Consider the following 144,179-nt stretch of genomic DNA (forward strand, 5'->3'; position numbering starts at 1 on the left):
ACACAATAGACACATCTGTACCGGCTGTGGGGTCTTCCTCTGACACCTGCACGATCTCTGCTAATGTGGGGCACAGGCTCCTGATTCCAGTCCTGATGCACAGAGGCGGATCTGGGCAGATAATGGATGGATCATTAGCATGGAAGCTCCAGGGAGGAACTGCCTACTCTATATATCAGGGCTAGTAGCAGGGGCAGGTGCCAGGCTGTGCCAAGAACGAATCGCCTTGATGTAATGAGCAGAGGAAACCTGGAAGTTAGAATTAAAAATTCAATTTGAGCAGCACCCAGGCACTACTAATGCAAAGTCACCAAATGGGAGGGACATGGAGGGGGAAGGAATCACTGCACTGGCTGACATGCCGGGAGGTGCAGGGACAGAGCCACTGACTGTGACCGCTCTGTGCCTGCATATATTATCACATGGTGACAACGGTTGGAGAACTACAAGTCCCAGCAGGGACTGCAATATAGAATCAGCAAGGGTTAATCTTTCGGCGAGTCACCCTGATTGTATGCACGGCTGATGGGGTCTCTATAGGGAATGAGCCATGTATGTGGCCAGATTCCCAGAGCTGGTGACATGTGGAAGGAAGAAGTGAGTTCTTCCCTAAGATCAGCACTGCCTGAGATGGCTGCTTCCAGGGAACCATAGCTGCCCCTGAGATGAAGCCCCCCCAGGTCTGTGTTTGGGGGTGTGCCTCCTCTGCTCCCTGCCGCCTACATGGTAAATAGGAGCCTCATTAGAAGGGGGAGTGATGTGCCAGGAGCCGGGCTCTCCTCTCCAGTGCGCAGGCGCGGCTCGCCAGCTGCAGGGGCAGCAGCTCAGTGACTACACATTGATCAGTGAGGGACATGGCAGGAGATGGCGAGGGGACCGAGCAGCCTGCAATCACTGCTCTCCTAAGGGGGAGCGGGCCTTGATAACAAGCAGCCCAGGAACCCAGTGTATCTAATGGTAGTAAGCGGAGCGGAGGCCGAGTTCCGTGTGACGCCGCCGCACATTATCCCCGGGACGTGTCACCCACACGCCACATACATGTGCTGTCCACACGCCTGCACGCCTCATCATGAACGCTCAGCTGACCATGGACAATATCGGCGATCTGCACGGGGTGAGCCATGATCCGGTCGCTGCTGATCTGATGACCGGCAGCCCCCACCACCGAGGAGCGGTGGCACACCGCAGCAACCACCTGGCCGCTCACCCCAGATCCATGGGCATGGCTTCCATCCTGGACGGAGGAGAATACCACCATCACCACCACAGACCCCCAGAGCATGCCTTAACGGGAGCCCTGCACCCCACCATGACCATGGCGTGTGACACCCCACCGGGCATGAGCATGAGCAGCACCTACACCACCCTCACCCCTCTGCAGCCCCTGCCACCCATCTCCACCGTATCGGACAAGTTCCCCCACCACCACCACCACCACCACCACCACCCCCACCAGCGGATACCGGGCAATGTCAGCGGCAGCTTCACCCTCATGCGGGATGACCGAGGGCTGACTTCTATGAACAATCTGTACACCCCCTACCACCACAAGGAGGTCACCGGCATGGGGCAAAGCTTGTCTCCCCTCTCCGGATCTGGGCTCGGGAGCATCCACAATGCCCAGCAAGGCTTGCCTCACTATGCCCACCCCAGTGCCACCATGCCTACTGAGAAAATGCTCACCCCCAATGGCTTTGAAGCCCATCACCCTGCCATGTTGTCAAGGCATGGAGAACAACATCTCACCCCGCCGTCTGCTGGCATGGTGCCTATCAATGGGATCCCTCACCATCACCCTCATGCCCATTTAAACGCCCAGACTCACGGGCAAATCCTGGGCTCCACCAGGGAGCAGAACCCTTCATCTGTGACTGGATCACAAGTCAACAATGGAAGTAATTCAGGGCAAATGGAAGAAATCAATACCAAAGAAGTCGCTCAGAGAATCACCACCGAGCTGAAGCGGTACAGCATCCCCCAGGCGATCTTTGCGCAGAGGGTGCTGTGCCGCTCACAAGGGACCCTCTCAGATCTGCTGAGGAACCCCAAACCTTGGAGCAAACTCAAATCCGGCCGGGAGACCTTTCGTAGGATGTGGAAGTGGCTCCAGGAGCCAGAATTCCAGAGGATGTCAGCTCTCAGGCTAGCAGGTGAGCCCCTTCCTCAGATGTAGCCCTCCTATTGTACTCCATCTCTGAAGCCTCTGGCTCCTGGTTCTCCCTACTTCTCTGATGCTTTTGTGCTTTTTTTGTACAATACATTAGTGTCCTAGACCCTGCCACTTCTCCTGGTAGATGGGTCCATATAGTCTCATTCACCCCCCTGTGTCCTTTGTGAGGAGCATTAGACACCATCTGTACCCTTGTATTCTGGAGAGGGTCATCTCCTGCCATTGCTGTCTCTCCAGACCTCAGCATTCTTCACCACCTCTAGTCTGTCATTGTCACCCTGATCATCTCACCACAATACAATGGGGTCGGCCACTGTCAATAGCAGGCTATTCTCTCCACTATTGACTGGATCTGAAAATAATCCAGGTGCACTATTATTTTATAGGATTCAGGGTCATGTGGAAACAGCAGAGAGAAAAACGAGGAAGATCCCACTCCTATCTCCCACCCATTGTCTTTGTCAAACAATTACTATCGATTGATTGATTGATACATATCTGCTAGTCGATAAATCAATGCTCGGCATAGACGTTTACACTTACTGAGATCAGTGGAAGAGCCAGCTTAGAGATAGACTACATGGGGCTGGAATTAAGGGCTGGATGAGGGCAGCAGATGGGACTATGGGCTATTTAGGAATATCTGTCATTATGTATATGGGGATAGCTGTGAGCTCAGTATACACAGTGCAGCAGGGTGATGGCAGGGTGGGTATATACAGTGCAGCAGGGTGGGTATATACAGTGCAGCAGGGTGATGGCAGGGTGGGTATATACAGTGCAGCAGGGTGATGGCAGGGTGGGTATATACAGTGCAGCAGGGTGGGTATATACAGTGCAGCAGGGTGATGGCAGGGTGGGTATATACAGTGCAGCAGGGTGATGGCAGGGTGGCTATATACAGTGCAGCAGGGTGATGGCAGGGTGGGTATATACAGTGCAGCAGGGTGATGGCAGGGTGGCTATATACAGTGCAGCAGGGTGATGGCAGGGTGGCTATATACAGTGCAGCAGGGTGATGGCAGGGTGGGTATATACAGTGCAGCAGGGTGATGGCAGGGTGGGTATATACAGTGCAGCAGGGTGATGGCAGGGTGGGTATATACAGTGCAGCAGGGTGATGGCAGGGTGGCTATATACAGTGCAGCAGGGTGATGGCAGGGTGGCTATATACAGTGCAGCAGGGTGATGGCAGGGTGGGTATATACAGTGCAGCAGGGTGATGGCAGGGTGGGTATACACAGTGCAGCAGGGTGATGGCAGGGTGGGTATATACAGTGCAGCAGGGTGATGGCAGGGTGGGTATATACAGTGCAGCAGGGTGATGGCAGGATGGGTATATACAGTGCAGCAGGGTGATGGCAGGGTGGCTATATACAGTGCAGCAGGGTGATGGCAGGGTGGGTATATACAGTGCAGCAGGGTGATGGCAGGGTGGGTATATACAGTGCAGCAGGGTGATGCCAGGGTGGGTATATTGGGGGCTGTCAGGGAGCTTGTCTTTGTTTCACTTATGTTGAATGGAAATGTGACAGAGGCCACTTTTTAATCCCAGGTCCAGGGTAGGAAATAATAGGGAAGCCCCAGGGTTAGTGCTGGATCCTCCATATGATTGTGTTGGTATTATTATTATTACTCTGCAATATGGTGCTGGAAACCTGACCCTTGTGGCATTCTGAAGTACTTACTATTATTAGTAGTAGTAACATTACTAATGATAAAACTGAGAATAATATTCTTGCGCTAATGTCTGTGCAGAATGCCTGGAGCCTGATCTCTGCACAGGGCAGATTTGTGCAATAAGTGATTCCTGGAGTTTAATAGAAAGCAGAGTCTTATTTGAGGGATTAATTAACTGGCAGCTCTTCATTAATCCGTCCCGGGAGAATGGCAGGCAGTCAGTGTGAGGTGCTGTCACCAGCAGACAGCAGTGGGAAGGAGCAGCCCCTGGATTCCACACTAGGAGGGGATGTGAGCTGCCCCCCCGGAACTGGGAGCTGCCCCCCTGGATTGGGAGCTGCCACCCTGGATTGGGAGCTGCCCCCCTGGATTGGGAGCTGCCCCCCCTGGATTGGGAGCTGCCCCCCTGGATTGGGAGCTGTACTAGGCTCCATTTATTCCAGTATTCTACAGCCTCACAGTACAGCGCTATATGCCCATTACTTGTGCCCCTGGCCTCACTGCACTGCTCCCCACAGTCATACACACATGTAGGTGTATGCACATCACTTTACTCTCTCACTGTCATAACCGGATAAAATGGGATTAAAGTCCTGACCACAGGTGGATCTGGAAGGCAAACAGTGCTTGGAAAGCTCCTCGGTGATCCCCGTGAAAGCAGCGATTGATAAGGAGAAGTCTACTTCGATTTCCAGCGTATTATTACAACAATTTGGTGGAACAGAATCTCCATTTATTTACATGGATCAATAGTGGAAACAAGCGCCTGAATTAGAATGTAGGATCCCCCTCTTGGCGTTATCTGGGCATCAATCTGCCAATGTGGAGTGTCTGCTGGAGAGTGCAGCACCTACTGCATACAAATGCACTGCACTCACCAGACACACACACATACATATATATATACTGTGTGCCAGGCACCTAATAAGGGGCAGAGATAGCTGCTGGTTTGGGTTTATTTGAGCAGAATATTCTAATTCCGATAAGAATGTGTGTGTATTATAAATATATATATATGTATATATATATATATACACATATTTATATACATCATATACATATAGATATATAGCTATATATATATACATTTAAATAGATGGATATACTAAACATGCATATACACAGTTATTAGTGTTATTAGTTACAATAGCTGTGTGTATGTAATTGTACTGTGCACATATTGATATATATTTGGAGATAGAGGCAGAAGAATTGTTGCTGCTGAACTTGATTATTTTTGTTTCCTTATTTTTGTTTACCTTTATCCATTAAGAAAAAGAGAATTTATTTTCATGAAAGAAAAAATCTATAATTCAAAACAGTGATTGTCAAAGGCTTATATATAGTAGAAGAGACTGTACCTGTACACCAGAATATAATTATTGCATCTATAGAAACATAAAAGTATATGAACGATATAAACAGATATTGAGAACTTTAATAACAATTATTATCTAAAATATTTATTGCTTTTTCTGTAATATTTTACATTTAATTTAAATATTTACACCTCACTTCTGTAAAACATTAGGGGATTTATTTTTTTTTGCTACTGCTGATAATTTTAGTTTTGAGGTGAAAGAATATTTAGTTGTGTTTTTCTATTTTGGTATTTTTTTAAATATGTTTAGTAGAGTTTAGCCCTACCTGAAGTGTGAATAAAGAAATATTTTACAAAAATAATATATTCAGTATATTAGTGAATAGCATTTTACCTTTCTGGATATTTAGGTTCCTTTCTATAATTTTTTATTTTGTACACACTGCATACCTGTATCCTAAGAGATGACATTTGCCGTATGAGTCTTTTTGTGCTTCTGTGACTTGGAAATCTCGACAGTTAAATGTATCACTATGGATAGGCGAAGTGCAGGTTCTGAAGAATATGAGTGCATATGTTTTACTTTGGTGGTGTCAGCCTATTCCTGAGAGTTGGATGTCATTTTCCATTTGTTTCTGGGCCTCAGTTTAGATTGAAATGATTTTCTGCCATCATAGGCCTCTGTTGGTGTCTGGAGGTTGCTTGTGCTCTCTGATTCAATCCATGTTATTCCGCACACTTGGGGTTTACTCTTATTTTTCACAATGGGCATCAAACATATTCAGTTTAGACTTTTCCTTTACACTCGATTGGATTTACTTTTGTGCTTTACTGTAGGCCTGTTTCTTTCTAGGACTGGACACACTCGCTGATCAATATAAGTTCATGGTTCCAGGATCGCTGATTATTCAGTCGCATCTCACAAATTATTGTTCAGTGAAATCGTTTTTTTTTTTTAAATTCTCTCTAGCATTCATTTAGAGTTCACCTATTTAATAAGTGGCTCATGTTTAAAGGATTTATTTGTGAAGAATAAAATAATTTATTGTTACATTTTAAAACGATTCACATTAAATTTCTAAATTTTACCTTAATACTAGAGGCTGTAAATAGAAAATATTAGTGACTAGATTAGAGAATGGAATGTTTTATAACATATTATTTTTACAATTATTATTTCTATATTTTATTCTTTATCATACTTAGAATTATACTATCTATAATAGAAAAAAGTTTTCCTGAGCTCTGGGACTAAAGCTTCTTCAAAGCGGAAGTGAAACCAGTAATGCAAGCGAGTCGTCTAATGAATTTTTTTTTTTTAAGAAGTCACCGCCACTTGTACTTACAATCCATTTTTTTTTTCAGATTAATTGGTTAACAAGTGAGGATTTTGGTAGCCTGCGATAATCTGTGAATATTTTTTTTTTAAGCTTTTTGGGATCTTTAATAAGTAAACTGGACTATAAAGTCATCACTTTCTAACAATTAGGTTCTATATAGCAGGGAGCCGTCATAAAATCTTCATCTCTCGTTAATTAATATATCGTTCTACAGTAGTAGCCTAATGAAGAGCAATGGTGTAATTAATTTATTTCTGCCTATACGCGGCCTCTGCCTTAAGGGACTTGAGTTTGTTGTACACAATCAGATAAGTGCTGTTTTAGTATCAAAGGGCAGAAGTGCAGCAGCAATTGGATCAGCCAATCAGACATCAGCCGAATGAATGACGTTTGCTCCAAAGTTTACCTGCATTTTTTGATAATACATCATGTAGGGAAATGTGCTCACATCATCTTTATTCACAAGTAGATGCAAACATATTCATTAGTTTTATTCTAGCCTTAATTTACAAATTACTTCCATTGTCTCTTAAGAGTTTGGAATAAATGATGATGCATGTCTTTAAGGTAGCCATTCAAATAGATTCCTATTTATTTTGCTGCAAAAGAATCTGTAGTGTTCACACTTTAAAGGTACAAATCACTGATGGCCACTGTATCTTGATCCCTTAGACCGGAAATACGTAGAATAAGAAATTGAAAGTTTGACTTATTTGGTCAACTTAGTTTTCAATTAGTTTGTCCTTAGTTTGCCTATATGTCCTGAAGGTTCACCCGAGGCTAGATCACCCTATTATGATAACTGATTACTCTCAGTTTTCAATTGACATGGCAATATATCTTCTAAGTAAGTAGTAAGCTCTCATGTTCTTCACCTTCCTTTAATGAATTGAATTATATCCCTACAATACAATTACTACTGATCTGATTGGGACAGATGGGGCTCAGCCATGACATATGTGTTCTGATCATTCCAATCTAGCATTGGATTCTGTTTGATCTCCCTGTATATTTATTGCCATCGCACAGAGAAGCATCATATAAATATGATATTAGGTAGTTTTCAACGTTTAAGGACTGCCACATAGCAATTAACGAATCTGCCGTCTCCAACTCTCACTGATAACGCTTGGTTGGTAAAACCAGAAAGACAGATAGGCAACAATGAGGCCAAATATAGGAGACCAAGCCTCGAAAACTTCTAGACATTGATCATTACTTGTTTGTGTTTCTGGATTGGTTTTAACTTCTTTAAAGCTCTAAAATAGCACAAAGAGAAGGAAAGCGATATATGGTCATCTATAATACATGGCACCATAATAAGTGAAGGTAATGTTATAGTGCAAGTGTTCAGAAATGTTGAAAGCCACAATAAGGAATGTAGTATTTTAAGACAAAGTGCGAATAATTGCATATTTTCATTGCAGAAAAAAAACGCAGAGTATTACAGTTCCAGCAAAGTGGATGGGATTTATAGAAATCTCATGCTAATGCGTTTTTGCTTTTAGCTGTGTAAACTGACAGTTTTTTTTTTAAATCCGCAACATACTATTTCTCTTGCAGTAGATATGCGCCTTATTGGCAGATTTTCCCCATAGACTTGAAAGAGACGAGTAAAATCCTCAGCTAAAAAAAGACTCACATGCAGATAAGCACTAAAAACTCATGTAATCCATAAATAGCTTGATCAATACAGTTTTATCAAGGCTAAGTAACAAGAAGTATCCAAAACAAAGCAGTGTCATATAAAATATAACATAAAAAAAGAGACAAAAACACCCTGTAAAAATCATCAATAAAAAAACATGTAAAATATGCAGCAAAATGAAATAAACAAGCTAGTTTAGCTAATTGGTGCAGTAATGCTAAAGAAAATCAGCAGGATCTAAACTGCGTACTCATCGTGTGAACTTAGCTGTAGTTGTGGGGCAAGAGTTTTTAGCTGTAGTTACAACAGAAGTCTGACCTCAGTGCCATATTGTAACTCATTTCCCATAACATGTAAATATAATATATAGGACTGTGGTAAAAAAGAATGACTTATAGCTCGAGTACTTTATGAAATAAATGGATTTGATGTCCACGTGACATTGCCACTTCAAATAAGTCCTGTGTCCTAGCAGTTGGGGCCACTTTGTGTTTTTTTTATTTTATTTTTTAATTTTGGCTTTCATCTTGTGCACCAGGTGCGCTATCCTATCTACAGGATGGTCTCCTTCATACATGGTAACATGGCCTGGAATTGCTACATGACATACTCTTCTGTGGGTTTTAATTAGGCTCTATCTTCTTAACCATGAAGACTTGAAACAGACCCATCAGGCACATAGCCAGTGCACCTACATATTTGCTATGCATATTTTGGGGATTGATTGCTTGGATTTGAACTGATGTCTAAACCAATGACTCAAAAGAAAAAGACAGGTCTGACTAGAAGTGCCCCTGCTGTGTGGCTCATCATAGGAGGCCTTTTTATGACTATATGCACAGGAAATTTCCATTATTGACACCTTTGCATTCACAACACAGTGGTGTTGAATTCAGTGGTAACTTTAATTATGTTTCTTAGCTTTTCAAATTTGCAAATTCCAGTATTACTATTCTTATTATAATAAGCTTTAAGTGCAAGATAACATTGAAGCTGGACACATACGGCTACTGAGACATTTCACAGTTTCTGACACGTTACTGTGTCAAATCAAAGGCCAGTGGCAAAAAAATAATCACATAATCTTGTTGGACAAGTTGGAAAACCCCAGTGTGCAATATTGAGTTGTCTATACATACACAGTTCAGTTCCTAGTTTTCACCTGGTAGATGGCTGTATGCAGTGTCGGACTGGGGTGCCAAGGCCCCACCAGTAACATTGACTTTGGGGAGGCCCACTTTTCACCTACATACAAATATTACACCACCCTCATTCACAAATTTACCTATATCTCTATATAATAATAATAAACTGGGTAGTTTGGTTAATGAATGATGAGATGCTGCTTTTTTTCTGTACAGAGTGAATCAAGTGAATTATGTCAAGTACTGCCTATACAGTGGGGTTGGGAGGTCAGATCTACACAGGGGCCCACCGGGGGATTACCCTGTTATCCTATGGGCCAGTCTGAGCCTGGCTGTATGCCAGTAGGAAATTATGTAAAATATTCTTAATTATTAGAGGTTGCAATACTATCTTGGCCAAAACTAATATTGATCCACCAAACTAAACTTACGATAATTGCTTAAAATCACCACTTCAGCGTATTTTTGTTGTCACAGCACTGAAGTGGTGCTACTAATCTAAATTCAATGTATCTAGCATTATATTCACCAGCCTCCATTTACTTCTGTCATCAGCGCTGCTCTGGTCGATTTCCAGTAGTTTATGCCCTGCTGGATCACTCTAGTGATTGCTGGGCGATCCGGAAGTCACAACTCAGTGTAAGTCTATGAGAGCCAGAACGAGGCCTTCATAGACTTACACTGAGAGCTTGTGACCATTACCTCTAACTTTCGGTCAGTTACAAGTTGTGGTCAGAAGAAGATAGCGCGGGACTGGAGCTGTGCCGGGAACAGCTGAAGATGGCGGATGGTGCGTATAATACTAAGGTCAAGGAACTTAGATTAGTAGCACCACTCCAGCGCTGAAATAAAAAAATGCCTGGTTACTATATTCAGTTTAGAACAGTGGTTCCCAAACTCCAGTCCTCGCGGACCCCAACAGGTCATGTTTTCAGGATTTCCCCCTCTTCTCCCCCCCTGCTTGTTGGTGGATTTGTCCCATGGCACTGCTTATACTACAGGTCGGACAGTGGAGGCTACACGGTTAGCCAGGTCCTATCTTAGTGTCATGGGTCTTTTCATTGGAAGATTTTACTATTTAACCCTTATGGTTATGGGGGTTTGTTACTTGGGGAAAGTTACTTTGGCTGTCATTTTTTGATTGCCCGGCGCCACACATCCTGTTTTTTTGGTGTTTACGACAATGCATTGTCTATATGTGCTATACTGTTTTATCTTTTGTATGTAGCAATAAAGATTAATTATTTTTTATTGAAAACTCCTGCGGTTCTCTGGTTTTCTACATGTGAGAGAATTCCTGATGCCTTGATTATACTTCCATCACCTGTGAAATACTAAGGAAATTCTGAAAACATGACATGTTGGGGGCTGTGAGGACTGGAGTTTGGGAAACACTGGTTTAGAAGGTATGACAGCTACAATTTTTACTTTTAACACAAGAAAGTGAGTGTGAAAATATCAGTTATACCAGCTTCAAGTTGTGGTTTCTATTTCAGCAGAAAACTAAAGTAAAATAACTCCCATTTCCAGTAAAAAACGCTGTTAGTGTTTAAGTGAGAAAAAAATGTACCGTAAGTAAAATTCTCACTGCTAATGTCCTGAGAGTGGGAATGGCCCTCAATGAAATTGGAGCAGTGAGGCAACACAGGTCTCATTGCACTTGGCACTTCATTCCTGCTACTTGCCTATTCTCATCTGTGCACAAGCTGGCGTTCCTTATGTTTTACCTCGTCAGTGACTAGTAAATCTGTGCAAGTTAATACAAATAATGTGTAGAACTTGTATCTTACAAAGGAAAAATGATGCATAATTGTATGCAGTTCATGCAGTTCAACAGCTAAACCAGATAAAAAGCAACAACTGCCTTCTATAAAGAGGATCTGTCACTAAATTTCCCATTTTAATATCAGAATTGTGCAGCCCACTTGTCATGGATTTTTAAAGTAAAGGTCCCGTTACATTTAGCGATGCACCAGCGATCCCGACAACGATACGACCCGGTCAGGATCGCTGGGGCATCTCTAAATGGTCGCTAGTGAGCTGGCAAATAGGCAGATCTCACCAATGACGCAGCAGCGGTCGGCAGTTGTCACTTACCTGTCACACGCAGCGAGGGTGACGTCCATGGAGTCGCTCGTCGGCGCCTGCAGGAAGCTGACGACGAGAAATGGACCATCCCATTCTCGCGCAGCGATATCCAGCGGGGAGCCGGGTCGGAGGTAAGTGTCACATGTAGCGAGATAGCTAGCGATATCGCTGTTGCGTCACAAAATCGGTGACGCTTTAGCGATATCGCTAGCAAACTCGCTATGTGTGAAGGGGGCTGTAGTACACCAGTCTCATATTAGGTCTAAGATATCTAATTTGTGTTGTTTGTAATGTGAAATTTGGTGACAGAACCACCTAGCATTGTTGATTCATGCTGTAGAACATGTGCTGTACAGTCTACAGGTGCATCTCACAAAATTAGAATATCATCAAAAAGTTAATTTATTTCAGTTCTTCAATACAAAAAAGTGAAACTCATATATTATATAGAGTAATTACAAACAGAGTGATCTATTTAAAGTGTTTATTTCTGTTAATGTTGATGATTATGGCTTAAAACCAATGAAAACACAAACATCATTATCTCAGTAAATTAGAATACTTTATAACTCCAGCTTGAAAAAATGATTTTAAAATCCGAAATGTTGACCTACTGAAATGCATGTTCAGCAAATGCACTCAATACTTGGTCAAGGCTCCTTTTGCATCAATTACTTCTTCAATGCGGCGTGGCATGGAGGTGATCAGCCTGTGGCACTGCTGAGGGGTTATGGAAGCCCAGGTGGCTTTGATAGCAGCCTTCAGCTCGTCTGCATTGTTGGGTCTGGTGTCTCATCTTCCTCTTGACAATACCCCACAGATTCTCTATGGGGCTAAGGTCAGGTGAGTTTGCTGGCCAATCAAGCACAGTGATACTGTTGTTTTTAAACCAGGAATTTGTACTTTTGGCAGTGTAGATAGGTGCCAAGTCCTGCTGGAGAATTAAATTTCCATCTCCAAAAAGCTTGTCGGCAGAGGGAAACATGAAATGCTCTAAAATTTCCTGGTAGACGGCTGCGCTGACTTTAGTCTTGATAAAACACAGTGGACCTACACCAGCAGATGACATGGCTCCAAAAACCATCACTGATTGTGGCTACTTCACACTAAACCTTGGAAATCAAGGTCCCAGAGTCAGGAGGAATAGTAAAGAGGCACACAATCCAAGCTGCTTGAGGTCTAGTGTGAGCCATAATCATCAACATTAACAGAAATAAACACTTGAAATATATCACTCTGTGTGTAATGACTCTATATAATATATGAGTTTCACTTTTCGTATTGAAGAACTGAAATAAATTAGCTTTTTGATGATATTCTAATTTTGTGAGATGCACCTCTATGTCGGGGGTCTTTTAACAACTTACTACGACTACAGTTAAATGAGCCCAGGCAAAAGACAATCACATAACCCAAATTTTTTATGTGAATGTGTGAAATCGTCCCTGCTTGAATAATACTCCTGCAAAAGGAAGGCTTAGTCCACAAATATCCGTTGTGTCCGACTAGTTTCTTTATATTTGAACTGGACACATCTGATGAAAAAGTTGTGCTCTTTTGTCACCGGTCCAGTGTTCATGGCCGGATATAGAAATGTGGCACGCAACCTTTTTTGAACCAGTTCTAGGACCATATAACACAATCCATTCGGAAACTGCTAAACCAGAGGAAGAAAAAAACATCAGAAGATCTTTTGCAACAAGACCTAATTGAGAAATAGTATGCAATAGTAGATAGTGACTCACGTGACGTCATGTGACTGTTGAAAATGACATCATGTGGCTGCACCAAAGTTGCTGTATGTCTGTAAAATACTACTCCAGTGGGTTATGTATTATTTCCTTATCCGATAGCTATCAGTAATGTATGTTCAGGGTGTGCATTAAAATATTTACCATGTTGTTGTCTTCTGCCGTTTCCAGCAGTGATCCGGTTCCGCTTCTGCATCATGTGACTACAGCTCTTTCTTGGAGAGTTCGCATAGCCATCCATTATTTAGTTTCATCATGTAAGTCTATGAGATCTTCATTCTGCATCTTATAGGCTTCCATTGAGAAAGTGACTTCCGTTCCACACAGAAACACTCTGTGAGCCGACTGGTCACAACTGGTCACCACTACGGTAGTGCAGGAGAGGACCGGAGCAGCACTGAAAACAGCAGAAGACAGCAATAAGCAAGTGTTTTAATGCACACACTGAGCATACATCACTGATAACTAATGGGTTGGTTAATAAAAAAAAAGCTGGAGTTGTGGAGTTGTACTCTAAGTTTCCGACACATAAAGTGCAGGCCTATGCATTCCTTTCATATGCACAATTTGAGCCATTCTTACATGGAATATCATTGGAGAATTAAATATTGGGGGTCTTGGGCAGGCTGGGAAGAAAGTTATTCCAAAAAGCAATGGCCAGCTTTGATGTCATCACTTAGTACTTACTTCCTATGTAGGAGGCAAAGACCGTTTGGAGACGAGGCAACTAATGTTTTTTCCATCTAAATTTTTATTTTAAGAGGAAACTCTCTTTAATATTAGGGACTTTGTAAGAAATCTTTATCCACTCGGAATATGAAAGGTCACTTATCACTGTAAGCTTCATCTTCTGTCATCAGAACCTGACTTCTAATATAATGAGTCATGCATATGAGATGACATTGAAGAGCACCTCAATGAGATCATTAGCTGATATCCGAGCATCAGATTATCTCATCGCCATTTATACTATTCTATCCATTTACCAGGCATCCTGTGTTGTCTCCATGTATATACTTGCATATGATCATTTCTGATTACTCACAATATAGTTCACAAGTCCAAATGGACAATGCAAGGAATATCATAGGTATTATCAGCATGAAGGTCATGGTTTTAAAGGATAATTAAAATATTATGGTATTGTCTTTCCAATTTAAATGTCAATAATTGTTGAGATAACTTTCACAAATCTCTCAGAAACACCATTACTACTGGAATAATTCTCATGATAAAACAACAAAGCAAAACAATAGAAAACCTCATCTTCAGGTTATTACTTTACATTATATCACAAATATATTTGTCGAAGAGGTTATACACTTTAACAATGTTGGCCCCCAAATGCTTTCATGCATCTAAGATAACAAACACAGCTGGTACTTACCATCCATGGATCCATCGCTGGCACTGATCATTGTGTTTTGGCTGCATCGTTGACGTCACAACTATAGCACACATCACCACAGCAGCCGATCACTGAGCTAAGTGGCTCATCCAATGTAGATAGCACGAGCTGCTGAGCTCAGTGATTGACTGCAATGGTGATATACGCTGTAGTTGTGACATCACAACTGCAGTCTAAGAACAAAATGCAGATAGTCGGCACTAAACCGAGCGTGAGTACCTGTCCTGTTTGTTACTTTACATGTATCAAAGGCGCGAGGGGACCACCATTGATAAGGTGTAAATCCTATGGCAATCTGGTAAGCCACCATAAACTGGCAAATTATTTTCGCAACCTATGTAAATAACTGTAGTTTATACTACATGACCCTAAGTATGTGAATATCATTTGTAATGACTGGGCTTGTACTATTTCTCACCCTGGTAAGTAGGTAACATCAAGCCATCGCAATAGATGTAAATATAATGAATGAGCTAATAGTAACTAATGCTGCAACTTTGGACCATCATCAACTGAGACTTTTTCTCTTCACTACCTGTAACGTTCTGTTCTTGCACTGAGCCCTGTTATTCCAGCCAGTGCTTAGAAAGGATGTCACCACTCATGTGCCTCTGGTTTTGATGCCTCTTGCACATTCACCAACAGTGAGATATCAGAAAACGACAGTACTCCTATAGATAGATGGTAAGATGATAGCATTATTGATAGGTCAGTCTATAACATTTATTTTTTTCCACATATCCAGAAGGGGGCCAACGCTTTAATCCATCCAAACCTTGTCATAGCCTGCTGTGATGTGAAGTAGTGTGCAGGATGAAGGTTGATATCACTACTACTCCTCATCACCATGTCCAAGGTGTGGATGGATCGTAATAGTTACTTTAGCCACCTTCTTGATACAAAGAATTACTTAAAGGGTTATACAATGATGGGCAAGTTATTCTTAATCACTCACTGCCCATCATAAAATTAAAATGTTTTGTACTTTTCTACCGGATCGGATGCATTCCAGCATTTTGCCACTACAATTCCTGGCAGTATCATAACATTTTTATGTCATGTGACCACTGCAGCCATCATTAGTCACTATTTGATTGCAGCCCAGTATATTGTGAAAGAATAGTGGAGCCTGCTGCCGATCAGCAATTGCTTATTAGCTGCAGTGGTCATGTGACATAACGTTGTCAAGTGACCGCCAGGGGTTGTAGCTCCTAAATGGTTGGGATGGTACCACTCTAGAAAAAAGTGTCAAGCCTTTTAATTATATGATGGGAACTAGAGTGATTAAAATAGGTTGTCAAATAGTGGACCACCCCTTTTGATGTCGTAGACTGACCTATCAATAAAGGTATCATCTTCACTGCAATTTAAGTGCTGTAATACTCTGTATTCTTTGATCTCCATCTACATCCAACCTATCAAACATCAATAGTCCTGATAATGTTCCTACTGAGAGGGAGAGATCAGTGACATCTTCCAATAGGTGTGGCGGAACCTGAAAGATCTTCTAACTGGTTGGATGCCGAGAAGCCAGCACAAAAAATCATGGGGATTGTAACAAGGAGGCGCAGTAACTGATGTGGACAGCAGTGCCTAGGGAAACAAAAATGCATAGTGGTGGGTTCAGATGAATCAAGGGGAGCAAATAATTAATGGATAAGGCATTTGGGGGTCTTAACCAGCTAGGCAGACCTTCTTAAGTTTTCGTAAAGGGACATCTAAATCTGCAGAGAGAATGTAGAACATTTAATATAGCAATGGTGTTTCCACATCCCCTGCACATTTCTAGTACCATAAGAATAGTTTTTAGGTTTGGTATGGCCTACACAGAGCACTGATAACGAATATTCCAAACAATTTGTAATTCCAATTGCAAACTGGTCCTCATCATTGATGCCTCCAAGGGCACTAATAACCTTGAGACTGAATAGATATTTTTTTAAATAAAATGGTTATCTTACAATGAAGAAAGTTTAACAAACAAAATGTCTGTGTGTCCACATACTTTGGGCCATTAAGTGCATAGTCAAATGTTATTTTAGAAATAAAACAGCTATAGGGCTGAATACAGGTTACAGTTGTGTTGGTGACCATACAAAACACACTGCAGTCACCATATCCAAATATCTAATATGACATTAGCACATTTGCTGACATACGTATTTATCAGCTACATACATCTACAGATCAGAATTATGTCTCAGAATAATACTATGCAACATTTTACTTTTCATTAATTTAGCATCATTTATTCCTGTACATTGCTTTACTACCCAATGTTTAAGGTTTTTACTGACAGTAGTCTTTATTCCGCAAAGCGCAATAGCCTATCATATGCGTAATCTAATGCAGGATTTCGCATCGAAATAAGAAAGTCTAGTGGAATCACATTTGTCAGTAGCAACATGGCATCAAGATGACATCACACGTGGTGTGAACTCTGCCCTTATGATTAATAAGTGTGTGCAGATATCGCAGTGAGTGACCCCTCGAAGGGTTACTGAACTATATCTGGTCATTAGCTCACTTTCAGTACTATGACTATACAACTCTATGTGACATTAGAGTTTCTATGTTAATGAATAAACTAAGTGAATAGTAAGCTATTGTCTTTACAACATGAGAACTAACTTAATCAACTCAGCACAGATAAGAGATGGCAGAGTTTTCCTTCTGTAAATAATGAGTAAAATATCAGTAGGATTGAAATAACATCATATCCACTGTCCTCCGGTGTCCGGTGCTCTGCTACAATATAAACTGAAATGGAAAAAAATAATCAAATGTAAATGTCTGAAAAATATCCTTAAAATTTGCCTTTAGCTCATACACAGGAGCGCTAGGCCGAGGCTACAGTTTGACTTGCCGATCGGTGATCGTGGGCATGTTAATTTGTAGTTGTTTAATAACCGGCATAGACAAGCCAACCACATAACCATGTGCACAGATGGATCAGTAATATAATCTCTCTGTGCCCGTAGAATATCATTGCTGCTGGCAGCACATGTGCGGCAGAAATCAATTATATTTCCTCAGGCTTAAAAACCATTTCACCTGTCAAGCGTTTTGCTCATTCATTGGGTGATTGGTAGCCCGTCTCCACTGGCCAATTACTGGGTACTCTTAATGCCCAATAATGGGCCAGAGATGTATATATACACAGCCTGACACTGACCAATCTGTGCTGCCAGTGTAGGTCCGAACCAAGAAAATGGTAACACCAGTGGTCAATTTATTCATACACTTCTAGAAGGAATAACAGAGGTAAATGACAACACAGTTTTAAGAAAAGTTTCAGATTCGTTATTTTATTTGTTTTGCTCACTTATATAGCACTGTCATATTCCACAGCACTGTACTGTACGGGCATCGTCATCACTGGGGCTTACAGTCTAAATTCCCTATCAGTATGTCTTCGGAGTCAAGGAAGAAACTTTAGGAGAATGTACAAATTCCTTGAAAACTCCATGATAGTATTGGGATTGCTAGTATTTACCAAATTTAGTTCTTCACACATAGTTTTTTGCTGACTTGTAAAATTGCCATGATCTTCTACAGTTGTTTTGCTTTTTTTACAGAAGCATATGCATTTATCAATTGAAAAACACATAAAAAATAACACATAGAAAAAAAAGCCAGGGAATGAAAAAAAACCTCACAAAAAAATATAGTGTGTAGTTTATTGACTATTCTCCCATTAACGCGTTGTCAACATCTGGGCACTGTGAGGTTTACTGCAGGAACTCTACAGAAATGTTTGCAAAGAACAACTGGGATACTTTTACAAAACTTGTGTAACAGCATCTTAAAATGTACAGTAGCTTATCTCAAGAGAGAAAAAAAAGGATCGTCTATTGAAATTCTGTAGGCCATGTCCTTTTATCCCCAATATCATCTGTCGGTGGGGAGTGAGGAGCCCCCCATACTCATAAACTGTTTATGCTGGGGAAGGGTGGAATCAACAATGTGAAGAGTGGTTAGCACTGTTGCTTTGCAGTGATGGGTCTTGGGTTCAAATCCCAACAAGGACAATATTGGCAATTAGTTTGTATCTTCTCCCTGTGTTTGCGTGGGTTTCCTCTTTGTTTTCTGGTTTCTTCTCACACTCCAAAGACATACTGACAGGGAATTTAGATTGCGATCCCCAATGGGGACAGTGATGATTACGTCTGTAAAGCGCTGTGGAATTAAAGGCACTATAAAAGTGAGCTGAATACTTATACCTTTTTTTCTGCATGCATAGACGAAAAGTCAACCATATTGAAACCACGAAGGTTTGTCTGCTTACAAGCTTTGCCCTAATCCTAATGTATAGTGGAATTTCAGAAATATTTTAAAAAGTAGTAGTTACTTTTTTGCTCAATAGAAAAACATGAACATTGCTTGGAAATTCCTTGCTGGTCGATTATTAGAGTTTGAAAAAAGTCTCATTGCAAAGGTTGGTGTAGCTGTATCCTAAAGGTTATCTGGTTTAGAAAACCCATTTTATTTACTGACTTAAGAAATTGTGAGCTAATAGAGAGGAAGAAGTTCTTGTTGACAAACTTCATTTATTAGCCAGAAAAGAGGACCTAAGGTATTCATACATTAAAGGGACACCCACTATTGTTAATGAATATTACGGAATGCTTAATTTTTACTATGGTGGCATTGGCGGGAAATTGCTCACATAAAAAGTTTGAGATCACAGCCGGAGGCGTCCAGAATGACATCTGGTGATCATCTTATGATAATCACATGGGCAGATTTTTGTCCATAGGAGAGCCACTTGAGAATGTTAGTAGGTGATTGATGCTCATTTAAGAGACATTTTACATGGGCCTGATGCAAACTGTATGATGTCTCCATACAGTATGCATATTGTCGGCATACCATCTTTGCTGCAAACAACAATGACTTTTAGAAAATTACAAAGAACGCCATGTGAGTCTGAAACGCATTGCCGATATGTCTTTCTACTAGCATTTTTCATGTTTTTACACTTTCTCCAATAAATCTTGCAAAATCACTGGAAGCTGGATCAAATCTGTTTTTGTCTACAATGACTTTTAGGCCCATCAGAAATGATCCATCCAGCACAAAAGTGAGCTTTTTGTTTGTTCACATGTTGCTTTTAGCCTGTTTACACAGACTAAAAATCAAAAAGGGGCATTTTAAAGAAATGATTTTTATTGTTAGGCCAAATATAAGATCATGTAAGGGGGACTTTACTGTCCAGCAGGCTTGGACTGACCTATAAGGGAACAGGGGAATCCCCCGGTGTGCCCCTGTACAGATCTGGGCCACCAACCCCATTGCATGGGCAGTACTTGGCATCATTCACATGATTCGCTCTGTACAGAATAAAAAGCAGCATCTCATCATTCATTAACCAAACTACCCAGTTTATTATTATATAGATATAGGTAGATTTGTGAATGAGCGTAGTGTAATATTTGTATGCAGGTGAAAAGTGGGCCCCCAAAGTCAATGTTACTGGTGGGCCCTTGGCACCCCAGTCTGACATGGCGGTCAAGGTAGCCTTCTAATAAAAAACACTTGTTCACATTGGACAACCCATTTCAATGCTACACTTACATCTTGAATTTGTGCTTCAGATGCGTTCCTAGTCGATGTTCTGTGATATTTGTGGAATTATTCTTTAGAAACTTTAAACAGTGATGCTTTCAACAGGGACACAAATGTGACAGCTTCTAATGAGTTTCTATATGCTGTAACTGTCCTACAATATATAACTATTTGATGGATATATGCATGCTACAGAAATAAAAATACAGGAAGAATTAAAGGATATAGGATCTGCCTCCATCTGATTCACACATAAAGAAAAGGTGATGACCCAGCTCACAGACCACATTAATCCATGAGTGCAACATGCTTTATAAATACATGCATTTATTGGTTCCAGCTTCTATGAAATGTAAAAGTGTTTAATATTAAACATTTGTGCTGATTTTTGTTAACTTCAATAAAATACCTAATGATTTCCATTCATGCAGTCCATAAGTGTTTTTGAGACAGTTCGTTAAGGCCAAGTTCCCACCATGAATATTTGGTGCATTCTAGATGCTTTTTGTTTTTGCTGTGCTAAAACCCAGCATCTTACAGATCCAGTGGATAGGATTTATAGAAATCTCATTCCCATGCTTTTTTTTACGCAGCATAAACTGACCCGTGGTGCGTTTCTTAAATTCAAACATAAACTTGAATGAGATGAGGAAAATCCACAGATAAATAATGCATATTAATTTGTATGTCCTTTCCACAGCAGAAATGTACTAAAAACACATGCATTCCCCACATGAGTTTATCAATAAAATGTTATCAAAGCCAAATACCAGGAGGTACAAAATCAAAGCGGCTATAATGAAAACATTACATACCAAAGGAAGATTAAACCCTTAACGACCGCCGAAGTGCCATTTAACGGCGGCAGTTAAGGGTACTTATGCCACAACGCCGTTTTTTAACGGAATAAGGGTATAGTGCCCCCCAGAGTCGAAATTTCTTGGGGTTCTCGACTACCGGGAGGTAGCTGAGACCCAGAGAACATGATTTGGATTGGTTTTTACCGATCCCAGTGTTGCGATCACCGTTATTAACTGTATAACGGCGACCACAAAAAAAGTCAGATTTTCCATTTAATTTCTCTCTCTCCTCTGATGTGAATGTACATCAGAGGAGAGAGAAATAGGGTCCCCCATTCCCTCTTAGTACTTCCGTTGTCCCCCCGGGCCATCGGCATCTTCTTTCTGGAGAAAATGGCGGGCGCATGAGCAGTGTGCCGGCCGCGATCTGCCAGCCGGCACCCAGCAACAATATTAAATTTTTCCTATTGATTCATTTTGATCACTGTGATAGACCCTATCACAGTGATCAAAATAAAAAAAATAGCAAATCAAACGTCTCTTTATCATCCCCTTAGTTAGCTAAAACAATAAAATTTTGAAAAAATGTATTTATTTTCATTTTTCCAATAGAATTAGAGTTGGGCTAAAGTGAGTTGGGCTAAAGTGAGTTTGGCTAAAGTGGGGCTAAAGTTAGGGTTAGGGTTGGGCTACAGTTAGGGTTAGGGTTGGGCTAAAGTTAGGGTTGGGGCTGGGTTAGGGTTGAGCTAAAGTTAGCATTGGGGATAAAGTTAGTGTTGGGCTAAAGTTAGGGTTGGGCTAGGGTTAGGGTTGTGGTTATGGTTGGGATTACGGTTAGGGTTGGGATTAGGGTTAGGGGTGTGTTAGGGTTAGGTTTGTGGTTAGGGTTATGGTTAGGGTTGGGATTAGGGTGAGGGGTGTGTTGGGGTTAGGGTTGTGGTTAGGGTTATGGTTAGGGTTTGGATTAGGGTTAGAGATGTTTAGGGGTTAAGGTTCAAGTTAGAATTGGGGGGTTTCCACTGTTTATGTACACCAGGGGGTCTCCAAATGCGAAATGGCACCACCATTGATTCCAGCCAATTTTACGTTCAAAAAGTCAAACGGTGCTCCCTCCCTTCTGAGTCTTGCCATGCACCCAAACAGTGGCTTTTCAACACATGCGGTATCAGCGTGCTCAGGAGAAATTGCACAACAAATTTTATGGTCCATTTTCTCCTGATACCCTTGTGAAAATAAAAAAAATTGATTCCAAAGTAAATTTTTTGTGAAAAAAGTCAAATGTTAATTTTTTCCTTCCACATTGCTTTAGTTCTCGTGAAGCACCTGAAGGGTTAATAAATGTCTTGAATGTGGTTTTACGCACACTGAGGGGTCCAGTTTTTAGAATGGTGTCACTTTTGGGTATTTTCTGTTATATTGACCCTCCAAACTCACTTCAAATGTGAGGTGATCCCTAAAAAAATGGTTTTGTAAATTTTGTTGTAGAAATAAGAAATAGCTTATCAAGTTTTAACCCTTATAACTTCCTAACAAAAGAAATATGTTTCCTAAATTGTGCTGATGTAAAGTATACATGTGGGAAATGTTATTTATTAACTATTTTATGTGGCACCACTCTCTGATTTAAGGGTACAAAATTTCCATTTTTCATAAATAAACGTAAGTTATAGCGAAGAAATTTTACCACTAACATGAAGTACCATATGTCACGAAAAAAGATTCTCAGAATCAGTGGGATACATTAAAGCGTTCCAGAGCTATAACCTCATAAATTGACAGTGGTCAGAATTGTAAAAATTGGCTTGCTCATTAAGTACCAAATTGGCTCTGTCACTAACGGGTTAAAATCACATCTGAAAAAATGTGATAAAAATTAGTGATGAGCAAACGTGCTCGGATAACATGTTATCCGAGAATGCTTGGGTGCTAACTGAGTGACTTTGGCGTGCTCGAAAAATATGTTTGATTCCTTGTGCCTGCATATCTCGTGGCTGTTTGACAGCTGCAACACACACAGGGATTACCTGTTTGTTAAGCAGTCCCTGTATGTGTTACCGCTGTCGAACAGCCGCGAGAAATGCAGGCGCGGCGACTCGGACATATTATTCGACTCGGACATATTATTACACCGAAGTCACTCGGTTAGCACACAAGCATGCTCAGATAATACATTATCTGAGCACGTTTGCTCATCACTAATAAAAACGCATGCAAAAAAAGGAATGAAAAAAGCAGCGAATAAATGCAAGTATATAAAACAAAACGATATGGAACAGAGTAAAACGTGCCCCAATGGAGTCACCACCTGTATAATATTGACACAGGGGGGATAGATGATGGACACTCCCACATATCATATTCAAACAAAAGAAAATGGAGTAAAAGTCCGTTGTACTAGAAAAATAATAAATTTATTATACATAAAAATAGTACTAACAAAACATAAACAAACATGTGCAACAAAGGAACACACCTTGAGAAAGAGGCGAAACGCGCGTTGGAGGCGGCGCTGCACATGTCCTGGAGCATATGATGGGTAAGCACTATAGCATGGGATAAGGGGGGGATTTCCTCAGGATGCGCACCGGAGTTTGATCTCCTGTTACTCTTGTGTCCCTTTTCTACGGCCCATCTCCACAATAACCACTTAGCACTCTATTACTATTGATACCATTGGACAGGACAAAAAGCAGCTGCTATTACCCGATTGCTTTGTTGCACATGTTTGTTTATGTTTTGTTAGTACTATTTTTATGTATAATAAATTTATTACTTTTCTAGTACAAGGTACTTTTACTCCATTTTCTTTTGTTTGAATAAATGCAAGTAGTCTAAGTAGCTAATTGGTGCAGAAAATCTGCAGCATCAAAAACTCATCATGGGAACTTAAGCCCCCGTCACACACAGCGAGATCACTAGCGAGATCGCTGCTGAGTCACAAGTTTTGTGACGCAACAGCGATCTCACCAGCGATATCGCTGTGTGTGACACGTATCAGCGACCGCCCCCCCGCCGGGTATCGCTGATCATGCTCGAAAGCCCTGGACATTTTTTTGATTATTGGTCTCCCGCTAGTCAGCACGCATCGCTGCGTGTGGCAGGCGGGAGACCAGCGATCAGCGAGCTGGAGCTGGTATCCAAGGTAAACCACGGGTAACTAAGGGCACGCGTCACTTAGTTACCTGCTGTGTACCTTAGATACCAGCGTGCTGGTGCTGGGAGCTGGTATCTAAGGTAAACAGCGGGTTTCTAAGTGCCGTGCGGCGCTTTCTAAGTGCCGCGCGGCTCTTAGAAACCCGCTGTTTACCTTGGATACTAGCTCCCTGCACCAGCATGCTGGTATTTAAGGTACACAGCGGGTAACTAAACGACGTGCGTGCTTGATACCCACGTCATCGCTGTCCTGATCGCTGCTGAGATCTGCCTGTTTGGCAGCTCACCAGTGATCATGTAGCGACACACCAGCGATCCTGACAAGGTCATATTGTTGTCGGGATCCCTGGTGCGTCGCTAGTGTGACGGGACCCTTAGTCTAAAGACGTTTTCTCATGTTACTTCAGAAGCGAATTTCTCCCTAGCCTCTCGGCTTCATGGTTGCAGGGGGTGGTGCACTTCTGAAGACTGACAATTCAGACCGGCAGTGTGACCATGTGACCACTCCCAAGACGCCTCTGCAGCATGGAAGAAGTCTGGAGGTGCTACAGTATAGCGCCTGCAAGCAGAACGTAGTATTCCTTAGCTAGATAATCTGATACCCTGAGACTGTAGCGGGACTTAGGCATCGAACTTTATACAATAAAATTTAAATTGCCCCTTTATTGAGAATGGAAAGGATATTTATAAAAGGTAACTTGCTTTACAAGCACGTTGCAATTTCACCCAGTTAAGAACTTGAGAGAACCCATTTTCGCTTCCTGATTTGAGAAGAATCATTTTTCTGCTTATTCTCTGTGGCATTCAGATAAAGACAGAATGACCTGTCATTAAATACTTCTGAAATCAAGGTCAAAACTTTAAGTGAAGCTGCACATTCTTGTCAATGGCACAAGTGAATACAATTAGACAACTGCATTATTACATCATTCTCATCGGGGATTTCCTCTTACTTAAATCACTTCTATTAGTAAATGGAGAAATGTTGGTAATATAAGTATATGATGGGATTGCGATCGAGTGTGAAACTCTGCAAAGGATAGTGGGATAATATATAAGTACTATATCCTGCAGTGCTAGAGAGAACTGCTGGTCTTGGCTACCTACCAACAAATTGCCACCATATAAAATGCAAGGAAATGGGTGTACATTGCAATTGATTATTTTTTAAAGATAGTGGACAGAACACAACTTTTGTTGGATATTGGATGGGACAAAACTGGATTTTTTTTGAGAAATCAAAAGAAAAATAATAATGTGACAGCGACATCAAAACCTCTGTGATGATCTCCATTTAGCTGCTGTATGGTGATAGCTTCTGCACACGACCAGTTATATCAGGCGATTGCTATCCATGGTTTTCCCGGATAACACTCGTATCCATGATATTCTATAGGGCTGTGCACATTTTTTCCTCGGACCGAGTGGTCTGAGGTAAAAAAAAATCGGTGACAAGTCCGATTTCGATCCAAGGGTCGGATCATAATCGTCAATGCACGTCTGTGGGTCCATTAAAAACATCAGAACTCACTTGGATGACATTTGAGTGCAGTCCGATTTTTTTTTTGCAGAATGGAGAGGGTGGAGAAAACTTTTTTGTCTCTCCACCTTCGAGAAAAAGTGATTCCACTCCGATCAATCTGTGATCTGATCACAATAATCGGACCGTTTTTCTTGGATGGAGAGAAAACAGTTGTGTGCGTCTACCCTTACCATGAATTGCAGACTGTCAAAAAACTATACTAAAGGCATAAAACTGCCTGCAGCCTGTCTACATGCTGAATTGAAAACCGAAGAACAAATTAATATTACTGAACGTGAATTTTTTTATATTATTAATTGCTATGTAAAGCACCACTGGAATGAGAAAGTACTCCCTTTTTATCAAGAAGATGATCCTAAAGGGTTAAACCATTGGCCATAAGCGGGGACAGTAAAACTAATTTCTTAATTCGGTTATTAGTTTGGCTCCGAGATAAGGTTTCTCTTTAAATGAAGCACAAATTGTTATAAGAACATTGATAAATGTGTTGCGGGCGTCTAAGGTCCTTCACCTCCAGCTCCTCCACCCTCCAGGGCCCATAATAAAAACGAGAAAGAAGGGGCGAAATACATTCCAGCACAGCAAATGCATTACAGAACAGGGTGTGAGGGATAATGTACAGCGGGTACAATGGCGCCCAAGAACCAGCATCGACCCCCAATATAATGGAGCAGATCTCGGTAAGCCTGATATACACGATAAATAAAATAATGTCCAGTCACCCGCTACTATTACAAAATATTTGCTCTCTTTTTATTTCAAAAAACAAGGTGGTTTGTGAAGTCTGCGGTGTCAAATGTAGGCCGTCAGCGCTGCATGAAGACATAACCAGGGCCCTGAGGTGAGGAGAAGGTGGGCCGCCATAAATCCCTCACACAGCACAGGGCTGTTCCTGGCAATCATTCTAAAAATCTTGCTTCTGTTTGCAAAATTTCCTTGCGCTGAAGAGAACATTGGCGTTTCCACACTCTTAACCCATTTATCGCGGACAGATATGAAAATTCATGTTGTGAAATTACTATAAACAACAGTATCTATCAGGAGAGCCTGGAGATGGTTTCCTTGACAACGTGGCCTCCCTCTGTACGGCAGACATCTAGCCCAGTAAGGACACAACTCAGTGGATTAACACTGTCCCTGCCGCTAGGGTCTGCAAGGCAACGCAAAGCGGAAAACTGCAGGCCAAAGGTGACTGCAAACTAAATGGCTGCCGCAACCATCGTGGCTTGTACATGAATGAAGACCGGGAAGGATCCACAGATCCTCAGGATCCTCTACATGCACATGTTATAGCTAATTCTGCTTTATCACTGATTGCAGCTGACATTAGGAGGCCATTTATTATTCCGCCAATAACTGAAAAGGATTCCTGTTACAAGGAGCCATTATAATGGCAGCAACTAACATCAAATCTAAAAGATGGCTGCCTAACACCAAATACTATTGTTAGATGCTCCTGGAATACGTTGTGTTGCAAAATAAAAAACCTGATGCTTATAAACCAGTCAATCCGACGAGCCGACATCCCGATAGTAAGATGATATCACAGTGTAAAACGTTCACGTCACGTAAACTCATCAGGACAAAAGTGATCGTTTCTCAGTGGTACAGATGGTCTCTGATGACCTGGTCATGGGTTAGTGGCAACCACAGGATGTTTGGGATGTAGAATACTTATGATAGGCTAGGGTCATATTGCGTTCAGGTCGTCCGTTAGACGGACTGCGTTACACCGCGGTATAACGCGGTGTAACGCAGTCCGTTAACGCTGCCATTTACCCCCATTGTCGGGCACATCGCCAACGCATGTCATATTTGGCATGCGCTCGCGATGTGCCGTCATTCAGTGACAGAGCCTCGGACGCGGGCTGCAGTGTCTGAGGCTCCGTCACCGCTAGCGGTATAGCATTAACGCAGCCCGTCAACGCTATGAGTTGAATGGGCTGCTTTAACGCAATGTGACCCTAGCCTTATAGCTATGAGAAACCTGCCAGAATCACTGCCATGCCAAATGTTCTTTAAAATCATCATGTACCTCCTCCTTTTGTCACCCACTGTTTCCTACAGAGAATCGTGCACCTTTAAGAAAGGTTAGATATCATTATTAGAGACTCTATTTTTTATTTTTCTTTCTAGTTTTTTATTCAGGTTATTTCCCATAAAGGCAACCACTATATATATATACGGTATATGTTATCTCCATGGTATCTCCCATAAAAAGAACGTGCACATATACATTCTGTTTATTGAAGATACTATGGACATATATATACGGTATATATATATATTTTATATATATTTATTTATATTTAGTGCTTCATGGTGTTCTGAAAGCTTATAGGTACCCCTTACTAAAATGTATATTAAAGTATTTCTGGTATAAATGTACAAAGCCATTGAGGAACATTTAGGCTATGTGCACACGCTGCGGTTTTTGCTGCGGATTTGGCCTCTGCGGATCTGCAGCAGTTCTGCAGACAGTGTACAGTACAATGTAAGTCTATGGGATTTACATTCCGCTGTGCACCTGCTGCGGATTTTCAACTGCGGAAAAGCTGCGGTTTTGAATCCGCAGAAAGAATTGACATGTCAATTCTTTCTGCGGATTCTGCTGCTGTTTGTCACCTATTCTATTGTCCAGGTGTCAAACCGCAGGGGAAAACCGCTGGCCAATCCGCAGCGTGTGCACATAGCCTAAGTGTCAGGATAAACAGACCTGAAATCATTCACTTTCCAACTTTAGGAATACTTGAAAACAATTGAGTGCATTCAGTGAAGCATACTTAAATCTATATATAAGCAGGAAGAGGAGATTCATGCAAGAGGGTTTTTTTTGTGGTATTGTTTTGTATGTGTTCTTTTTTAAATGCACATATTTGTAGTTTAAAATCATTTTTGCAAAAGGATTTTTATTAAAAATCTGGCTTATATAGGCTCTGTATCTGTAGTCCCCATCTCTGTTCTTTTCAACAATTTTCTAAAGTGATTTTGACCTAATGAAAGTACAGATTTGAACTGATTATAAATCAGCTCAGAAGAAAGTGAAGAGAGATAAGGGTGAGAGACCCTGTTATCAGAGAAGATCACTGCTAACTGTGGCTATGTACTGTGATACCTAGAGGCTGTAGAAGCCAAACGTTCCAACATTTTTAATGAAACTCAACAGCAAAAATGATTTTAACCACAAATACATTAATTTAAGAAATATCCGCCTCACTTTTTGTGTCGTACTTTAAGACAAATAGCGTATATATATATATATATATATATATATATATATATATATTATTACTTGTACTGTAGAATAAGAGATAATGTGCACAATAACTGGTTTTAGTCCGTAATATTTTATAATTACTGTATCCAAAAAGAAAAGGCAGCCCTCCGGGAAATCGAGAAAATTGTAATTTTAATCACTCTGTGTTACAAGGCTACAGAGAGCACTTTGTCCATCTCTAGTAGAATAAATATAGGCTGTGTTTGCACTGACATCATAGCTTTACATTACAACCGCAGCTACAGATCTGTTATCTTCATGTATGTTTAATATTTTTTTACCCCAAATTACTTAAATGGAATAAGTCATGAGAAAATTACATATTGTTGAAATCAGGTTTTCATGTTGTTTTTTATTTTAAACTTTTTTATTATTCTTCATATCACTAACTGTAATAAAAAATAAATCTTGAAGTTTTCTCTCTAACCAGGAAACTTAGTATTAGACTTCCTTCCTGTTTTTCGCGTAGCACAAATATAGAATTATAAACTGGGCATCCTCTAATCCGGGCAAAGGTCATTGTGAAGGGGGGAGGAGAGGGCTGTAACATTACCTATTGTGAATGATGGATCCTTTGTTACCAAAACTACTACCTATTATTGTAATCTGTTTTATCATGTCTGTGATGACAATGAAATTGCTGAAAAGCAAGTTTGAAACTAATATTAGGCTTAGGGTCCCATTACATTTAGTGATGCACCAGCGATCCCAACAACGATACGACCCGGTCAGGATCGCTGGTGCATTGCTAAATGGTCGCTAGTGAGCTGCCAAACAGGCAGATCTCACCAGCGACGCAGCAGTGATAAGCGATCCGTTGGCGGTCGCTCTTACCTGTCACACCACAGCGATGATGATGACTTCCGCCTGCATCCATGCGTTGCTAGTCGGCGCCAGCAGGACGCCAACAAGGAAAAAATGGGCCCAGGACATTCGACCGCGATCAGCGATATCCAGCGGGGGGGGGGTGGTCGCAGGTAGGTGTCACACAAAGCGAGATCGCTGTTGCGACACAAAATCAGTGACGCTTTAGCAATATCGCTAGCGATCTCGCTATGTGTAAAAGGCCCTTTAGTGGCTTAGGCTTAGCGGTCCTTGTGAAAAATTGCAAGATTTTTTTAATTATTTTTTTATACTTATAATGATATGAAAATTTGAAAAAAATGTACAAAATTATGAAAAGTAAAAAAAAATAGAAATCTGAGTCAAATAATATGTAGACACATTTTCTTTACATTGGGTCCATCATGTCTTGATTTGGTATGCAGGTGTTTTTGAAGATAAAATAATGCAGCATGCCTGAGCTTCCAAAAAGCAACAGAGACCTTATGAAAGAGAGTTAACAGAAGTGTAAAGACAGCATTAAAAATAGATACATAAAAAAAAAAGTATTGGAAAATAAAAATAGATACATAACAATGTAAGTAGATACCGGTCAATAGGTGACCGGCTTACAAATAACACTTCAGCATTGTGTTCTTAACATTACCACATTCCTCTACAGAAATGAAGTGTCGTTGTTTGTAACGATCAATAAAAGTCTTCTTGCTATCACACAACATAAAGAATTTAGCATCTTGCAATATTTTTATTTTGTTTCTATAATTTATTACGAGTTTTTTTCTTAACACTTCTCTATACAAATTACACTTAAACCGGCCAGACAAGGTCAATTTTCCTCCAATCCAACCACATATTCAATTATTAGTTCATGATTGGTTTACAAGTGATTGTTTAACGGGCAAACAACGCCTGCTTAGAAAATCATTTTGACTCCCGTACATTTTGATTGTGTACATTTCTGTATATATATTTTCTTAAAAAATTAGTTATTTATGTTACCATTGTAATGCCGTATTAGGCTAGGTTCATACGTTATAGCAGCCCATTCAACGCATAGCATTGACGGGCTGCGTTATGCTATAGCACTAGTGCAGATGATTCATCTGTGCTAGCGGGGACGGAGCCACAGACGCTGCAGCCCACGTCCGAGACTCCATCACTGAATGACGGCACATTGCTAGCGCATGCCGATTATGGCAAGCGTTGGCGATGCGCCCGATAATGGGGGTTAATGGCAGCGTTAACGGATTGCGTTACACTGCGTTATGCTGTGGTGTAATGCAATCCGTTAAACGGACTGCCGTAACGCAGTGTGACCCCAGCCTTAGTAAGAAATTTTTCCAATTAGCAATCATTGGACTTCATTTTTATCAGTCATTTGACTTCTATAAATATAATCATAATCATTAACTATCAATTATTCCTGCTGTATTGTTCATGAATGTCATTATATTTATAATACAAAATTCTGGAAATACAGAAAAACTACATAATCAGTGATTTTTTACATTTAAGGAAGCTCTTTAAATGTTCATTTCAGCTTAGTGGTTCCAATGGCCTTTCGAGGTTATTAGCTCATAATGAAGCACCAGCCACAGGGTAGGAGAATTGCTACTTACAGAGAACCTATATTGAGGTCTCGTCACCTTCTCGGCTGCCTCTCAAATTATAACCAGCAGCTAATTACATCTATGACCTCTCCCGCAGCTGCTGTGATCACCTTCCGTATTTACATAGAGCCGCTCAGACATTTGCAGAACATGCACCGGGCTTCACTGCAACTCAGGCAATTGCACATTTCATCCTCTGATATGAAAACATCAGCTCAAATAAATTACAGGTAGATCTTATCATTTGCACAACTAATTCTAATTCATAAACTCAATTTATGCTTCAGGGCAGTTCAATAAAGCATTTACATGATTGTTAGAATACTATATCAAGAGGCCTTACAGTAAAACCGCATTTAGACATTACCCTTGCCATTCATATTACCTTTCTTTTCAGCACACATTAGTACTCGGAGAATGATTAGAGTGTACTTGTACATTGTGGTTTCCAGTATAAAACATCTTGTCTCATCTCCTCTTCACAGTGTATGGCACTTGTAAGAGCGATGAGTAAGTGAGATTGGTTATTCAAAAAACATTGCGTTGGGTTAGGAGGTAAGAATAAAATAACCACTAAAGCCTAAATATGTGACATATATCCGTCCCTTATAACTGGCGTAAATCTGTCTGCAATTCCATATATATTTAGGGCCTATAAAATGTGAGAACTATGTCAATTTTCTTCTGACATGTAATATGCATTGGATCAATCCACAATGATGAACACTCAAAGATAGAGAGAGATCACAGAAACTACAGAGCCCACAGAGATCCATCAGGATTTTAATAAGTCCAATTTATGCTTTCTCTTAATAATTAGTACAATCTGAAGTCTCGCTTTCCTCTGTTCCAAAAATCCTGCGTGTCCAGTAAAACCAGATGACATGACTCAGTAATGGTTGGTCTAAGGGGGAACACTTCTCCTTGTGTAAAGAACCCCCCATCCCTTTCTCCTTCGTATCTCACCTAGCTAAATCAGACATCCGGCTTTGCACTGATGAGAGGCAAACAACCCAAAACATGTGTCTACAAATTGTCAGTGTCTGGTTTGCTTAAGCAGTGTGGCAAGGCTTGATGAGGGGTTTATATTGAATTTTAGGATTGCTACCCCAATAGGTGGCATTAGAATTCAAATATTCCTTTCTGAAGAAGGTATTCGCATCAGGGATGCTTCAAATGCATGTATGCTTTGGGAAGCATGGCTTCAGTCAAGAGATGTTGTATGTGGACATCTTAAAGGATCTGTCCACCTTTGAAAAACACCTTATAGTTGATATATCATTAATCTACAAGGTTACGCAAACTTATAATAAATGTTTAGCAAAAGTCATAAATTAATTATTTGATTCTCTAAAGACACTGCATTGTTAGTTTTAATAACTTGATCAGTGACCGCTATGAGGCAGATAAATGCTTTTCTGTGTAAGAATCCTATCATCTCAGCTTTCTGGACTTTTGAATATGATTTGAGAAAAATGAAAGGTTTAAGTTTAGTAGATTCTATCCTTTTTTCTTTGTTTGTTTGAATGGACACAGATAAGAAATGCAAGAAATGATTTGGAAATAATTTTAGCCATTCAAACACAGTAAACCAGTAACTAGTAGCGAGTAAACAATCAGCAATAGTTCACTTGGTCATCGCTGATCGTGTCCATTAAACTGATTTAAAAATCCGTCTGTGGTCAGCAGTAAATTCACCAACGTAAAAAGGGGTTTTGCTACTGACAACAATGTAATAGGATTTTCTGTGAATGAAGACTGACAGGTATTGTCACACATATATTGAGTCAAATGAACCTGAGTAAGGGAGCAGCCTTAATTTATGACCCCCACCAGTAAACTCAGGCTGGAATTGCTCATTCAGTTTAGGCAATTTATGTTCTGATTGTTGATTTAGTCTCTGAGTGAAAGCAAGAATTTGATTCAAAAGCAATGGGAGATATAAAGGGAGGACTTTGGTGGGCCTATGTGACATATGTCATCCAACAGCAATTCTCTGACAAGTCGCACAACCAAAAACATCTGTCCAACTTGTCAGTGACTTACTGTCATGCAGCTATTTATAGTTGTGATTTTGCTTTAAAAAAATGGTCAAATTTCAAATAAGTTGTACTCTAGTCGCTGTTGCATGTGACTTGTATTGAAATCTGTAGCGATGAGCAACAGAGAGTCCAACACACTCTGTGTCGCAGTCACAAGTTGCAATGTAACACCATACAGAATCATTAGATGCGATATGTCAAGACAACTCTGCGATTTGTTTCTAGCACAACATGTCATCGTGTAGGCCCAACCGTAATGGTGCTTTCACACTGTATTTTGGCACCCGTTTGGTGGCTTACGTCTGAGCCCCCAGCAAAATGGGATTCGGACGTATTCGCCGATGGGGCCATATACTATATACTATCATTTTTGAGCATGTACGCCTGTTGAAAATGGACAACCAGACATTATAGATGGGCAGATATGGGTACCCTATTCAACCTTCTAATGACAGTGTCTTTGTCGTGTTTCTACTCAGGCGCCGGTGAGTCACTACGCAGTAGCAGTGACTCGCCGGCATCTGCGCAGAAGATCAATGATGACATTGCCATTAGAAGGCCAAATAAGATACCCGTAACCGAGTGCATGGCGCATGTGCGGGATTATGCAACTGCACGTCACAGGTCAGGGTGACATGCATGGGAGAGGGGTGCTATTGTAATGAAGACATGGAGGCAGGGATTTCTTTCAGGGGCCGCACTCCCTGGAGGATGAAAGAAATCATTAACATAAAAGATTAAAAGTTCATTTCTCAACATCTAGACTGCATCTATGAGGCATACAGGTAAAGCCCCTGTCACACTAAGCGAGATCGCTAGCGAGATCGCTGCTGAGTCACAAGTTTTGTGACGCAACAGCGACCTCAGCAGCGATCTCACTGTGTGTGACACCTATCTGCGACCGGTCCCCCCGCCGGGTATCGCTGATCGTGCAGGAGTGTCCTGGGCCATTTTTTGATCGTTGGTCTCCCGCTGGCCAGCACGCATCGCGTGGCAGCGGGAGACCATCGATCAGCGAGCTCCCAGCGCTGTAAGCAGATGCTGGGAGCTGGTATCCAAGGTAAACAGCGGGTAACTAAGCGCGCACTTAGTTACCCGCTATTTACCTTGGATACCAGCTCCCAGCACGAGCAAGCTGGTATCCAGGGTACACAGTGGGTAACTAAGCGACGCACACACTTAATTACCCGCGTCCTCGCTGGTCCTGATCTCTGGTGAGTCTGCCTGTTTGACAGCTCACCAGCGATCATGTAGCGACACACCAGCGATCCTGACCAAGTCATATCGTTGTCGGGATCGCTGGTGTGTCGCTATGTGTAATGGGACCCTTTGACTGGTTTAACCATTATATTGCCAGTGTGCCAATAGTAATAGCTTAAAAGCATCCCAGGGGGTAACAGATTCCCTTTACGGTCCTTTTTACATTATTCGTCTTTGCAGAATTGAACCACAGCCGATTGGTAAACATTTACGTATAATAGCCTGTTTTCACAGGTAGACCGCGATTCAGATGCGCACTGAGCGATCTGTATGAAATTATTCAGTACATATAGGCTCCCATCGTTCTCAGCAGCACAGGTCTTGTTTATATAGGACGATGTGCTGCCGAGAAGGATGAACTTTTTTGCAAACCAGAATATCATTTCACCTGACGAACAAGCATACGAACAAACAACTTGTTTAGACTGCAGGATTGTCGGACAATAAGTGGTTCTAGGAACGCTCATTCGTGATAATTATGCAGTGTAAATGCATCTTAAGTGATTCTTATTACAAGTCCTTTAATGTGTACACAGGCAGAATGCATTCTTATTCTTAGTTTACGGAAGAGCAGGCTCAGCGATAAGGAGACAGAGAATCCCTGGCTGAGAAAGTCGTCCACCTGCGACTGGTATATTGTCAGTGTCCTTGTAGACTGATTGATTTATAACCAACTAATGCATTGCCACATTTGCTCAGAGTTAATGTTTATCTAAATGAGATACAGCAGTAGGAGATATTTTCTAATACCATTTCATACTAACCACGTTCCTTTAGAGACTTTCAGAATGTATGAAACAGAACAGCTAACATTGTCTTCCAAATTCCATAAAAGAAGAAGAAAGGATAGCAGCCGTAAGTTCTTATAGGTTATACAGGATAAGTTATTTACTAATCCATAATCTAAAAAAATACCTTCCACAATGGCTCTTTCTACAAATCTGATACAAAGGCGGTTGCTTTTGTGTAAGACATGTTTCATTTTGAAAATTAAATGAAAAAAATCTGGTAAAAAAAACCATTATGTAGATATAGACACACAAAGCTAAAGAAAATGTATTTCTACAATGGTAACTGCACAGTATGTTTTGCAATAAACAGTGAGCTTTCTAATGATTGTAGACAAGGTATATTCAAAGACTGTAACACTCAAGGATCACACTGATTATCCAATCTCACACTCCAAATTTTAATGAATTTTGGATTTCTGTTGAAAACAGGCAATAGCGGGAGAATGTTCACACACTAGGACCATGATGTGATACATTTAAAATAAATAAAATAAGAAAAATTATAAATGACTAATGAGAGACCCCTTTTACTTTTGTCCAACTCTCTCCTCATAATTCCCACCTATGCAGTAAAAAAAAACAGCAAAAAGGAAACAGATGATAAAACTGATCCAATAGTTTCCCAAGGGAACAGTTTTGTATCTGGTGTCATCAGTTGCTGATACTGGACGTCTCCCTGTGCCAGACAGATAAACACTGCATGCAGGATTTTGCATTTCGGCTACAGGTTCTGGACCAGACAGTCTAGACACAACTGATATTAGATCCCAGTCTTACATATCAATAACTCTATCAATGAACACATTGGAAAGACAAATGTAGAAAACCCTTGTGTGTTTATTGCAATTGATGGGATAGACTGCCTTTAGATTACTTTTTGCCCAGCGATAATACTCATTGTTCACAAAGTGTAAATAACCACAGCAAGCATCAGTTGTTGGCTCCTGATGGGCAAATGTGTAAAGCCCCCGTCACACACAGCGTGATCGCTAGCGAGATCGCTGCCGAGTCACAAGTTTTGTGACACAACAGCGATCTCACCAGCGATATCGCTGTGTTTGACATGTATCAGCAACCGCCCCCCCCGCTGGTTATTGCTGATCGTGCTCAAAAGCCCCGGACATTTTTTTGATCGTTGGTCTCCCGCTGGCCAGCACGCATTGCTGCCTGTGGCAGGTGGGAGACCAGCGATCAGCGAGCTGGAGCTGGTATCCAAGGTAAACCACAGGTAACTAAGGGCGCGCGTCACTTAGTTACCCGCTGTGTACCTTAGATACCAGCGTGCTGGTGCTGGGAGCTCGTATATAAGGTAAACAGCGGGTTTCTAAGCGCCGCGCGGCATTTAGAAACCTGCTGTTTACCTTAGATACCAGCTCCCTGAACCAGCACGCTGGTATCTAAGGTACACAGCGGGTAACTATGCGATGTGTGAGCTTGTTACCTGCGTCATTGCTGTCCTGATCGCTGCTGAGATCTGCCTGTTTGGCAGTTCACCAGCGATCATGTAGTGACACAACAGCGATCCTGACAAGGTCATATCATTGTCAGGATCACTGGTGCGTCGCTATGTGTGATGGGGCCCTAAGAGTGGAATTAAATTCTACTTGAATTTTCAAAAAAATACGAATTCTACAGATGAATACAGGGCTGGAGATGCAATGCAATGGAGGTGCAGAGGACCAGACAGTGGGAATAGTACAGCAAGGATGTCTGGAGAGATAAGTTGATGCAGAAGGTTAAAAAAAATATATCTCACTGCTCACCTTTCCGGCGGTCACCACTGCTTCCGCCTGATGTCCAGTCCTCTGCACCTTTGCATCTCCATCATATCCTATCTCTTTGTTCACTCTAGGCTGAAACTTCTGGCCACGAGTAGGCCGAGGAGTTAACTGTGCATGCAAAGTGACCTGCAGTCGGAAGTCATAGCCAGTGTTCACTCTAGGTCGGGACTTACGGCAATGAGAAGGCCCTGGAGGATATGCAGTTATCTCTGGGGACAGGTTGGAGTCAGAAGCCCCATCTAAAGTGAACACCAGGCTGGAGATGCAATGTTACAGAGACATAAAGGACCGACCAGCAGGAAAAAGAAGTGGAAGTGGACGGAAATGTAAGCAGAGGGGTGATTCTAAGTGTTTTTTTTAATGCCTTACTTTAATCATGCTCTGGGGTCTGAAGAGACGCAAAAGTTTAATAAGGGCCATAAAAGTAGATAATGGGTTAATCTACAGGTTAATAGGATTCTAAGGCCTTGCCACCTTGCACTAAAAATCCAACTTCCAGGAGGAGCCTTCCAGCAGCTTCTGGCTTTCAGTCATTGAGGCGCAGTCGGTGTGGCTTCAGTCACCGCTCAGTACATAGCGAGTGGCAGCTGTAACTACTCCCCAACATTACCTGCCAGATTGCTCCACAGTGCATCAGTACAGAGCCAGCTGTCAGTCAGTGCTGCGCGGTGCATCAGTACAGAGCTAAGTGTCAGTCAGTGCTGCGCGGTGCATCAGTACAGAGCCAAGTGTCAGTCAGTGCTGTGCGGTGCATCAGTACAGAGCCAGCTGTCAGTCAGTGCTGCGCGGTGCATCAGTACAGAGCCAGCTGTCAGTCAGTGCTGCACGGTGCATCAGTACAGAGTCAGCTGTCAGTCAGTGCTGCGCGGTGCATCAGTACAGAGCCAGCTGTCTGTTAAGCTGGAGTCACACATAGCGACTTACCAGCGATCCTGACAACGATATCAACGTGTCAGGATCGCTGGTAATTCGCTATGTAATCACTGGTGAGCTGTCAAACAGACAGCTTCACCAGCGATCAGCACAGCGATGCCGAGCGCCCGGCATCGCTGTGTTCGTTAGGGCTGATGCCATATCCCTGTAAAAAAATAGAATTAAAATAAAAAATATTGTTATTCTCACCTTCCGACGTCCCACGCAGCCATCCTGCCTCTCTCCATGCTCCAGTCCCAGTAATCCTTTGCGAGAATGACCGCGAGAAAGTCACGGTCTTGCGGCAGCGCGACGTCTCGCGGTCATTCGTGCAAAGGATCACTGGGATCGGGAGCATGGAGAGAGGCGGGAAGACTGCGCGGGACGTCGGAAGGTGAGAATAACAATATTTTTTAATTTTTTTTATTATTTTTTACAGCTGATCGCTGGTCTCCCGCCTGTCACACGCAGCGATGCGTGCTGGCCAGCGGGAGACCAGCGACAAAAAATATGTCCAGAGGTTTCTTGCAGCGATCAGTGATACCGGCAGGGGGGCCGGTCGCTGATCGCTGTCACACACAGTGATCTCGCTGTTGTGTCACAAAAGTTGTGACTCAGCAGCGATCTCGGTATTGTGATTGCTATGTGTGACTCCCGCTTTAGTGCTGGGGCTGCTGCTCACTATGCATTGGGCGGTGACTGAAACCCTGCTGGCTGCACCTGTATGACTAAAAGTCCAAGACCGCTTGGAGGAATAAAGGTAATTTCTTCCCAGCAGCCAGGCCTTCTGTGGGGCAGACACACAGGATCAGAACACTATTAACCTGCAGATTAACTTCATATTTGCAGGTTGATAGCATTTTATCACATGACAGGTTCCGTTTAAAGTCACAGAAAATTACTCCTCGGGAAATCAAATTTCCTGGAAAAATCCAGGTGAACAGGCATATTTGAATTTTGCCTGATCCACTCATCATTACCTATAGTGGATTTAATCCAGGGGAAAAACAAGGAAATTGAACTTGATGTACAGCATATGTTTATGTTATAGTAACTGGAATGGCAGCACTGCTGTTGTAGCCCTAGCAGCTCTGGGTCAGAGGCTGAGGCGGCCCGCTCAGGTACACAGACATTCTTGTTCTTTATTGGGAAGAAACATGGCGACTTTCAGTTGCCTAGTTCTGCTTCGTAGGTTCTTCTTTGTGAAAAAGATGTGATATAAAACACCAGCATCCATCCTTTGGTGGCTGTTCAAGTTACAATTAATTTTACTGCTTCTTGTATTACTGTTGTTATTTCACTGTGAAGTCAGAAGGGGGCCATTTATGATTATAGTATGGGGCCCTACAGATTCTAGTTGTTTAGGCCCTTAACTTGCTGTTATAGTGAGGGAGCATGAAAGATCTTACTGTATTACAAATATCTGAATAGCCCATAATAGGTAGGACTCGCATGTGTAATTAGGGGATATGATATAGTCTTTTTGCCTGCGATATTCCTATTTATTACGCTTAATCCCCACCTAATCAAGGATAAGCTGGCACTGTCCGAAGATAAAATCTACCACTGGCGTCTTTGAGCTATGGGCACTTGAGTGATTATTTCACACTAGGGAATGATTTATTCTGAGTCAACAACTTGCACTTTTTGCAATGTGCGTGTGCTTATCGATGTTCAGATTTGAAATCATTTGCCATAACTAAATCCAAATTACCATTTATATAACAAGGGCAATTTATTGCCCATTATAATTCCAAGCTGTATTTTCCATTAGTATGCAAGGCACTTTGTACATTAACTTAGCATTTATGCCAAACATAATGTTTTACTCATTCCATCTTACAACCCCTTTGGATATGACATCGGTAATTATTTTATTTCCCTTCTGTGCTAATCTTTCAGCCTTTCTTTATTGACCACCAATATCCTGCCAGCTTCTCTAGCTACTCATTACGTTTGGTGTTAAGTTTACGCCATACCTCGGCGTTCTCCTACAAGATTGCATTATATAGAGGGCTTACCTATTAAAACTAGTGCAGGTATATAAGCGGACCCGGCTGCCCATCCGATTCTGTCATTTTGTAGAAAAGGATTGAAAATTTGACATCTTGGTAATGCAAACGACATTAGTGTTCTTTCTGTGCACTAGTTTTATACATGATCCCCTATTATTTGTTTCCATCCATATTCCCTTCTCATTATTTCTTACTTGACAAAATTGCATGCCTATCCTTACATTAATGTCATTTAAATTTACTTGTATGGTGAATATTGCATTTACTTTATATAACACAGTGAATGAGTTGATTTGTTGTAATAAGTGTAGTCTTATCATTTCAATTATCTAATGTCTTTACTAAACTAGCTTTGGTACCAGCCGATCCGGTATTTCAGCACTCTGGACAGTTGCCTGCAGACTCCCTGGTTAAAATCGGTTATCCATCACAAAGCACCCAGTCTAATCACTTGTGTGAGTATACATGCTGCATTTCTTCGGGAGATATTCCAAACAGATTGTTTTTCTTTTTTTTCTCCTTTTCCTCTTTTCACCTCAAAAGAAAATGCACCCATTAATAATATGTGATTACTGTGAAAACCTACAATCTAAGACCATGGTAGGTCCCGCGATAGGTATAAAAATAAAATACATGTTTATTTAATTAGCAAATCAGGGATGGAGACTTCACTGCAAAGCATGAATGTGTTTGGCTTCCCCACAGTCACTTTATGGACTTTACATTAAGATCCCCTTCTAAACTAGCCATGTAAATTCTACCCAGTTTACAATCTGTACATTAAAGAACATGCAAACAGTTGCAGATGAGATATAATTAGTGATGAGCCAACGTACTCGGCTAAGGTGTTATCCTTGCATGCACGGGTGCTCACCGAGTGTCATTGGGGTGATCCAATAATAGGTGAGTCATCGCACCTGCATGTCTCAAGGCTGTTTGACAGCTGCAACACCTGCAGGGACTACCTAACAAACAGGCAATCCCTTCATGTCTCATGGCTGTTCGACAGCTGCAACACCTGCAGGGACTACCTAACAAACAGGCAATCCCTTCATGTCTCATGGCTGTTCGACAGCTGCAACACCTGCAGGGACTGCCTAACAAACAGGCAATCCCTTCATGTCTCATGGCTGTTCGACAGCTGCAACACCTGCAGGGACTGCCTAACAAACAGGCAATCCCTTCATGTCTCATGGCTGTTCGACAGCTGCAACACCTCCAGGGACTACCTAACAAACAGGCAATCCCTGCATGTCTCATGGCTGTTTGACAGCTGCAACACCTGCAGGGACTACCTAACAAACAGGCAATCCCTTCATGTCTCATGGCTGTTCGACAGCTGCAACACCTGCAGGGGCTACCTAACAAACAGGCAATCCCTGCATGTGTTGTGGCTGTCAAACAGCCGCAGGGACTCGAACATATTTTTCAAGCACACCGAAGACACCAAAGCATACTCTGATAACACCTTATTCGAGCACATTCGATCATCACTTGGTATAACAGATCTGGGATGGCAAAAATATAATACACTGTAACGTAAAAGTAAATCATATACACAGCATTAACAAGAATGTTAATATCATTTATGTATGCATGGTCTACCTTTACTCCATTACCCACTAATGATGTTTTAACTTATTTCAGGAATATCATAACTACTATGACACATGTAATGATAGTGAAAACCACCATACGCGCGAAGAATCCCCTCTCTCCTGCCATCACTAAGCACTGGTTTAATACATAACATAAAGATATTTGTAACAAGGAATTTTTATTTATGCAATGATGATGATAATGATAATAATAATCTATCAACAGACAATAAGGAATAAAATGTACATTTCTATATGTACGGTAACTGCATTGCATTTTGAATACAGTGATAAAAGTACAACATCTTCTTATAATATACCACTTATATCATAATTTATTATGTTTGCAATAGAGTACATGTAATGGATTTTCTGTCAGTAGCCATTGAGCCTTAACACATAATGATAGTTGTGGCATGCTTCTTACATGACATTTATTTCTAAAATCCAGATAGATGATAGATACGAGATATATTGATAGATAGATAGATAGATGATAGATTAGATAGATAGATAGATAGATATATAGATAGATATGTAGATAGATAGATAGATAGATAGATATGAGATATATAGATAGATGAAAGATAGATAGATAGATAGATAGACAGACAGATAGACAGATATGAGATAGATAGATAGATAGATATTAGATAGATATGAGATGTATAGATAGATAGATGATATGACATATATAGATAGACAGATAGATATGAGATAGATATATAGATGACAGATAGATTATAGATAGATATGAGATAGATAGATATGAGATATATAGATAGATACGAGATAAATAGGTAGATAGATATGAAATAGATAGATAGATATGAGATAGATATGTAGATGACAGATAGATGATAGCTAGATAATAGATAGATATGAGATAGATAGATGATAGATAATATATAGATAGATAGATATAAGATAGATAGATAGATAGATAGATAGATCGATTGATCGATAGATAAGTTGGAAAAAGGAGAAACAGCACAAAAAACCTGCAAAAAAGTGGACTTTATTGCCCAGTAAAGTGGTAACGTTGCGGATATAAAGTCCTTTGTCAAGCTTTATATCCGAAACGTTGCCATAACACTGGGCAATAATGTCCACTTTTTTGCATGTTTTTTGTGCTGTTTCTCCTTTTTTTTCAACTTGTTATTGGAGCCATATTGTCTGCTGTCTGGGGAAGCGTGCACACTGTTGAGGTATTTGATGGTGTTGTTCCAATTTTTTCAAATTTAGATAGATAGATAGATAGATAGATAGATAGGAGATAGATAGATAGATAGATAGATAGATAAATCAAGAAAAAAGGGCAGCACTACCAAAATAATACAGCAGGTGCAAAACCTATTCAGCAGTATCCAAACAGCCAAAATGACAAAAGGAAAAAAAAATAGGCAGCACTCAAATTAAATGTGAAAAAAGTGGATACTTTACTGATCCTCAGGTGGCTATCTGAGGATCAGTAAAGCATCCACTTTTTTCACATTTAATTTGAGTGCTGCCTATTTTTTTTCCTTTTAGATAGGTAGATAGATAGATAGACAGACAGGTAATTAATAGATAGATAGATAATAATAAAAATGAAAAAAGGCAGCACTCCATCTTCAAGTAAAAAAGTGGACTCGTATTCACTCACCCATAGTTTTATAACAAACTTCTTCACGGCTCAGTATTGTGTTGGGAACCAAAATCTTGCTATAAGACTATGTGTTAAAAAAAAACAACTTTTTACTTGAAGATTGAGTGATGCCGTTTTTCCTTGGATTATATTTCTCTGGACAATTGGTAATTATCTGGAGACGTGTATATACATTGATTTACACCAGTTCGGCATTAATGGGGTTTTCCCATAAACAAAGTACATTTTAATTAATAGATCTTGGAATAAAAATAAATCCCACAATTTGTGCTACAAAAACGTCTGGGCAGGGGAGCAAAAGAGTATACAGGCAAGACAGCAATGGTTAACCGCTGATTCTTTCTGTGAGGTAAAACATTGTGTTTAAACAGGTAGGGAAATGTTTTACCTCACAGAAAGCAGCATCTATGATCTCATGCTGTCCTGTCTGTATTCTCTTTTGCTTCCTCCCGTACCCAGGAGCTGTGGTATGATTAGACCATGGTCCTGCACGATCAGACACAGTCATTACACAGTACACAGCAGGGGCACATTTATAAGATTATCTCAGCACAGGAACATTTTTTTAATACATCCAATTGTATAACCTAATTTTATTCCAAGATCTATTGATTACAGTGCACTTTGTTCATGGGAAACCCCTTTATTTATTTAATAGGTAGATAGACATAAGGTAAAAACATAGGCATGAATTGAAAGTGGACTTCTAACTATTCTTATTTCTCAGGGACAGTCCAGTATTTCCACATTAAAAAAAAAGAAAAAAAAACAGGTAAAACATCTCATGCAAATATTGATAGTCACATTTTTTTCATTAAAGTAATTTAGTGGTAACAATTAGAGTTCCTCTAAAACCACAAAAGGTAAATAATCAAGATGTGGCCCTAAAGATAATTTACTAGTTACTAATTTAAAAAGAAAAAAAAACGAAACAAAATTTTACATTCCTAACAAAAAATATACAAATATTTTAAACAGTAACTACAGTATCTATCTAGAAGGAAAACAAATAAAAGGTAGCTTTTCAACTCAGCAAATATTGAGTTAGAGCACTGCTTTTTTTTGCTTCTTTTCTATTATCCTGACACATGGCCAGTGTCTTAAAGGGTTTGTTAGGGACTGAGATATTGAAGACCTGTCTTAGAAATAGGTTATCAATATCACCCAACACACGTGGACGGCCCATCGATCAGCAAATATCTATTGCCACAGTTGTGTGCGGAGTCGGAACATCGCAGCTCCTTACTCTGTGCATTGACTTTTCTCAGGTACTGCGGCTCAAGTAACATTCACTTCAATTAGAGGTGAGCTGGATTACTCAGGAAGGGTCACTACACAATGTACTGAGCTGTGCTGTTTTGGCTCCTTACACTATGCATGTCCAACTGCTGCAGCACCAGGTATCAGCTGATTGGTCTAATATTGAGCTCCCCATTAATCTGATACTAATGACCTATCCTCAAGATAGCTCCTTTAGTCCTTTAGGGCTTACACCCATTCAGTTATTATCTCAAAGATCTATTTCCTTTTATTTATACATTTATCTCTCTCTCTTCAAAGTCTATCTATAAGTCTTATCTATAAGCCTTACTCTATCTTCTATTCATATATCATCTATCTACCTATCTATTTATCTACTATCTATTTTATATCTATTATCTATCTATCTATTATCTATCTTTCTATCCCATATCTATCTATCTATCTATCTATCTATCTATCTATCTATCTATCTATCTATCATGTACATTCTATCTGTACTTATACTATTGTACTGTATATTACCTTCATGGTAGAAATGTTTATATGACTTTTATCTTAATGACAATGGAAAAGAAGCCATGGCACCGATTTCACCTCTTTTAGATGTATAATTCATGTCTACTGCCCTCCATCCCATCTTCGCTTTGTAGACATCAAGGCAGAGTCAGCTTTGCATTGTATATCCACTGATATTACTACCTTGGATATCTGTTGCCATTCATTCCACTGACTCATTATGGTTTTTAGGTGAGCAGGTTGGTTTTAGAGTTGTGTAATGTGCAAGTGGAAAGTAAGTTGCATGCAAAAAATCAATAGGAGAGTAAGCAGACGGCGCCATATATACGTACCAAGCTGCTGGCCCGGCAGAAGAGGAAGCAATCAGGAAAGTTCAGATCTTGGCACATGAAGCAGATTGTGTATTGTATATGACAAAGGGGGAGCTCAGTTCAGCACAAAGAAAAGTGGATAGCACAAAGAAACTATATAACCATCAGCGGATCTCATAATGATGCAAAAAGTTTTATATGGATCCTTCAAATAATAATAGATATAATAAATATATGGCTGATATGGTCATTGCTTTTGGGTAGATAAAACTTACCCACAGGTTAATGGATTCCGTCATTATATATAGTGTCTAAGGAGAGCGTCTAACAGCAATTGACCCCATCCTCACCACCACCTCACCTCCGCACCTTGAGATTTCAAGTCCTTTTTAGTAGTACTGAATGTGCGTTTAAAAAACTTTGTTCAAAGTTTAAAAAAAGGGTGAGCTTTTGGACTGATTCAGACATGTGCTGCCTGTATGCAGAAATGGTTAGCATGTAGACAGCACACAAACCAATGCAAGTTAATTTGGTAGTCCACATGAACGCTTTTACATATGGGCCGATGATCCACGTGAAAGGAATTGCATGTGCTCCTTTGATCTATAGTTTGGATCAGACTCTTCCAATTTCCAGTATAAGATAATGGGTGTGTAAAAAAAAAAAAGAATCGCACACAGGTTGCCAGCTGTATGACATCCGGTTTTTGTGGATTTATTGCAATTACTAACATAGGAAACTATATTTGGCCTTTTATTATTTATTAAAGCCAAACCGCAGCATTTTTTTTTCAGCTCTGAAGTGGTGCTATTAACCTCTTCATGACCAAGCCTATTTTGACCTTCATGACCAGGCCATTTTTTGCAATTCTGACCAGTGTTCTTTTATGAGGTAATAACTCAGGAACGCTTCAACGGATCCTAGCGATTCTGAGACTGTTTTTTCCTGACATATTGGGCTTCATGTTAGTGGTAAATTTAGGTCGATAATTTTTGCGTTTATTTGTGAAAAAATCAGTAATTTGGCAAAAATTTAGAAAATTTCACAATTTTCAAATTTTGAATTTTTTTTCTGTTAAACCAGAGAGTTATGTGACACAAAATAGTTACTAAATAACATTTCCCACATGTCTACTTTACATCAGCACAATTTTGGAAACAAAATATTTTTTTGTTAGGAAGTTATAAGGGTTAAAAGTTGACCAGCGATTTCTCATTTTTACAATAAGATTTACAAAGCCATTTTTTTTAGGGACCACCTCACATTTGAAGTCACTTTGAGGGGTCTATATGGCAGAAAATACCCAAAAGTGACACCATTCTAAAAACTGCACCCCTCAAGCTACTCAAAATTACATTCAAGAAGATTATTAACCCTTCAGGTGTTTCACAGGAACTAAAGCAACGTGGAAAGAAAAAATGGACATTTTAATTTTTCCAACAAAAATTTTCATTTAGTATCAATTTTTTCTTTTTCACATGGGCAACAGGATAAAATGGATCTTAAAAATTGTTGGGCAATTTCTCCTGAGTACACCGATACCTCATATGTGGTCTTCAACCACTGTTTGGGCGCGCGGCAGGGCTCAGAAGGGAAGGAGCACCATTTGACTTTTTGAATGGAAAATATGCTGGAATATTTAGGGTTGCCATGTCACGTTTGGAGAGTCCCTGTGTGCATAAACATTGGAGCTCCCCCACAATTGACCCCATTTTGGAAACTAGACCCCCCAAGGAACTTATCTAGATGCATAGTAATCACTTTGAACCCCCAGGTACTTCACAAATTGATCTGTAAAAAAAAAAAAGTACTTTTTTTTCACAAAAATTTTCTTTTAGCCTCAGTTTTTTCATTTTCACATGGGCAACAGGATAAAATGGATCCTAAAATTTGTTAAAAAATTTCTCCTGAGTACACCGATACCTCATATGTGGTCATAAACCACTGTTTGAGCGCACGGCAGGGTCCGGAAGGGATGAAGCACCATTTGACTTTTTGAATGGAAAATTAGCTCCAATCGTTATCGGACACCATGTCGCGTTTGGAGAGCCCCTGTGTATCTAAACATTGGAGCTCCCCCACAAGTGACCCCATTTTGGAAACTAGACCCCCTAAGGAACTTATCTAGATGTGTAGTGAGCACTTTGAACCCCCAAGTGCTTCACAAAAGTTTATAACATAGAGCAGTGAAAATAAAAAATATTTTTGTTTCCTCAAAAATGATTTTTAGCACACTATTTTTAATTTTCACAAGTCTAACAGGAGAAATTGGACCACAAAAGTTGTCCAGTTTGTCCTGAGTACGCTGGTACCCCATATGTGGAGGGGAACCACTGTTTGGGCACACAGCAGAGCTCAGAAGGGAAGGAGCACCATTTGACTTTTTGAAATGCAAATTACTTCTAATTGTTAGCGGACACCATATCGTGTTTGGAGAGCCCCTGTGTGCCTAAACATTGGAGCTCCCCCACAAATGACCCCATTTTGGAAACTAGACCCCCTAAGGAACTTATCTAGATGCATAGTGAGCACTTTGAACCCCCAAGTGCTTCTCAAAAGTTTATAACACAGAGCCATGAAAATAAAAAATATTTTTTTTCCTCAAAAAATTATTTTTTAGTGCGCATTTTTTTATTTTCACAAGGGTACGAGGATAAATTAGACCCCAAAAGTTGTTGTTCCAGTTTGTCCTGAGTGCGCTGGTACCCCATATGTGGGGGGGAACCACTGTTTGGGCACATGTCGGGGCTCGGAAGGGAAGTAGTGACATTTTGAGATGCTGACTTTGGTGGAATGGTCTGTGGGCATCATGTAACAATTGCAGAGCCCCTGATGTGCCTAAAATGTGGAACCTCCCCACAAGTGACCCCATTTTGGAAACTAAGACCCCCCAAGGAACTTATCTAGATGTGTGGTGAGCACCTTGAACCCCCAAGCGCGTCACAGAAGTTTATAACGCAGAGCCGTGAAAATAAAAAAAATTTTTTTTTCCTCAAAAAAAATGATTTTTAGCCAGCAATTTTTTTTCACAACGGTAGCAGGATAAATTGGACCCCAAAAGTTGTTGTCCAGTTTATCCTGAGTACACTGGTACCCCATATGTGGGTGGGGACCACTGTTTGGGCACACGTCGGGGCTCGGAAGTGAAGTAGTGACATTATGAAATGCTGACTTTGATGGAATGGTCTGCGGGCACCATGTAACATTTGCAGAGCCCCTGATGTACCTAAACTGTGGAACCCCCCCACAAGTGACCCCATTTTGGAAACTAGACCCCCCAAGGAACTTATCTAGATGTGTGGTGAGCACCTTGAACCCCCAAGTGCATCACAGAAGTTTATAACGCAGAGCCGTGAAAATAAAAAATAATTTTTTTTCCTCAAAAAAAGATTTTCAGCCAGCAATTTTTTATTTTCACAGGGGTAGCAAGATATATTGGACCTCAAAAGTTGTTGTACAGTTTGTCCTGAGTACGCTGGTGCCCCATATATGGGGGAACCATTCTTTGGGCACACATAAGGGCTCGGAATGGAAGTAGTGACGTTTTGAAATGCAGACTTTGATGGAATGGTCTGAGGTTGTCGTTACGTTTGCAGAGCCCCTGATGTGCCTAAACAATAGAAACCCCCCACAAGTGACCCCATTTTGGAAACTAGACCTCTCAAGGAACTTATCTAGATGTCTGGTGAGCACTTTGAACCCCCTAGTGCTTCACAGAAGTTTATAACGCAGAGACGTGAAAATAAAAAAAAAAAAATTTCCACAAAAATATTTTTTTAGCGCCTAATTTTTTATTTTCCCAAGGGTACCAGGAGAAATTAGACCCCCAAAGTTGTTGTGCAATTTTTCCTGAGTACACTGATACCCCATATGTTGGGGTAAACCACTGTTTGGGCACACGTCGGGGCTTGGAATGGAGGGAGCACCGTTTAACTTTTTGAACGCAAAATTGGCTGGAATCAATGGTTGCACCATGTCGCGTTTGGAGACCCCCTGATGTGCCTAAACAGTGGAAACCCCTCAATTCTAACTTCAACCCTAACCCCAACACACCCCTAACCACAGCCCTAACCCCAACACATCTCTAACCCTAATCCCAACCCTAACCCCAACACACCCCTAACTCTAATCCCAACCCTAACCATAACCCTAACCACAAGCCTAACCCTAATTCCAACCCTAACCCTAATTCCAACCCTAACCCTAATTCTAACCCTAATTCCAACCCTAACCCTAATTCCAACCATAACCCTCTTTCCAACCCTAACCCTCTTTCCAACCCTAACCCTCTTTCCAACCCTAACCCGCTTTCCAACCCTGACCCTCTTTCCAACCCTAACCCTAACCCTCTTTCCAACCCTAACCCTCTTTCCAACCCTAACCCTAACCCTCTTTCCAACCCTAACCCTCTTTCCAACCCTAACCCTAACCCTAATGGAAAAATAAAAATAATTTTATTTTATCAGTTGATCCTGCCTATGGGGGTGATAAACGGGGGGTTTATTTACATTTCATTTCATTCTATTTTGATCACTGTGAAAGTGATCAAAATGAATGAATGGAAAGTGGAGCCGGCGGCCGCACTGCGCATGCGCCCGCCATTTTCCAATACGGCGGCACCCATGGTTCGGGGACCGCGGGACACCGGGAGCCATAATGGCACTCGGTGAGTACCGGGAGGTGGGGGGGCAATCGGAAGCCGGGGGGAGCGGAGGGAAGGCGAGGGGGAGATGATGACAGCGGCGGCACATCGCCGCTGTCATTCAGTGGCGGGGGGCCGATCGCCCCCCGTTAACGGGTGGGGGGGTCGGATCGCTGTCACCTGCCATGTCTGATGCTACAGCAGCGTCGGACATGGCTGGATTGTAATATTTCATCAATTTTCATTGATGAAATATTACTATCACTCTGATTGGCTGTTTCACTTTTAACAGCCAATCAGAGCGATCGTAGTCACGTGGGGGCGAAGCCACGCCCCCTATGCTGAAGAACAAAGCCCCCTGTATCTGCGGGTTGGGTGACCTTTCAGTGACCTAGGTCACCCGACCCGCAGGGGGCTTTAAAGTCATGACGCCACATAGGCGTCACTGGTCAGATTTGCACCAGTTTTCATGACGCCTATGTGGCGTCATTGGTCATGAAGGGGTTAATGTCTCCAGGTCTTGTACTCCCCAACCACTGTCTACAGCTATTCCCGATACTGCTCCGGTCTTGGGTTATCATCTTTGATCACAACTTCTGACTGACCAGAAGTCAGAGGTAACAGTCACAAACTCTCGGTGTAAGTCTATGAGGTTCTCATTCTGGCCTTGTTGTGTCTCTCATTGACTTAGACTGAGTTGTGACCTCTGGCTTGCCCGGCAAACACTGGAGCCATCCGGTAGGTTACAACCTGCTGCAGACCGACCAGAGCAGCACCAATGACCGATGATGAAGACAGAGGCTGGTAAGTATAATACTAGGGGCAGAGAACTTAAATTAGTGACACCACTCCATCTGTAAGATAAAAAGATAAAATGCTGGAGTGGCGCTGTAAATTGTTCATGTAAAATCGGATGCCATATGGATGTTAACATTGGACAAACAGATGACATAAGAACTGAATTCGGATGAAAATATTCATTAAAAATTATCCGTTTTTTGAGGCGACAAATAGACAATGTTTGCATATGCTCATCTGAGCCTTATTCTTGAAAAAGCTCCATTCTTGCTTATGGGCTATGTCTGGTATTGAAGCTCAGTTCTATTCACTTCTACAACCCTAGACACAGCTCATAGACAAGATTGGCAACGATTCTGATGAAAAGTGTCAGTTTTATAATCCGGGACAGCCTCTTTAGTGATGTAATCACCGTGGGCCGAACAATCAGTTAGCTGACAGTCATTTTCTGCCTGTGCTTTAAGTTATTAAATGAGTTACAATAACTTAGATCTGTATCATTACAAAGAATTCTATTAACAAATGAACTTTGTGCTGCCGAGATAAAGAAAAAACTTCTCTAAATACATTTTACTATCACTCTTTGCGGGCTGATAATGTTTATGTAAATACGGGGCCAAAATGAGGATAAATTGCTAGGCTATTATTATATATGAATTATTGGCGTTGTCTATTGATTTGTCGTATTGATTATTCTTAAAGATAACTTGGCAGACATACAGTCTTTAGAGAGTATGACATGTTGTCAGCAAACTATGTCTTATGTTATAGAGTAATATATAGTCACAGACACAGCACTGATAATAGGTAGCTCTTGGACCCAACTGCTACCAGCAATACAATCCAAGAGGCGCCTCCTTATCTCAGATGGAGATAGGTCACTATGTGTTTATTAGCTGATTAATCTTACTTAAACAAAAGATACAAGAGGAATGGAACATTATTTCCAGCTATCTGAGTTGACTTTGCTCCAAGTTTAGCCTGTGGCTATTAAAACTATGTTATAGAAATGTACCTGCCATAATTCTATAATATTACTACACAAAAACAGGCTTAAGTGCTACAATGTAAAGATGTATACTCTGTTGCAAAGTTGACCACTTGTGTTACAGAGCAAATATCCTAGCAAAGCTTTAGATAAAGGGTAATATAGATGCAGGTTTCCCCAATGTTTACCATGTTTGCGTTCCTAATCCAATTTGGAATTTTAATTACTAATCTGAAAGGCGGAAGAAACTTTAACCTTTAGCAACTTTCTGAAAGCCCAAGATGTTTCAGGTTTTTTTTTATAAGTGCCTATGGTTTTTTTGTATTTTGACTGTTGTGATAGTCTCATCCTTTTTTACATCTCTGTAACCATAGGTCAAAGAGGATATTTATGATATTGTAGTAAACTGACTAACTGCATCCCATTTTTACACCTTTTGGGGTAAATGTAACCTGTGAGCAAAGTTTAAAACTGCAAGGTGTTACCATTATTTATTTATTTTTTGTTAGACACTGGTTCTCTTAAGCCAGCCATACACATTAGGTGGCTGTCGGGTGAAAGATGCTTCTGGCCGATTGTTCAGCCTACAGTCAACTCAACCGACTGTCTCATAGGAGGGCTCAGTCAGCTCAGGAAGCCACCAGCTGACATGTTGGTGGTCGGTGTCTCCTCTCCTTGAGAACGATGCAATCGACAGTCCATAAACAGACGTACATGACCGAAATCTGTCCCAACCGTACTCATAAGAACATCAGCCAAAGCCATCAATATCAGCAGGATTAGAGTTAGTTGAATGTGTATGGGGGCCTTTAGAAGTGTGCCAGTTACAAATTTTCTTGTTACTCAGATCCCCTCATGTGTTGACTGTCTCAAACTGGCAAGACTAATATCTACTTAGGTACCAGCATAAGATGAAGATCTATCACACATGTGTACACCAGGGATGGACTAATATGATATCTGTATATAATATGTGACAATATATGCCTTTATTCCCTGAAGTTCTATTGTGCTGTATTTGTGTTTTGATGGGTGTTATATTTTAACACTGATAGTTATATTTCTTTTTTCTTTTTCCCATTTTCCTTTCTTCATTTTTCATTAGCTTGTAAACGAAAAGAACAAGATCATGGTAAAGACAGAGGAAACACACCAAAGAAGCCAAGGTTGGTCTTCACAGATGTCCAACGGAGGACTCTCCATGCAATATTCAAAGAAAATAAGCGTCCAGCCAAAGAGTTACAGATCACTATTTCCCAGCAGCTTGGCTTGGAGCTCAGCACAGTCAGCAACTTCTTCATGAATGCTCGCAGAAGGAGTCTAGATAAATGGCAAGATGAGGGCAGCTCGGGAAACACATCATCTTCATCAAGCACTTGTACCAAAGCATGAAGGAAAAAAAACCAAAAAACAAAAAAAAAAAATTAAAAAGAAACTACAACCTCGGTGGAAAAGCTTTAATACAAAGGACAAGGACCTCACAATAGCAGGTTTATACTTTCAGAACTATTTCAAACCAAAATTATTTATAAATCCAAAGAAACCAAAGACTCATTTCTCCTGTATGGTGAACTTTTCTTGTTAAGACATTTTTCAGGAGAGCGACTTGCAAAAAAAAAAAATACTAATGATGAAGATACAAAATTCCACTGGCCTTACACCTTCAATCATTATTCCACCTTCACCGTAGTTTGCTGTCTGGTGGTTTGGAGCATCGTGGTCTCTTTTCATTGAAAGGACTTCTTCTGATATGGGTTTTTTCATTTCCACCACACATTTAAATATGAAGGTGTATGGTGTATTAGTACTGTATACAATCCAGTGGTAAGGAACATGGTCATAACTTGTCTACAGGTTGGGATATGGTGTGACCTACAAGTCGTCTTGAGTTCATTGGAACTGAGTGTAATTGTGTTGTTTGAACCTAGCGGTTTTAAAACTTGCCGGTAGTGCTCAAATGACTGAATGGCACCTAGACCTGTGCATTCTCTTTGTTTGTTAAGAGTTCTTCAGACAATAGTGATACAACCTCTCCCACAAGTGCAACATACCAAAGAACATGTTTAGAATAGTAGTCCAGGTGTTTTATTCCAGTGATTTTAATATTCCAGTGATATTTTTACATAATATTGTATGAAGAAGTGCAGGTATAAACAATTCTAATTTCTTACTAGATAATAATGAAAATTCACAAACATTCACTATAAACAGGACTGTTATTTATAAGGAAACCAAATAACCATTGTAGTTATCTGAGGCTACGATCTGCTCGAGCACAAATATTTTCAGTTTGATATTTTTACCCACACGCCACTATCTTACTATTTTGTATATTTACCATTAATCCAGTGTGTGAGAGGGTGTGTGGGGTGGGTGGATGAGATTAGGTGTGTGTACGGGTGTGTGTATGGTAGCGTTTGTGGCCTTCAAAATATTTCCATTTCCTGCACCATTATTTTTGATAAGGCTTTGAAACCCACTGTATTAAAAATTGTTTACTCCCACCCCATCAGCTCCTATAATCTTACTTGGCACATAATAGCTTATATAACAGTAAACATATTTAAGTTGAGGATTAGTGGGTATTTTTTTCTTCTTACCTGCCGTAAAACCTAAGCTGACCCATTGTCCTTCAGCAATACAAATCCAAAAATTTGTGCTCTTGTAATCATGTTTCTGATTTTAATCAAGTTGTAACAATATCCAAACTGCAATGACAGCAAACCAAAGACTTATATGTTCAAGAGCCATTTTATATTTTTTTATGTACACTACATAGCATAATTAAGCCCCCGCATACTCAGTAGATAGTTGTTGGATGAATGACGGTTCAGCTGATCGTTCGACTGACAACTATTCCTCCCAACTCCTTATACACAAGAGTGCTCGGAGTGTGAAGAAAAAGATCAGCAGTCTAAAATTGCTGTATCCTTAATTCCCCCAACATCATCTGTCATGGGAAAGTCAGGAGGCCCCATACACATTAAACTGTAGGCCAAGCTCACCGATATTGGTAGGTTTGGCCAGCGCTAGTTCAATCTATGTATGGGTCTTTAGACAACCAATGGCTTGAGTTGTAGAATTGTAAATCCTGGTGTTCATATTTGGTTACACAATTTCAGATTACTCAATAGTGGTCTACATCTGCTATACATTTATTGACAGCCTTTACTTTATTAGGTGAGAAGGATTTATTAGCTGATGAATCAGCAGTGATAACCAGTTCACTGATGTAAGTGAAACCTATATTCTTTTGGTCCATTTTGGTCAACAGAATGTCAAGAGGCCTTTCTCCAATTGTTACTTACTTGTCATCCTCACGGTATCATAATATTGCTTTATGCTATGTACTTTAATGATTTATAAGCCTAGATTTCAGACTACACAGCTGGACTACCGTCTCATCTACATTGACATGACGTTTAACTACTAATTTAGCTTCACTCACAAATTACCATCATATTTAATTCCAAAGACAGCTAGAGTTGCACATTTATACGATAATAGACTTTAAAAACTAAATTCATTGATATATTTTTGCAGTTTTATAACAATGGCCACGTTAGTAGTGTACTGTAAATGTCTTGTTATGTAACCAGTAAATCCATTACTGATACCAAAGAGTAATGTCTAATAGTAATGATGTTCTACTGGTATACCAAGAATGCGTACAACTACAACTGTAACTATTCCATGATGTACTATAATGTATCCTTTCTATGTGCTCCATACACAAGAAATATTCCATAAAGGGGTTGTCCAGGACCTAGTAGGTAACATAGAATGCAAAGCACTCAGAAAGAATAAAAATAAAAATATCATATTCTAGATCGTCCATGGTTCTTCCCATTGAGGCTTCTTCAGATGTAAACTATGCTGTAGACAGATGTCAAAGGGATATGTCCATCTCTGTTCATCATGGACAGATACACACCAACTTGTTCCACACAAACGACGGCTCTGCAATTTATATATATTTATATATATATATACACTGTATCTCTATATGTAGATATATATACATATATGTATACAAATATATCTATATATTTATATATAAATGTATATATATTTATATGTAGATTTTTTACAACTTTTTTTTTTACATTGCAGATCGCTATATGTTCCACAAGTTGTGTTGTATGTGTGCATGTTTTTGCCGAGGATTTACAAAAATAATTGAAAAATTGCAGCCCAACTGCAATGTGCAAACAAGGCCTATATTTTTATTGTAATATTTAATTGAAAGCAAAATAATAATTTTCAGTGACAGTCTACAGCTCAGCACTGTGTAACCAATGAAGGCTATGCTATCTAGCGGACAGAGCAAAACGTTTCTTTTGGGGTTTTTTCCCCAAGGAAATTTGTCATTATTTTGGTACATTATACATTTTATACTCCTGTAGAGCCGTAGTTTAGCTTGCCAGACTCTAGTTATAATGTATGATCATATTAAGAATTTCTCTCCATATTCATAAGGTACAAATATGTACAGGTTTTCTGCTGCATTTTTCTCCCATGACCAAAACTTTGATATTTATTTATTAATTTATTATTCCCAGTAGCGCTTCACATTTTTTACAGTTGTGATTTTGAGTCCATTTTGGGCCATGCAGCCTTGATTAAATTGGGCATTTTAATAACGTTATTCAAGAGCAGTTTCCACCTGCTGTACTACACTTTTAAATGTATCTCGAATTTCTAGAAATGCCACTCTTGTCATGTTTTGGTCTGTGGCTCAGTCTCTTTTACTTAAAAAGGGGTAAATGACAATACCAGACACATCCCAAAGACAAGAATGGCGCTATTTCTGGAAAAGAAGGAGGCCCTTCCTATTAATCTCAGACAAGACCATATCTGGGATGTCCCACAAAAAAAATTACTCTCTTAAATCTTGTAAAACATAGAAATTTTATTTTCATTAGATCGGAGAACTTTATTGCTCAAAGTTCTGAAGGCTCCACAATACTATCTAGCACATATGTTACTTGTGTCATTTTCTAAAATAACCAAAACCAAGAATAAGCACTTAGCACAGATTTCACATTTTCATTTAGAATATTTTTTTTACAAAGTTTCCTGTGTCCAGATATTTCCTTTTTTGGTATAGCAGCCTCTGATGTTATTATTTCTCCCCCAGGATATCCTCCTAATGTGTGAGCTACTGGTCGTGTGCGACCACCAAAACAGTGGTTGCACACGTCCAGTAGCTCCATACCATCACCCTAATCTTCTTGTACACTAGAAGCAGATGCTTGTCACAAGCACTGAGAACATTAATTGTATGTTTTGATACTTAATGAAAAGAACAGCGGGGAGCATTATAAGAGCAAAACACTTATATCTAGGCACAATAATTTTTTTTTTTAATAAAACGATTTTTTTTTTGTTCAATACATTTGCCGTTAAGAATCAGCAAACTATTGCACGGTGCAAAGGAAGCCCAACTATGGTCACACAACCTAAAATACATTCTGCTATAAAATATTATCTAGTCCTCGTGTGGTGAAATACAAGAATGGTTCATGTGAGGTAACGCACATACTTATAGCCAATTCCTCTGTAATGATAAAACACGTTACATATTGCATTTATGAAAACCAAGCTATACGTAGTCAAATCTACTTGCTTCTACTTCTTACTTTCCAGCATGTTTCTGGGGGCTATATGTTTTTTTTTTTCTTCATCATGCATTTTTTTTGTCTGTACTGCTTAAATTTGCATTCTTTTGTATACCAAAGAGTCTTAGGACAAGTCCACTCACTAGAGCTGAGAAAAGCAGTAACCCAATAAAAATGTCTTTTTTTTTTTTTTTTTTTTTTTACACCAGATCAATGTCAAAAAGGAAGAAAAAAGAAAAAAAAACTATGCATTTAGCAAACAAAGAGAAAGTACTTTGGCTGTGTTGCCTAATTAGTGTTTATGGTGCGTTCAATTTCCTATCACAGAGGTCAGGCTGATTTCATTGTACTGACCTTCTGGTCTATTGTGGTGTGGTTAGCTTTACAATACGTTTGGTAACAATTTCCTAAAAGGACAAAGAAGCAAAGAAAAAGCTGCTTCCGTGTGTAAAAAAAAAATGAAAAAAAATGTAAAGATCGACTATAGCGTGAACCAAAGATGCTACCTCACTCAATTTCCATTTTCGTGATTTTAATCACACTGATGATACCAAAGAATACCAAAGATTTTTTTTCTTGCACGGCCTTCGTCTGCCAAAGGCACTCGGCGACCTTTCTTTGACTCCTGACCCATGACCCTTGACCTTTGAGAAATATAACTCTTTTTTTTTTCCATAAATATTATAATTAACCCCTTCAGGGTCAGAGGTGCTGTAAAGCACCCTTGAGACTGATGGACTCAATAGCAGAGAGACCAGATGGCTTATCATGATCATGGTCTGGCTCATCAATTTTCCCTTTAAAAAAAAATCACTAAGTTATTTGGAAATTAACTTTTCTTTAAAATGCCCAAAAACTAACATAATCAGATCTCTGATTTCCCTATCAGGCACCTAGAAAATAAACTTTGTCTTAATTTAATATTTAGGTTCTGTCCATTTTCATTCTTAAAATGTCCATTCCTTTCCCTTTCCGAGGCAATCATCAGCCCTCCTGCTGTTGGCCTACAGGTCTCATAAATCAAATTCATCCAAACATGCTCTAGTTTCCCTATGGTTGATGGTTGACCTTCTGTAGGCCAGACCATGGTCATTGCTTGTCACTGGTCATCTGATGCCCTCTAAAAGAACAAAAGACACACAAAATCCATTACCAATGCTAGGAAAAAAATAAATAAAGCTTTAGGCAAAATTGTTGAAGACTTTGTAAACACATAGGACGAGTGCCTTGCTTATACCAAAGTGTTAAACCGCTGTTGACCTCTTCTATCTCACCTTATATGTCTTTGAATACCTCAGCCTCTACGAAAGGCCACTAATTAAATAATAATAATAATACTCAAAAAAGGAATAATTCTTCACCGTGGTGCTTTTGCAGTGCAACCATGCAATGAACATTTCTTCGATACCAAAGGATTTTATTTTTCACTCTTTTAGCTGATGAACCAAAGTTTTAGCTAGTCTTAGCTGTTGGCAGTCTCTTTTCATGCTCTCTCACTCTCTTGCCTGCGCCTGGCCAATCGCTTTGAGTACCTATTGCCTGGATGTAGGCCGTGCAGTCCTCTTACCAATTCCTTCAAATACCTCATAGTAGAAGAAATCTTTAGGGTAATGTATAGAAAGTCTATGTGATAAGACAGAAGTTACTAGTTTGGTAAATGTTAACCTTCATTCAAAGGCTTTATAATCCATATTTATTTTATACCTGTTTTATGTTGTTATTATTAAATCTTTTTGATTTATTTTTTTTTTCCGCTAATTTTTTTTTTCCAAATAAATTATTTTACCCATAGAATAGGAAGGGGTTGGGTCAGGACAGGTTGCAATTTAACGCAATGAAGGTTTTATTTTTGAACAAGGACGCTTTGTGTTTAATATTGAATTTTTTTTTTTACAGGGTAAAACAAAAATGAAATCAATGTAATAATACACAATCTTTATGATCCTTTTCAATGAGCTGTAAATTGAATCTTTTGTTTTTGATTTTGTCTTTGCCTAATTTATGATGACATTTTAATAATGCTTGTATATAGTACTTTCAAGACAACCAAAGTTTCATGTTACAACCTTTTTATTTGTCTGCCGAGATAAAATGATGGAGAGATGTTTTTGTTGTCTTTTTTGTTTAATCTCTTGACTGTGCAGGGTGTATAAAGAATAATCTTTGCAGACATTGTCGTGTGTTTTAAACACTGCCAGATCCCTATACCTTGTACTGACGAAGGTATTGTTATCAAACCAAAAAGAAGTCATTTGTATGTATGTATGTACATTTTATGGGTTTTTTGTTGTTAATTTATTTCTTAAGGGGTTACTTTGTGGGTATGACCTGCACATCCAAAGAATATTTCTGATGTTGTTCAATGTTAATCAAGCACTGGCATTTGTGACTCTTTTCTTTTGAGTTGATTTGTTTCTGTGTGTATATAAATATGTATAATTTGCCATAAGCACGGGTATAGAAAGAAGAGGGCGTTAAATGTTGGACGACAAGCAAACATGTGTTTGGATATTTGCTCAACTTTATAAATAAAATAGTCATACTAAATTGATTTACAGAGGAGGAGGGAAACATGTTATGTACCGGATCATTCCTTTTTGGTTGCTTTGTGGATACCAAACCAGTTACTAAGAGCAGCTGGACTGCTACCTAAGTAAAAAGAAAAAAAAAACGCTGTGTAAATAATTAAAATAAAACATTGGTGGAAAAATAAAGTAAAAATAAAAATAATAAAAAAATGCATCTGAAAATGTGATACTTTCAATGCCCCCGATCGATGAAATATATTGATAGTACATTGCTAGCTCTACCAGATTTTTTTTTAATGTGGGATGATGAAAAATTTAATCTGTACTCCAATCTTCTCTAAACAAAGGCTTCATTAGGCTATATGACAACAGAGGACATCATGTGTCTAAGGCCAAGGACAAACTATCAGGTGCATACGGTCAGGAATATAAATGGTAGTGGTCACTGTCAGGGTTGCTGCCAATAAAGGGGTATTCCCGTCTCCAAGATCCTATCCCAATATGTAATAGGTGTAATAATAATTGTATTAACAAATATCTCCAAATAGAAATTTAGTCTAGTTCTTCTGATTTGCTATATCTCTTACCCCATGTGCAGGGTATTACAGTAGTTTAGGTATTCATAGTTACGACCACTCATATAGTGACAGTTAGTTGTTAGTTTTCGTAACCATGGATAACTAAGCTACTGCAATGCCCTGCACATGGGGTAAGCGACACAGATAATCAGAAGAACTATACTACATTTCTAATTGGAGGTATTTGCTAATATTATTATTACTACACCTACTATATATTGGGATAGGATCTTGGAGATTAGAATGCCCATTTAAATCCATCTATTATAAGGCCCCAATGTAAAAAATGTATGGTATCCATGCTGCCTCTACGTCTAGGAAAATGCATAAAGAAAGTGATGCATCACAACATGTGTACACATCTGATTGTAGTCTCTGATATGCTATAGTGAAACAGCGGACTAGCCATAGTTATGGACCAGATCTGTGCAGTAGTGTAGGACGCCCGGTGTTCAGTCATACCTTCACATGTTCAAAAACAGGATTCCAGAATTGGCACTTGGCTGCGACCCACAACACAACCGGCACCGTGCATCTGTTTCGGCAGTAAAGAGTGGAAGATTTTGAGTGGAGCTGGTACTTCATATGTTTGATCGGTCAGGGGAAAGGCAAAAGATTGTGAATGCGTGCAGCAGTTAGGGCACTGACCTCTCCATCTTCTTTTTGCCTTGTGATCCTTTTTCCATGGTGTATGCCCAAACACTGCGCAGTACATTGTTTAAAATGATTAGTTTTTTACTAACAAACTGTTAATGCCATGTAACCTTGACCGGTCAAACATGCGCAATAGGTGGCGTGAAGACCTGGTTGCACATGAGCCTACTTGACGTAATAGAAGCCCGCCAAACCTCTAATTGTCAAATGTAACCACAATTTTGGGCTATATTAAACTGACCGAGGATTTTATGCAGCTATGTACTATCCAAATTATTTCACATGAGCGGGTTGTAATACTTACTGTTTTCAGATGCAAGATTTTTCTACAGTTTTTCTACAGCTTTACTTCACATTTAAACTCTAGATTTGTCTTTTTGTGTTTTATTTCATTTCAGTTTTGCTTTTTTTTTTTACCATAATTCCCATATTACTGAAATGCAGATGTGATGTGTCATTAACTCTTGTAAAATAATGTGCATTGATTTACTGTGCGACAAAGTCTTGTGTTTTGGAAACTGTTCTGACGTCTACAAGGCACATTTAAAAGTCTGCATCATTTTGCAGTGACAATTATTTTGATGTCAGAAAATGAAATAAATTTCATCAATGTATCCCCGCTCTTTACCCTTTCTTCTTTCGTCGCATTCATTATTATATTGTCTGTACACTCCACTAAAATTGGACATATTTCTTACAATTAGCAGCATTGCAGCCCTTCAGAAATTACTGTCTGCAGCTATCATCCAGCATCGAAAGATATCCATCACTGCACATGATTGAAAAAAATCTCACAAAAGAGCTGAAATGGCCTTTCCAGAGTGTATTTAATTCTGACATAAAGATTTATTTGTTAGGCTGAGATAGTGCTGATCTGAGACGATACAGAATTAGATCTGCCATCTAGTTTTTTTTTTACCTTGAAAAGAAAATCCTTGTTCTGCATCAGTTCTCCGGTTTAGAGAAAATATCTAATTGCCACACTAGAATATAGTAAATGTATCTAACATACAGCTGGAGCAATGTATTAAGTGCAGAAAGACATTGGGAAAATGTGAGAGCAGCTTCCCAAGGTGTCGAAAAAATTAATTCTCATGAATAAATGACTTAATATTTAATAAAGAACTTCAAAAATTGGAACAACTACGAAGGTAATCGGCTTACCAGCTACTAACGGGACCCATCGTCACTCAATGATATGGTGCAGTCAGTAAGAGCCTGTAGAAAAGTAAATGGGCCTCATTCAAAGTTTTGTTATTGAGGTCACGGTTACTTATTGTACCCTAATGTGTTCAATATCCCTTTATTTTTACAAGACATTTTCTTGTGCTCTGAGCCCACTCCATGATCCCTATACTGAGACATTGTATACCTCCTTTGTAACATCATTATGCACTTGGTAACATTTTTGTTTCTAATATCCCTGTACTGGTACATCACTGGGTGCATTATCTACAGTATATACCCTGACTTTAAGGTGTTCATTATCCCTCTAGTGTGACGTTAATGTGGGCACATTTCCTGTGGCCAGTAAAAGGGCTCACGGTGACATTTTTACAAATGGAAATGCATAGGCGCTTGTTCTCTAATAAAAATTATTTATTTTTTTGTTGAGATTTGATTTACCAGTCGTAAGAAATCTAGTGTAGAGGCCACATGCAAATTAGGCTTGAAATGCACAGGGGGACGTCAGTGCACTTGGACTAATTCTTGCCAAGTGCATTGACAGTGAACTTCTAGCCTAATTTGCATGTGACTTCTACAATAGATTTCCCTGTGCTTTAAGGAAAGACCCAAGGCATGCATGGTAAACAAAAGGGCTCTATTGCCAGACAAAGGCCAAATAAGTATCCTAATGGCCTTCATCGGGTCTGGACAATAAATGTCAGCAATGTAAAGAAAGCACTGAAAATAGAAGAGATTAAAAGCTTGGTAATTCCCTTTCGTCTAGCTCCCTTCTGTCTTCTGCGTTGCTATTCTGCCTCCTCTAGTGAATGTCATTTATTGGGACATAGTGATGTTTAAAAGGTTCAATAAATGACACATGCAAACCAAACAAAGGGGATTTCCAGCAAAAACATTTTCAAAAAGTGTTGTCACTTGTCAGAATGAAAGGTGATCTTTTTTAGACGGCCAGTTTAATTAGACTATAATGTAGTTACAAATTGGTCACAGAAAACCGGATCTTTATGGGCAGTGGTCCCTGGAGGTTCCACTGTGCCTAAGAAATATTTTCACATTTTAAGGCTAGATTTCTATTTAACTGTGCATAAGGATCGGTTTTCCTGTGCCTCAACTGATCACAAGTGATTTCAGAATGATATCAGCTGTCACCTGGTTTTGCTATTAATTTCCACTACAAAACTGGAGAACCAGATTTCACTACATCCACTTCAATGTTTGTCCCTTTTGTCCTTTTGTTTCTGTTTCTGTTACCAGGGCGCACCATGCCTGGTTTTTCTAGGACTAGTGGTGCATGCCAGCAAGGCAGGGGCGAAACGTAGGCAGAGTAGGCATCTTCCTAGAGCACTACCACCTGCCCCCCTCCCCCTGTGGGGGGCACAGTTTGAAAGAAAATTGCTGAATGTCTGAGGACGACCGACATCTTTCAGCCACAGACTTTCAGCACAGTGATGGTTGGGATGCAGGTACGGAGGTGAGACACCGCTCACCCCTCTCTCTGTCTGCTTCCAGGATTTCGCTCCCTCCCCGCACTCAATTGTATTTGTGTCTGTTAGACTCGAATACCATTGCTGTGTGCGCCCCCGGGACAGAAGTAGAGGAGCTGTAATCTCTCCTGCTTCGCTAGAATCTCCTGCAAGATGCAGGCCTGTAACTTATTGGAGAAGACACAGGCAGGGAATATTGCATAGTGCAGTGCAGTGAGGTCATCACACTATCCAGCGCCCACTGCTGCACTTCACAGAAGAGGGGACGGAGGTCCGGGAGCTTGGATTATGTGAGTATGACCTTATTTATTTATTTTTTTAATTCTTATATTACTGTGCAGGTGGGCATAAAATGAAGCATTGTGCAGATGGGGGATAAAATGAGGGTAGGAGCTGTACTGATGGGGAAAAATGAGGGGCTTTGCAAATGGGGGGAATTTAAATGAAGGTAGGGGCTGTGCTGATGGGGGAATAAAATGACATGAGTGGCTGTGCTGATGGGGTGAATAAAATTAGGGCCTGTGCTGATAAGGAGAAAAAATTGAGGGGCTGTGCTGAAGGGGAATAAACTGAAGGGTTGTGTAGACTGGGGGAATAAATTGAAGGGCTGTGCTGATGGGGACAATAAACTGAGGGGCTGTGCTGAAGGGAGGAATAAATTGAGGGGCTGTGCAGGGAAGGAATAAAATGAGAATGGAATCGTGTTGCAGACTACCATTCCATACAGCCCAGAACAAAATGGCATTGCAGAGAGAAAGAACCGTACTCTCTGTGAAAGTGGAAGTAGTTTGTTGTTTGATGTGAATCTACCTACAACGTGTTGGGGAGAAGCCATCAGGACAGCTTGCTATCTTCAAAACAGAGTGCCAGGTAAATCCACAAATAAAACGCCATATGAGCTATGGAACTGCGAGATGCTTAACCTGAAGCACCTCAGGATAATTGGAAGCAAAACGTTTATGCATGTTCCCAAAGAAAAACGTTCCAAATGGGAATCACATGCAAAGCAAGGAGTCCTGGTGGTCTATAGCGAAACTTAAAAGGGATACAGTATACTGCACCCAGAGACCAACACAGTAACAATCAGCGGAGATGTAGTGATCGATGAAAACTCTATCGCTCAAATTCCATGAAGTTACACCAGTTATTCAACCTAAGATGCAAGAAAAGGAATCTCAATCACCAAACCCAGATGCCGAAAAGGAAAACACTGAAGTGTGGATAAGCTCTGAAGCCACCAAGGAAGACACAGAAGAACCAAGTCAACCTCCAGTCAGGAAATCAGAAAGACCAAACAAAGGTATCCCAGATAGACGCCTTTCTTATATGGTCAGAACTAGAGTTGAGCGATACCGTCCGATACTTCAAAGTATCGGATCGGAATGGATCGGCCGATCTTTAAAAAAAGTATCGGTATCGCCGATTCCGATACCGGAAGTCCCATTCAAGTCTATGGGACTTCCGGTATCGGAATAAGAAAAACCCTGTTTTTGCCTTGTACAGCCTCTCTGGGGTCTGTACGGGCCTTTCGGGGGGCTGTGCCGGCCTGCCAGGGGGTCTGTGCAGGCTCCGGTGGTCTGTGCCGGCCTGCCGGGGGGCTGTGCCGGCCTGCCGGTGGTCTGTGCAGGCTCCGGTGGGCTGTGCCGGCCTGCCGGGGGGCTGTGCCGGCCTGCCGGTGGTCTGTGCAGGCTCCGGTGGGCTGTGCCGGCCTGCCGGGGGGCTGTGCCGGCCTGCCGGTGGTCTGTGCAGGCTCTGGGGGGCTGTGCCGGCCTGCCGGGGGGCTGTGCCGGCCTGCCGGTGGTCTGTGCAGGCTTCGGGGGTCTGTGCAGGCATCGTCCGATGGGACTACAAGTCCCATCGGGCGATGCCTGCTACCATGACAGTGATTGACACATTAGCCAATGATGGGACAGTAGTAGTCCCATCATCCGGCTAATGTGTTAAATGTTAAAAAAAAAAAAAAAAAAAAAATACTACATACATACTACATACATACTACATGCATGCTACATACATACTACATGCTACATACATACTACATGCTACATACATACTACATGCATGCTACATACATACTACATGCTACATACATACTACATATATACTACATGCATGCTACATACATACTACATGCTACATACATACTACATGCTACATACATACTACATGCTACATACATACTACATATATACTACATACATACTACATACATGCTACATACATGCTACATACATACTGCATGCTACATACATACTACATACATACTACATACATACTACATGCATGCTACATGCATGCTACATACATACTACATACATACTACATACATACTACATGCATGCTACATGCATGCTACATGCATGCTACATACATACTACATGCTACATACATACCACATACATACCACATACATACTACATACATACTACATGCTACATACATACTACATATATACTACATGCATGCTACATACATACTACATGCTACATACATACCACATACATACTACATACATGCTACATGCTACATACATACTACATATATACTACATGCATGCTACATACATACTACATATATACTACATGCATGCTACATACATACTGCATGCTACATGCATGCTACATACATACTACATACATACTACATGCTACATACATACCACATATATACTACATACATACAATACATTCATACAATACATACATAGACATACAGTACATATAACATAGAGTAACATACTTACCAATACTTGTCACATTGTTCCCCGAAGCCATTGTCTTTTCCGGAATAAATATTAACATAACAAACCACAAAAATACTCACCCACGATCCGAAGCAGTCCACGAGTGTGTCCCACGACGATCTTGGGTAGAGAACTGCAGCATCAGCTGATGCTGCCGTTCTCTATGGGCTGCAGGAATCCAATGACGGAAGGTAGATATCCTTCCGCACTGTATTCCTCCGCCACTTAAAAAAAAAAAAGTCCCTAGTCTCACTTTATGCCATTGCTGTGTGGGAATTTCCCACGCAGCAATGGCATAAAGTGAGACTAGGGACTTTTTTTTTTTTAAGTGGCGGAGGAATACAGTGCGGAAGGATACCTACCTTCCGTCATTGGATTCCTGCAGCCCGTAGAGAACGGCAGCATCAGCTGATGCTGCAGTTCTCTACCCAAGATCGTCGTGGGACACACTCGTGGACTGCTTCGGATCGTGGGTGAGTATTTTTGTGGTTTGTTATGTTAATATTTATTCCGGAAAAGACAATGGCTTCGGGGAACAATGTGACAAGTATTGGTAAGTATGTTACTCTATGTTATATGTACTGTATGTCTATGTATGTATTGTATGAATGTATTGTATGTATGTAGTATATATGTGGTATGTATGTAGCATGTAGTATGTATGTAGTATGTATGTAGCATGCATGTAGCATGCAGTATGTATGTAGCATGCATGTAGTATATATGTAGTATGTATGTAGCATGCATGTAGTATATATGTAGTATGTATGTAGCATGTAGCATGTATGTAGTATGTATGTGGTATGTATGTAGCATGTAGTATGTATGTAGCATGCATGTAGTATATATGTAGTATGTATGTAGTATGTATGTAGTATGTATGTAGTATGTATGTGGTATGTATGTAGCATGTAGTATGTATGTAGCATGCATGTAGAATGCATGTAGTATGTATGTAGCATGCATGTAGCATGCATGTAGTATGTTTGTAGTATGTATGTAGTATGTATGTAGTATGTATGTAGCATGCATGTAGTATCTATGTAGTATGTATGTAGTATATATGTAGTATGTATGTAGCATGTAGCATGTATGTAGTATGTATGTGGTATGTATGTAGCATGTAGTATGCATGTAGTATATATGTAGTATGTATGTAGCATGTAGTATGTATGTAGTATGTATGTAGTATGTATGTGGTATGTATGTAGCATGTAGTATGTATGTAGCATGCATGTAGCATGCATGTAGTATGTATGTAGCATGCATGTAGTATGTATGTATGTAGTATGTATGTAGCATGCATGTAGTATGTATGTAGTATGTATGTAGTATGTATGTAGCATGCAGTATGTATGTAGCATGTATGTAGTATGTATGTAGTATGTATGTAGCATGTAGTATGTATGTAGTATGTATGTAGCATGCATGTAGTATATATGTAGTATGTATGTAGCATGTAGTATGTATGTAGCATGCATGTAGTATATATGTAGTATGTATGTAGCATGTGGTATGTATGTAGCATGTAGTATGTATGTAGCATGTAGTATGTATGTAGCATGCATGTAGTATGTATGTAGCATGCATGTAGTATGTATGTAGCATGCATGTAGTATGTATGTAGTATGTATGTAGTATTTTTTTTTTTTTAACATTTAACACATTAGCCGGATGATGGGACTACTACTGTCCCATCATTGGCTAATGTGTCAATCACTGTCATGGTAGCAGGCATCGCCAGATGGGACTTGTAGTCCCATCGGACGATGCTTGCACAGACCCCCGGACATCAGCACAGCCCCCCGGCAGGCCGGCACAGCCCCCCGGCAGGCTGGTACAGACCCCCATAGGGTGCACAGACCACCGGCAGGCCGGCACAGCCCCCCGGCAGGCCGGTACAGACCCCCACAGGGTGCACAGACCACCGGCAGGCCGGCACAGCCCCCCGGCAGGCCGGTACAGACCCCCACAGGGTGCACAGACCACCGGCAGGCCGGCACAGCCCCCCGGCAGGCCGGTACAGACCCCGGGCAGTCTACACAGCCCCCCGGCAGGCCGGCAGAGACCCCCGGAAGGCCCGAAATGACGGCGCATCATGATGCGCACACACCGCGCATCATGATGACGTCAGGCTGTCAATCAACTTTGAACTTCCGATTCCGATGCCGAATTCCGATATTGAAAAAATATCGGAAGTCGGTATCGGAATTCCGATACAGCAAGTATCGGCCGATACCCGATACTTGCGGTATCGGAATGCTCAACACTAGTCAGAACACTTCCTGAACCAGAGTCACAGTCATGGCAAAAAGATGCAAAAGCTGCCTGTCAACGAGAAGCTGAGGTGGATAAATGCTGCTAATGAAGAGATGGCGTCACATCACCAACTCCAGATATGGGAGCTTACTGAGCTACCACAATGAAAAAGAAATTGCAAAGCTATTTGAATTTCTCAACCAGCACTTTGAGACTAAGGACCTTGGAAATGTGACATATTATTTGGGAATCCAAATCCAGAGAGAGGAAGATGGGAGTTTTCTTCTCAACCAAAGTTTTAAAATTTCTGCAATCCTAAACCAGTTTGGAATGTCAGAAGCCAAAGGTGCGTTAACACCAATGGATCCGTCCTACTTAAAGTTGGAAGGAGAAGATCTGCTACCCAGCAATGAGAGTTACAGACAAGCAGTGGGGGCGCTTCTGTACATAGCAACCACAACTCATCTGGATATTGCAGCCACAGTTGGAATTCTCTGCCAATGTGTAAGCAAGCCACGCCAAAGAGACTGGAATGCAATTAAGAAAATTCTTCAATATCTTAAAGAAACTCAAAGGCTAAATCTTAAGATATCTGCATTAGGAGATTTCACTCTCAGAGGTTATGTGGATGCAGATTGGGCTGGAGATTCAAGTGATCGGAAATCAACAAGTGGTTACTTGTTCAAGTTAGGAGAAAATTCATTTTCTTACTCCAGCAGAAAACAAGTATCAATCGCATTATCTTCTACAGAAGCAGAATATATGTCTGCTGCTTATGCAAGTCAAGAAGTAATTTGGTTGAAAAAAACTTTTGGAAGATTTCGGCAAGCCATTAGCTCAACCAGCAGTTATCTATGAGGACAACCATGGATGCATTAAACTTGCCAGCAGTGAGAAGGTTATTGCAAGGACTAAGCACATTGATGTAAAACATCATCACTTACGTGACTTAGTGGAACGTGGTGTACTCGAGTTTGTTTATTGCGAGTCTGACAAGATGATAACTGATGATATGACAAAGGCATCATCAAGAGCCAAGTTTGTGGACTTCAGAACCGCAATGGGACAAACAGGATAAGTAGTTGTTGAGTGGGGGGTGTTGGAATATGTTTGGTGCCACAACTCCATTCCTGTCTATGAGTGTTTAGTTGCTAGATTTGTATGCTGTTTATAAAGTAAGAACAAAAAAAACTACCAGAGACTCACAAAGGGAGAGCATGTGACTGTATTTCCTGTTTTTCCTGTGTCTGTGTATGATAGAAGCAGCCTGCTGTAGATGCTGCACATATAGACACAAATTATTTATTCCTATTCCTGATCTACTAAGCTTATAATATATTGTTCCTGATTGTTCCTGAATAAAGAAGCTCTGTTGCCACACGCTTGGAGAGTATCCTGAATAATCCGCTGCCAACAATCAGTTCCCACATCAGTTTTCCTTTAGCATTTTTGTGGGACGCAACAGACAAAAAAAATGGATAGGTGGGATACTTCTGTATTAAATAATGTACTCAACTAACCAGAGCAGTGGTCCCCACCCTTTTTTGCACCAGGGACCGGTTTCAAGCAAGACCATTCTTCCATGGCCCGGCAGGGCGGGGATGGAGGTGTGACAGGGGCGGGGCTTTGGTCATAAGGGGGCGGGGCTATGGACACGGTTGTAGTGTAGCAGTGCATACTTATAATTAAATAACATTTATAATGTGACTCAACTCACCATAGGTTTTGAATGAGTGCTCCATCACCCCCTTCTCCCCATCATTGCCTTCACCCCATCACTCCCCTCTCCCCATCATTGCCTTCACCCCATCACTCCCCTCTCCCCATCATTGCCTTCACCCCATCATTGCCTTCACCCCATCACTCCCTTCTCCCCATCATTGCCTTCACCCCATCACTCCCTTCTCCCCATCATTGCCTTCACCCCATCACTCCCTTCTCCCCATCATTGCCTTCACCCCATCACTCCCTTCTCCCCATCATTGCCTTCACCCCATCACTCCCTTCTCCCCATCATTGCCTTCACCCCATCACTCCCTTCTCCCCATCATTGCCTTCACCCCATCACTCCCCTCTCCCCATCATTGCCTTCACCCCATCACTCCCTTCTCTCCATCATTGCCTTCACCCCATCACTGCCATCTTTCCATCATTGCCTTCACCCCATCACTGCCATCTTTCCATCATTGCCTTCACTCCATCACTCCCTTCTCCCCATCATTGCCTTCACCCCATCACTCCCTTCTCCCCATCACTCCCTTCTCCCCATCATTGCCTTCACCCCATCACTCCCTTCTCCCCATCATTGCCTTCACCCCATCACTCCCTTCTCCCCATCATTGCCTTCACCCCATCACTGCTGTCTCTCCATCACTCCCCTCATGGCCTTCTCCTCATGTCCCCATCTCCTCCAGGGCCAGGCTACACAAACACAGACCAACACACACACACAGACATACATGTACACACACAGACAGACATACACACACACACCACCTCTCTCCTCTCACCTGTCGCAGCATCGCCCGCGCTTCCTCGCTCTGACACAGCAGCGGCGCGCTCCTCTCTGTGTCAGTCAGAGACAGGAAGCACGGGCGGCGGGCAGGAAGCTGGACGAGTCCTTGCAGCTCCGCTCCTGCTATTCCCTCTTGCAGGCAGCGGAGCTGCTTGGATCGCTCCCTGGCCGCCGCTAAGAACTGCTGCGCGCCGCCCCAGCCCCCGCTACGCCACTGACCGCCCCTGGCTCCCCTTGTGTCCGCGGACCGGCAAGGGCACTGCAGCGGCCCGGTGCTGGGCTGCGGACCGGCGGTTGGGGACCCCTGAACTAGAGTATTGAATTAAGCTGTAGGGAACTTGTCACTTGATTCATGCTGCCCAAAGAACTAGCAGCATGAAGGAGAGCCTGTCTACATGATTGCAGCCTGGTATGTTTTTCCTTTAGAGAAAATCATGGTTTAAAGATCCAGCTGGGCAGAGACAAGACTAGTCCTTCACCGACCCCAGCCAATTTCTACCCATACAGCGGTAGGATGATTGACAAATCTATCCAATGTATGTACATCAGGACAGACCTGTTAATCAATTGTAGCAGTATGGGGAGTAGGATTTTTAAAGTGCAGGGGGATCTTCAAAGTATATTTTCTCTGAAATGCCAGAGCATTTCATGGAAAAACATACATGGTTGCAATTGTAAAGAACAAAAAACCTGACTAGCACCTCCATATTGTGAACAGGTGCTTACTGCAATGAATACAAAACTTGCAAAAAGGAGGAACACAGCAGCACTCTGTAGAGACCAATATATATGCGAACACCAAATCTATCATAACTGCTGAGTAAACTGTAATAAAAAGTTTAAAAAAATTACTTACAAAAGTGAAAGTTCTTAGGGCATAAATTGGTCAATTCATGTGAGCCCATCAACCGCGACAAGGTGACACGTCTCTGATGGATCCTATCATCTAATAAATGCCTCTCTTGTGCTATAAATCTACAGTGTGAATGGGCAAACATGCCTCTCCTGGGTTACAAACCTGCACATTAAAGTAAGCTGATAGGTACCAGAGTTGATTATAAACACCCTTGGACTGATGGGTGGGGTGCAAGTCAGAAAGGAGGAGGTACCAACCTCCAATGTATAACTGCAGAGAACAAAAAACCTGACCAGCACCTCCATATAGTGTGAACCGGTGCAATTGTGCAGCCATACTCATAGAATCATAGAATCATAGAATCATAGAATCGTAGAGTTGGAAGGGACCTCCTGGGCCATCTGGTCCAACCCCCTGCTCAAAGCAGGATTCGCTAAATCATCCCAGTCAGATGTATGTCCAGCCTCTGTTTGAAGACTTCCATTGAAGGAGAACTCACCACTTCTCGTGGCAGCCTGTTCCACTCATTGATCACTCTAACTGTCAAAAAGTTTTTTCTAATATCTAATCTGTGTCTCCTCCCATTCAGTTTCATCCCATTGCTTCTAGTCTTTCCTTGTGCAAATGAGAATAAAGTTGATCCTTCTACAATGTGACAGCCCTTTAGATATTTGTAGACAGCTATTAAGTCTCCTCTCAGTCTTCTCTTTTGCAAACTAAACATTCCCAAATCCTGCAACCTTTCCTCATAAGACAGGGTTTGCAGACCGGTCACCATTCTGGTCGCTCTTTTCTGAACTTGTTCCAGTTTGTTGATGTCTTTTTTAAAATGTGGTGCCCAAAACTGGACACAATATTCCAGATGAGGTCTGACCAAAGAGGAGTAGAGGGAAATAATGACTTCACATGATCTAGACTGTATGCTTCTGTTAATACATCCTAGAATTGCATTTGCCTTTTTTGCTGCTGCATCACACTGTTGACTCATATTCAGTCTGTGATCTATTAGTATACCCAAGTCTTTTTCACATGTACTGTTGCTTAGCCCTATTCCTCCCATTCTGTATATGCTTTTTTCATTTTTATTGCCCAGATGTAGTACTTTGCATTTCTCCCTGTTAAAAACCATTCTGTTAGTTGCTGCCCACTTCTCCAGTTTATTTAATTCTTTTTGAATCCTCTCTCTCTCTTCTCTAGTATTAGCTATCCCTCCTAGCTTTGTGTCATCAGCAAATTTAATCAGTTTACCCTCAATTCCTTCATCTAAATCTTTGATAAAGATGTTTGAACATCTCTGATTCATGCTGCCCGTGGTTTGGACAACATGAATTGATTATCAATTCACAAGGGTTCCTGACACATACCTCCCCGATTTATAACAAAAGGACATACTTTGAAGCTGCTTTCACATTTTATATATTTGTCGGCTTGCCTATCTTTCCCCTAAATTTCATTTTTTTACACTAAAAATACCAAATTAATCCAGTAATGAATAAACACTGTGCGTTGCGTATTAGGCCTGTTTCACACTTCCGTTTTTGTGTCCGCCAAACGGATCCGTTTCCGTTTTTTTGACGGAAACTGATGCAAACGGATCCGTTTTTTTAAAAACGGATCCGTTTTTTTGACGGATCCGCGGTAACCGTAATGGAAGTCTATGGGACAAAAAAACGGATCCTGCAAAAAAATGGCGGATCCGTTTTTTTACGGAAAACAACGGATTTTGACGGATTTGAAAAAACGGAAGTGTGAAACAGGCCTTACACAGTATCCATAGTGTAATCTACAAACTGCAGGAAAGAAACAAGCAATACGATTTATTGAGTCACTTGCTTGTAGCACCTAAGCACAGAAACATCAGGGAACAGCGCCACCAAGTGGCCCAATGAAAAAACTGACAAAACTGTGCATTTCATTTACTATAGCATATTTTATTCTATAAAGTTATATGCAATAACAAAAAAGGACATTTGCAACACTCAAATTGATGTTACAAGCAAGTCCAAACTATTCCATTTTTGCTTTTTCCATGGTTACATTTCATTTTATTAATTGTTTTGTGCACTCTTAGGACTTCTGCACATGCTGTGTTTTTACCATGTTTTGTCCACTTGCAGTTTAAGGCTGTGTGCACACGATGCAGAATTCCTGCGGATCCGCAGCGGATTTTACCGTGCAGAAACGCTGCGGATCCGCAGTGTGTTTTACAGTAGCATGTAAATCAATGAAAAAAAACCCGCTGTGCAGACGCTGCGCTTTTTTCCGCGCGGTTTTCCTGCGGTACAAAATCCGCAGCATGTCACTTCTTTTGTGCGGTTTTCCACCTGCTCCATTCTCCAAATCCGCAGGGGGAAAACTGCAGTGGAAAACAGCACAAAAACCGCAAGAAAACCGCATGAAAAATGGAAGAAATCCGCAGGAAAAATTCAGGTCATTTGACCTGCGGATTTCTTCAATTCTGCGTGGAAAAATCCGCAGGGCTAAAAAGTACGTCTGCACTCAGCCTTATAGTACCAGCAAAGCAAAATTTCTGAAATCTCACGCACATGCTACATAATTTTTCCTTGCAGATTTTCATCAAAGCGTTTTTCAAATCTGCAGCATGTCAATTCTGTTAGCACTTTAGCAATGGTTTCAACAATTTAAGAGCAGGTGCAGACATGCGTATTTTTTTGCCATCTGAGAAAATTTCATTAATTATGCAAATGACACTCTGATCAAACGCTAATCAAACTTAGATCAGAGTATCTACATAGTGTGATCTGATTCTCTGGGATGAGAACAGAGAAAATGAATGTCTCCTTCTTCCACATTCTGTGCATTTGCAGAAATTGGACTGCACTGAGATGTCATCTGAGTGCAGTCCGATATTTCCCATGCGCTCATTGACTTGCATGGCTGAGTGCGATCCGAAAATCAAACTTGCACATTCAGCCGCAACAGTTTGTGTCCAAGGAAAAGATCTGACGTGCACGGCCCAATAGACTAACATTGATTAGAGTGCAAGCTGATGTTTTGTCTCAAATTCTCTAATTTGAGGTGAAAACAACATTTCCATTCATCATCATACATTACCATAGGCAATATTATAATGTCTGGATATCAGGTTCTATGGCTCTAACAGTTTTTTTTATTAGTCTAAGGCGTTGTTCACACATTCAGTATTTGGTCAGCACTTTACATCAGTATGTGTAAGCCAAAAAGGAAGTGGGTGACAAATACAGAAGTGGTGACCTGTTTCTATGATACTTTTCCTCTGATTGTTCCCCTCCTGGTTTTAGCTTACAGACACTAATAGAAAATACTGACCAAGTACTGAATGTGGCCGTACGTTCACAGTTTGTTTCTTCTCCCTATTTTTCTCTTCAGTCGTGGATCCCTGCAGCAATTCTACCATGAAGCTCTGGATCACAGCGTTCCCTGAGCAGCTGATGATGAGATGTATCTTCTGCTTGAACTCGGTGAACCATTTATTTCTGCTAATAGGCAATTTCTGACTTTCATAAACTTAGGCTCCCTGCACTCCATGTTTGGCCCCTACAATTATTATACATCAAGCAACTTTGCAACGAATATTGCCTAAATTATCATAGCATTTTGTAACAGCCCCTATGCGAACTTGTGTCTCCATGGTAACAACAAAGAAACTCTTTGGAGTCTGACTTTTACGCCCGTGCCTTACTTCTTGCTGATCTTGTAAATGTTAGCAATAGGTTCTCTATGTATAATTAATAGACCAGGTTTTAGAATTTACAACACCGAAACATAACTGCAGGGTGGGCCATTTATATGGATACCCCAAAATAAAATGGGAGTGGTTGGTGATATCAACTTCCTGTTTGTGGCACATTAGTATATGGGAGGGGGAAACTTTTCAAGATGGGTGGTGACCATGGCAGTCATTTTGAAGTTGGACATTTTGGATCCAGCTTTATTTCTTCCAATGGGAAGAGGGTCATGTGACACATCAAACTTATCGAGAATTTCACAAGAAAAACAATGCTGTGCTTGGTTTTCACGTAACGTTATTCTTTCATGAGTTCTTTACAAGTTTCTCTTTGTTTACAGCCATTGACATGTCACAGAGGTTAACACGTGAGGAGTGGATAGAAATTGTGGTGATGTCTGGTGAACGCAGATTAAGCAGCAGATTTCAATGCAAAACACCCTACGCAAGAAAACTGTCACCATTCCCATTCTATTTAGGTGTATCCATATAAATGGACCACCCAAAAATATTTGTCTCATCACTGAACATAATGTTCTGTGTAAACTGAGGGTCCTGTTCCAATTTTTGCTTTTTCCCATTCTGCAAATTCAGCGTGCCGATCTGGGTCATCCTCATTGAGATGCTGCAGCAGCTGGATTTTGTAAGGGTGCCATTTGTGAGTAGCTAATATCCGCAAAAGGGATGTTCAACTAATGCCAGATCGGCGCCCTGAATGGTCAGTTTTGTTTTTTTTTTTTATAATTACTGCCTATTTTGTGGATTAAATATATAAAATTGAATAGCTTTGTTCCTCTTGCTCTATAAACCGCACCCCTGAAGTTATACGCTATCTGTCGGGTGTCCAATCGGTCTGTATGAATGATTGGTGGTGACTGCTGGTTTTTCGTGGGTTACTGGGAAGCTTGGCACTGACTGTAATGGAGTCTATATATTACATGCATTGGAATCGGATGTGTATATACTATACGTTGCCTGTTAGTTCCCAATTCTATATATATAATTGCCTTAAATTGTCCGTCATCCACTTCCGTCTGGATGTCCCTGAATCCCACAATCCACCGCGCCGCACCGGAAGTACACCGACCGCCATATAGGAATACCCGAGTGAAGTGTATTCCAATATGGCACCCGTTGGTGGTACCAGGCCCTTCCACAGTACCACCAGCGGGACACCGCTGGGACCCCCCACCGCCGGCCGCCGCCGCTGGACCCACCGCTGCCTGCCCACCCACCTCCGTCACAGCCAGCAGCAAAGACCACGGCTTGCAGCCTGTTCTGGACATGAGGTGCGGGCGCCCTCGGCGCCGCACCCCATCTCCAGCACAGGCCGCAGGCCCACGGTCTTTCCTGCTGGCTGGCCGCCGCCAGGACCCCCCCGCCGCTGGACCCGCAGTTGGACCCGCCGCTGCTGGCCACGCCGCTGTACCCCCCTGCCAGACCCGCCGCTGCCTGCCCACCATGTACATACACACACATGTACATACACACACATGTACACACACACATGTACAGTGGGGAAAAAAAGTATTTAGTCAGTCAGCAATAGTGCAAGTTCCACCACTTAAAAAGATGAGAGGCGTCTGTAATTTACATCATAGGTAGACCTCAACTATGGGAGACAAACTGAGAAAAAAAAATCCAGAAAATCACATTGTCTGTTTTTTTTTTCATTTTATTTGCATATTATGGTGGAAAATAAGTATTTGGTCAGAAACAAGCAATCAAGATTTCTGGCTCTGACAGACCTGTAACTTCTTCTTTAAGAGTCTCCTCTTTCCTCCACTCATTACCTGTAGTAATGGCACCTGTTTAAACTTGTTATCAGTATAAAAAGACACCTGTGCACACCCTCAAACAGTCTGACTCCAAACTCCACTATGGTGAAGACCAAAGAGCTGTCAAAGGACACCAGAAACAAAATTGTAGCCCTGCACCAGGCTGGGAAGACTGAATCTGCAATAGCCAACCAGCTTGGAGTGAAGAAATCAACTGTGGGAGCAATAATTAGAAAATGGAAGACATACAAGACCACTGATAATCTCCCTCGATCTGGTGCTCCACGCAAAATCCCACCCCGTGGGGTCAGAATGATCACAAGAACGGTGAGCAAAAATCCCAGAACCACGCGGGGGGACCTAGTGAATGAACTGCAGAGAGCTGGGACCAATGTAACAAGGCCTACCATAAGTAACACACTACGCCACCATGGACTCAGATCCTGCAGTGCCAGACGTGTCCCACTGCTTAAGCCTGTACATGTCCGGGCCCGTCTGAAGTTTGCTAGAGAGCATTTGGATGATCCAGAGGAGTTTTGGGAGAATGTCCTATGGTCTGATGAAACCAAACTGGAACTGTTTGGTAGAAACACAACTTGTCGTGCTTGGAGGAAAAAGAATACTGAGTTGCATCCATCAAACACCATACCTACTGTAAAGCATGGTGGTGGAAACATCATGCTTTGGGGCTGTTTCACTGCAAAGGGGCCAGGACGACTGATCCGGGTACATGAAAGAATGAATGGGGCCATGTATCGTGAGATTTTGAGTGCAAACCTCCTTCCATCAGCAAGGGCATTGAAGATGAAACGTGGCTGGGTCTTTCAACATGACAATGATCCAAAGCACACCACCAGGGCAACGAAGGAGTGGCTTCGTAAGAAGCATTTCAAGGTCCTGGAGTGGCCTAGCCAGTCTCCAGATCTCAACCCTATAGAAAACCTTTGGAGGGAGTTGAAAGTCCGTGTTGCCAAGCGAAAAGCCAAAAACATCACTGCTCTAGAGGAGATCTGCATGGAGGAATGGGCCAACATACCAACAACAGTGTGTGGCAACCTTGTGAAGACTTACAGAAAATGTTTGACCTCTGTCATTGCCAACAAAGGATATATCACAAAGTATTGAGATGAAATTTTGTTTCTGACCAAATACTTATTTTCCACCATAATATGCAAATAACACACACACATGTACACACACACATGTACGTACACATGTACACACACACACATGTACGTACACACACATACACACACATGTACATACACACACGTACACACACAAACGCACGTACTCACATATACACACACACATACTCACATAAACACACACACGTATTCACATACACACACACACGTACTCACATACACACACAAGCACACATACATACACACACATACTCACATACACACATACACGTACTCACATACACACACAAACACACGTACTCACATAGACACACACGTACCCGTACTTACATACACACACAAGTACTCACATACACACACACACATACTCACATACACACACGTACTGACATGAACACACACACGTACTCACATACACACGTACTCACATACACACACACGTACTCACATATACACACACACATACACACATGTACACACACACATGTACACACACACAAGTACACACACAAACGCACGTACTCACATATACACACATACTCACATAAACACACACACATACTCACATACACACACACACGTACTCACATACACACACAAGCACACATACTCACACACGTACTCACATACACACATACACGTACTCACATACACACACAAACACACGTACTCACATACACACACGTACCCGTACTTACATACACACACGTACTCACATACACACACACATACTTACATACACACACATACACGTACTGACATGAACACACACACGCACTCACATACACACACACACGTACTCACATACACACACACACACGTACTCACATACACACACACACATACTCACATATACACACACACGTACACACATACACACACGTACTCACACATACTCACATACACACGCGTACTCACATACACACACACACACACACACGTACCCACATACACACGTACTCACATACACACACATGCTCACACCTTCAGCACAGGCCACAAACCACCCTCTTTCCTACCGGCTGTGACTGCACAGAGGTGGGTGTGCAGGCAGCTGCGGGACACACACATGTACTCACACACACACACATGTACACACACATATGTACACACATGTACACACACACACATATTCACACCCCCCCACACCCACACACTTCCCTCCCGATGTGATAGCATCGGGCACACCTCTAGTATCGTATATATTAGTGAAATCAGAAGGGGCCTCTTCCTTCAATAATCAGCCAATTGCATAATGCCTAGTTCACCGATGATCTCTACTCCTCCTGATCGATCCCTTGCTCCTGGTCGCTTTCTGCTGCTGTGTTGACATCCCATCACATAGACATTTGACAGGTAGAGCTAATGAGCTGTTGTGCTACTCCCAGGACGTGACCAGGAACACTTAGAATTGGTAAGGTGGCTTCTTTTACTTGCCTAGTCTGCCTGGTCTCCGTTACTCACATGATCAGAGACATTTGACTGCTGTAGCCAATCACTAGCAGCAGAGCTAATTAACTAAGCAACTGATTGGTTTCAGGGTTGTACCTGGCAGCAGGGAGTATATATGAGAGGTGGAATAAGATGAGTTGAGACAGGAGCGGCAGGGGATCGGTGAGGTGGGCATGTCTCGTTTTGCTTATTTTTTTTTACAAATCTAAGTATTTACATTTTCTGTGTCAAAGGACAATTCATTTAATATCTAGACCAAATATGTATTTAGCACAATTCAGCAGATATGACCTTTTTAGTAATGAGCTAGGAGAATTAAGGTTACAGGAAGCCTTGGGCCAAGTATAGATTGGAAACTGCCAATTATTTTACCCATGTAATTGTCACATTCCCCACGAGTGCGTTAATCTTCTCTAATTTCAGTTGTCCAATGCATTTTGCTTTTTAATACATGGCTATATAACTATTTTGTCACATAAAACTTGTTTGTTTAAAAAACTACAAATAAATGCGTTGTAAACTGTAAAAACTATGTATAGCAACTTTTATCTACAGTGGCTTGTGAAAGTAATCACCCCCTTGGCCTTTTACCTATTTTGTTCCATTACAACCTGTGTTTAAATATTTTTGTAATCTGTTTTGTGTGTGATGCATCAGCAGTAAATAGTCTAAGTTGGTGAAGAGAAGTGAGAAAAATATAGCCATACAATACATTTATGGGATCAAGTAACTAAAAAATGGCATGTGCATATGTATTCATCCCTTTTGCTATGAAGCCCCTAAAATTTTTTGGAGCAAGCAATGACCTTCATAAGTCACATGCTTAGTGACAGGAAGGTCACCTCTGTGCAATCTAAGTGTCACATGGTCTACATACCTTTTCTGAAAGGCCACAGACTCTGCAACACCATTATGCGAGAGAAACCACTAACCAAAACACTATGGAGACAAAGGAGATCTCCAAACACATCAGGGACAAAGTTGTTGAGAAGGACAAGTCAGGGTTGGGTTATAAAAAAAATCCCAGTCTCTAATGATCCCTCAAAGCACCACCAACTCCATTATCATCAAAAGGAAAAAACATGGTACCACAACAAACCTGCCAAGAGAGGGCTGCCCACCTCAGTCGGGCAAGGAGGGCATTAATCAGAGAGACAGCACAGACACCAAAGGTAATCCTAAAGGAACTGCAGAGTTCCCAAGCAGAGACTGGAGTATCTGTCCATACTACCACAATAAGCCATTCACTCCATAAATGTTGCCTGTATGGAAGAGCGGGCACAAAATAGCCTTTACTTTCACATAAAAATTGTTAGGCTCGTTTTGAGTTTGGGAAAAGACACGTGGAAGACTCCCCAAATGTATGGAGGAAGGTGCTGTGCTCATGTATCGCCCAGAGCGGGGTACTCAGGTCGCCGGGCAGCATTGGATTCAGGGGATCACGGGGATGGCAGCCGTGCCAGGTGCCTGTGCTCCAGGGACAGTGAAATAGGGATTAAAAATAAAAAGATAAAAAGGAAGGAAAACAAAAATTAAAAAGAAGAGTTTGTGATGCCAGTTGGAGTGTTTGGCTGTAAGATGGTCGGCACTGCAGATGATCCTTGGGGGGGTAGGTGATGATGGCAGTGAAGGAGTTTAACCCCCTCCAACTAGGGCTGGCCCCCCAGAGATAGTGATAGAGGTAGATGGTGCAGAGTAATAAGGCAGGAGACAAGGAAAGTCACGCTATCATTTACTGAAATACGGAATCAGTTTCAGAGGATGGAATACAACTCTCACCAGGTTTACAGTCTGCTCTGCATGATGAGAGTTATCTCTCTCTGCTGTCATTCAGTGTGAACTTCTTGCTGTTCTAATCCTTTCAGGAACAAGGGTTACCTGGAGTCTGAACTTCTAGTACTACCAAGTACTCAGTGTTTTCTGCACCGCAACATGCAGCTTGAATCCTATGTGAAGCACGTGTTGTTCTTGCACAATCCCTCACTGATTCTCCATTGCTGTAGTTTTCATAGGAAAAGACACTTCACTGTTGGTTGTATAAACCACACAGCATCTCAGCTTACCACCCGACTCTAGAAGCCTGGATGGCCTAGGGGCTGATGCCCTGATCCTTTCCAGTGCTATTCCTGGAGAGAGCACATGTTACTCATCCATGGACATTCTCCATTCTCCTTTCACACCATAATTCCTCACACACTAACTAAGCCCCTCCCAGTTAGGGTACCTGTGTAAAGCTCTAAGCGTCAGGCAAAGTAAGGGAGCGGGGTAAATTGTGTGTGCAGTTGTCTCCAGCATAGAAAGCATAACTCCCATCATTTACAATGCACATATAAAATAGTACATATTTAACCATTTTGCGGCGACAAAGACAAAGGGCACCACACTCACATGAGACTAAAATTGAAATTTTTGTTCACCAAGGTAAACGCTTTGTCTGGATCCAAACCAACACAGCTCATCACCCCAAGAACACCATCCCCACATTGAAACATGGTGGTGGCAGCATCATGCTGTGAGGATGCTTTCCAGCAACAGTGACTGGAAAAATGGTTTGAGTTGAGGGGAAGATGGATGGTGTGAAATACAGGGATGTTCTTGAGCAAAACCTGTTTCAGTTTGTCAGTGATTTGAGACTGGGATAGAGGATGACCTTCCAACAAGACAATGACCCAAAGCATACTACTAAAGCAATGTGTAAATGTAGTGGTCTGTTCAAAGATTTGACCTTAATCCAACTGAGAATCTGTGGTCAGACTTGAAGATTGCTGTACACCATCTAACTTGAAGGAGCTGAAGCAGTTTTGCCTTGAGGAAAGGGAAAAAATTCTAGTGGCAAGATGTGGAAAGCTCCTAAAGACTTATTCAAAGCGACTTGTAATTGCCACAAAAGTAGGCTCTACAAAATAATGATTTTAGAGGGGGGGAATAGTTATGCCCTCTGGAGTTTTCAGCTACTTTAACCTATTTGTTGTTTGTTTCTCAATAAAAAGAAACCCAAATGTTCACAGTTGTAGATATGTTTTTGAACATGAACTGATGCATACCCTTAAAAAAACTGCAATTCCAGATAGTAAGGTAACAAAGGTGAATGTATACTTCTGCAAGCCACTGTACATTTTACAGCGTTTAAAGCATTTTCAAATACATATTTACCAAAATCCTTTATTTTTGCCACCAGGGCAGCCTGATTAAGAAAGCACCACAGTGCTTGCTGACCACATATACCACAAAGGAATGTACTTAACTACGCAGCGGTCTGGTAGGTGAGATATTGATTTGCATATTCCCAGGGAAGAGTCCTGAGGAGATCATTTGCATATTCCCAGTGCCTTCTGGGATAAGTGAAGAGTGTCCACGAGCTCAACGATCACTGGATTTTGGCCGTTGCAGCTGAAAAGAGGAAATCGGTAAACCAGGGGAAGAGTCCTGAGGCGATCATTTGCATATTCCCAGTGCCTTCTGGGATAAGTGAAGAGTCTCCGTGAGCTCAACGATCACTGGATTTTGGCTGTTGCAGCTGAAAAGAGGGAATCGGTAAACAAATTTTGGCTCATTTGTCATCTCTTTAACAATAACAATATGGAAGAGGCCATGAGCCATTTGGTGAGCTGCATTTCTTGCTACATGTTCACAGACTTACCAGTGGAAAAGCCAAACTTCACATGCCATAAATGCAAGCTTGTGTCCCTGTTGAAGGAAAATTTGCAAAATCTCGAAGAGAGGTTAGCTACATTGAAGATCATTGAGGAAGGTGACGAGTTCTTAGAACGAGCAGAATTATCTCTTCATGTTACAGAAAGAGAAGAAATTCGAAGTGCACCTGAAGAAACAGAGGAATGGAAACATGTGACCGAGAGGAGCAGGAGGATCAGGAGGCAGTCAGCGCCCATACTGCTAAGGAACCAGTACCAGGCTCTTACGCAGGAGAATGATGAAGAAATACATCAGGATAAGACTTTGCCCACAAACAGCAACCTTGTACGCCTTCAGAATCCTCCTGGATGGAGAAAGAAAAATGTTGTAAAGAAGAAACGGAGAGTGGTGGTCATGGGGGATTCCCTGTTGAGAGGAACAGAGGCTGCTATCTGCAGACCAGATATAACCTCAAGAGAAATGTGCTGTCTTCCAGGTGCAAACATTAAAGAAGTGTTTGACAGGATATCAGGACTCTTCAGACCTACAGACTACCCATTCCTGCTAATACATGTGGGAACAAATGACACAGCAAGAAACGACCTGGAAACCATCAGCAGTGACTTTGAAAACTTAGGAAAAAAAGTGAAAGAACTGGGAGCGCAGGTGGTCTTCTCTTCCATCCTCCCACTGGATGGTCATGGAACAAGGAGGTGGAGTAAGATTCTGCAGGTGAACAACTGCTACGTCAATGATGCCGACAGCAAGGATTTGGATTTCTGGATCACGGAGTGAATTACCTGTACAATGGACTACTTGCTTGAGATGGGGTGCACCTTACGAAGTCTGGAAAACATGTATTTGGAAGTCGCCTTGCTACACTCATCAGGAGAGCTTTAAACTAGAACAATGTGGGAAGGGAAGCAAAAGGCCAGAAAATGACATACACCTGACAAATGCTATTGAGGATTCTGCTATTAGAAGTGGAAAGGAAGAACAAAGACAAAAGAATCTAAATAATAAAAATATTGGAGAAAGAGAACCCAATCACAAACTAAAATGTTTCTATACTAATGCACAAAGCATGGGCAACAAACAAGGAGAATTGGAACTACTAACACAGGAAAAGAAATATGATGTCATTGGAATCACTGAAACCTGGTGGGACAATACACATGATTGGAATACAAGGCTAGAAGGATACAGCTTATTTGCAAGAAACAGACTTGATAAACGAGGAAGAGGTGTTGCATTGTATGTTAGAAACGCGTATATCTGCACAGAGATTGAAGCTTCAGAGACTGGGAGTTCTGTGGAAACTGTTTGGGTAAGATTTCAAGGACAGAACAATGGAAAGGACACCATTGTAGGCATTTACTACAGCCCGCCTGTGCAAGCTGAAGATATGGATTGTCATAATCCAAGGTGGATCTGACAAGTAGATGGACAAAGTGAACTTTTTTTCCTTTGGCTTGGTACCAAAGTGGGTTGATTGCCCCCGGTGGCCATTAGAATTATTACACGTGGTGTCGTCTGTTCTAAGTTGCCCCGGTGGTGGTGAGTGGTATTACACTTTAGTTTTAATGTGCACATATTACGAATCAGGTGTGAGGCTCTATAAAAGAGTTTCAGGTGTGTTTGATGAGGGTTGGTGATTGATAGTTCGTCATTTGGGAAGCAAGCCTGGGTGATGAAGGAGCTGAATGAGAGTCCTGGGCAGCCCAGCCAGAGGGGTTGAGTCAGCTATGGAGTCTGCAAGGAGTGCTGGCATGGATTGGTGGAATTCAACATTGGTGTCTGCAAGAAGGGCTGGCATGGCGTGGTGGAGTCGCAGTTTATGGTGTCAGCAGGAAGTGCTTGCATGGCTTGGTGGAGTGGCCACTATGGTGAGAGTCACACTCAGCATGCTGGACTTGGTTGCTGAAAGCTGGACTCAAGCATGCTTGACTTCTTGGCAGAACAGTTGGACTTGAGCATGCTGGACTTTTTGGCAGAAGCTGGACTCATCTTTGGGACGCTGTTTGCTGGGCAGCTGCATCTGGTGGTGGACTCTGCTCCAAGGCTGCACTAGGGTGATGGATCCGGTTATGGTGATGGATCCGGTTGGAGGAGAAGATGCACGCACGTGGTGGGCTCTGTTGCTAGGAGCGTACACAACAGAGCAAAGCTAAGTGGTGTTCCCCCTGTATTGTTATTTTCCCTTATGTGTGTTTAGTGCAGTGGTGGGATAAGTTTCTGCACCGACCAATTCCCTAGGGAGGGTTTAGGTGCAGGGCGAGTCAGGGTTTGAGGTGCGCGTGCGTCGCCCGGTGCGGAACCGGCATAGGGAACGTTAGGAGTGCAGGGACACTGGCTCAGGGGAGTACAGGTCTCCACGTCCCTATTCCCTATCGCAGGGCCCACCATTGTTATTGATACCCAGGTTTCCCCTTTATTATTTAAATTCGCCTTACTGGAGGCGGGGTTTCCAGACTACTGTATATATACGTGTAAAATCTAAATTCGCCAGTTGGAGGCGGTGTATCCAGCTGCACGTCTTATTATTTAAATTCGCCCCACTGGAGGCGGTGTATCCAGGGTCACGTGTGTCATATGGGTTCGCCTTGCGGTATTCGCTGCGTCCAGACACACGTGACCGTGACATGGATGAACTCTTTATGCATCAAATGGCCAAGTTCTCCAAAAAATATGACATAGTGGTCATGGGATATTTCAACTATCCAGACATTTGTTGGGAATCTCTCTCAGGCAAAACTAACAGGTCAAGGAAATTCTTATCCTCTCTTGCTGACAACTTTATCTTCCAAAAGGTAGGGGAGAAAACAAGGGGAACTGCTACCTTGGATCTAATCCTTATAAACAAGGAGGAAATGGTTGAGGAGGTAAGACCATGCTATTTTAGAATTTTGGATAACTAGAGGAGGAAGACCTGTGAAGACTCAAACGCAAAGGTTATATTTCAGAAAGGCAGATTTTAAGGGACTCAGAAAGAGAATTGGAGGGATCCAATGGCTGGATATCCTTAAGAACAAAAATGTCCAGGAAGGATGGGAAATCTTGAAAAATTAAATTCTAAAAGCACTTTTGTTAAGAATTCTGAAAGAGGGAAGAATAGGAAGCATTTAAGGAAACCAGGATGGATGAGCACAGAACTTAAGCACATGCTAAAAAGGAAGAAAGAAATGTTTATAAAATGGAAAGAGGGAGGCATATCTAAGGAAGTAAATAATGCTGTCTGCAGAACCTGCAGGGCACAAATCAGATTATCTAAAGCTGGCAATGAATTGAGGCTTGCAAGAGACGTCAAAAGCAATAATAAAGGATTTTGGGGATATGTCAAAAGTAAAAGAAAAGTCAAAGATACTATAGGATTTTTACAGGATGAAAATGATGAAATGGTCAGCCAGGATGTTGAGAAGGCCGAACTTTTAAATTCCTATTTTGCATCTGTTTTCTCTCAGAAAGGAAATGTAACATCAACTGTTCTTCACTGTCCTATTAAGGGAATAGAAGAATCCAGGATATCTATAAACTGAAAGATAGTGAGGAAAAACTTAGCTAACCTAAATGAATTCAAGTCTCCAGGTCCAGATGAATTACACCCCAGAGTACTGAAGGAGAAAGCAGAAGAAATTATTGAACCCCTCTCCATAATCTTTGAAAATTCTTGGAGAACAGGAGAAGTCCCAGAAGACTGGAGAAGAGCAAATGTTGTTCCTATCTTCAGAAAGGGGAAGAAGGTGGACCCAGGCAACTATAGGCCGATGAGTCTGACTTCTATACCAGGTAAGATCTTTGAACAAATTATTAAACAACATGTATGTAAGTACCAAGATAAGAATGAAGTGATTAAACAGTCAGCATGGGTTTGTAACTAATAAGTCATGTCAGACTAACTTAATTTCCTTCTATGACAGAATCACTGATTGGGTGGATCAGGGAAATGATGTAGATATAGTATATCTTGACTTCAGCAAAGCATTTGACAAAGTATCTCACACAATCCTTATTGAAAAAATGACTAAGTATGGAATGGACAAGGCAACTGTTAGGTGGATTCATAACTGGCTTAGAGATCGGACCCAAAGAGTGGTCGTAAATGGCTGCACATCCAGTTGGAAGAATGTCTCAAGTGGGGTACCACAGGGCTCTGTCCTGGGCCCTGTATTGTTCAACATCTTTATCAACGATTTAGACGAAGGAATTGAGGGTAAACTGATTAAATTTGCTGATGACACAAAGCTAGGAGGGATAGCTAATACTAGAGAAGAGAGAGAGGATTCAAAAAGATATAAATAAACTGGAGCAGTGGGCAGCAACTAACAGTATGGTTTTTAACAGGGAAAAATCTAGGCAATAAAAATGAAAAAAGCATATACAGAGTGGGAGGAATAGGGCTAAGCAACAGCACATGTGAAAAAGACTTGGGTATACTAATAGATCACAGACTGAATATGAGTCAACAGTGTGATGCAGCAGCAAAAAAGGCAAATGCAATTCTAGGATGTATTAACAGAAGCATACAGTCTAGATCACGTGAAGTCATTATTGCCTTCTACTCCTCTTTGGTCAGACCTCATCTGGAATACTGTGTCCAGTTTTGGGCACCACATTTTAAAAAAGGCATCAACAAACTGGAGCAAGCTCAGAAAGGGGTGACCAGAATGGTGAGCAGTCTGCAAACCCTGTCTTATGAGGAAAGGTTGCAGGATTTGGGAATGTTTAGCTTGCAAAAGCAAAGACTGAGAGAAGACTTAATAGCTGTCTACAAATATCTCAAGGGCTGTCACATTGTAGAAGGATCATCTTTATTCTCATTTGCACAAGGAAAGACTAGAAGCAATGGGATGAAACTGAATGGGAGGAGACACAGATTTGATACTAGAAAAAACTTTTTGACAGTTAGAGTGATCAATGAGTGGAACAGACTGCCATGAGAGGTGGTGAGTCCTCCTTCAATAGAAGTCTTCAAACAGAGGCTGGACAGACATCTGTCTGGGATGATTTAGCGAATCCTGCTTTGAGCAGGGGGTTGGACCAGATGGCCAAGGAGGTCCCTTCTAACTCTATTATTCTATGATTCTATGATTCATTTATCTATGCAATGTTTCAGATCTATAACCTGAACCTTTCTTAAAGTTAATGGATATAAGATCAATGTATAAATGTATAAATGTCAAATTAAATTAGACATAAAACATCAATGAAGCAATATAATAAAAAGTTCACAAAAATAAAGATATGCCGTTACATGTAAAGTAGTTTAAGTTTTAATAAATTCTTGAAGAATACAAGAATCAACAATTCTGTAGGCATCCACATCTGCTTTTAGAAGTTTGCATTGTTCCATTCCTCTTTTATTCTTATGTTAAATTTATGAATAAAAGGAACAACTGGGTGCCACCAGTTTAACAAGTGGAATGGTGATGTCCAGTTTTAATATATCCATAATATTCATGAGGAATAAAAGTGTTATAATAATAATTCTGGATCACTAGCTTGGCCCGTGCCAAATTTTTGCACATTGGTCGTCAGGGGCGCAGACAATTTCAGAAAAAGCAAGCTGGTGCAGTATAAATATATTTCATGAGCTGATGAACCATGGGCGTACCCAGCGTGGGGAAGGGGCTGGCTGGGCTGATGTATACAGGGGATGGCTGTGGCTGGTGTATACAGGGGCTGGGACCTGACTGTGGCTGGGCTAATGCATTCAGGGAGTGGCTGGGGCTGGTGTATACAAGGGGTGGCTGGGCTGATGTATACAGAGGCTTGGGGCTGGCTGGATTGATGTATACAGGGGGTGGCTGATATATATATACAGGGGCTTGGGGCTGGCTGAGCTGCTGTATACAGGGGGTGGCTGTGGTTGATATATATATACAGGGGGTGGCTGTGGCTGGTGTATACAGGGGGTGGCTGGGCTGATGTATACAGGGGCTTGGGGCTGGCTGGGCTGATGTATACAGGGGTGGCTGGGCTGATGTATACAGGGGGTGGCTGTGGCTGGTGTATACAGGGGGTGGCTGCGCTGATGTATACAGGGGCTGGCTAGGCTGATGTATACAGTGGGTGGCTGTGGCTGGTGTATACAGGGGCTGGCTGTGGCTGATGTATATACAGGGGATGGCTGTGGCTGATGTATATACAGGGGCTGGCTGTGGCTGATGTATATACATGTATATACAGGGCTGGTTGTGGCTGATGTATATACAGGGGATGGCTGTGGCTGATGTGTATACAGAGGCTGGCTGTGGCTGATGTATATACAGGGGCTGTCTGTGGCTGATGTATATACAGGGGCTGGTTGTGGCTGATGTATATACAGGGGCTGGTTGTGGCTGATGTATATACAGGGGCTGGCTGTGGCTGATGTATATACAGAAGCAGGTGTGGCTGATGTATATACAGGGGCTGGCTGGGCTGATGTATATACAGGGGATTGGGGCTGGCTGTGGCTGATGTATATACAGAGGCTGGTGTGGCTGATGTATATACAGGGGCTGGCTGGGCTGATGTATATACAGGGGCTGGCTGGGCTGATGTATACAGGGGTGGCTGGGCTGATGTATACAGGGGGTGGCTGTGGCTGGTGTATACAGGGGGTGGCTGAGCTGATGTATACAGGGGCTGGCTAGGCTGATGTATACAGTGGGTGGCTGTGGCTGGTGTATACAGGGGCTGGCTGGGCTGATGTATATACAGGGGCTGGCTGGGCTGATGTATATACAGGGGCTGGTGTTATGAATGGGTCACTGAGGAGGAAAACAAGACCAAGCCAAGTCACAGAAAAACCAGAGAGGTTGGTAACTATGTGGATTGCAGACCCCTGATCCTGACCACACAACTAACAGTAGCCGTGGAGCGTACCTACGATGATTCTAGATGCCTCGACACAGCTGGAGGGCTAAATAAGCCTAAATCAAGAAAAGGGGAAATCTAAACTACCCCAGAGCAGACCCCAAAGGAATAGACAGCCCCCACACATGTACTGACGGTGAGACAAGATGAAAGCACAAACTCAGGCAGGAAAATAGGCTGAGCAAGCGATGGGGCCCATAGAATCATAGAATCATAGAATCGTAGAGTTGGAAGGGACCTCCTGGGCCATCTGGTCCAACCCCCTGCTCAAAGCAGGATTCGCTAAATCATCCCAGTCAGATGTCTGTCCAGCCTCTGTTTGAAGACTTCCATTGAAGGAGAACTCACCACTTCTCGTGGCAGCCTGTTCCACTCATTGATCACTCTAACTGTCAAAAAGTTTTTTCTAATATCTAATCTGTGTCTCCTCCCATTCAGTTTCATCCCATTGCTTCTAGTCTTTCCTTGTGCAAATGAGAATAAAGTTGATCCTTCTACAATGTGACAGCCCTTTAGATATTTGTAGACAGCTATTAAGTCTCCTCTCAGTCTTCTCTTTTGCAAACTAAACATTCCCAAATCCTGCAACCTTTCCTCATAAGACAGGGTTTGCAGACCGGTCACCATTCTGGTCGCTCTTTTCTGAACTTGCTCCAGTTTGTTGATGTCTTTTTTAAAATGTGGTGCCCAAAACTGGACACAATATTCCAGATGAGGTCTGACCAAAGAGGAGTAGAGGGAAATAATGACTTCACGTGATCTAGACTGTATGCTTCTGTTAATACATCCTAGAACTGCATTTGCCTTTTTTGCTGCTGCATCACACTGTTGACTCATATTCAGTCTGTGATCTATTAGTATACCCAAGTCTTTTTCACATGTGCTGTCACTTAGCCCTATTCCTCCCATTCTATATATGCTTTTTTCATTTTTATTGCCCAGATGTAGTACTTTGCATTTCTCCCTGTTAAAAACCATTCTGTTAGTTACTGCCCACTTCTCCAGTTTATTTAAATCTTTTTGAATCCTCTCTCTCTCTTCTCTAGTATTAGCTATCCCTCCTAGCTTTGTGTCATCAGCAAATTTAATCAGTTTACCCTCAATTCCTTCATCTAAATCGTTGATAAAGATGTTGAACAATACAGGGCCCAGGACAGAGCCCTGTGGTACCCCACTTGAGACATTCTTCCAACTGGATGTGCAGCCATTTACGACCACTCTTTGGGTCCGATCACTAAGCCAGCTATGAATCCACCTAACAGTTGCCTTGTCCATTCCATACTTAGTCATTTTTTCAATAAGGATTGTATGAGAGACTTTGTCAAATGCTTTGCTGAAGTCAAGATATACTATATCTACAGCATTTCCTTGATCCACCCAATCAGTGATACCGTCATAGAAGGAAATTAAGTTAGTCTGACATGACTTATTAGTTACAAACCCATGCTGACTCTGTTTGATCACTTCATTCTTATCCAGGTATTGACTTACATGTTGTTTAATAATTTGTTCAAAGATCTTTCCTGGTATAGAAGTCAGACTCACCGGCCTATAGTTGCCTGGGTCCACCTTCTTCCCCTTTTTGAAGATAGGAACAACATTTGCTCTTCTCCAGTCTTCTGGCACTTCTCCTGTTCTCCAAGAATTTTCAAAGATTATGGAGAGTGGTTCAGAAATTTCTTCTGCTATCTCCTTCAGTACTCTGGGGTGTAATTCATCTGGACCTGGAGACTTGAATTCATTTAGGTTAGCTAAGTGTTTCCTCACTATCTTTCTGTTTATAGATATCCTGGATTCTTCTATTCCCTTAATAGGACAGTGAATAACAGTTGGTGTTACATTTCCTTTCTGAGAGAAAACAGATGCAAAATAGGAATTTAAAAGTTCAGCCTTCTCAACATCCTGTCTTACCATTTCATCATTTTCATCCTGTAAAAATCCTATAGCATCTTTGACTTTTCTTTTACTTTTGACATATCCCCAAAATCCTTTATTATTGCTTTTGACATCTCTTGCAAGCCTCAATTCATTTTCAGCTTTAGCTAATCTGATTTGTGCCCTGCAGATTCTGCAGACAGCATTATATTCTTCTTTAGATATGCCTCCCTCTTTCCATTTTATAAACATTTTTTTCTTCCTTTTTAGCATGTGCTTAAGTTCTGTGTTCACCCATCCTGGTTTCCTTAAATGATTCCTATTCTTCCCTCTTTTCGGAATTGTTAACAACTGTGCTTTGAGAATTTCATTTTTCAAGATTTCCCATCCTTCCTGGACATTTTTGTCTTTAAGGATATCCAGCCATTGGATCCCTCCAATTATCTTTCTGAATCCCTTAAAATCTGCCTTTCTGAAATCTAACCTTGACGTCTGAGTCTTCACAGGTCTTCCGCCTCTAGTTATCCAAAATTCTAAAATAGCATGGTCGCTACCTCCTAGGGTTCCAGCCACTTTTACCTCCTCAACCATTTCCTCCCTGTTTATAAGGATTAGATCCAAGGTAGCAGTTCCCCTTGTTTTCTCCCCTACCTTTTGGAAGATAAAGTTGTCAGCAAGAGAGGATAAGAATTTCCTTGACCTATTAGTTTTGCCTGAGAGAGATTCCCAACAAATGTCTGGATAGTTGAAATCTCCCATGACAACTATGTCATATTTTTTGGAGAACTTGGCCATTTGATGCATAAAGAGTTCATCCATATCTTCAGCTTGCACAGGCGGCCTGTAGTAAATGCCTACAATGGTGTCCTTTCCATTGTTCTGTCCTTGTATTCTTACCCAAACAGTTTCCACAGAACTCCCAGTCTCTGAAGCTTCAATCTCTGTGCAGATATACGCGTTTCTAAGATACAATGCAACACCTCCTCCTCGTTTATCAAGTCTGTTTCTTGCAAATAAGTTGTATCCTTCTAGTCTTGTATTCCAATCATGTGTATCGTCCCACCAAGTTTCAGTGATTCCAATGACATCATATTTCTTTTCCTGTGTTAGTAGTTCCAATTCTCCTTGTTTGTTGCCCATGCTTTGTGCATTAGTATAGAAACATTTTAGTTTGTGATTGGTTTCTCTTTCTCCAATATTTTTATTAATTAGATTATTTCGTCTTTGTTCTTCCTTTCCACTTCTATTAGCAGAGTTCTCAATAGCATTTGTCAGGTGTATGGCTTTTTCTGGTCTTTTGCTTCCCTTCCCATGTTGTTCTAGTTTAAAGCTCTCCTTACAAGTGTAGCAAGGCGACTTCCAAATACATGCTTTCCAGTCTTCGTAAGGTGCACCCCATCTCTAGCAAGTAGTCCATCGTATAAGTAGTTCACTCCGTGATCCAGAAATCCAAATCGTTGCTGACGGCACCATCGACGTAGCCAGTTGTTCACCTGCAGAATCTTATTCCACCTCCTTGTTCCATGGCCATCCACTGGGAGGATGGAAGAGAAGACCACCTGCGCTCCCAGTTCTTTCACTTTCTTGCCTAAGTCTTCAAAGTCTCTGCAGATGGTTTCCAGGTCGTTTCTTGCTGTGTCATTTGTCCCCACATGTAGTAGCAGGAATGGGTAGTCATCTGTAGGTCTGAAGAGTCCTGATATCCTGTCAGACACATCTTTAATTTTTGCACCTGGAAGACAGCACATTTCTCTTGAAGTTATATCCGGTCTGCCCACATTAACTAGAAAGGACAGGAAAGGAAAGATACTGTCTGCAATCACGCCAAAAAGCCCTGCAAAAATGTCCAAAGCTTCTGATAGCAAAAAAACCCTGAAGTCACTAGACTTCTCCCACTATATCAGCACTCTGGCATATTCTGAGAACAGAGCAAAAAGAGGCCAATCTAATAAGGGACAAAAAGCAAACTGGCACATACAGTGACATAAGAATGGAAATTCAGCACAGCCCCAGCCGGGGCTGGCTGACCACACAAAAAACTGGATAGACCAAACCAAATCAAATGTGAACATTAGCAGAGCACACTTAGCTTGAGAAGGCAGGAACTGAACTGGAAACTAAGACCTCATGAGGCAGGAAAAAATCACCAGCATGGGAATAGGGAGTCGGCTGTCTTAAATCCAGTCTGAGACTCCAGATGTCCATTCCTCATCCTCATTATCAGGTGGCAGGTCTCTGTTAATTAGATGAGCTTCATTACCTCCTGCCACCACCAGAGGGAGCCCGGAAAGAGAACTCACAACTCCTCTGTCAGCACAACCAGCTCCCTCACCAGAAACCAGAGGCAGACCAGAAAATGAGTTCACAACAGTACCCCCCCTTGAGGAGGGGTCACCGAACCCTCATCCACGCCACCAGGCCGATCAGGATGGGCCCGGTGAAAAGCACGAACCAATCTATTGGCATGAATGTCAGAGGCAAGAATTATCCTTCCATTTGACCAAATACTGGAGTCTCCGTCTAGACAAAAGAGAATCCAATATTTTCTCTACCTCATATTCCACATTGCCTTTAACCAATACAGGGTCAGGAGGTGCTGCCATAGGAACTACTAGCTCAACAAAGCTCTTCAACAGAGATTTGTGAAATACATTATGGATCTTAAACGTAACTGGAAGAGCCAATCGAAAAGAAACAGGATTAAGAATCTCCAAAATCTTATAATGTCCAATAAATCTTGGCTTGAACTTTGGAGATGCAACCTTCATAGAGATATTCTTTGATGACAACCAAACCATATCACCCACTTTAAACCGGGGACCAATGGTCCTATGCTGGGCCTTTTCCTGAGAGAGTGACAACTTATCCACCACTTGGTCTCAAATCCACTGCATTCTCTCTACCACAGTGTCCACACCTGGACAGGCAGAAGATTCCACTTGCCCTGAAGAAAATCGAGGATGAAACCCAAAGTTACAGAAAAAGGGCGACCTCAAAGAGGCAGAACTAGCTCTATTGTTTAGCGCAAATTCAGCCAAGGGCAAAAATGAGACCCAGTCATCCCGATCAGCAGATATAAAACATCTCAAATAGGACGTCAAAGTCTGGTTTGTTCTCTCAGTCTGCCCATTGGTCTGAGGATGAAACGCAGAGGAGAAAGATAGCTGAATTCCCAGATTGGAACAAAAGGCTTTCCAGAATCTGGAAACAAACTGGACTCCTCTGTCCGACACAATGTTTTCAGGAATCCCATGCAACCGAACCACCTGTTGTAAAAACAAGGGCACCAAATCTGAGGAAGATGGCAACTTTGGGAGTGGTGCAAGATGGATCATCTTAGAAAATCTATCACAAATCACCCAGATAACAGTCATTCTCTGAGAGACAGGAAGATCAGAAATAAAATCCATCGAGATATGGGTCCATGGCCTCTTGGGCACCGGCAGGGGCATCAACAACCCTCTAGAATGAGAACAGCGTTTAGACCGAGAATAAGTCCCACAGGACAGCACAAAATTCCTGACATCACGAGATAAGGCAGGCCACCAAAAAGACCGACTCACCTAATCTCTGGTACCAAAAATACCTGGATGACCAGCCAATGCGGAGCAATGAACTTCAGACATCACTCTCTTCCTCCACTGGTCAGGAACATACAATTTTCCCATAGGACAACACTCAGGTTTATCCTCCTGAAATTCCTCCAGGGTGTGTCTCAAATCGGGCGAAATGGCAGAAAGAACTACCCCCTCACCTAGGATGGTAGTAGGCTCGGTCACAATAAGAGAATCAGCAAAGAATATCCTAGAAAGGGCGTCTGCCTTAACAATTCTTAGTGCCCGGAAGAAAAGAGACCGCAAAATTAAAACGCGTGAAATGCAAGGCCCACCTAGCCTGTCTAGGATTCAAGCGTTTGGCCGACTCCAGATAAATCAAATTCTTGTGGTCGGTGATAACCACAACTTGATGTCTAGCTCCCTCCAAGCAATGTCTCCACTCTTCAAATGCCCATTTCATGGCCAACAATTCCCGATTCCCGCCATCATAGTTGCGTTCAGATGGGGAGAACTTTCGAGGAAAGAAGGCACAGGGATTCATCTTAGAAGTCACAGGATCTTTTGGGACAAGACAGCTCCTGCACAATCCCAGAAGCATCTACCTCCACCTGAAATGGAAGTGAGACATCAGGTTGCCGTAAAACCGGAGCAGAAGTGAATCTTCGCTTAAGCTCCTGGAATGCCGAGACAGCCTCTGGAGACCAATTCAGCACATCAGAGCCCTTCTTGGTCAGATCAGTCAGTGGTTTGACAATACCAGAAAAATTACCTATAAATTTATGATAGAAATTAGCAAAACCCAAAAACTTCTGGAGAGACTTCAAAGAAGTGGGCTGAACCCAATCATAAATGGCCTGTACCTTGGCTGGGTCCATTTCAATAGTCGACGGAGACAAAATAAATCCAAAAAATGAAATCCTCTGTACACCAAAGAGGCATTTCGATCCCTTAACAAACAGGGAATTCTCCCTCAAAATCCGGAACACAGTCCGGACATGTTGCACATGAGAATCCCAATCACTGGAAAACATCAAAATATCATCCAGAGAGATGATCAAAAACTTATGCACAAAGTCCCGGAAAAAATCATTCATAAAGGATTGGAAGTCCGAAGGGACATTAGTGAGCCCAAAAGGCATCACCAGGTACTCAAAATGTCTCTCCGGAGTATTAAACGCCGTCTTCCATTCATCCCCGTGCTTGATGCGAATAAGATTATACGCCCCCTGAGGTCAAGCTTAGTAAACCAGCAGGCACTTTTAACTCTGGAGAATAAATCAGACATCAGGGGTAATGGGTACTGATATTTAATCGTCATCTTGTTAAGGGAACGATAGTCAATACAAGGTCTTAATGAACCATCTTTCTTGGCCAGAAAAAAAAACCCAGCACCTAAGGGCGAAGAGGATGGTCTAATATGACCCTTCTCCAATGACTGCTTAATATAGGATCGCATAGCATCATGTTCGGGTACTGATAAGATGAAAAGCCGACCCTTGGGAAATTTACACCCAGGCATCAACTCAATTGCACAGTCATAACTCCTATGAGGAGGCAAAGACACAGACTTACTCTCACTAAATACATCAGAAAAATCAGCCAAATAATCAGGAACATCATGAGACTGAGGAGAGGTGGAGAAAACAGGAGTGTCCCTAAGAACACACTGACAACCCCAACTCACCACAGACACAGATTTCCAATCCAAAACTGGATTATGAGTTTGCAACCAGGGAAAACCCAGAACAATAGTAACATGCAAATTGTGCAGCACCAAAAATTTACAATTTTTTTGGTGGTCTGGGGCAACTCGCATTATCACCTGGGTCCAAAACTGAGGTTTATTCTCCGCCAAAGGAGTAGCATCAATACCCCTCAAAGGAATAGGCGTCCGCAGAGGTATCATAGGAAAACCACAACGTTTAGCAAAGTCCAAATCCATCAGATTCAAAGCTGCTCCTGAATCTAAAAAAGCCTTAGCGGAAAATGTGGATAAGGAGCAGATCAGAGTAATTGCCAAAAGAAACTTAGATTGTACACTGCCCACAGCAAAAGTGTGTGCAAAACGTTTCTCTCGTTTAGGGCAGACAGAAATAGTATGAGAGGCGTCTTCACAGAAAAAGCACAGCTTATTACGCCTTCTAAACTCCTGATGTTGCGCCCCAGACAAAACCCTATCACATTGCACAGGTTCAGACGTTTGTTCAAAAGGTGGCAACGCCTCTCGTGTAGTTTTACGTTCACGTAAACGCCTATAAACTTGAATGGCTAATGACATAGAATCATCAAGACCAGAGGGAACAGGAAATCACACCATAACATCTTTTACTGTCTCTGATAAACCCTTCCGAAAGAGAGCTGCCAATGCGCCATCATTCCATGTAGTAAGAACTGCGCACTTTCGGAATTTTTGACAGTATAACTCTGCAGAAGCCTGACCCTGGTTCAATGCCAATAGGGTTTTCTCAGCTTAATCAATAGCATTAGGTTCATCATACAACAACCCCAAGGCTTGAAAAAATGCATCCACATTAGTCAGAATAGGATTTTCAGGTGTCAGAGAAAAAGCTCAATCCTGGGGATCGCCGCGCAGCAAGGAGATGACAATTTTAACCTGCTGCATAGAGCTTCCCGATGAGTTAGGCTTCAAGGCAAGAAATAATTTACAATTATTCTTAAAATTCAAAAATTTAGACCGATCTCCAGAAAACACATCAGGAATAGGGATCTTTGGTTCAACAGCATGTGACTGAGTGAGATAGGCAGAAATTCCCCGCACTTCAGCAGCGAGCTGCTCCACATGATCAGACAATTGTTAAATCTTCATTAGAGAAAAAATCCTCCTACGGCCCCAGAGAAAAAGAGGAAAAAACACATAAAAAAAAAAAATTCTGACACTTTTTTTTTTTAAACAATTCTTTCCTGCTTTTGAGTACCCTAGAATCTGCGGTATGGCTGGTGATTCTGTTATGAATGGGTCACCAAGGAGGAAAACAAGACCAAGCCAAGTCACAGAAAAACCAGAGAGGTTGGTAACTACGTGGATTGCAGACCCCTGATCCTGACCACACAACTAACAGTAGCCGTGGAGCGTACCTACGATGATTCTAGATGCCTCGACACAGCCGGAGGACTAAATAAGCCTAAAGCAAGAAAAGGGGAAATCTAAACTGCCCCAGAGCAGACCCCAAAGGAATAGACAGCCCCCACACATGTATTGACGGTGAGACAAGATGAAAGCACAAACACAGGCAGGAAAATAGGCTGAGCAAACGATGGGGCCCACATTAACTAGATATGACAGGAAAGGAAAGATACTGTCTGCAATCACGCCAAAAAACCCTGCAAAAATGTCCAAAACTTCTGATAGCAAAAAACCCTGAAGTCACTAGACTTCTCCCACTATATCAGCACTCTGGCATATTCTGAGAACAGAGCAAAAAGAGGCCAATCTAATAAGGGACAAAAAGCAAACTGGCACATACAGTGACATAAGAATGGAAATTCAGCACAGCCCTAGCCGGGGCTGGCTGACCACACAAAAAACTGAATAGACCAAACCAAATCAAATGTGAACATTAGCAGAGAACACTTAGCTTAAGAAGGCAGGAACTGAACTGGAAACTAAGACCTCAGGAGGCAGGAAAAAATCACCAGCATGGGAATAGGGAGTCGGCTGTCTTAAATCCAGTCTGATACTGCAGATGTCCAATCCTCATCCTCATTATCAGGTGGCAGGTCTCTGTTAATTAGATGAGCTTCATTACCTCCTGCCACCACCAGAGGGAGCCCGGAAAGAGAACTCACAACTCCTCTGTCAGCACAACCAGCTCCCTCACCAGAAACCAGAGGCAGACCAGAAAATGAGTTCACAACAGGCTGGCTGGGCTGATGTATATACAGGGGCTGGCTGTGGCTGATGTATATAGGGGATTGAGGCTGGCTGTGGCTGATGTATATACAGGGGTTAGCTGTGGCTGATGTATATACAGGGGCTTGAGGCTGGCTGTGGCTGATGTATATACAGGGGCTGGCTGATGCTGGGCTGATGTATATACAGGTGGTGCTGGGCTCTGGACTGGGGTTGGACCTGGTGATGATGTATATACAGGAGGTGCTGGGCTCAGTGGGCTGGGGCTGGTGATGTATATACAGGTGCTGGGCTCAGTAGGCTGGGGCTGGTGATGATGTATGTACAGGTGCTGGGCTCAGTGGGCTGGTGATGATGTATATACAGGTGCTGGGCTCAGTGGGCTGAGGCTGGTGATGATGTATATACGGGTGCTGGGCTCAGTGGGCTGGGGCTGGTGATGATGTATATACAGGTGCTGGGCTCAGTGGGCTGGTGATGATGTATACACAGGTATGGGGCTCATTATACTGTATGGAGCAGTTTCATTCACCTTTTTCGCTCTAAAATTTTACAACCTGAATGACCATGGTTTGCCCCCCCTAGTTTTGATCCTGGGTACGCCCATGTGATGAACACAGACAGGTATTTATATATGTAGATTGGTAATACAATAAATTGCTTTGATAAGTAGAGGCCAAAAAATGTCTTCCGGTTGAAGTGCCACCTGCAGGTCATTGTGTCTTTCTACAGGTTTATGAAAATGAATGTTTAAACTGTATGTAGTGATAAAATCGTGAATGTGTAGTTTGTTTGGATGTTTTCTTGCTAAAGGGAGCAAGTTTACCTTTCAAATGGTGTATCATGTGTGTGTGTGTGTGTGTGTCGGGCGAAGTAATCAGCGAAAAAGCATTGCATGTTTACAAATGTGTTGGTAGTGTGCTTTGGGGTACTGTGGTGCCACCTGCAGGTCATTTTTCCTTACTGCAGGTTTATGAAAATTAATGTTTAAACTATATTTTGTGATCAAATCGTGGATGTGTGGTTTGTTTGGCTATTTTCTTGCTGAAGGGGGCAAGTTTAGAAGTAATATAAGAATAAGGGCGAATGGCATGTCTCAGGGCTCACACACAAGCGTAGACATCGGACGAGCGCTATGCAATGTTTTATCGTATAGCACTTGCACCAATATTATACTATAGGGCAGTGATGAAATTCAGCATGATAAAAGATTCACAGCATGCTGCGATTTGCTGCATAAATCAGTTCGCATCCACCCGTTCAAGACTATGGGTGCATGTAAAACATCCGATTTTCGCACACTCACACAATGGTGAAGATGAAGAAATCTTCGTCTGCTACAGGAAAACTAAAGCTAAACAAAGGGCCAGCACAGCAGTAGTACTAAAGTAATACGCAGGAGCACATAAATATGCTGTGGCCATTACCAAACAAATAGAAACACAATAAAAACACTGCCATAACTGAATACTAACATAATTGTAATGAGTACATTGGGGGGTGCTCCCCCTTCTATGCTGTGCACTTTTATCCATCCAGCTTTCTCCAAACAGGTTTTAATTACAGTCAAACATGGATCCTATCTCTGCCCTTGTCTTTTTGAAGCATTATTAGGCACAAAGAGGTGAGTCACTAGAGCTATGGACTCTCTAAATTGGGGTACACCTTGTCGTGATAGGATGGCTTTTACACTTTTTGATCAAAAATGTTAAATAAGTACCCTGCTTTTTATGTGTATACTATTTCATATATTTATTGCAGTGGTTTTATTGTGTTTATATTTAATTTTTTGTATGGGAAAAGCCATGGTGAAATCAATTGTGGTGCTCAACATTTGCAATCAGGAGAGAGCCAGGTAAGGTCCAGATACATTGAATAGGCCTTGAGTTATCTTATATATAGCCACCTAAACTAGAGCCCTTGTCTTCTACTAAGTACTGTTCTGCTTCTATAATCCTCAGATATAGAGCAGATTTTTCTTTATCTAACGTCCAGTCTATGATTCTGTATTTTTACAGAAACACAGTAAGTAACATTTTGTTGTAAAGACGTATATTTACATACAGTTTTGGCTTGAAAATTACATCAATGCCAAATAAAATGTGCAAAAAATGGCTGCAATATTGCCATGTATGAGAGCTCTTCACCAGTATTTCGCCCTACTGGTTGAGTAGATTGTAAATAGATTATAAGACCATTACTTTTCAACAGGCGCGGGCACAGACTGAAGAGGACACTGTGCAAAAGCAATATATGGACCATTTGCAGTCCAATAGCTTTATATCATGCACAATTCCACCTGCTTTGAAGGTGAAAGTGGGCCCCTACCTCTTGGGTCCCTCAACGCTTGCATGGGTTAGAATCATAGAATCGTAGAGTTGGAAGGGACCTCCTGGGCCATCTGGTCCAACCCCCTGCTCAAAGCAGGATTCGCTAAATCATCCCAGTCAGATGTCTGTCCAGCCTCTGTTTAAAGACTTCCATTGAAGGAGAACTCACCACTTCTCATGGCAGCTTGTTCCACTCATTGATCACTCTGTCAAAAAGTTTTTTCTAATATCTAATCTGTGTCTCCTCCCATTCAGTTTCATCCCATTGCTTCTAGTCTTTTCTTGTGCAAATGAGAATAAAGTTGATCCTTCTACAATGTGACAGCCCTTTAGATATTTGTAGACAGCTATTAAGTATCCTCTCAGTCTTCTCTTTTGCAAACTAAACAATCCCAAATCCTGCAACCTTTCCTCATAAGACAGGGTTTGTAGACCGGTCACCATTCTGGTTGCTCTTTTCTGAACTTGCTCCAGTTTGTTGATGTCTTTTTTAAAATGTGGTGCCCAAAACTGGACACAATATTCCAGATGAGGTCTGACCAAATGGGGTTGCACCAATCTCATCAATTAATACCATCCTCCATTTTGTTTTCAAACCTTTATTCTGGTAATGGCAAATATGGTTAATTTTAATGATACAACCTTTGCTTTACTAGTGTGATTCTGTTCCTGTTTATAACTTACTAGATTATGGCCCGATGCTATCGCATCGGGAGGATGCGATAGCATCACACCTCTTGCCATGTTAACCCTCAACACACACACTCCTCTCAACTTTCACCATCTCCACTCACTCTTTCACTCCACATACGACCCCTTCTCTCACTCCGTCTCTCATACTCACGCCGTCATCGCCGCTGCTCCACGATCCCCGACATCTTCTTCCGCCGGCGCCATCCTGGATCCAGACGTTGTCCACGCCGGCGACATGTTCTTGCGGCGACGCCATCTTGAGTATCGTGAAATCCCGCGATAGTCAAGATAGCGTCGCCAGAAGAACATGTCGCCGGCGTGGACGACGTCGGGATCCAAAATGGCGTCGGCGAAATCTTGCGAGTTTTCGCCGATGCCATTTTGGATCCCGACGTCGTCCTCGCCGGCGACATGTTCTTGCGGCGATGCCATCTTGACTATCGCGGGATTTCGCCGATCCAAAATGGCGTCGCCGCAAGAACATGTCGCCGGCGTGGACGACATCGGGATCCAAAATGGCGTCGGCGTAATCTCGCGAGATTTCACCGACGCCATCTTTTTGGATCCCGAGTCGTCCACGCCAGCGACATGTTCTTGCGGCGACGCCATCTTGAATCTCGCGGGATTTCACAAAATCCAAGATGGCGTCGCCGCAAGAACATGTCGGCGGCCTGGAGAACGTCTGGATCCAGGATTGCGGCGGCGGAGGAAGATGTCGGGGCAGCGACGATGACGGTGTGAGTATGAGAAACGGAGTGAGAGTAAGGAACGTATGTGGAGTGAAAGAGTGAGTGGACGTGAGTGGAGGTGAAAGGTGAGAGGAGTGTGTGTTGAGGCGGTGTGGTGTGTTGAGGGTTAACATGTGCGTGTGTGTGTGGTGACGTCACCGGTTACAACTGGACGGAAGTTGTTACAACCGGAAGCTGCTTAGGGCATTTATTATTATAGATGATGAGGAAGAAGCCGTCTGTTGTTGGCGGTGATGGCGTGTAGAGGCTTCTTCAGCCAATGTAATAGATTTAGAGTTAGGGGATTCGTGTGTGAGACGACGGCGTTTATAAGCCTTAATCTTGTCAAGTCGATGCTGTTTTTCCTCAGGAGTCTCATTAGCACGGCGTTGTTTTTGTCGTAGTGCTAAAGCTGCTTTCCTTTCACTGGCATTGGCATACTGTGCATCGGTATTGAATGGTGGTATTGATAGGGCAGAAACAGATTGCTGATTAGTTATGTCAGTGAACGGCATATGGGATGAAGTGTAGCAGTAAATTGTTCCACATGCTGATGTGGAAGCATCCTGTTGTGAGTCTAATAATAATGATGAGGAAGAGGCCGTCTGTTGTCGGCGGTGACGGCGTGCAGAGGCTTCTTCAGCCAATCTTATGGATTTAGAGTTAGGGGATTCGTGTGTGAGGCGACGGCATTTATAAGCCTTAATCTTCTCAAGGCGATGGTGTTTTTCCTCAGGAGTCTCATTAGCACGGCGTTGTTTTTGTCGTAGTGCTAAAGCTGCTTTCCTTTCACTGGCATTGGCATACTTTTTGTTATGACTCATGTTGGCACAGGTAAAGGAGTCTATTTGGCAGTTATCTGGCAGTGAAGAAGGCGTCCTGGAGTATTGTAGAGTAAACAGATACTAATTGACCCTGTAATTGCCCAGCAGTAGTTGTGAAGTGGTAGTGGCAAATTGGCCCTGTAATTAGACACCGGCAGAGTAGCAATGCAGCAGTAGTTATGGCGGTAGAGGCAAATTAGCCCTGTAATTAGACACCGGCAGAGGAGCAAGGCAGCAGTAGTTATGGCGGTAGAGGCAAATTGGCCTTGTAATTAGACACCGGCAGTAAACAGGCAGAGGACAAAGGCAGCAGTAGTTATGGCGGTATAGGCAAATTGGCCCTGTAATTAGACACCGGCAGAGGAGCAAGGCAGCAGTAGTTATGGCGGTAGAGGCAAATTAGCCCTGTAATTAGACACCGGCAGAGGAGCAAGGCAGCAGTAGTTATGGCAGTACAGGCAAATTGGTCCAGTAATTAGACACCGGCAGTAAACAGGCATAGGACCAAGGCAGCAGTAGTCATGGTGGTACAGGCAATGCCAAGTGTCCGCACAGCAAGTCGGCGTGAGGTAAATGACACAATTTCACGAATGCAAGATGGCGGACGTCGTTAACACCTCTTGCCATGTTAACCCTCAACACACCACACCGCCTCAACACACACTCCCCTCACCTTTCACCTCCACTCATGTCCACTCACTCTTTCACTCCACATACGTTCCTTTCTCTCACTCCGTTTCTCATACTCACACCGTCATCGTCGCTGCCCCGACATCTTCCTCCGCCGCCGCGATCCAGGATCCAGACGTTCTCCAGGCCGCCGACATGTTCTTGCGGGACGCCATCTTGGATTTCGTGAAATCCCGCGATATTTAAGATGGCGTCGCCGCAACAACATGTCGCTGGCATGGACGACATCGGGATCCAAAAAGATGGCGTCGGCGAAATCTCGCGAGATTACGCCGACGCCATTTTGGATCCCGATGTCGCCCACGCCAGCGACATGTTCTTGCGGGACGCCATCTTAGATTTCGTGAAGTCCCGCGATATTCAAGATGGCGTCGCCGCAACAACATGTCGCTGGCATGGGCGACATCGGGATCCAAAATGGCGTCGGCGTAATCTCGCGAGATTTCGCCGACGCCATCTTTTTGGATCCCGATGTCGTCCACGCCAGCGGCATGTTGTTGCGGCGACGCCATCTTAAATATCGCGGGACTTCACGAAATCTAAGATGGCGTCCCGCAAGAACATGTCGGCGGCCTGGAGAACGTCTGGATCCTGGATCGCGGCGGCGGAGGAAGATGTCGGGGCAGCGACGATGACGGTGTGAGTATGAGAAACGGAGTGAGAGAAAGGAACGTATGTGGAGTGAAAGAGTGAGTGGACATGAGTGGAGGTGAAAGGTGAGAGGAGTGTGTGTTGAGGCGGTGTGGTGTGTTGAGGGTTAACGTGCGTGCGTGTGTGTGTGGTGACGTCACCGGTTACAACTGGACGGAAGTTGTTACAACCGGAAGCTGGTTAGGGCATTTATTATTATAGATGTCAAGAAGTTTCTACTTCCTATTCCTACATTAATACTTTGAAGATAGAAATATTATGTAAGTGCTAAACTATCGATCAATACCAGGAGAAGCTTTATCCTCTGCTACATTGTTGCCAGTGTGCTGCTTTATCTATTTCTTTGTAAAGTCCACTTCTTTATTTTTTACTTCTTTCATTCAGTAAAGTGCATTTTCTTAGCACAGTACTCACATCTAGGGCTGTTAGCTTTAAACCTTGCCATAAACAGCTGCACACAGATAGGCTCGAAATGAACTCTTATTTTTCTGACACTCAAAATACCTGAAAAGGCTTGCTGTGAGATTGCCGTCCAGCAGGGGAACACACACAATAATCTTGAAAGTACTGCCATATATTTTCTGCAATCTCCACATGGCACATTCTATCTTTCTCTACAATCTGTCCCTATGACTTTTTACCTTGTAACTATTGTATTAGGCTTTCTCTCTTTCAATCCACTGTCTGACCTCCTAAACTGTTTCCTTTTACGTCTGTTTCTTTAGATGACAACTCATTCTCTTTACTTTCTCAATAATGTGTCTTTTCTTCATTTTCACATATAACCTTTCAGACTTTTCAATAGGATTTCTGGAAGACTCAGCTTCCAGGGCAGCAAAAGTTCAAGTAGCTTTAACTTCTGACATCAAACTGAATATTCATTACAATTTTTTGCACCAGACTGACAAAAACAAGAACTTCATTTCATGCACAGGCAGGGGGCAGCAATATTTTTAACATCTAAGCACATGTTCTGCATCTGAGACAAAGAAGTGGAGCAAGAAATTTGATGCTAGCTACAATATATATATATAGATATATATATTATAATATATATAAATATATTATACACATAACACATATATATATTTAGGGGGACATACCTTCGGTGCAACCTGTGCATCCGTTCAGGTGCCCATGAGATAAGGGGGCCCACTTCCACCTCCAAAGCAGGTGGAATGGCGCATCATGAGCTAATGGACTGCAAAGGGCTCATATAATGTCCTTGCACAAGGGCCCTCTTCTGTCTGTGTCAGCCGCTATATATATCACGGGTGAAATAGGTACTGAACATGTCACCAATTTTCCGACAAAATATATTTCTAAAGGTGCCACTGACATGAAATTCTCACCAGATGTCAGTAACAAATCCATCCACTTCACACAGGCAAGAAATCAAACCATAGATGTCCATAAATTAAGTTATGCATAATAATAAGAAATGACACAGGGAAAAAGTATTGAACACATGGAGAAAGAGAGGTGCAAAATGCCATGGAAAGTCATGACACCGGCTGAATCTATCAGTAATTATAAAGCAATCCTGCCTCTTAGTGAAAAATAATATCAGCTGGTTCATCTGATGGCCTACAAAAAGGTGTCTCATTACCAAGGTGCCACACAAGAAACATTTCATGATGGGTAAAACCAGTGAGCCGTCTCAAAACCTTTGCAACCTTATTGTTGGAAAACCTACTGATAGTATCAGTTACAGAAGAATTTCTAAACTAATGAAGGTTCCAGTGAGCACTGATGGGGCCATAATCTGGAAGTAGAAAGAATATAATTTCACCATAAACCATCCACGACCAAGTGCTCCCTGGAAAATTTCAGACAGAGGAGTGAAAAGAAATATGAGAAGAATTGTCCAAAAACCAAAGACCATCTATGGAGAGCTACTGAAAGACCTGGAATCAGCAAGTACAATTGATTAAAAGAAATCAGTAAATAATGTACTCATCCTCCATGGCCTGTATGCATGCTCACCACGCAAATGCTCCACTGCTGAGGAGGTTCAAACGCTTTTAATTTTGCTCTACAGCATTTAGACAAGTCTGTGAAATATTGGGAGTCAGACCCAGACAACCATCTAATTTGAATTCAATGGAAAATTAATAGAAGGAACTAAACCTCGAAGCTCATAGAAGGAGCCCATGGAACATTCAAGAGTCTAAATCTTTATGTATCGTACAATTGCGGAGCTTTTCTATTCAAAGTTCAGCTATAACAGAACTGCAGCTCAACAGGAAGGATGCAGGATGGAATCACACGAACGTTGTGTGCTGCTGTCTTATCACTATCTATTGCTTCATGCTGAATCTATATATATAATTGCCTTAAATTGTCCGTCATCCACTTCCATCTGGATGTCCCCGAATCCCGCAATCCACCGCGCCGACCGGAAGTACGCCGACCGCCATATTGAAATACCCAAATGATGGGTATTTCAAAATGGCACCCGCTGGTGGTACCATGCCCTTTCACAGTACCACCAGCGGGACACCGTATAATAATTGGGTTAATGAAAATAGACTACATGACCTAAAAAAGAGACGTAAACTGTGGACTCCACTCAGCTAAGTGCTGGAAACATATTGTGTGGCCATTGTTATTTCGGCACCTGCAATCCTGCCATAATTATTGCTGTATTTAATGATTCAAAATATCAGTGTTAGCTTGGTGATTTTTTTTATCCATCAGCGTCTACGGAAATCATCACTGCTTGACAAAAAAACATTCCTTCTGTTACCTTCTCATAATAAAACCACTCTGCTATCAGATTGCTTCACAACTTATTGCAAGATGTGTTCATTTATTTTTGCTCATAGACAGAAAGCATTACATGTAGCTCTTTTTAAAAGGGGATTTTTCTTTTTAAATTTCGATGTGAAAGTTTACTGTAAATCCTTAGAAGGGCCTATATGTTTTGACAGTCTCTACAATTTGTGGGATGTCCTCCACTAGGTTGGAGACATAGTGCGGTATATCATTCGCACAGATAGTTCAATTTCCTCCTAGCCTGTCCACCCTCCTTCATATGATGCTTAATGTTTTCCAACAAGACTAAAGGTTCTTAACACCATGATGTATAGCTTGGAGTGAAAGGACAACCTTGGATTTTGCTTGTTGCCAGGCCTAATGGCTTGGAACAAAATCCTTTTGTCACTATCATGGTCATGGGTGATTGGTATGGTATTTTAAAATATTTACTTGGTCACTTTTAACTGTTTATGTGTCATTGACTCCCGTGAACAGATTCACGGGTCAAATGATATGGAAGCAAAGGAGTTGTATAATATATAATAATAGATGGTTTTATTATGTTAAATAATAATCAATTAAAAATATGTGGTTACATAGGGAGCACCGAAAAACAATCCCCACAATGAAATTCTCCATCACTAGGAAACTCATTGAAAAGAGGAGAAGAGTTCTGACACACGGCAAGGAAACAAATCTCTGAGTGGGCTCATGACATGAATACCAAAAGCTTCATAGTGCGAGCTGAAATGGTGCTTAAGAGACAGAAGGGGCATCCTGGGATACATTTGTTAAAAGAAAAGACAACATTGTGATTGGGTTCAAGTGAATGTGAATGTATAAACTTCTTTCAGGCACAATGAATTGCTGCAATAGAACCATAATTATAGGACAAGGAGTCCCTGCTATGAGCACAATGTAAACCTCAGAAAATAATGATGCACACAAGCAAAAATTCTTCCAGCCCAATAAATCTGTTTATGCGAAGTTAGAGTTCATCAATAATGCATTAATCTATTTATCTATTGGTTTGCATGCAGAACTATTAATAACTGTAACATTCATAATTCTAAAAATTGTATTTTTGAATATTTTTGCTTTCTAATTTAAAGGGAATCTGTCAACTAATTTACACTGTACTAATAATGAGTAGTATAAATCCATGACCGATTCTGTATTTTCAGGCATCTATGTTTTACTCTCATCAGTGATCTGGGTGGCTTCTCCCTACCCAGCTCAGCATAATGTCTCCATATTTGTGTATAGGAAGTAACTTGGCAATGTAGCCAAGCAGGGCGGAGAGAAGCTAATGGGGACTAGCCCATCCCGGCCTTCCTGCTTCTAGACCCTGTTTAAATGATGCAGCATTTCAGATTAAAACAAATATTTCAGCAATGGGAGAACTAATGCCTGGTTTAAGCAACGTGAATCACTTTGACAGGTTACCGTTAAGACTTTTTTAATGGTGTTCTGACCAATAAAAGACTGCAGATTATGCTATGTGCTGCATTGTACAGGAGCAAACATTCACAGATATGGCCTATAGAAACTGAAATGTCTCGACCTCCAAAAATCCATAATGAATATAGGAAAAATTTTACACAAATGAGTTGCTTTACTTAGAGTGCCTTACGTTGTATTTGGGTAAGATTATCATGTTTCACAAAATTAGGAATATTTTTAAAATCATCTATAGCAAGTCTAGTGAAAATTTCCATGTGTTCCCTCAGTAGTCCCTCAAGGGCCAACAATGCTTCCTGCTTCACCTTGCTGTTAAGGCCTAAATCACATGAAGGCTTGGAGTGTAATTTCTTCAGGTTCAATTTACAAGAGAAGAGATGTACGGTAAGTCCTTTACAGTTGTAAAAAAAAAAAAAACCTGAATACGCAACTAGGTACAAAATTCAAACCACCTCTAAGTTATTTTTAGATTTTTATTCTCTTATTGTGGAAAAGTAAGTTTTCGTCTATTGATTGTTTTCCCTCTATTTGGTTTCAAATGAGGATCTGTTGTGGGTGGTTGTTCTTATCCTATCATTGGTACGCTTCCATTTATATACATGACTATTCTGAAATTAATCAATTCTCGTTAGGACTTTTTAGACACGACTAACATTTTCTGTCTCCCATTTCTGGAACTCCTTATCCAATCTTTATAATGAGAAATAAAGATTTCATATATATATATATGTATATATATATATATATGATGTCCTGTCAAACATATGCCTTCCTACTTGTTTTTGAACCCATAAAATTGAGAGGGATTTCTCTGGATATATTTTGTCTTTGTATCAGTGATTGTGTCAATGCCATTCACTGCATTTTCTGTTTTGACTTTTTATGTGCCAGTGAATCCCTAATACATTGTACATGACTGCATATATATCTCTACTGACATGTATGAGTCCATGCTTGATGACTGAAGATTACACTTATTACATTTATATATACTTTTTCACCTTTTATATACAGCTCTGGAAAAAATTAAGACCACCACATCAAAACCCTGTCATGGTCAGCCCATTCTCCGGACCTGAACCCCATTGAAAACCTCTGGAATGTAATTAAGAGGAAGATGGATAATCACAAGCAATCAAACAAAGAAGAACTGCTTAAATTTTTGTGCCAGAAGCAGTGTGAAAGACTCGTGGAAAGCAAGTGGGGTACCACAGGGCTCTGTCCTGGGCGCTGTATTGTTCAACATCTTTATCAATGATTTAGATGAAGGAATTGAGGGTAAACTGATTAAATTTGCTGATGACACAAAGCTAGGAGTGATAGCTAATACTAGAGAAGAGAGAGAGAGGATTCAAAAAGATATAAATAAACTGGAGAAGTGGGCAGCAACTAACAGAATGGTTTTTAACAGGGAAAAATGCAAAGTACTACATCTGGGCAATAAAAATGAAAAAAGCATATACAGAATGGGAGGAATAGGGCTAAGCAACAGCACATGTGAAAAAGACTTGGGTATACTAATAGATCACAGACTGAATATAAGTCAACAGTGTGATGCAGCAGCAAAAAAAGCAAATGCAATTCTAGGATGTATTAACAGAAGCATACAGTCTAGATCACGTGAAGTCATTTTTTCTCTCTACTCCTCTTTGGTCAGACCTCATCTGGAATATTGTGTCCAGTTTTGGGCACCACATTTTAAAAAAGACATCAACAAACTGGAGCAAGTTCAGAAAAGAGCGACCAGAATGGTGACCGGTCTGCAAACCCTGTCTTATGAGGAAAGGTTGCAGGATCTGGGATTGTTTAGTTTGCAAAAGAGAAGACTGAGAGGAGACTTAATAGCTGTCTACAAATATCTAAAGGGCTGTCACATTGTAGAAGGATCAACTTTATTCTCATTTGCACAAGGAAAGACTAGAAGCAATGGGATGAAACTGAATGGGAGGAGACACAGATTAGATATTAGAAAAAACTTTTTGACAGTTAGAGTGATCAATGAGTGGTGAGTTCTCCTTCAATGGATGTCTTCAAACAGAGGCTGGACAGACATCTGACTGGGATGATTTAGCGAATCCTGCTTTGAGCAGGGAGTTGGACCAGATGGCCCAGGAGGTCCCTTCCAACTCTACGATTCTATGATTCTATGATTCATGCCAAGATGCATGAAAGCTGTTTTTAAAAATCATTGTTATTCCACAAAATATTGATTTCTGAACTCTTCCTGAGTTAAAACATTAGTATTGTTGTTTCTAAATGATTATGGACTTGTTTTCTTTGCATTATTTGAGGGTTTTTTTATTTTGACCATTCCTCCTTTTCAGAAAAAAAAAACAAAATTTATTGCTTGGAAATTCGGAGACATGTTGTCAGAAGTTTATAGACTAAAAGAACAATTTGCATCTTACTCAAAAATATACTGTACCTATAAAGAGAAAAATCAGAAAAACTGAACATTTGGAAGTGGTCTCTTAATTTTTGCCAGACCTGTATACCCCCTTTATGTCTCCTTCATTTGAACTCTCTGTGAAGCTCATCTACTATTATTATCAATTGTGTGGAATTTTTCTATATTCTTTATGCCATTTGCCAGCTAGAATGACATTTTTATAGTGTTTCGTGTTTATATTGATTTTTGCAGGTCGTGACATTAAAGTTTCTATTGATCATATTTATCTTGAGTTCTTTCCTATTTAAATAATACAATTTTGGTCCAGAATTAATTTTCCTAAAACATTCACTGATAACCTAGTGTGTAAGAAATGTATTACGGCATAAGGCCGGGGTCACACTTGCGAGAAACTCGCACGAGTCTCGCATCTTATTACCCGACACTGCCGCCAGCTCTAGGGACTGGAGTGCTCAGCTGCATAGAAATACATGCAGCCACATGCTCCGCTCCCGAGTGCCGGCGGCAGTGCCGGGTATTAAGATGTGAGACTCGTGCGAGTTTCTTGCAAGTCTGACCCCAGTCTTAACTGGATATACACATTGTAACAAGGTTGACAAATAATGTAATTTGTATGAAAGAAGTATGAAAATTGGACTTCTATATTGTCTCCACATTGGGCAAGCTTTTGCTAGATACATTTGTAAGGGTTACAGATATCTGAAGTAATGTGTATGCTTCAATAACTAAAAAATTTATGGTGCTTGGTTCTGGGCTTAAACCTTGTGTTATTGTACATTCATCACACAGGGCTAAAACTCCTGCCCCTGCAGTCTAACAGAAGAAGGTTCAGTCCCTGACTGTAAGGCTAGAAACACACTAGCGTATGGAGGAGCTGCGGACTTCCTCCGTGAAGCTCCGCCCACGTTCGTACCTCCTCCGGTCAGCTCTGCCTCCTTCGGCATGCGACCTGCGTACCCTATATTTGGCATTAGGTATGCAGGCCGTGCAGAAGTGTGCGGATGCCTCCACATGCGTCGTTTTGATGGTGCGGCGACCGCACTAAAATGCAACACTTTGCGCTCGGTGCAGGTCACCGCACCATCAAAACGATGCATGCGGAGGCATCCGCATACATCGGCACGGCCTGTGTACCTAATGCTAAAGATAGGGTACGCAGGCTGCATTCCGATGGAGGTGCGGCCGTGGGCAGAGCTTCACGGAGGAAGTCCGCATCCCTCCGCAGCACCTTCATACGCTAGTGTGAAACTAGCCAAAGTCACATGTGGAGAAGACAGAAGTGGTTTATCACCACTTGTGTCTTCTACTTCACCAACTACACTGTGCTGTGTTAATACTATGTAATATACTATGTATAAAACATCTGCAAACAATGAAAAACAATAAATGAATAAAAAGTAATAAGTCGTCACTGGAAAAAAAATAATAAACCATTTTTTATGTAAGAACATTTTATTATATACATTTGAAAAAAAAAACCTACAAGTTAGGAATCCTCGTGACTGTAATAATCTGGAGACTTCATTAAACAGGTTATTTGGTATGAATCAAACAGTATAAGAAAAAGTAAATCAAAAATAGATTTTTTTTCTATATTTGCATCACAAAAAATTTTATATAAGCAACACAGTAATTTATATGTAGCCCAAAAGGGCGCTAAAAAATTGTACAATTTCTCATGCATAAAACAAAGCCTCATACATAGAGTTGAGCGATACCAGCCGATACTTGAAAATATCGGATCGGAATGGATCGGCCGATCTTAAAAAAAAGTATCGGTATCGCCGATTCCGATACCGGGAACCAATGCAAGTCAATGGGGCCAAAATATCGGAATTAAAAAAAACCCTTTCTTTCCTTGTAGGTTAATTCTACATGAAGAAAAACAACTAAGAATAATGTAGAATGTATTGTGGGAGGTGGAGGAGACATTAAAGCCATAGAGGTTTAGCCCAATCAAATGGAATAGCAGGAATTAAACTTTTTTTTTAAAGACGTTAGGAGTTACAAAGATATTGACTATGTTAGCCTCATTTATATTTTGCCAGACATGTATGTCTTCTTCTTCTTTCTTCTTTCTTCTTTCTTATTCTTCTTCCTTTTTTTACCTTCTTCTTCTTATTCCTTTTTTTACATTCTTCTTCTTCTTCTTCTTCCTTTTTTTACATTCTTCTACTTCCTTTTTTTACATTCTTCTTCTTATTCCTTTTTTTACATTCTTCTTCTTCTTCTTCCTTTTTTTAAATTCTTCTTCTTCTTCCTTTTCTTACATTCTTCATATTCTTCTTATTCAACAATTATTATTCTACATATTCAACTTCTTCATCTTCTTCCTATTCTTCTTCATCATATTCTTATTTGTGTCAGGCATTCCTGTAGTTGTTATCTAGAAAAGTTAGAAGTTTACACCTTCCGTTCTGCCTGTCACAAAAGATTTACAACAGGATTTGTCCGCGTTCAGTTTGGCCTGCAGCAGCAGGCCTTTTCCAGGGGCACCACGAGGAGGAACGGACTCACCCCCATACACTGCTTAGTCTTCTTCTGCTTATAAATAAGATAATATCATTTGCTCAGAGTATTAGTCTTATGCTTAATGTTCTTCTGCTTTGTTTTTTTATGCTTCTTTGTCTTCTCTCTCTTGTTGTTCTGCATCTTGGTGGTTGTCTTCCTGTTCTTTGTCCTCTTGAACCAGCTGACGGTACTGGCACCCGGAGGGGCAGCAGAAGGAACAAGAGCCAATGGCACTACCGAGGACCAGCTGACGGTGCTGGAACCCAGTTACTAAGCAGGAGGTACCTGGGCTACAAAGCACTACCAAGGACCAGCAGACGTTGCCGGAACTCGGATACCGAGATGGAGGCACCTAGGCCAAAGGCTTTGCCGAGAACCAGCTGACGGTGCTGGAACCCGGATGGGTAGCATAAGCTGCAAGAGCAAATGGAAATAGCGAGGACCAGCTGACAGTGCTGGCACCCGGAGGGGCAGCAGAAGGAATAAGAGCCAATGGCACAACCGAGGACCAGCTGACGGTGCTGGAACACGGTTACTAAGCAGGAGGTACCTGTGCTACAAAGCACTACCAAGGACCAGCAGACGTTGCCGGAACTCGGATATCGAGATGGAGGCACCTAGGCCAAAGGCTCTGCCGAGAACCAGCTGACGGTGCTGGAACCCGGAGGGGCAGCTGAAGTTACCCCTGAAAAGCAAAGTTGGCATGCCGCAAGCTGGCCGCAGTTACCAAATCACACAGTCCTACAGGGGGTGCTTGTCCTACTGGCACTACGGAACAAGCCTTTCTTACCAGAACCCGCAGTCCACATAGGAAGCACCTAAACTGCTGGCACCCTAGCCTTGGCTAACCCAACCGCAACACGACATGGCAACTTGGGGTGGCAAACTGACATTGACACTTCCCGGAAACAGCAGGCAGGGCTGAAACCAAGCTGGGCAGGAGGGAGTACCCGTGCCAAAGTCAGTTATGAGCAGCAACTGGCGATGTTGGAGCCCAGGGACAAGCACTTAGCAGGCTGAGGCCTGATGTGCTGTCAATTGGGAGGCAGCAGGACAGATTGCCATCAAAACAGCAGGGGAACAGCTGACGTTACTGAACCCCACAAACACAGGAGCTAGTGTTTTACTCTGTGAAGACGGCACTTCCGAGCAACAACTGGCTGTGTTGAAGCCCAGGGACAAGCACGGAGCAGGCTGAGGCTGCATTGAAGAAATTTTAAGATCGGTTGTAGACTTCTACTAATTTTAACCAAGCTCCACTTAGGCCTGTGGCTTCACTGATTTTCGTATTTCCCCTGTCCTCCAACCCCGCCAGTTAGAGCTCCGAAGTGGCGTCTGCACAATCCACACTTGTTCCTGTGTTACAGGTGTTCAGTCCGGTCAGTTAATCCCCTGATGTGTGTCCGGCAATGTCGCCTGCTCTGTCCACATTCCCATAACTAGTTATGGGAAAGTGGACAGAAAGTGGACAGAGCAGGCGACATTGCCGGACACACATCAGGGGATTAACTGACCGAACTGAACACCTGTAACACAGGAACAAGTGTGGATTGTGCAGACGCCACTTCGGAGCTGTAACTGGCAGGGTTGGAGGACAGGGGAAATACGAGAGACAGTGGAGCCACAGGCCTAATTGGAGCACGGTTAAAAATCAGTAGTAGTAGGACTGTGTAGGCAGCAGGAGACTTTGCCATCCACACAGCAGGGGATCAGCTAGCGTTACTGAACCCCACTGAGACACGGGAGCAAGTGTCTCTTTCCGTGTGGACGGCACTTCCGAGCTACAACTGGCTGTGTTGAAGCCCAGGCAAAATCTGGGTGTAGGCTGAGGCCTACTGTCTTTGGAATGCGGAGACAGCAGGAGAGACTGCCATCCACACACCAGGGGAACAGCTGACGTTACTGAACCCCACTGAGACACGGCAGCAAGTGTCTCTTTCCGTGTGGACGGCACTTCCGAGCTACAACTGGCTGTGTTGAAGCCCAGGAAATAGGAGGGTGTAGGCAGAGGCCTACTGTCTTTGGAATGCGGAGACAGCAGGAGAGACTGCCATCCACACAGCAGGGGAACAGCTGGCGTTACTGAACCCCACTGAGACACGGCAGCAAGTGTCTCTTTCCGTGTGGACGGCACTTCCGAGCTACAACTGGCTGTGTTGAAGCCCAGGAACTAGGAGGGTGTAGGCTGAGGCCTACTGTCTTTGGAATGCGGAGACAGCAGGAGAGACTGCCATCCACACAGCAGGGGAACAGCTGACGTTACTGAACCCCACTGAGACACGGCAGCAAGTGTCTCTTTCCGTGTGGACGGCACTTCCGAGCTACAACTGGCTGTGTTGAAGCCCAGGAAATAGGAGGGTGTAGGCAGAGGCCTACTGTCTTTGGAATGCGGAGACAGCAGGAGAGACTGCCATCCACACAGCAGGGGAACAGCTGACGTTACTGAACCCCTGAGACACGGCAGCAAGTGTCTCTTTCCGTGTGGACGGCACTTCCGAGCTACAACTGGCTGTGTTGAAGCCCAGGCAAAATCTGGGTGTAGGCTGAGGCCTACTGTCTTTGGAATGCGGAGACAGCAGGAGAGACTGCCATCCACACACCAGGGGAACAGCTGACGTTACTGAACCCCACTGAGACACGGCAGCAAGTGTCTCTTTCCGTGTGGACGGCACTTCCGAGCTACAACTGGCTGTGTTGAAGCCCAGGAAATAGGAGGGTGTAGGCAGAGGCCTACTGTCTTTGGAATGCGGAGACAGCAGGAGAGACTGCCATCCACACAGCAGGGGAACAGCTGGCGTTACTGAACCCCACTGAGACACGGCAGCAAGTGTCTCTTTCCGTGTGGACGGCACTTCCGAGCTACAACTGGCTGTGTTGAAGCCCAGGAACTAGGAGGGTGTAGGCTGAGGCCTACTGTCTTTGGAATGCGGAGACAGCAGGAGAGACTGCCATCCACACAGCAGGGGAACAGCTGACGTTACTGAACCCCACTGAGACACGGCAGCAAGTGTCTCTTTCCGTGTGGACGGCACTTCCGAGCTACAACTGGCTGTGTTGAAGCCCAGGAAATAGGAGGGTGTAGGCAGAGGCCTACTGTCTTTGGAATGCGGAGACAGCAGGAGAGACTGCCATCCACACAGCAGGGGAACAGCTGACGTTACTGAACCCCTGAGACACGGCAGCAAGTGTCTCTTTCCGTGTGGACGGCACTTCCGAGCTACAACTGGCTGTGTTGAAGCCCAGGCAAAATCTGGGTGTAGGCTGAGGCCTACTGTCTTTGGAATGCGGAGACAGCAGGAGAGACTGCCATCCACACAGCAGGGGAAGAGCTGACGTTACTGAACCCCACTGAGACACGGCAGCAAGTGTCTCTTTCCGTGTGGACGGCACTTCCGAGCTACAACTGGCTGTGTTGAAGCCCAGGCAAAATCTGGGTGTAGGCTGAGGCCTACTGTCTTTGGAATGTGGAGACAGCAGGAGAGACTGCCATCCACACAGCAGGGGAACAGCTGACGTTACTGAACCCCACTGAGACACGGCAGCAAGTGTCTCTTTCCGTGTGGACGGCACTTCCGAGCTACAACTGGCTGTGTTGAAGCCCAGGAAATAGGAGGGTGTAGGCAGAGGCCTACTGTCTTTGGAATGCGGAGACAGCAGGAGAGACTGCCATCTCCACAGCAGGGGAACAGCTGGCAGTGCTGAACCCCACTAACACTTGAACGAATGTGTTTGGCTCTGTGGAGACGACACTTCTGAACACCAACTGACGCTGTTGGAGCCCAGGATTAGGCGAGGAGCAGGCTGGGGCCTGTTGCTTTTGACAGGTGAAGGCAGCAGGAGACTTGCCATCTCCACAGCAGGGGAACAGCTGGCAGTGCTGAACCCCACTAACACTTGGACGAATGTGTTTGGCTCTGTGGAGACGACACTTCTGAACACCAACTGACGCTGTTGGAGCCCAGGATTAGGCGAGGAGCAGGCTGGGGCCTGTTGCTTTTGGCAGGTGAAGGCAGCAGGAGTCTTGCCATCTCCACAGCAGGGGAACAGCTGGCAGTGCTGAACCCCACTAACACTTGAACGAATGTGTTTGGCTCTGTGTAGACGACACTTCTGAACACCAACTGACGCTGTTGGAGCCCAGGATCAGGCGTGGAGCAGGCTGGGGCCTACTGGATTTTGGCAGGTGTAGGCAGCAGGAGACTTGCCATCTCCACAGCAGGGGAACAGCTGGCAGTGCTGAACCCCACTAACACTTGAACGAATGTGTTTGGCTCTGTGGAGACGACACTTCTGAACACCAACTGACGCTGTTGGAGCCCAGGATTAGGCGAGGAGCAGGCTGGGGCCTGTTGCTTTTGGCAGGTGAAGGCAGCAGGAGACTTGCCATCTCCACAGCAGGGGAACAGCTGGCAGTGCTGAACCCCACTAACACTTGAACGAATGTGTTTGGCTCTGTGGAGACGACACTTCTGAACACCAACTGACGCTGTTGGAGCCCAGGATCAGGCGTGGAGCAGGCTGGGGCCTACTGGATTTTGGCAGGTGTAGGCAGCAGGAGACTTGCCATCTCCACAGCAGGGGAACAGCTGGCAGTGCTGAACCCCACTAACACTTGAACGAATGTGTTTGGCTCTGTGGAGACGACACTTCTGAACACCAACTGACGCTGTTGGAGCCCAGGATTAGGCGAGGAGCAGGCTGGGGCCTGTTGCTTTTGGCAGGTGAAGGCAGCAGGAGACTTGCCATCTCCACAGCAGGGGAACAGCTGGCAGTGCTGAACCCCACTAACTCTTGAACGAATGTGTTTGGCTCTGTGGAGACGACACTTCTGAACACCAACTGACGCTGTTGGAGCCCAGGATTAGGTGAGGAGCAGGCTGGGGCCTGTTGCTTTTGGCAGGTGAAGGCAGCAGGAGACTTGCCATCTCCACAGCAGGGGAACAGCTGGCAGTGCTGAACCCCACTAACACTTGAACGAATGTGTTTGGCTCTGTGGAGACGACACTTCTGAACACCAACTGATGCTGTTGGAGCCCAGGATCAGGCGTGGAGCAGGCTGGGGCCTACTGGATTTTGGCAGGTGTAGGCAGCAGGAGACTTGCCATCTCCACAGCAGGGGAACAGCTGGCAGTGCTGAACCCCACTAACACTTGAACGAATGTGTTTGGCTCTGTGGAGACGACACTTCTGAACACCAACTGACGCTGTTGGAGCCCAGGATTAGGCAAGGAACAGGCTGGGGCATGTTGCTTTTGGCAGGTGAAGGCAGCAGGAGACTTGCCATCTCCACAGCAGGGGAACAGCTGGCAGTGCTGAACCCCACTAACACTTGAACGAATGTGTTTGGCTCTGTGGAGACGACACTTCTGAACACCAACTGACGCTGTTGGAGCCCAGGATTAGGCGAGGAGCAGGCTGGGGCCTGTTGCTTTTGGCAGGTGAAGGCGGCAGGAGACTTGCCATCTCCACAGCAGGGGAACAGCTGGCAGTGCTGAACCCCACTAACACTTGAACGAATGTGTTTGGCTTTGTGGAGACGACACTTCTGAACACCAACTGACGCTGTTGGAGCCCAGGATCAGGCGTGGAGCAGGCTGGGGCCTACTGGATTTTGGCAGGTGTAGGCAGCAGGAGACTTGCCATCTCCACAGCAGGGGAACAGCTGGCAGTGCTGAACCCCACTAACACTTGAACGAATGTGTTTGGCTCTGTGGAGACGACACTTCTGAACACCAACTGACGCTGTTGGAGCCCAGGATTAGGCGAGGAGCAGGCTGGGGCCTGTTGCTTTTGGCAGGTGAAGGCAGCAGGAGACTTGCCATCTCCACAGCAGGGGAACAGCTGGCAGTGCTGAACCCCACTAACACTTGAACGAATGTGTTTGGCTCTGTGGAGACGACACTTCTGAACACCAACTGACGCTGTTGGAGCCCAGGATTAGGCGAGGAGCAGGCTGGGGCCTGTTGCTTTTGGCAGGTGAAGGCAGCAGGAGACTTGCCATCTCCACAGCAGGGGAACAGCTGGCAGTGCTGAACCCCACTAACACTTGAACGAATGTGTTTGGCTCTGTGGAGACGACACTTCTGAACACCAACTGACGCTGTTGGAGCCCAGGATCAGGCGTGGAGCAGGCTGGGGCCTACTGGATTTTGGCAGGTGTAGGCAGCAGGAGACTTGCCATCTCCACAGCAGGGGAACAGCTGGCAGTGCTGAACCCCACTAACACTTGAACGAATGTGTTTGGCTCTGTGGAGACGACACTTCTGAACACCAACTGACGCTGTTGGAGCCCAGGATTACGCATGCCGCATGCAGAGGCCAATGGGCAGCGGGTTTTATGGAGGTTGTTGACTACTACTGATTCTAACCATGCTCCACTTAGGCCTCTGGCTCCACTGTCTCTACTATTTACCCTGGCCTCCAACCCCGCCAGCTACATCTCTGAAGTGGCGTCAGCACAATCTACACTTGTTCCTGTGTTACTGGTGCTCAGTCCCGTCAGTTGATCCCCTGATGTTTGTCCGGCAAGTTCGCCAGCTCTGTCCTCATTCCCACTACTGGTTATGGGAATGTGGACAGAGCAGGAGACCTTGCCGGACACACATCAGGGGATAAACTGATGGGACTGAGCCACAGGAACACAGGAACAAGTGTAGATTGTGCTGACGCCACTTCAGAGATGTAGATGGCGGGGTTGGAGGCCAGGGGAAATAGTAGAGACAGTGGAGCCAGAGACCTAAGTTGGGCACGGTTAAAAATCAGTAGTGGTTTGAATGTTGATGGAGCTGGTGACTTTGCCGTCCACACAGCAGGGGATCAGCTGGCGTTACTGAACCCCACTAACACAGGAGCTAGTGTGTTTTTCTGTGCAAACGACACATCTGAGCGACAACTGGCTGTGTTGAAGCACAGGGATTATAGTTCAGGTGGTAGAAAAATGAACACACCAGCAGACCTGGATACAGTTGCCAACCACTAATTTAGTCTGTAAGAGGAATGGCAAAGTCTTTGGAGATCCAGGCCTTGTTCATTTTCAGAAAAGTCAGCCGGTCAACATTATCGGAAGATAGTCGCGTGCGACGGTCTGTTAGTACACCACCTGCGGCACTAAAGACACGTTCCGATAATACACTGGCAGCAGGGCAAGCCAGCACCTCCAATGCATACTGGCTAAGCTCTGGCCATGTATCCAGCTTAGAGACCCAAAACTTGAAGGGGGAAGAGCCATCTGGGAGTACAGTGACAGGGCAAGACATGTAGTCTGACACCATCTGACGGAAGCGTTGCCTCCTGCTGACTCGAGGCGTCGCTGATGGTGTAGACAATTGTGGTGGACACACAAAACTTTGCCACATTTGGGCCATAGTGGTCTTGCCTTGTGCTGCGGCGCTGCCTCTGCTCCCTCTTTGTGCAGAGTTTCCTCCACTGCCTCGACGCACAGAGCTGCTTTGTAAAGCACTAGCAACAATGCTGTCGGGTGGAATGGAAAACATTTTGGACTGCACCAGTGACTCTTCGTACTCCCGCAGTTTACGCTCCCGGTTCAACGTTGGTATGAGCCTTTGTACGCTGTTCCGGTAGCGAGGATCTAGGAGGGTGTACACCCAATAATCAGCCGAGACGAGAATGTGGGCGATGCGGCGGTCGTTTCTCAGGCACTGCAGCATGAAATCAACCATGTGCTGCAGACTCCCAACTGCCAAAGAACCGCTGTCCCCTGTTTGAGGCGTGACCTCGGCCTGCTCTGCATCACCCCACCCTCGCTGTACATACTGAGTAGAGGTTTGTGTACCTCCCTCCTCTGGAGAGATGTCTTCCTCCTCCATCGACTCCTCCTCATCCTCCTCACAAAGTGTCCCCTGCCTAGGCCTTTGTGAGGAAACACGTAGCGCAGACTGTCCAGAAGCAGATGGCATTTGGGACTCCTCATCCTCCACCTCTTCCGAAACCTCATCCCTTAGTGCTTGCAGTGTTTGTTGAAGCAGGCAGATAAGGGGGACAGTCATGCTGACTAGTGCATCATCTGCACTCGCCATCCGCGTGGATTCATCGAAGGCACGCAAAACGAGGCAGATGTCCTTCATAGAGGCCCACTCAATGGTGCTGAAGTGTGAACGGCGCACAGTGCGACTTGTTTGCGCCTGATGCAGCTGGTACTCCATGACTGCTGCCTGCTGCTCACACAACCGCTCCAACATATGTAACGTTGAATTCCACCGGGTGGGTAGGTCACATATGATGCGATGTTCCGGAAGGCCAAATCGTCGCTGCAGAGCAGCGAGGCGCGATCTTGCCGTGCTGGAACGCCGCAAGTGAGCGCACTCTATGCGGACCTTGTGCAACAGTGCATCAAGATCCGGATAGTCCCTCAGAAAGCTCTGCACGACCAAGTTAAGCACATGTGCCAGACATGGGATGTGTGTGAGGTTGCCTAGGCCAAGAGCTGCCACCAGATTTCGGCCATTGTCACACACTACCAAGCCCGGCTGGAGATTCGCTGGCCCAAACCACACATCGCTCTCCTGCTTGATAGCATTCCAGAGCTCCTGCGCTGTGTGGCTTCAATTCCCCAAAGAAATTAATTTGAGTACAGCCTGTTGACGTTTGGCCACGGCTGTGCTCATATCGGTCGTAACAGGCTCCTGCTCTGCTGTTTCTGAGGAACTTGAGTAGGAGGAGGAGTCTATGTGTACAGACTGGAGTCCTGCAATCCGTGGCGTTGGAAGAACACGTACAGCGCCACTCTCCACATCTGTACCCGGCTCCACAACATTGACCCAGTGGGCAGTGAGGGAAAGGTATCGTCCCTGTCCATGGTTACTGGTCCACGCATCGGTGGTCAGGTGGACCTTGCTACTAACAGCGTTTAGTAGCGCATGTTTTATTTTGCCCTCAACATGTTTCTGCAGGGCAGGGACGGCTCGCCTGCTGAAATAAAAGCGGCTGGGCATGTTGTATTGGGGGACTGCCAATGCCATTAAGTCCCGGAAGGTGTCAGTGTCCACCAGCCTGAATGACAGCATTTCAACTGCCAGAAGTTTGGCAATGCCAGCATTCAGAGACTGTGCTCGGGGATGGTTTGCCGAGTAAGGGCGCCTTTTATCCCATGCCTGTGCTACCGATGGCTGTGATGGATGGGAACGTGCTGCTATGGGTGGAATCTGACAGGGTCTCCGGACAACAGTGGCAGAGGTTCTTCCTTGGCAATCCTGTGAGGAAGCCGAACCAGCAGTGTGTGAGCTGGAGGAAGAGGCCCCAACACGAACTGAAGAGGTGGTAGGTGGTGCTGTACGTTGGCCTACGTCTTCAGGGTGTCTCTGCAACTCCAACTCGTGCTTGGTGCGCACATGTTTCCACATATTTGTGGTATTGAGGTTGCTGACATTTCTCCCTCTTTTGACTTTCTGATGACACAGCTTGCATTTGACAAAGCAAATGTCATCTGCAACTGTGTCAAAAAAGGACCACGCACTGCAAGTCTTGGGAGCGCCCGTTTTGCCTTTGGAATGAGGAATGCTCCTAACGGGTGCCGAAGTGGAGGGTACAGGCAACCAAGTCTTCCCCCTCCCTCTGCCTCCTGTTTTGGCCGGTAGGGGAATCTCTTCCTCCGAGCTGCTCCCACCACCTTCCTGTTCCTCACGCCATGATGGGTCAAGGACCTCATCATCTTCCCTCCCCTCTTCAAACAGCTGCTTCTCCGGGGTTGTCTCGCCAGCACCGTACGCACCAGAAAGTGGCAACTGAGTCTCGTCATCATCTGATGCGTACTGAGGTGTGCTGACCATAGGCACTGGCCCACTCGCCTCTTCAGATTCAGAGGGACAAAGAAGTTGCGCATCACTGCATACTCCCTCTTCTTCACATTCAGGAATGCTGCTTGGCTGGCCCCCTCTTTCCAAGCCAACAGATTACGAGAACAGAAGTAGAGACTGTGATGGCTCCTGTCCATGTCTCTCTGACTGCCTGGGCACTTTGGCAGGTGGTGAAGAGACAGATGGTTGCTCTTCGGTGCTCTGGTCCTGAGAGGCTGTGGAAGTAATTGAAGTCGATGCGTTAGCTGCCATCCATCCGACAACGGCTTCAATTTGTTCCTCCCGCAGCAGTGGGGTACGTTGAGGTCCTACAAAGCTGCGCATAAAGGACTGTTGCCTGCTAAAACTGGGGGATGCTGATCCACTGGTGCCCGCAGCAGGCCCAGAATCCCCACGTCCTCTACCTGCAGAATCCCCATGTCCTCTCCCTGCAGAATCCCCACGTCCTCTCCCTGCTGAAACTCCACGCCCACGCCCACGCCCACGCGCCTTACTCCCTGCCTTCTTCATCTTGCCAGACTGCTTAAGATAGGCAGAAAAGTACAAAGGGGGGCCTTAGTGTGCTTATTCCTGAACAGCTGGTTACAGGTACAAGAAACACTAATTTTATGAAGTGTGTGGACTACACTTTAATAGGAACTGATGTGGCCTACACAAGTTCCAAATGTAGTGTTTGGTGAACTTTTTTTGTGGTTTCTTTGTTGGAAACAAACTCAAAGTATGTGAACAAAGAATTGAAACTGATAGTATCACCAACTTTTTGGAGCTATTACAATGCAGGCAGGTAACCTACAATGCAAAAGATGAGGCTCCAAAAAAATTGGGTAATACTAATCTGGCTGCGCCGGCAGGGCACAAGCCAGAAAAAAAGGCTCCTCTATCTACTCCTATATAGTGTTTGCAACCAACCAATGTTGATGGATACGGATGGATGCACACTAATAGGAGAAGAAAAAATGAGCTGCACTCAAAGACAAATATGTGTGAGGCAGTGACGCACGTTGAGCGTCCTACAACCTGACGTAGCTGCAGGACACTCTACTCAGCGTGAGCTGCACTCACACACAGTCAGAGACCTCTCAGACAGCCGTGAACAGTGCAGCTAAGTGGGCACTGGCACTGACAGGCTGCAGAAAGGCTCCGCTGTGTAATCCTATATAGTGTTTGCAACCACCGTAGATGGAGACGGATGGATGCACACTAATAGAAGAAAAAATGAGCTGCACTCAAATAAAAATATGTGTGAGAAACTGACGCACGCTGAGCGTCCTACAACCAGACGTAGCTGCAGGACACACTACTCAGCGTGAGCTGCACTCACACACAGTCAGAGACCTCTCAGACAGCCGTGAACAGTGCAGCAAAGTGGACACTAGCACTGAAAGGCTGCAGAAAGGCTCCGCTGTCTACTACTAGTGTTTGCAACCAACGTATATGGATACGGATGGAAGCACACTAGATTGAAATTATGTAAAAAATGCAGCTCAAAAATTAAAAGATGTATGAGGCAGCAGTGAGGCACGCTGGGCAGCCTACAACCTGACGTGGCTGCAGGACCCACTCCACAGCGTGAGCTGCACTCACACAGCCCTTGCAGACAGCTGTGAACACTGCTGCTAGGGCAAAGAAGGCTACAGTGGTGGTTTATGTAGCCTGGGTAAAGCACTAGATGTTTGGTGGAATCGCTATTTCTAACTGTCCCTCACAGTCTTCTACAGCAGCCTGTCCCTAACTGAATTCACAGCAGAGTGAACCAGAAATGGCGGCTGCGGTGGCTTTTATAGTGCATCATGACATCATTTCGGCAGCCAATCACAGCCATGCCAATAGTTAACATGCCTACAAGCCTAACAGGATGTGCCCACACTTCGGAGGATTCCCATTGGCTTAATCAAAGCAAGCAGGCTCATAGCATGATGGGAACTTCCGATTCCGGTATCCGATATGACAAAAGTATCGGAAGTCAGTATCGGAATTCCGATGCCGCTAATATCGGCCGATACACGATACTTGCGGTATCGGAATGCTCAACACTACTCATACTACCCGGCGGCCGGAAATGCTATTTAAATGCCCGCTGTCAGCTTTGACAGTGGGATTTAACTAGTTAATAGGCACGGGCAGACGGCGATTCCGCTCGCGCCTATTGTGGGCACATGTCAGCTGTTCACAGCTGACATGTCCTGGCTTTGATGCGGGCTCAGCGCCGGAGCCCTCATCAAAGCAGGGGAGATGTCTGATGACGGACTGTGTCCGTCATTGGACATTAAGGGGTTAAGGCCCTTTCTGGCCTGGTGACTAAGCAGTAAATAAACCTCTGGGGAATTCTGAATAAATAGTGTCACGACTCTCTTGTCAGTGTCTCGGAACCAGGGGCTCCTTCCCTGTCCCTCACAGTAGGGGCGCCCTAGCAGGCCCTGTTCCCCTGATTACTTCTGATGATGAAGACACCGGAGCCATGTACCATGTCTTAGGCTAGGTTCACATTTGCGGTTGAGTCCACAGCGTACCGTCCGCAACTGAAAATGCATGCAAAAACGCATGCAAATGCACGCTAATGCAGCATTTTTTATCCGCATCGGCTTATGCATGACGTTAAAAAACCTGCTGCGTTTGTATGCGTTTGCATGTGTTTTTTCATTTTCCAAATTTCCAGGAGAATTTCCTTGACACAAGCCATGCCCAATGGGCGTGTCTCATGGGATTTCTGTATATAGACCCTTGTACAGATGGAATTCTCAGATTTTGCTCCAGTATCCTGCGTCAAGATAGATCTTCGCATAGAGAGTTTCTGTCGGAATCTGGAATTGGATGTCAACTTGTTTCTTGCCTTTGCATTTGCTTGTGAGCAAGAATGGAAAAGACAAAGACAGAGAAGACTGCGTCGGCGCTTTTGGCAACACCCCATTGTTGAAGTCCGGGATAGCCGTGGAGCCTACCACTCCTTATTCATAGATATCCCCAAAAAAATGGAAGAATACGGCGCATCACACGACAAGTAAATGCAAATAGATTTTATTAATGCCCCTATGGCATAAAAACAGGAGAAGAGACAGACAGGTGTGAACACCACACCAGTGATGCATCAATCCATAAAAGGTAGCATGATAGAAAATTGGTACACAATGTAGCACATCAACAATAATGACACATAAGCGCATGTGCGCTAAAAAAGGCTGCAAAGCAAGCAAAGAGGATAAAGTGCTATGTGCATATCTATGGTTAAGTAAACCTGTGCTGAATGAAGTATTGGAATGATCATGAGCCTAAGGCTGGAGTCACACTAACCTGCGCAAAATACGGTCCGTAGTTTACATGCGTAATACGGATGAATGACCCCTAAATAGTGCTCCGTAGGCCATCCGTAAGCAAGGTGAGGTCGCGTATTTTGCGCATGTCTGCATCCGTATGTAATCCGTGTGGCATCCGTATGCAATCCGTATGGCGAGATTTTCTCGCAGCCTTGCAAAATGGACATTTAACAGTTTTGAGGCCTGCAAACAATTTAAATCATTAGCCTGCACCCTATTTATACACTCAGAAACAGGTGGCTGCCTCCATTCTGTCCATTTGTCACCTTGCTTTCACGAGGTGTGTTGGTGTTCTTTGTGCAGCATGGCAGAGGGTCTGAGATTCAATACAACCGAGCAGGTTCTCTTTACCTGGCTTTTGTCACGGCGCTTTGGGCAACCATACCAGTGATAGTTGATCCGCGGACGAGGAGACGCATGTGGGTCCATCCACTTTTGAGGCAACGACTCACAAGAGGTCATTTTCACCGCCTCTATTCTTCTCTGCGGGAGCATCCGGAGAAATTTTACCAGTACTGTCGCATGAGCATTTCCACATTAATGTACGTGGACGCCATGCTGCTGCTGTACTCCGTGGAGGCGTACTTCCTGGATGTCTGGAGCGCTTTTTGAGCTAATTTGCATGTCTAGGCTTCCTGATGATGGATTGGCCCATTTCCCTTCACCAGCCAAAAGACCTGCGTATTGCTCGCAGGTCACACATGTGGTCCGTGTGTAATCCGTATTTTTTGCGCACCCATAGACTTGCATTGGCGTATTACGGGCGTAGTACGCTGACAATCGCAGCATGCTGCGATTGGCACGGAGCGTAGGATACGGATGAGAAATATACGCATGGTGCGAGGGACCCCATAGAGAATCATTGGTCCGTCTCTAATGCGTGCTTTTAGCGCCTCTCACTCGCCCGTATTCCTCGCCAGTGTGACTCCGGCCTAATAATAAAGCTGAGTAGACATAGTATTGTAATATACCATGTGGAAATGTGTATATAGGCGCTGTGGTGTAGTGACCACTATGTCAGCTAGGGGGCGCTGTGTAGGTATCCCAGGACGGGTGTACAGGCACATTCAGTGTGGTAACAGGAGCAGGGTCCTAAATGACCATTATGGGTCTCAAGGTGGGTGGCCTTGGGATGCAGGCTCCAGGGTGTATTGATCAGCAGAGGTACTGCTGATCTTTCTGTTAGGCTGGAGTCACACTCAACGAATAAAAAATCGGTCCGATTTTAACGGTACGAAAATGCACAAAGATTTCTTGTCCAGAGATCTGTCTGTCATCCCATTTTCCGGCGATGAATCGATTTTATTCGCATCTAAGCATCAAATTGACATCCAATGCCAATGCCTGATGCTCTTTCATGATGACCTGGAGAAGTCTTGCGATTTAATCGCAAGTCACACGTGTGATGCGTTTTCAATGCGATTTTTAATCGCATCCATAGACTTGCATTGTCGAATCCGATCCGAAAATCGGTGACAATCGCAGCATGCTGCGATTGTCTCGGTCCGAGGAACGGATCCGATAAAAAAATGCATGATGGGAGCAGCACCATAGAATATCATTGGGACGAATGCAATGCGATTTTTTATCGCATTGCATTCGTCCGATTTAATCGCTAGTGTGACTCCGGCCTTACACTGTGTCAGGGAAGCCTGTGTGTGTCTATGTGCAATACAACCTTTAGTGATGTCATAGCCATGTGATCACCTGTGGGTGTGGTTACAGGGCTATGTAATTGAGGTGTTTGGCACATGTGAGAGAGTGTGAGAGAGTCTGTCAGAGTGTGGACAGACGTCCAGGTGGGACACTACAGAAAGTGTATATGGGGAGGACTACAGCTCCCAGCATGTGCTGAGACTCTCGGTCCGAGTCTCCAACCACGGACGTTTTGTGTTCCTTTGCCTGAGCTGAAGGTTACTTTTCAGTGTTACGCTGCCTTGTGGGTTTATGAAGTGAATAAACCTCATGAACTTTGGGAAGAACCTGTCGCGTATTTGTCTCCCGCTGCACCTAAGCGAGTCACATCCCTACAATTGGTGACAGACTGCGGGCAGCGATTCCCAGAAGCACGTGTGGCAGTGCTGGCGATTCTGAGCCAGGAGAGCAGACGATCTGACAACCATGAGTAATACTGACCGAGGTCAGAGAAAGTGACTGTATGAATATTGGTGGGATACCTCTGAGGAGAAGAGGCATCTGAGAACCTGTGTGGCCGACACAGGTAACAGACAGGAGTCTGTGTTGCAGTGACCAGGGTCAGTGAGAGACTGTGTTCCTGGAGGGGTCAGTGAGCAAGGTCCTGGAGGGTCAGTGTTGGGAGGTTCTGGGAGAGGAATCGGATCCCTGGAACACGTGATATGACCTTGGACCTGGTGAGGCGTGTGTTGGGCAGTCTCAGGCGGAGACGGATGTCCTGAAGAGCACCCGCTGAGCCCCTGGACCTGATGAGGCCGGTGTGTTGGGAGACCCTGGGAGGAGGGTTGGCTCCCTGAATAGCACCCGGTGTGCCCTGTGTGTTGGACGTTCTCAGGTGGAGACGGTACGTCCTGAGTGGCACACGAACAGGACACGTGAGAGACTGTGCATGTGTTTTGTTTTTTTTCCTTTTCCTCTACAAAACCTGAAGGTGCTTGCTGTGGCTCAGTGGGATCATGAAGGTCTCGCAGCACAGGGACCTGGTGTTTTTCCTGTGTGAGCATTGGTAGCAGACGCTGTCTGTCGACACCATCCTGCTGCAGCTTTATTACATATGTCTAAGCGGATACAGTAGTTGTGGCTTTACACAACTATTAAGGATGAGTACCCTGTATTATGTCGTTATACCCATTATACCTGCACTGGTAAGGCCCTATGGGCGCACTTTTGTGGGTTTTTTTTATCTTTTTTTTATCTTTGAGGGTGACAAGCGGCTTCCGGTAACCCGGCGGGGTTACGAAGGGGACAAGCGGCTTCCGGTGGATCGGTGGGTCCACGAAGATGGCGCAGCAGGAACTGCAGTGACACCAGCCGCTGTGTGTGAACGGAAGCCGGAGGTGCCGGTGGTTTGTGACAGCAGAAGCTGTGGTGGTGCCAGCAAGGACTTGTCTGGTATCGTGAGAGACAAACTGTGTGGTGTGAACTGTGGCATAAGAAGTTCTGCAGAATGGACATGGGGAAATCCCAAAAGGGAGTGGTAACCCAAAAAGGGGTGGAGTCCCAAAAGGGGGTGGTGACCCAAAAGGGAGTGGTAACCAAAAAGGGGTGGAGTCCCAAAAGGGGGCGGTGACCCAAATTGGAGTGGTAACCCCAAAAGGGGTGGAGTCCCAAAAGGGGGTGGTGACCCAAATTGGAGTGGTAACCCAAATAGGGGTGGAGTCCCAAAAGGGGGCGGTGACCCAAATTGGAGTGGCAACCCAAAGTGGGGTGATCGTCCAGAAAGGAGCCAAGTGTGAAGAAGTGACAACACTGGGTGACTCAGTAGGTATGTCTGGAGTACCGCAGTGTATGTATAGGTCTTTTTCAGAATGTGGGATATCTTTTCCAGGTAGTAATGATGGGCCACAGGTGTGTACCGTGATGTTGCACCGGGAAGGAGCCTTTGGTCGGCTGGAATCAGAGAGTCAGGTGACTCTGACAGGAACTCCTCTCGCTTTCTCTCTGACCAAGAAAAACATCAGGGTTCACTGTAAACACGGGGTCACGGTGAACTACGCAGTAGACAGAGTAGTGTTTGAGGGGACCAAAGGTGGTGAGTGCCAAGGTAGTGGGATACCACGGGACTTAGTCTATGCCTGGGAGAGGGGCCGGGACTTTCTTTTGTTTGATGACGTTTGGTTGGACGATGGAGATGCTTCGACTGTGGGGCAAGCAGACACTGAGACAGTGATGGCTCCTGACATGGACAGGTCAGAGGTAGAACTGACCAGAGGAGGAAGTACATCTGCCCAACTGACGGACCTGACGTCTCGTGATAAGACAGATGGTGGGCTGGGAGATGAGACAACTGGACTAGACACATTGGTGCTGGACGGTAACTGGAGGGTTCACTCGACTGGTGTGACTGACCCAGTGGTACCCTTTGACGATATAATTAAAGAGGTAGTGGTGAGACACGTGCTGGCCAAAAGAGAACAAGATCGTGAGATACAACTGATAAAGGAGACTGTAACAGAACATGTCGAACGGGAAAGAGTCCTAAGGCAAGCAGCTGAGCACAGTGTGGATGAGCTGGAGAAGGAAGTCTCTGAGCTCAGAGGTCACCTGTCAGCGTGTCAAACTAGGAACAAAGCTATAGTGAAGGATATGGAGGTGCTCAGAGAGGCCCAAGAGAAGCATCAACAGGAGATTCTCAGGAGAGAGGATGAGCGTCGCTACCTGGCAGAGGAGCGAGATAAAGTTCTGCAAGAACTCAGTGGAGTAGTAAAAGGTCTTCTACGGGATCACAAGTGGATGGGTGAAGACGTACAGCGGCCGTGCCCGACTGATAGCAAGGCAGAACTGCCAAAGCCCATCTTGGAAAAGGGTCCTGAAGACTGTAAATCTCAGGAAGATGGTGAGCCAAGAGCTGCACAAGACAGTCACCCGGTCTTGGCAGATACCTTGAGGGAAGTGTCTGTGGGGAACTCAGAGCCATCTGTCCAGGATGAGAGCAAGTCTATGACCTTCAAGTGCGTGATGGAGGTACCCGAAGACGTGAGAGAAGCGTGTGCCAGCGAAGGTGTGCATGAGACCTTTAAAAAGGCAGTAAAGGCCTATAGTGTGAGCTGGGCACCAGAAACAGACCAGTTGGTGATACTGGCTGAAACGGAAGACACAGAGAGAAGGGTGGCTGTCCTGAAGGAGATGCACCTACAATGTCTCCGCACGAAACAGATGCTCGTGGAGCGTAACAGGAAAGCCGCTCGACATCTGGAGCTTGCAAGGGAAGCTCAAAGTCGGCTGGGCTTTGTGGAAGACATAATTCCGGTACCCAGAAATCTGGTGGGGAAAGTCATTGGCAGACTTGGAAAGGTGATGCAGGAGATGGTGAATCGATCCAGTGTGAAGAGAGTGAGGATCCCACCTGCTGGTGAAATCCAAGTCGTTGTTGAAGATGACATGGTTCCTGTCATTGTGGTTGGTTCGGTGGAAAGCATTGGGAAGCTTCGCATGCTCCTGGAATATCGGGTAGCATACCTGAAGGAGATTGAGCAGCTAAGACAGGATCGACTGCAGATGAATGAGCAGATAGAGAACGTCAGGTGGCGTCCACCTCCAACCCAAGGTGTAAGGACCCGAAGGGATCCTCCAAGGAATGAAAGGACAGGTAGTCGAAGGCAAGAACGTCGAGAGTCCGCAAGTGGCCGTTCTAATCTTAGTGACATACGCACGAGACCCGGTGGTGGACATAGCGACAGAGGGTCAGACTCAGACCAGCCAGTTAGCCCAACTGGACGTGGGACTCATGACCGTACAAACTGGGAGAGCCGGCCAGTGAGAAAAAGGTCAGGTGAAGGAGCGCACTGCAGACAGGTGGAGGCTAAAGAGTGTCTGGTCACACTGACGGACGTTGATGGGAAGGCCAAAGCCCAGGGCTGAGATACTGACCGCTGGGGGCGGGGGAGGCCTAACGTAAATACGATGCAGTATGACTACCAAAACAGACGGAGATGGTCCTCTCGACTTGTAGGGCAAGGTGACATGGGTGCCAGGTCTCAAGATACCTGGGTGATGTCATGTGTTCAACCCCACAAGTTTGAACAGAGGGGGGAGGTATATGGTGTAGTGACCACTATGTCAGCTAGGGGGCGCTGTGTGGGTGTCCCAGGACGGGTGTACAGGCACAATCAGTGTGGTAACAGGAGCAGGGTCCTAAATGACCATTATGGGTCTCAAGGTGGGTGGCCTTGGGATGCAGGCTCCAGGGTGTATTGATCAGCAGAGGTACTGCTGATCTTTCTGTTACACTGTGTCAGGGAAGCCTGTGTGTGTCTATGTGCAATACAACCTTTAGTGATGTCATAGCCATGTGATCACCTGTGGGTGTGGTTACAGGGCTATGTAATTGAGGTGTTTGGCACATGTGAGAGAGTGTGAGGGAGTCTGTCAGAGTGTGGACAGACTTCCATGTGTCCAGGTGGGACACTACAGAAAGTGTATATGGGGAGGACTACAGCTCCCAGCATGTGCTGAGACTCTCGGTCCGAGTCTCCAACCACGGACGTTTTGTGTTCCTTTGCCTGAGCTGAAGGTTACATTTCAGTGTTACGCTGCCTTGTGGGTTTATGAAGTGAATAAACCTCATGAACTTTGGGAAGAACCTGTCGCATATTTGTCTCCTGCTGCACCTAAGCGAGTCACATCCCTACAGCGCATACAAGAAATGCTGCCTATTATATCAGTGCCCATAATTCAACCAAACTGTATCACTCATAAGGTATCCGAGGATTCCAAATAAAATTTATAATAATAACCCTAAGGTTAGCACATGAAAAATAACAGCCTGGAAAAATAGCACAATATCCGCAAAACATGCAAACACCAGATAATTGTAAAAAATTATCAGCAAAGTGCTGGATGCATACCTGGGGGTGAAAGGGCAACCCCGACACGCGTTTCGCGTCATCTTCCTCGGGGGGTTATCTTTCTTTCCAGAGCCATAACTTTTTTATTTTCCGTCTATATGGCCATGTGAGGGCTTATTTTTTGCGGGACGAGTTGTACTTTTAAATGACACCATTGGTTTTACCATGTCATGTACTCGAAAATGGGAAAAAATTCCAAGTGCGGTGAAATTGCCAAAAAAGTGCAATCCCACACTTGTTTTTTGCTTGGCTTTTTTGCTAGGTTCCCAAATGCTAAATCTGACCTGCCATTATGATTCTCCATGTCATTACGAGTTTATAGACACCAAACATGTCTATGTCCTCTTTTATCTAAGTGGTGAAAAAAAATTCCAAAGTTTGCTAAAAAAAAAAAAAAAAATTGCGCAATTTTCCGAGACCCGTAGCGTCTCCATTTTTCATGTTCTGCGGTCGGGTGAGGGCTTATTTTTTTCTGTGCCGGGCTGACGTTTTTAATGATACCACTTTTGTGCAGATATGTTCTTTTGATCGCCCGTTATTGCATTTTAATGCAATGTCTTGGCGACCAAAAAAACGTAATTCTGGCGTTTGGAGCCTACCAAAGATCCGTGAAAACCCAGACAAATATTTTTAGTACACGAGGATGTCTCGAGAGCTTCCGGGTTTTGCTGTTTCGTGTACAAGGAGCCATCAGCAGGCAGGACACCCAGCTACGTAGAGCGATTCCTGCTGAGGAACGTCTGCTGGTGACACTAAGGTACATAATATTTAAAAATAAACGCCTGTCATAATTATTATTGTTCGGCATTGTACTTAATTTTTTTCCTTTTTCTGTTTTGCAAAACCCCTGTCATAAATATTATCATTCTGATTTATTTTTCTTTCTCTGTTCGGCAGATTCCTGGCTACCGGAGAGAGCCTATCATCGCTCCATTTACAGTTCCGGATTGGCGTTTCCTCCCTTTCTGGGATTGTTGCAGACATCTGTCGGGCTTTGTGGGACGTTCTGCGTGAGGAATTTATCCCCCTACCCACCACAGAAATCTGGCAGGAAACTGCAGAAAAATTCTTGGAACTTTGTAATTTCCCCAACTGTTTGGGAGCAGTGGATGGAAAACATATTCAGATTACCAAACCGGCTGGAACTGAATCCGAGTACTTTAATTATAAAAAATATTTTTCTATAATGCTCATGGCCATTGCAGCTGCGGACTGTAGCTTTGTCTCCGTGGACATTGGATATTTTGGCCGTGGTAATGACTCCCAGACATTTAAAAACTCGGACATGGGCCAACGGTTGTATGGGAATAATTTTAATTTCCCCCTGCCATGACCTCTTCCCAACACTGAAGGCCCGCCAATGCCATTTGTTGTGGTTGGGGATGAGGCCTTTCAGATGTGTGGAAACCTACAGAAACCATACTCCAGTTGGGACTTGAACCACACAAAAAGGATTTTTAATTACCGACTGACTAGGGCACGAAGAACTGTTGTGTGCCTTTGGTATGCTTGTCTCAAAATGGCGCATTTAAAGGACAACAATTAATCTCAAAATTGAGACAGTCGATGAGGTGGTCAAGGCGTATGTGGTTCTCCACAACTACATAATGGCTAAAGAGCGACCAAACGTCGAACTTGATGAACCTGCTTGTAACCCATTGCCAGATTACCATCATCACCCTCTGAGGACAACAAGGGAAGTTGCCCAAATGAGGGATACATTTGCAGCCTACTTTGTTTCTGATATTGGACGTGTGGCATGGCAAGATTAAATGGTTTAGTAAAATGTTCTTGTAATGTTATGCACCTGGAATGTTAAAATGTACCTTTAATGTTTGCTGACAATAAAACAACTCTAGTGAAACACCTGTCCACTCCCTGTCTCATGCAGATTGGGTTATGTGACCCATGCTTTACACTACACCTGTTCTCTCTGTCAGTGCTATGGTAGGTTGTCCGAGTGCTGCTGCTCCTGGGTGTCCCATAACGCAACTTGCTCCTCCACTAGTGTGATCAGGAAGTCATTGTCCAGGTATTCCTCCTCCCGTTGTGGAACCTAGAAATGAAAAGAAAGACATTAATGTTGGAAAGATAAAACAATTTAAAAAAAAACTATAAACAGTCAAGAAAAAAAAAAAACTTACACGCCGTCTTGCCACCGGAACTTGGGCCTGAGTCTGCTGCTCCTGCTCCTCTGCACTTGTTGAAGTGTTCTGTAAAAGAAAATACATGATTGTGACAGTGAATACTTACCAATCAGTTGCAAATGTACTCACTTCACTCTCCTGTCCGGTATGTTCAGTGTGCTTTGGACTTGAGACCATGGTGATATGGTGATTAATGCTGCAAGAAAGAGACAGAAATGATTACAGACTGCAGGGAGAAAAACAGACACACAGACATTAGCTTGTATACTCACATTTTGGTAAATTCAGAGTCTTCACAGATATCTTCCACAGTCTGGAGTCTTCCAATCTCTTCCATAGTCTGGAGAGTAATGGACTTCCAGTGCCCACACCTTCATTTTATACATCTTTGTGTGGGGGGTGGCTAAAGCCAGTTCCTGGACATGTTTACTAAGAAAAATGCATGCGTATGCAAACACAAGCGAACGCATGTCCTTGCGTACACATGCATTCCCATAGGCTGTAACGCGCTGTTTTGACGCACTCCTTCCGCAAGTGTCCGCATGCGTATGGCGGCGGCAATTTGCCGCCACAAAAATTGCAACATGCTGCATTAGTCGCGCCCCGCTGCACACCCCGAAACGCCGCATGCGTAAGCAAAAGCGGGTGAACGCATAAAAACGCATGTCCCTGTATATACCATGTTAAAGATAGGGACGTCTGACGCATGCGGATATATGCGTCAGAAACGCTGCGGACACAACCGCAAATGTGAAACCGGCCATAGATCAGGAATCCGCCCTCATTCTGTACCCTTTCCTCACCCAGGGAAGAGGGGTGTAGTAGTTTACCATAATTCATCAACTAGACTAACAAGGTAATACAAACAGGGATAAAGGAAAATACAAATCATACAAATATACTAACACAAACAACAGATGTAAACAACAGGGAGTTTAGGATGGGGTAAAACAAAGTAGGAGAAGGAGGGTGATTAGCACACACCCCAAAATCTAGCAACAGTCTCACATAAATCCACCAAATGCCTTCTCAAACAGCAACTACAAACCACCATCTCTGTCATGATCCAGGACGGGATTTCGCTTTGACCCGTCCTGGTTAGACTATGGGTTAATTGTGCTGCCTCTCTCTGGCAGCAGGAGGCTATTTAGTGCTCACTGGACCTGGGTCCGGTGTCAGTTATACTCCTGCCCTCGGCTGAGTTAAGTGACCTCTTGTATACGTGTGCCTTGTGCCTGATATCTTGCTTGCTTGTTCGGTTGTGATCTGGTTCTGTCCCTGTTACGAGTTCTGCCTCACCCTCTTGTACTGCGCTACCTCTCGTGTATGACTCTCTGCTTGTGACCCGACTTCTCTCTGCTCGTCCCTGTGGTACCACGTCGCCCTCTTGTGTATGACCTTTGGCTCTGTCTGACTACCCGTCTGTTTGTCCCTTCTGTACCTCGTTTGCCCGTACTGTGTGTGACCTCTGTTTTGCCTGACTCTGAGTTGTTGTATGGTGTCCTGTCCTATCTGAATACAGGACGCTAAGCCCCGCCCCCTTGCAGTCACATGACCATAGGTCTCGTGCACATTATTCAGTTTCAGTGTCCGCAGGTCCTTTGCCTCTTTACCTTCCAGCGCTGACTGGACCCTGACACTATTAGCCTGAAGCATGCATGGTCACCTCTGCTGCACACTCCACAGGTATCTTTTAGCACTGTTTCTGTACTCAGGACACGCGCACTGGCTCTATGAGTGAGTGCAGAGCGGTGTCTCTGACAATCTCCTAACCACGCAGCATGAAGTTGGCTCTGGCAATCAGTGCTTGCCAGGACCCAGATTATATAGAAGATGTGAGTGGCTAACATTGAACAGCTGAGAGCCTTAATGCAGGAAAGTGTTGTGAGTTCATTTTCCCCTTCATTACTGAGGCCCGAGGAACTCCCTCTTCTGGTAAAGAAAGGTAGTGAGCCTGATTATCAAACACCTGAGGCTGATGATGATGACTGGCTGAGTGGAGTTACTGACTGGATATAAGGCTGCCGACGCCCTTCTGCCCAGCGGGTGATTTCTCTGTGGGATCCTTGGAGACCAGTCTGAATTCCTGCTCCTCTAAAGCTAAGTTTGCTGCTCGGCCTTTTGCTTTTGTGCTTTGACTTTGTTTTGCTTTGTTTTTCTGGATTTCTGCCATTCCCTACTGGGGTGTGCTGAATTTATTTAGCTCTGTCTTCTGAAAATACCTGAGTGCTGATTTAGTTTTTGAAGCCTAGCTGCTTCAGGGCCTTTTTCATATCAGCTTGTTGGCTTATGTCTTTGATAGGGTTTTGGCAGATTGCAGACAGCAGCCTTCCTGTCCTTTCCTATCTAGGTAGTTTTGGGCCCCGTCTTTGCTCAGTCTATCTTTCTGTCTGTGTTAGTATTTTCATCTTGCTTCACCGTGTTGGGGGCTGCCTATTTCTTTGGGGTCTGCTCTGGGGCAGTTTAGATTTCCCCTTTCTTTCTTTAGGCCTATGTAATTCTCCGGCTGTGATCGAGGGGTCTAGGGCATCGTAGGAACCCCCCACGGCTACTGCTAGTTGTGTTGATAGGTTCAGGGGTCTGCAATCTGATAGTTGCCAACTTCTCTGGTTTTCTGGACTTAGCTTGTATTTCTGCTTTTGCCTCCTACGGTGACTCATTCATAACAGAATCACCCGCCATACCGCAGATTCTAGGGTACTCAATAGCAGGAAAGAATTGTAAAAAAAAAAAGTGTGTATATTTTTTCCTCTATATCTCTGAGGCCGTAGGGGGAATTTTTTTTTCTCTCAATGGAGATAAAGCAATTGTCTGATCGTGTGGAGCAGCTCGCTGTGGAAGTGCGGGGAATTTCCGCCTACCTTGCTCATTCACATGCTGCTGAACCAAAGATTCCTACACCTGATGTATTTTTTGGGGATCGGTCTAAATTTTTGAATTTCAAAAATAATTGTAAATTATTTTTTGCCTTGAAGCCTAACTCGTCAGGGAGCTCCGCGCAGCAGGTTAAAATTGTCATCTCTTTGCTGCGTGGCAATCCCCAGGATTGGGCGTTTTCTTTGAAACCAGATGATCCTATTCTGACTAATGTGAACGCATTCTTTCAAGCTTTGGGGTTGTTGTATGACGAACCTAATGCCATTGATCAGGCTGAAAAGACCCTGCTGGCATTGAGCCAGGGTCGTGATTCTGCAGAATTGTACTGTCAAAAATTCCAAAAGTGGGCAGTACTTACTACCTGGAATGATAATGCCTTGGCTGCTCTCTTTCGGAAGGACTTGTCAGAAGCCGTAAAAGATACTATGGTGGGATTTCCTGTTCCCTCTGGTCTTGACGATTCTATGTCATTAGCCATTCAGGTTGATCGGCGTTTACGCGAACGCAAAGCTGCACGAGAGGTGTTGCCACCTGTTGAACAAATGTCTGAACCTATGCAATGTGATAGAGTTTTTTCCAGAGAGCAGCGTCAGGAGTTCAGAAGGCGTAATAAGTTGTGTTTTTTCTGTGGAGATGCCTCGCATAATATTTCTGTCTGTCCTAAACGAGAGAAACGCTTTGCACACACGTTTTCTGTTGGGGGTGTTCAACCTAAGTTTCTTCTGGCTATTACTCTGATCTGCTCCCTGTCCACATTTTCCGCCAAGGCTTTTGTGGATTCGGGAGCAGCCCTAAACCTAATGGACTTGGATTTTGCTAAACGTTGTGGATTTCCGATGACACCTCTGCAGATGCCTATCCCTTTGAGGGGGATTGATGCTACTCCTTTGGCTAAAAATAAACCCCAGTTTTGGACCCAGGTGGTAATGCGGGTCGCCCCAGACCATCAAGAAAATTGCAGATTTTTGGTGTTGCATAATCTGCATGATATTATTGTTCTGGGGTTTCCCTGGTTACAGATTCATAATCCAGTTTTGGATTGGAAATCTGTGTCTGTGGTGAGTTGGGGTTGTCGGTGTGCCTTTAGTGAGGCTCCGGTGTTTTCCACCTCTCCTCAGTCGCATGATGTTCCTGATTATTTGGCGGACTTTTATGATGTATTTAGTCAGAATGAGTCTGCGTCTCTGCCTCCTCATAGGAGTTATGACTGTGCAATTGAACTGAGCCCGGGGTGTAAATTTCCCAAGGGTCGGCTCTTCAATTTATCTGTACCCGAGCACGAGGCTATGCGATCCTATATTAAGGAGGCGTTGGAGAAGGGTCATATTAGACCATCCTCGTCACCCTTAGGTGCCGTTTTGTTTTTTTTTGTAGCCAAAAAGGATGGATCATTAAGACCTTGTATTGATTATCGTGCCCTCAACAAAATTACTGTTAAATATCAGTATCCGTTACCACTGATTTCTGATCTATTCTCCAGAGTTAAAGGTGCTTGCTCGTTTACCAAGCTTGACCTCAGGGGGGCGTATAATCTTATTCACATTAAGCATGGGGATGAATGGAAGACGGCGTTTAATACTCCGGAGGGACATTTTGAGTACCTGGTGATGCCTTTTGGGCTCACTAATGCCCCTTCTGTCTTCCAGGGCTTCATGAACGATATTTTCCGAGATTTTGTCGATAAATTTTTGATTATCTATCTGGATGATATTTTGAGCTTCTCCAAGGATTGGGATTCTCATGTGGAACATATTCGGACTGTGTTCCGGATCTTGAGGGAGAATTCCCTGTATGTCAAAGGATCTAAATGCCTTTTTGGAGTACAGAGGATTTCTTTTTTGGGATTTATTTTGTCCCCGTCAACTATTGAAATGGACCCGGCCAAGGTACAGGCCATTCACGATTGGGTTCAGCCCACTTCTTTGAAGGCCCTCCAGAAGTTTTTGGGTTTTGCTAATTTTTATCGGAAATTTATAGCAAAATTTTCTAGTATTGCCAAGCCATTGACTGATTTGACTAAAAAGGGTGCTGATGTGTTAAATTGGTCTCCGGAGGCTGTTTCTTCCTTTCAGGAGCTGAAGCGAAGATTCACCTCCGCCCCGGTTTTGCGGCAACCTGATGTCTCACTTCCATTCCAGGTAGAGGTGGATGCTTCTGAGATTGGTGCAGGAGCTGTTTTGTCCCAAAAGGATCCTGTAACATCTAAAATTAATCCCTGTGCTTTCTTTTCCCGAAAGTTCTCTCCATCTGAACGTAACTATGATGTGGGGAATAGGGAACTGTTGGCCATGAAATGGGCATTTGAGGAGTGGAGACATTGGTTGGAGGGAGCTAAGCATCAAGTCGTGGTCCTCACTGACTAAGCTTGTTGGCTTATGTCTTTGATAGGGTTTTGGCAGATTGCAGACAGCAGCCTTCCTGTCCTTTCCTATCTAGGTAGTTTTGGGCCCCGTCTTTGCTCAGTCTATCTTTCTGTCTGTGTTAGTATTTTCATCTTGCTTCACCATCATTATATGTTGGGGGCTGCATATTTCTTTGGGGTCTGCTCTGGGGCAGTTTAGATTTCCCCTTTCTTTCTTTAGGCCTATGTAATTCTCCGGCTGTGATCGAGGGGTCTAGGGCATCGTAGGAACCCCCCACGGCTACTGCTAGTTGTGTTGATAGGTTCAGGGGTCTGCAATCTGATAGTTGCCAACATCTCTGGTTTTCTGGACTTAGCTTGTATTTCTGCTTTTGCCTCCTACGGTGACTCATTCATAACAGGAAAGCTTCCAAGAGCTCTCAACTGAGCAGATTAATCCCTGCACTGCTAAAAGAAACCTGCACCATTTAATATGAAGGTGAAGTGCTTCTAATCAGTGCAGGAATAGGAGAAATCAGAGGCTTCGGTATTCTTGCTCCTCTGTCACAGTAAACCCATGACAAATAGTGGAGATTTCCCATTCTATGAGTGACCTCTGGAACCTCAGAACCGAGTTTATGAGGGTATGCCATGTGAAAAGACCAGATAATCCTGGCCGCATTGATGTCAGATGCTGGCACCCACATCCTTTCTTCAGAATCATAGCCCTTCCAGTGTACCAGATACTGAAGCAACCGACAAACTAATCGAGAATCAACGATCTTAGCTATTTGAAATTCTAAATTTCCACAATGACCAGAGATGATGGTAGTGGTGATGGTACAGAGGACACACTCAGATCATCCTCACTCATATATTTGGACCCCATCTTCCTAAAATTATAAAGAACCCCTTGTCACACGGACGTAATTGATGAAAACCATTCTTCTTCAGGTATTACAGAAGAAAGATTCATATTAAATGAGCTGAACTGAGGATGAAACCCGTATGCCCCGAAGAATGGGGGACTTCATGACAATGATTATTTACCACAAATTTCGCTAGAAGTAAGTAGTTTGCCCATTAGACTGCAAGTGAAATGCTGAAGAGAACAACAAATGGTTTCCCAAATGAGTGTAAGACACTCTCCACAATTCGGAAATAAACTGCATCCCATGTAATTTTACAATCTCTCTGAAGAAAATTTGCACCAAGGTCTTGGCATGAGGTAAAGCGGGTAGCGCAATGAAATGTGACATTTTTCTGAATCTGTCAACCACCATCAAAATTACAGTATTACCTGCTGACACAGGTAGATTAGTAATAAAATTGACCGATAAATGAGTCCAAGGTCTATGGGAATCGCCAATGGTTAGGAGACCCAGACAGACAAGAATTTATTATTATTATTTATTATTAAAGCGCCACAGCGCATTACATGTGAAAAGGGGTATACATAATAAAAAACAAGTACAGTAATCTTAAACAATACCAGTCATGACTGGTACAGGAGGAGAGAGGACCCTGTCCGCGAGAGCTCACAATCTGCAAGGGATGGGTGAGGATACAATAGGCAAGGGAAGAGCTGGTCGTGCATTGGTTTGGTGGTTCGGAGGTTACTGCGGGTTGTAGGCTTGTCGGAAGAGGCGAGTTTTCATGGGAGGCGAGAATCTGATATAGTGGGGTAGAGAGTTCCAGAATAGGGTGAATGCACGGGAGAGGGGAGTCTCCCAATAAATAAAATGTAACTTTTAATCACACAACTAAAATGGACAAAAAACATGACACAAAATCACATGAATAAAGTGCTCGTGCAAAACCAGTGTTCAAATGTCTAAAAATTGGTTTGGTCTCACCAA

At 43.1% G+C, this 144,179-nt stretch overlaps 1 protein-coding gene across 2 annotated transcripts; it reads left to right on the plus strand.

Moving 5' to 3' along the window:
* The first annotated feature begins 817 nt into the window (after positions 1–817).
* On the plus strand, positions 818–59,635 carry ONECUT1 (one cut homeobox 1). 2 transcript variants are annotated; one of them, XM_073568405.1, is made up of 3 exons: positions 820–2,150; positions 40,497–40,601; positions 53,016–59,635. In XM_073568405.1, the coding sequence occupies exons 1-3, from the start codon at positions 1,070–1,072 to the stop codon at positions 53,300–53,302; spliced, it is 1,473 nt and encodes a 490-aa protein (XP_073424506.1). In that variant the 5' UTR covers positions 820–1,069; the 3' UTR covers positions 53,303–59,635. The 2 variants fall into 2 exon arrangements, with proteins under 2 accessions (XP_073424508.1, XP_073424506.1); XM_073568407.1 differs by lacking the exon at positions 40,497–40,601 and having other exon boundaries at positions 818–2,150.
* Positions 59,636–144,179: the final 84,544 nt, after the last annotated feature.

The sequence above is a fragment of the Dendrobates tinctorius genome, unplaced genomic scaffold (assembly GCF_039654945.1).
Source record: "Dendrobates tinctorius isolate UK_male_01 unplaced genomic scaffold, ASM3965494v1 ptg000022l, whole genome shotgun sequence".
NCBI lineage: Eukaryota > Metazoa > Chordata > Amphibia > Anura > Dendrobatidae > Dendrobates > Dendrobates tinctorius.

What these genes read in the sequence shown, in the direction of transcription:
- ONECUT1 (XM_073568405.1), top strand. Translation starts at nt 1,070, where the DNA reads ATGAACGCTCAGCTGACCATGGACAATATCGGCGATCTGCACGGGGTG. An exon ending in GTCAGCTCTCAGGCTAGCAG is followed by an intron (nt 2,151 to 40,496) that starts GTGAGCCCCTTC and finishes TTACTAAACTAG; the next exon opens with CTTTGGTACCAGCCGATCCG. An exon ending in CACCCAGTCTAATCACTTGT is followed by an intron (nt 40,602 to 53,015) that starts GTGAGTATACAT and finishes ATTTTTCATTAG; the next exon opens with CTTGTAAACGAAAAGAACAA.